Raw genomic sequence first — 144,179 nt, forward strand, 5'->3', positions numbered from 1 at the left:
AAAGATGCTCAGCAGTGAGGAACGTTAGTTCAGTTATTTCCAAAGTAACCTCAAAACACTATCTACTGCTGATTGGCTGAGGGAGGATGATGTCATTAAGGTGTTGAAAGCCAATGGGTATCCCAGAAGACAGTGTTAAAGAGACAGAGGGAACACTTGCAGGAAGATTACAGCATCCTTAAATGGCAATGCAATTGCATCCTTAAATGCAATCTGGGCAGCTGAAAACATACAACCTAGATTTGACAGTTTCTGTTATTGAGACACTTAATTCAGGAACAGTGTCACAAGTTTGTTACAAGTGGTCATTAATACAGTCATTAATCATTGACACAAGATTTTCTCATTTTAACTGATGTGGTGATATCTTTCTACACAAACAAAGTCTTTCTGTGGTTCCGAGAATGGACTTTGCCACTAGTTAACAATACTGCCCAGAAAGACAGGAAATGATGTAGCTAGGCAGAAAAAGAGTATAAACAGGGGAAAACAGGAAATTGTTCTGTTCCTCCTGAGATGCTTAGGAGATAACATGAGGTGTGGCTTGCTCCTTCTCTCTGATCTCTCAGCATTTGCATCTATATCTTACTCACAAACAGACTTTATTTGTGTAAACAAGCTATCACCACAAAAGAACAACATTAAAACATTTCTATGCACAGATGATATACATGGTGAGTGTCTAAATTACTGTTTTACTGTTGTAAAAGCTACCATGACCAAAACATCTCTTCTGCCAGGAAGGATTTGATTGTGTGCTTGCTTACAGTTTTAGAGTCAGTCTAAGATTTTTTTGTTTCTTTGATGTTTTTAGACAGGGTTTCTTTGTAGTTCTTTGAAGCCTATCCTGGAACTTGATTTGTAGACCAGGTTGGACTTGAACTCACAAAGATCTGCCGGCCTTTTCCTCTGGAGTGCTGGGATTAATGGAATGTGCCACCAACACCCTGCTTAATTCAGAGAATTCTGAAATTATTTTCCATAAATGTATCAACATTTCCCACTACACTCTGGCAGGGGAGTTGAGTAGCAAAGTGAAAAGCAAGAAGGAAACATGGTCTTGGTCACTTCAAAAAGTTGCTTCATTTCATATTCATCACAGGAAAAATCCATGAGTACAAAGTCCCAATTGTGAATATGTATTTATGCCCCAAATAAAAGTACCTGCATTCGAAAAGAAACACTATAAAACTCAATGATCACATAAAAATAAACTCACACACTCATAGTTGGAGACTTCATAACCCCATTATCACCACTAGACAAGATCAGAAGAAAGAAAATTTTATATATATATATATATATATATATATATATTTTTATATATATATATATATTTATATATATATATATATATATATATATTTAACACAAGTTATGCCCCAATTGGGAAGTGACATTCATCTGGGCCTAGCCAGACAGCTTTAAAAAGCTTCAAACTCATACTGGCATGCTGGTGGCAGTGCAGGTCATTTACCCATGTTAAGAATGAGTGAGAAGAAAATGGGCATCTACTCCACCCATGCTCTGATGAACTTCAGCAGCAACAAAGATTCCAAGACAGGACCTGCCATCACATCACTGCTGGATGAGACACTTGATGGCCAAAGGCATGGTCAAACCTGTGAGCAGTGCTCACAGAGAGTGTCCATGTCCATCCATGGATGAGCTGCCCCTTTCTGAGAAGGTCAAGTAAGTATCTCTGGCTTTCCAAAACCTGGACAAACCTCAAGCCAGAGTTATTTCCCCAAAGCATCACCCCTGGGTTTCCAGCATTCGCACTGCAGCTTACCCTGTGAGGCCACATTCCCAGTCAATACAATCTATCACATTCAAACTATTCCAACCAGCTCCTGCCAGCACATCTTTAATGGCCTCTGACAAGACAGCTCTACCGACTGCCACCAGTGCCACACCACCTAAAATAACCAACTACATCAATTTTTGCAATAGGCCTTGACAAGCATCATCTCATACTTTACTCCCAAGGGAGCTTGTTTCTCCTGCCAGAAACCATGACCCATCACCTCCCAAACCTCAAATGCAATATCTTCGGCTAGACTTCAGCTGCCAACCAATTCCATAAAGGAAAGTGATATTCCATGGCCACTCCCTCACCGCCAACCACAGGTGCCAGGGGTCAGAGAGGAAGGCCATGAAGAGGTGGGCCTCCCAAGAGCGACAGAACGCTGCCAAGTGCAGATCTCTAACTGCACATTTCCCTTCACACGGAGAAGGATATGGATATGGAAATTGATCCATATTATGGCTATATCACTTCTTAATATCATAGCAATTAGCCTAAAGCTGCAGTGTTGATAGTATTATTATCCTTGTCTTTTATTTTCATTATACTAGTTATTGAACATGTTTGCTTCTCAGAGTTTATAATATATAGTGATCACATTCCTGCTTGCTTCACAATTCTTACTACTCTGAACCTGGCACCCCATCCCTTTAATCATTACTAGTCTGGGTCAGAGGAATTCCTGCAAATGCATGAAATACAGGATTTCAGGTGTACACAGGCAAGCACTCATTGTGAAGTGAACATACCCATGGGTGAGTATCTTTTTGAAATGGTTTTAAGTTGATTCCTATGTTTATCTCAAGGTGTATCCAGTTTGAAATCATCCATTTCATGTTTTAATTTATTTCATGTGTGTGTGTCATCCCCATGATTTCCTGTATGGTGTGCCCAAGGAAGACAGAAGAGGGCACCAGACCAGATTTCACTGAGTCATTGTGTTTGAAAACCTACATGAGATACTCTGTATCCATCCTGGGAACTGTGAGAGGAACAAGTGTCCTCATCTACTGAGCCACCTCATAGAGCCCCATTTGGATCTGCATACTTCAAACAACAGAACTACATTTTATATAAGGCTCAAAAGACTTCAAATTCTCAGTACATCACTGAGCTTCATCTGTGACAATGCTTTTGGACACCATGCTTGGTTCACTAATGTTCTGCACACAGTGATGCCATCAACATTGATGGGCAAGAACCTGTTTAAAAAATATATTGAGTTCTTCGGCAAGGTGTACATGAACCATGTTTTAGGATAGGTTTTGGCTCTGGAGGATCCCCATACTTATATCCAACCAGGCTGTAAACCATCCCATACCTCCCAGCAGAGTATAAGAATAGCATTTCCTTCTGAAAACTCCCTCAGCTCTCTTTCCTATTTATTTCTCATTGGCCTTGTTTGGCAGCTACTGCAGGTTCACCACGTATTTCCCTGATGCCTCCTCAACTGATCGACAGTAAATATGTGGAGGACTGTCTTTTTCTTTTTCATTTAGTAAGTTTGTTGACTTCTTTCTCATGATTTACATATTTTATCTGATTGCAAATAATCCAGATATTAAATCATCTAATTGAGGTGTCAATAACAAATAATTTAACCATTTCTTTACAAAATTCTCTCAGGTAACGCCTTCATTTGCTGGTAATGAACTCTTTACTTTCTTGAGAGATCATTTGTCAACTACTGCCAGGATTTCTGGAGTGGATTATATTTTCCTCCATTCAGGTCTGTCCATAAACATTCTAGTCTATTCTACAACAGGAACCTACATTTTAAGTGTATGTTGCACATTGACCTCTGACACATTTGGCATTGATATTTTATAAGGTCAAATAGAGAATGAAGAATCCATTTATTTACTGACTTTCTTTTATTATCTTTCCTGATGTTCTGAACTAAATATGTTGCATTAGGGTAGCCTTGATCTCACATTAATAGGACAGTGTCTAACCATGCTTCTGCCACAACCTCCACCCACACACACACACACACACACACAGTTTTAAAATTTTTGAAAAAAAAATATATTCTGAGTACTCAATCTGTGAGGTGTCCAGAGACGACTGGGAATCATATTTTTTTGTTTGTTTGTTTTTAGTTTTCACCATAATAAGTATTTAGATCAGGCTGGCCTTGAGCTCGCAAAGATATGCTTTCCTCTGCCTCCTGATTGTTAGGATAAATGCATGCACCAACAACACATAGTTGGAGTCAGAAAATTTGAAAGCATTAATTTTCTTTACTCATTGGGTATGCTAAGATAGCCCCAATCTCTTTCTCTTCCTGGCCCAGCTATCTGAGTGCTGAGCTTATAGGCATGCACCCTTCACCCTTGTGAAAAAATTAATTTACCAACTATTTCAGCACAGACTTCATTGTCTCAAGACATCCATGTCAAATGTTGTTATGAATACTTTTTAATTATAAATAATAATCACAAAATTCTAATAGGGATCTCTCTTCAAACACTGTTTTCTGAACATGATAAAGTGGGGGCACCTCCTTCCTATAAAGTAAATATTTTAGTAACCACTGTCTCACTGGTGACCTAGCACCTTACTTTATTCTGAGAACCACAGGATACAGTGACAGATACACAAGGCTATGCTAGGTATTTGGAAAGCATTTATTAAGAGATTTCCAGTAACTTGGCTACAGAGATGGCTCAGCAGCTAAAAGCATGTGCTATTCATATTGATGATAAGGGTTCAATACATATTACACACATAATGTCCTAGAACCATCTCTGTAAGTACAATTTGAAACAATCTGGTGCCCTCTCATGGCTTCTGCAGAAAACAGCCACATACAAAGTGCACATGCTTACATGTCCTAAGACTATGTGAAATAGTGCTGGACACTATAGCATGCACATGTAATACTTTAAATGAAAAGAAATAAGAAGGTGAGGGCTGTTGTTCTCTAAGTATGCTTATGTTGGAACAAAATCATCATTAGACTGGATTGAAAGTTGTGACAACCTCTGCTTCTGAAAATTGTAGGGTATTTGTTTGGTGAGTTATCAGTTGCTAGTTGATTCTCTTGTTCATGTATCATTCCTCTATTTTTCTGGGTATTTCATTCCTGCCTATTTATCTATTTATTTATAATTTGGATACAGTGTCTCATTTTGTGTTCCAGTAAATACTAATATATGAAGATGATAATGGTCTACATATAAATTGCTTAGTTAAACTCAAAACAAACAATCTGGAGTATGTGCATAAATATAAGCATCCAAAAATAAACAGTGGGTGATATCAGGGGAAAATATTAAAGACCTGAAAATGTAAACAGAATCCATTTATAAAAAATAACAAGCTGAGGGGTGCACTGGAAATAAAAAAAAAAATACAGGAATCTGAACAGGAAGTACAGAGAAAATACCCCTGAGGGAATACAAGAGTGGAAATGAGAATCTCTGGATTTTAAAATTCGTTAGGGTAATAAGACATAAGAGTCAAAGAAACTGGACCCTACAAAATATTAAAACACCAGGGATGGAGTAAAAGGCACATTTCATTATAAAGTAAAATGAAAACATCATCTATATACAAATCAAACATTAGAGAATCTAAGGAGGATAATTATACCCAAGAAAACACAGGAAAAAAAAATAAATTAACATTGGTAAAAGTGAAGGTTCCAGACCCTCATGCATACCCCTACTTGACTCCCATGACTGGCTGCAGAAAAGTACCAGCAAGATGTAGGCCGCTAACTCAGATGCATGAAGTTACCCCCTATTTCTCAAAATCTCTGGGACGCAAACAGTAGATACCCTTCATCTAGCAATGAACCAATCAGAAGATAGCCTGCAGGCTCTGGATGTGCTTTGCTGATAATAGTGCAATGCAGGGCATAGCAACTGCCCAGTGAGGACATCGAAGAGTAGCATCCTTCTGCAGGTGAGGCTGACCAGTCAACTAAGAACAGGGATCCAAAGCCCAAATGTGCAACAGTCTGGAGACTGTTGCTATGCAACTAGGAGACCACCAGACATTCCATGTTCTCTACTTCAATATATGTACTGCCCCACTGCTGCACGGGGGTCACTCCTACTCTATCCATGTGACAGACAGACAGTTATCCCAATTTAATTCAAAAGTAGACTCTTTGCTTTTGCACTGCACCTGGTCTCATGGTAGTGTTGGGGGTTCAGAGTCTGGACTCAACAAAACCACAAGAAGGAAAAACACACATATATACACACATAAATTCTCTCTCTCTTTCTCTCTCTCTCTCTTTCTCATACACACCACAGGCAAACACACACACATACACATGCACTCATTAATTACAGTACAAGGAATAACAGCAACAATATAAAATAAGAAAATCAAAACCATTGTTTATAGATTAGCTCTCCAGACTTTTCTCTAAATTGACGAATGCAAGGGCAAGGACTAATAGAATGGAAGTGAACAGGTTCCAGTCTTCTGGTGTAAAAAAAGACACACATCTCCACATCAAGAATACACATTACCTAGGGTAAGGGGTTGAAAAAAAAAGATATTTCAAGCAAAGGGACAGTTGGCCAGGATGTGGTAGGGCACATCTTTAATCCCAGCACATACAAGGCAGAGACATGTGGATCGCTATAAATTTGAGGGAAACCTTGTCTACAGATTGAGTTCTATGAAAACCAATCTACACAGAGAAAGTCTGTCATGAAAAAACAAATATTGGCCATTCTTGGTGCTGAGGATAGAAACAAAAACTCTTTGTATAATGGCAAACCAAATTTAATGACATACAAAAAGTTCTTCACCATTATAAAATGACTTCATTCAAAATAAACATGGTGGATTAAAAATATGTAAAACATTACAAAATTAAACTCAAGGATAGATATTACCTGACAATATCAAAAGATTCAAAAACCTTCTTAAGAAAGTTGAAAATCCATTCATGATAAAAAAAAAAAAAAAAAAAAAAACACTGAAGAACCTAGAAATAATAGGAACATAGTCAATCTTATGCTAAGTAGGGAAAAAAAGTATTTCCACTAAAGTCATCAAATAGACAAGTCTGCCTAAATTGCCCATTCTTTTACTTTTTTAATTTTAAAATACTTTCATTAACTCTTTGATAATATCATACATTTTAATTTGATCATATAAATTCTCCTCTACCAACTCCTGCCACATTTAGCACTCATTCAATACCCACTCACTACTTTTTAATTATTTTTAATTATTTTATTTTACATGTCAATCGCAGTTCCCTCTCCCTTACAACCTCTGTCACTCACTTTTACCTTGTCTCCCCCCTCACATTCACCCTGACCACTCTCCCCTCCCATACTCCCCCACTCAACATGAAAGGCTATGTCATCCAGGTGGGGTCATGTAAATCTGAAAAGTCATTTGAACTAGGGACTATGAGTTTTCTCCTTTCTCTAGGTTAACAGAGTATACCTCGAAGGGGGATTTGTCTGCAAGTCATTTTGTGCACTAGGAACACAACCTGGTTCCACTGTCTGAGGTCACTTAGACTGCTCAGTCCTTCTAGCTGAGACCCATGCTCAGGGGTCTGTGTCACTCCCATGCTGGATTCCCACCAAGGAGACACAGAGAAAGCTTTACATACAAAATGAGGAAAGTATAACAGCCATGTGGCAGAATGTAGATTAATAGAAACAGGTTAATTTAAGTAATAAGAGCTATTGTACAATCCTAAAGTAAAAGTCAAGCTTTTGTAATTAATCAGAAATCTCCGTTTAGGGGCTAGCAATCCAAAGACAGTCCAACCAGAAGGCTTGCCACAGGAGGCTGTAAAGGAAAGCTGCACCTGCCACACAGCATCAAGTTGGAAAAGCTGATTGTGGCCAGCCAGCAGGAGATCCTTCAGGTTCACTGCCTGAGCCACTGTCAACCAAGTGGTGCCCTGAACACATATCCAATGTCACTGGACTACACCTACATCAACCCTCTGGAAGGCCAGGATGATGGAGACAAGTTGGTGAGAGAGCACTTCAGTGTTGCCATTTCACTTCCTGTTGATCAAGAAGCAAGACTGCATGAAAATATGTATGCAGATGCTGCAGTGAGGTCAAAGATGGAATGGCAGACCAAAAGCTGGACCCTGCATAGCACAAGTCAGTGAGTGTGAATAGCATGCCATTGTCCTTCAAGCACATGGTTGGTATCAGTGACAACATTTTGCAATGGTCAGCATGACAGCCAAAGGAAGGCTATAGGACAAAAAAAGGGCCATGAGGGTTTTTAATCTATTGAGTCATAGAAATATGAAAAAGGAAAATGCACCTGGTTTAACAGGAGTGAAGAGCCCAAAGACTGCACATGGCCAGAGCCCTGCCAGTCAAGGGAAAAAGAGTCCAAAGCAAAAGACACTGTAACTCATTATTCTGAAGTTCTCAATCCAGTTCAGGAGGTCCCACCACATTGGGTTCATGGCAGGTGTACTGAGGGCAGAAACAGAAAGCAATGCTCATCGCATAAGCCACAAAACATGGAGAGTCAGAAAGGGGCCATGGTCTTACCCTCCTCATTATATCTTAACTTGTTCCATGCTTCCACATACTAAAAGTTCCATCGCCTCCCAGTAGTGCTCTCCCCCCAAGGACCAAGCCTCTATGTCATGGGCCTAAGAGGAAAAGTCAATTTCCAGATCATTGTACCTAATCCATCAACCCTCCCATATACTTCCTGGCCACCTGGCAAAACATCCCACATGTGCTTCAGGCCATAAGTACTTCTCATGCACATGAGTTATTAAAGCCTCTCTGAGACCAACACACACACACACACACACACACTAAGGACCATGCTAGACAGCACTCAGGATAAAACCCTGATGCCACCTTGGCTATTGAAGTGTTTCTGCTATTTCTGACTTTCTATATTTGATTCTTAACTGTCAACTTAAATTTTTCTTTCAATGATGACAAAATACAAGGCTTGGGATAGAGAAAATACACTGAGTGGAAAGAGGTGTCAGCTTTCATCTAGAGCAGAGGGAACAGAGGCTGCAGCCAGCCCTGAATTGTCATTTTCTTGTCACTGGAAACTAGGGAACATAAATGATCATTCATGTGACACTGTAGAGGAACTTTTTAACATCTGTTTTCAAGACCCAATTACCAGGAAGGATTGTCCACTTCTTTGTCTGATAACTAGGTGAGTAAAAGAAAATCTCGTGAACACCCTTTGAGTGTTTGTCTGTCCTAGATCTCACACTGTGATCCATTACACAGATTTTTCCATTGCAATTGTGCCTAGTACAGAAATCATGCACTGAAAATTAACATTATGGATAAACACCCAGGAATATGGACAGCAGGCATAATTATAATCCATCTTACTGATTTATCACCTTACTAAATAGAAGGAAGATCCTCTCTGCCCATCAGAGTAAATTTATGTTCGCCTCGAAGAAAACTTGGGGCTGGCTGGCTCTCTGCTGGGGATTCAGTATTAACAGGGACCACACTTAAAGATCAGTGAGAATTCTTATATGCTCTAAGGCTCCAGAAGAGAGTGCATCTCTTCAAAGGGGAGGGGAGACACTTTAAAAACTACAGTGAAAGGGAAGGACAGAACTCAGCTAAGGATACACAGAGCTCAGCAGGCCTACCTAAGCCAGGCAAAGCAAAGAGGCCGTTTTAGGGGAGAGATGAACAAGGCTGACCCCCTTACACTGTGTCCCCTCACATACTGTCTTCCTGCAAGCTTTTAAAAAATCCTTGGAGGGTGCAGTCTAGGGGACCATGGAAGGAAGCAAGCTACTTGTCCCTAGTGACATCCACCAGAGCAAATCAAGTTGCCAGAGGCTCTGTCCTAGTCAGTAGACTTATTATCATTAGGAGGGAAGAGAAAGCAGTGGATGAAGTTAGTCTGAACCTCAATCTACTCCACCACCAACTTTGATCTTCACCTACTACCTTGCTCCCCTTCACGTCCAGACTTCCAGCGAATCAGGCTACAGATGTACCTTGGGACATGGCAGGTTTCTTATGATCATGTCCATGGGCATTTGCTTTCCAGAATATGACCCTGAATATAGCTGTAATATCTGCCTGATGGAAGGACTCTCCGCTCTGCTGTAAACATCTTGGATTTTATAGTTTCCTGGAACAAGAGCTTGCTTGTTACTGTCCTGAGATAGATAGGATATCAGGTGAGTCATGGTATTCTCTGTCTTGTGGGAAAGAAAAAATGACCTGCCTCTCTCACATACATGCATCCATTAAAAAGTACCAGAACAGGACATGGAAGTGATCCCTTAAAATCCTGTCACTGCACAGACTGTGGAACATGTATGCATGTGTGTATACACCTTTTGTACAATGAATGAAATAAAAGAGTAATAAAACTTAGTAGATTACAACCCTCAAGACCCCTTTAGCTCTAATTGCATACTTGGACATGATTCCTTTCTAACAAGTAATTTTGGAAGTGGTGACAGGAAATTGATGATGGATTTCATTCTGTAAATATGTTCCCCTTATTGCTTAATGAATAAAACACTACTGGCCAATAGGAAAGCAACAAAGGCAGGACTAGGAGACAAGTAGGTTTCATGCAGAGGGAGGAGGAGTTTCAACATGCAGGATCAAACAGGGTAGAAATCCAGATCCTCTCCCCAGTAGGATAAGACCACATGGAAATACTTAGATTCATAGAAATGGGTTAATATTTAAAACAAATCTAGCAAATAAGAAAGGCCAGTAACAGACCAACAGCTTTATATCTAATACATAGTCTTTGGGTCTTATTTGGGGCTGGCTCAGCTGTAGGACCAGACTGGGGGAAGAAAGAGCTCATAATAGGAAACTCCAGTAGAAAAGAAAGTAATTCCCACTGTCACCAGAAGTGATTAGACAAATGATCTCATTCACTTAATGGATCCCATGAATTGAATCTTCAATCTGCAAAACAGGCTCGGCCTTTGGGAAATGGTTCCCTACCTGGTGGTACTATTTGGGAAGCTATGGTACCAGCAATAAGTCCAGCCTTCTTGGAAGACTGAATACTTTGGAGTGGCATTTAAGTTTACAGCCTACATATAGGACTTGCCAGTCGGTTTTTCCTGGTCAGCCATGAAATGATCTGCCACAGCCACAGACTTCCACTGCCATGAACTAAGGCACTCCACCATGCCCACTCTGATGTGATATGCCAGAATACTGACCCTGAGTCAAAGTAGACCTTTCCACGCTTGTTTCTGTTGATATGACATCATGGCAGCGAGATGGTTCTGTGGGTGTAATTGCTAGTTTTCAGTCACCTTGACATGAGTTAAAGTTACTTAAGAGCAGGTAAAAGTGAGGGTTCAATCAATGAAAAGCCTCCATAAGGTCAGTTGAAGGCAAATATGCAGAACATTTCCTTATTGATAACTGAGGGCCCAGCCCATTGTGGCTGATGCCACTCCTGGGCTGGTGGTACTAGCTTCAGTAAGGAAACAGAATGAACAAGAAATCAGGGGTAAATCAGTAAGCATCACTCCTCCATGGCCTCTGCATCACCTCCTGCCTCAAGAGTTCTTTCCAGTGGACTGTGACTCTGGATGTAAGAGAAATAAACCCTTGCCTGCACAAGTTGCTTTGGGTCATAGTATTTCATCACACCAATAGAAACCCTAATTAAGACAGTGGGTAAATTTGTTTGCTGCCAACAATGATCACAGGGTATGACTCCAGCGACACACACAGTGAATGAACAGAACAGATTCCTATCCCTGTCCTTAGAACTTCCCCCATGTGGAGCAGTACTCACATGCCACCACACACAGACACACATGATATTTGTAAAAGGAAGGGTGTAGAGAGATGGTCAGCAGTGAAGAGCACAGGCTGTTCTTCAAGAGGACCAGTATGGGTTCAATTTCCTGCACCCACATGGCAGCTAACAATTGCCTGTCACTCCACTTCCAGGACACCAACATCCTCATACTGATACACATGCAGGAAAAACACCAATACATGGAAATAAAAATAAATATAATCAGAATGCAAAAAGGAAGTAAGCTGAGTAGAGACGTGATTTTCAAATACCCATGTATCTAAGACTCCTAACAGTACTGGAGATGGTACCTGAACTGGCCTTCCCCTATAATGATATTCATGACTATTCACATTGTCATCACAAAGCCTTCCTCATGTACCTGATAGAAGCAGGTGCAGAGCACCACAGCCAAGCACTGGGTTGAGCTCTGGGTGTCTGGTTCCAAGAGATGGAGGAGGGATTATATGAGCAAGGGGGATCCAAGTTTGTGAGAGTTCACGGACTCTAAAGGAAAAGCTAGGGACCATCCTATACACACACACACACACACACACACACACACACACACACACACACACACAGTGTCTAAAATTGTTTTTAAAAACAAAGATTACATGTACTCATCTGTGAGGTAATTCTCCTGAGAATTGCCTAGAAATCAGATATTTTCAAAACTTGTATTTACTTTTTGAGACGTGGTCTCACTGTGTATGCTAAAAGAGCATCAAACTATTTGTCCTCTTTGCCCAGCTGTCTGAGTGCCAGGAGTATATGTATGCACAGTATAACCCATACAATATATTTAATTTACCAAACAAATCAGTATGTACTTCCTTTACTCAGTCTATCCATGTCAAATGCCATTCTGAGTACTTTGCTATCATAAATAATAGTCACAAAAATTCTAAAATGTATCTCTCTTCATATACTGTTTTCTGAAGATAATAAAGTGGGGGGCACTTCCTTCCTACAACGCAAATATTTTAGTATGCATTGTCTCTCTGAGGAATCTGCCACCCCACTATAATCTAAGAATCACAGGATACACTGACTGTTACCCAAAGCTATGCTAGGTATTTGAAAAGAGCTCATTAAAAGATTCCTAATAACTGGGCTGGAAAGATGGCTCAGCAGCTAAGAACACATGCTATTCTTACTGAAGGTCAGGGTTCAATAACACATTAAGCACATAAACCCTTACAACAATCTATGTAAATCCAGTTCCAAAGAATCTGGTGCCCTCTTATGGCCTCTTCAGAAACCAGCTACACATACATACACAATGCACATACCTAGATGCATTTAAAACACTATAGAATAAGTTCAGGTATGGTAGCACACACTTATATTCCCAAGACTAGGCAGAAAGGCAGGATGATCTCTGTGAGGTCCAGACCTGCCCAGTCTACAAAGTGAGCTCCAGGACAGCTGAGAAACCTGGACTCAGAAAACAGAAAGAAAAACCACTTATAAAGTAAAAATAATTCTTTTAAAAAGACAGATTAGTAATAACCAGAAAGAGGCTGATGTTTGTCTGTGTCACAGAAACCACAGATGTCATGCTACTTTTGATTCTATACCCCATGAAATGACTCCCATACTTTCTGTTGTCTACCCCAACCCCACTCCCTGCAGATCTGAAATAAAACTCAAGACCTGGATGTATATGTGTTCATTCACTGAGATACACCCGTAGGCCACTATTGTCTAATTAACTTTTTAAAGGAAACCAAAGGTTTACATATAATTATCTAATGTATGACAAAGTAATTAAAGTAATATCATATACTTGAAAGAATCACTGAAATTTTAAATGTCTCACCAAAAAAAAAATATTATGACTTTATTGGATTAATTAGCCTGATTTTACCATTTCATAATATGTAAATTTCAAAATGCCATAAATATGTACAATTTTTGTCAAGCAACCTTGTAAAATATTTTAATCTAAGCACTCATGAGATAGATGCAGGTGGATCTTTGTGAGATTGTAGCCAATTGATGTACATAGCAATCCCCAGGTAGACAGGCTTACATAGATAGGGAGACTCTGTCTAAAAAAAAAAAGAGGTTGGGTGTACATATTATTGAGTTTATATTTTATGAGCTCTTTCTCAAACACACTATGAAAGATGCTAAATAAAGATGTAGGCATTTGTAATGAAAACACATTTAGTGTCCATTCTGATGTTATCAGACTGGTCTCAAACTGGAAATCCTTTGTACCTTACTGCTTAAACTCAAAATGGCCACAATGATCACCCAAAGATCTCCAAAGCCTATGTTTCTTAAACAAGGATGTGGTGCTGTTTGCCCAAGTTCCTCTGAGAATTCCTGTTTGCTTTAAAAGGTTGCATAGTTCTCACTATTTTAAAAACCAATGTTTTCACTCACCCACTGTCCAAGTTAAAAGAACATTCATTGGAAATTAAGGGCAGTGGGTTGACAAAACCCAGGCAACCTAAGCAGGCTGGGATGGGCCCTTGGGTCCCAGATCTACAGCTATGAGGATCACTTTTTATCTTTTATCCTTAAGGAGGTGATAAAAGTGCTTAATAGTTAAAATAGATGTAAACCCCTGTTATCTTTACACAATGTGACTAGTAATATTGTGAATGAATCCCAGGAGAGCCAGGGCCATATGAGACCCTTGCTTAAAAATTAATAAGGGAGGGTTGTGGTGGCAGATGCCTTTAATATGAGCACGCCGCAGGCAGAGGCAGGCAGATCTTTGACTAAGAGTGAGTTTAAGTCATAGAAACCCTGTCATAAAAAACTAAAAACAAACACACAAAAAAAAAACCTCCTTAAACCTCCCAACAGCCATTACCTCCAACATTTCAGGTGCATTTAGGCCTTCATAGTCCGCACTCTCTGCAAAGTCTTCTCCATGACAACTTGCCTCCTATATTCCTTTATCCTGACCAGCAAGGGAACTGTTGTAGCCAGGGGGAGACAGAAACTGTAATGAGCACGAGAAACAGACTGCACCCTCCACAGAGGAGGACACTTCATCGTCCCCTCTGCCATGGAGCTAAACCCAAGGCACATGCCCGCCAGAGGACAAAGCTGCTCCATGACATCACAGAAAGCTCCAAAGTGGAAGTGTGATGGCTGCACATCGATTTCCCTGGGACAAGTCTGTGTGTGCACAGTGCCTATGTTGTTTCCTGGGCCAAAGTGTTTTTCCAGCAGTAATTTAAACAACGAAGAGTCTTGGTGGCTAAAAGCTGCTGAACACAACAAAGAATGGGAAGGAGTGAGTGAGGCCTGAAGTAGACTTCATAGGAGAACACAGGAAGCCTAGATGACAGACAGAAAATTGGAAGACATGAAAGAATAGAGGGTCGGAATCTGGAAGCTGAATCAGGGATACCTGTCACAGCAGAGTCACAAGACAACTTCCAGCAATAGAGACACAGAGTGTGAATCTGCCCAACTCAATCTCTAGACTAGAATAGATGTCAGGATGAGTGTGTTTTCTCCCCAGGGAAACTAGTGATGCTCAGGAGAACTAGAAGAGGTGCATCCAAGGCCTTTAGATTCTTTTGGCCACTGTCTGCTACTGAAGGACCCCCACTATGCATATTGCCTGTTTGTGAAATGGAGCCCTTGTGGGCCAGAGTGTTTGGCTCCTGATCCTTTAAAATAGATCTGGGCCTTTAATTTAGTCAGTAGATCTTGAACCAGTAATGGATATGGACAGTCTGTTACATGCAAAAAGGAATGTGAGACTTTACCTGATGCGAGATGAACTTTTCACTCCGTGGTCCATCGGTATTGTTTTCCTCCAGTGGCTCCTTGTACCCAAGCTGTTTTGGTAGTCAGTGGCCTGTTCATTTCAGTGAGACCCGAATGTTTGGCTCCAGTGTCCACCAGGAAGGTGACTGGTTGCCCCCGACTCTTAAGGTTAGCCTGGGCTGGGGGGGTCTTCTGGCCCCGACCACCCTAGTCTTCATCTAGGGCTTGAAGCTGAGTTGGTCTTCGGGGTCTGTCCCCATGCCTCTGATTTTTAGGTCTCTTAGAGCAATCTTTGACCCAATGGCCTTTTTCTTTGCAGTAGGCACATTGGTCTCAATCTACCTGGGGCCTCCTTCCTTTTTCATTCCTCTCCTGACTTCCTGCATTATGATTATTCTGAGCTACAGTGGCTAGGATTTTGCTTAATTCTCTATGGTTCCTATGACCTCTCTCTCTCTCTCTCTCTCTCTGTCTCTCTGTCTCCTCTAGCTCCTTCTTTACCTTATCCTCTCTTTCCTCCTGCAACTTTCTAAGTCTTTCTTTTTTTTCTCAGGTGCCTCTCTCTTATCAAAGATCTTTTCTGTTTCCTTGACGAGATCCTGCAGGCTATAATCTTGTAAATTATCTTGTCTCTGCAACATAGTCCTAATATCTGGAGCCAACTGCCAAATGAAAGCCATAGAAACATTGCCCCTTTGTTCATTACTATCAGGATCAAAGGGTTTATACATACGGTAGGCTTCCTTTAGCCTCTCCAAAAATGCAGTTGGTGTTTCCTCTGGTCCCTGGGTTATCTGTCTTACCTGAGCCAAATTCGTGGGGCAGCATCCCACACACCATGGAGGCCTGCTATGAGTAACTGGCGATAAAGAAGTAGGTGTTAAAGTCCCAATAGGGACGATTTAGGGGAAAACTTCCTCAGTTTCATTAGGCAACTGAGTGGGTTTCCCATCATCCTCTAAGACGTTTTTCCAGGCTTCCAGGAAGATGCATTGTTTTTCTTCCGAGGTTAGGGAGGACCTGCAAAAGCTGTATTCAATTAGGTTAGAGAGAGCTATAGGGTCTTTGGAGAAGGAGGGGTTGTTAGACTTCCAATTATAAAGGTTGGATGCTGAGAAAGGCCAGTATTGAAATTGGCCTCCTAATCCACAATCTGGTGCAGGGGAAAGGCTGGGGGGGTTCCTTCCATGGATGGTTCCCTTCAACCACGGAGTCAGCCAGCTACCAGGGAGGAGTCCGATGTAGTTTTTTTTTCCCCCATATTAACGGACTGATTGTGAGCATGGCTCTGTACCTCATTCCTTTCTTTCATGAATGGCACTTTGAATTTGCTCAAACAGTAATTTAACCTGATTATTACTAGCTCCAATGTATGGAACCATGTCTATAACTTGAAGATTTCTGAAGACATAATGACTTTTAGTATATGAGTTAAATGTATCATTCATTAGAAGCTGAAAAGCTATTGCAACAGATCATAATTCAACTATCTGAGCTGAAGCTGGATCTGTTGCACTACATATTCTTTCCCATCAATAACATAAGCTGCTTTACTAATAGAAGAACCATCAGTAAATACTAACATAGCATTTTTAACAGGATTACTCCTTACAATTTTAGGGAATACAAAAAGATGCATTAATGCAAATTGCAACAGAATATGAGCTGGAAACTGGTTATCAATTTTTCCCAAAAACTGAGTAAAAGCAATTGTTCATGAATCACTGTTTTGAAATAATCAACTTACTGTTTGGTATAGAGAACATGTATTACATTTGGTTCCTTGCCAAAATATCTCCTAGAGTACATATGGCATTTTTGTACCACATAAGCTACTGCTTCGAAATAAGGATTTATCACTTTGGCTGGGGAAACAGGCAAATGCAACCATAACAATGATCCCCCTTTCCATAAGACAGAAGTCTGACTATGCTGTGTGAGAAGCATGATTTTGCATAGTCAATATACCATATCTGCTGATGTTGGATTGTATTCTCCAATTGTAAGACAACTTGTCTACTCTCTTCATTTAGCTGTCTAGGTGAATTGGGATCACTATCTCCTTTTAGGATATTGCTTAAAGGTTTCAAATCACCAGTAGGTGCTTTAAAAAATGACATAACCATTGAAATATTTCCTAATAACTTCTGAAAATCATTCAATGATCATAAGCTATCTTTTCTAATTTTTAATTTTTTTGAGACCTCATTTCTTTAGGATATAACATAAGTCCCAAATACTTTTGAAAACTTTCTACTATGACCTGTAAAGCTTTCATTAGCTGACATGGTCTCATTTGCATTTTCACTGACACCTTTCTAGGTGGAGGGCCAAACAGGGCTGCAGTTCCCTGAGGCTTCCTTACAGTAGTTTTTCTCAAATCTTATAGTAACCCCCATTCTTTCAATTTCTTTTTTAACCACCAACATTTAGGAAGAATTTTGTAATCTCTCCTCTGCTAAACTCTTTTGAACCATCCATACAGATTTCTCTGGCTCTCAGGCCATTCTGGCTTTGACCATTTCCTACTGTTTCACTCTGCAAGACAGTCATGGGAGATGCAGATCTCAAACCCTAATGTCTCTCTCTCTCTCTCTCTCTCTCTCTCTCTCTCAAGCAATTTAAGCAGTACCTATTGTTGGAATTCACACATTCACATATTCACAATCACACTTCAGACTCTCAGGCACTCACATGTGTGGCCACACCATACATACAGAACATACATACATTTTTAAGCTCTCCTTTAGACCAAGATTAGTTTGTTGAAATAGAACATCTTTAAATGAAATCTCTTGTAATGCAGGAGTTGTAACTAAATCTTGAATTAAGAAAATGCAAAATCTGAACAAATCCCAATATATGTCACTTTTTTTCCACTTCTTTTTTCTTTTTCTCTTTTTTTTATTTTTTATTTTTTTATGAGTCCTTAAAACACTTTCACTTTTAGTTATTCCATACTCATATTTTAGTTAGCCACATCAGCAGCTCCTAAAGCACTAGGCATCTAGGACTCATCCTGCCTTTGCTCTCTAGGCCTGTGCTGGCCAGCTGCAGCTCATCTGTGACTGCAGCTGTTTGAAAAGCAAGCAATCACCATTGTAGGAACTCTGAGTTCTTGCTGACCTAGTTTGTAAGCTGGGCCTCATCTTTGCTTCTCCAAGCCCTGGTGCAGCTCTGAGACAGCTATGGTGCCAGTTTTGGGGAGGGCGCCTCACCTAGGGATGTGCTCCAGGGTCCTTAGGAAAAGTCCTGCCTTTCCCTGAAGATAAGGTATTTTTCTGATCTGCACGGGCACCCAGAGGATTCTTGGATAGCCTCTTATGCTCATCTTCCTCACTTTTACTAGCTTGTTGAATGGATTTGAAAAAGCCTTAGAAAGTTTCTGTCTTCAGTGCAGTTTCCTGTTTCTCTAAAAGTTCCTTTAATTGAAATTCTAATTCAACCTTTCTGGGTGAATTCCCCAACTCTCTTTTTTCTATTTATTTACTTATTAACCCCAATATGTCCCTGCTTGCACAAGGGATCAATCACCCTGTCCTCTTACTTTGCTTTCAGAATCTTGGTGAGGACCTCCACTTGCAGCCCCTGAGCTGCTGTAGAAGCCTTTGAAACTGTGGAGGGTGTCAAGGTTAATAACACTGGACTCTCTTGAATATTAAGAAGGCTTTTTATTATATACCCACTTTACTCCGGGGGGGGGGGGCTAGCTTACACACACCATCACCAGATAGAGGAGGGGGGAAGCAAAAGGGGGCGGTTAGTCATCTCAGGTTCCAAGGACTGGTTAGGGCACTTTCAGGGCTGTGGGAGCCAAAAGAGCATTAGCATTTTGCATTTGAAATCATCTCTTCTGTTATCCAGGGTTACAGTTGTTCACCCTGAGGGCAGCAGGAGGGGGAATGAGTTCTTTGCCAAGGTCTTAATTCCTACAGCAGGATACCAAGAATTTACACTGCCCCTCCTTTCTGTGAGTCAACAGGTGGTAAATAGGGTCCTTAGGAAACAAAGAGATAGCTTGCCCAGACAAGATTCATTAGCACATCCTGAGGCCCTATGGTCTACTGAACTTAACAGCAAGACCATCTGGCTTCAAAGGGCCAAGTACTCAATGGACAGAGGGTCACACCCCCTCCCTAAGCTTGTGGGTTTTGCCTTTAAAAACACCTGTGCCCAGGGGATGGGGCTTCTCTGTAGCCTTCCTGCTGAGGGAGCCTGTTTGAGCAAACATTTCCCGTTCATTAAAGTCTCCTGCATGTTGCAGCAACTGGATTGGACATTGAGTTCTTGGGAGTACCGACCAAAACTGGGAGACTCTTCATTCTGAGGGTCTTACATTTTAGAGGTTCCACTGAGATTTGGTCGACCCCCAGACTCAATTCCATTGCCAATTGGAGGTAAGATAGAGCTCACAACCTATATGTTTGATGTATGTCTGATGCGTCTGATGTTATGTGTTTTTGACTAGAGTATTTGAATCTGTGCCTGGCCTGCACAGGACTTGTATTGGGTAGAGGACCACAGGGGGAGACAGAGGTGTCCTGAGACCCTAGGTCCTGCCCTGAACAAAAGTACAGGGTTGTTTGGAGGAGTGGAGGAGACGAAGTCTTGCTTCTCTGGGGAACCGACAGCTCTCGGACTCTGCTTCCCTCCTGCTTTGTAACTTTGGTTTGTGTGATATTTGTATACTGTGCTGATTTGTCCTGTTTGTAGGATTGTTCTGTTTGTCACGTTCTTCTGTTCCTACTGTTTGTGTCCATTTCTACTCTGCCCATGGGTCAACAACTAACTACCCCACCTAAGTTTGACTTTAGATCCATTGGAGAGCAGGGCCGGTAGACCCAGGGAGATAATGAGCGAGCTCATCCCATGCCCCCAGGAATGTGGCAGGCAGCCAGAGCCACTGGGGCTGAACTGCAGCAGATAGGCTGAACAGCCTTGGGCTGGGGCAGCCTGGGCAGAGTCATGCAGGAATGGAAGGACAGGGTTATGGGTTATGACTCTGCCACCGCACATGTTTGGCTCTCCAACGCCAGCCTCAAGGGCTGGCCCTTCTCCTCAGATCTTTGTAATTGGAAAACTAACCACCCCTTTTTCTCAGAGGATCCCCAATACCTTACAGGGTAGGTGGAGTTCCTTATGTTCTCTCACCAGGCTAATTGAGATGATTGTTAACATTTTCTGCTTGAGTTTAGAAAAATTTCCCTGCGGCCGATGGGCGGAAATGAGATTGACTTGGGATTCCTTTTGATTCTCCCCAGTTGGAACTTCAACACTGCTGAAGGTAGAGAGAGCTTAAAAATCATGTCCACGCTCTAGAGGCAGGTCTCTGAGTGCCAAGAGATGGCCCACCAATTTGGCTGAGGTAAAGAGAGCACTCCTTTTGACGCTACCTCAGAAGCCCAGAGAGCTGAGTTGGCTCTGGTCTTCACGGGGAAATTGGGCCCCAGATATTAGGAAGAAACTCCAAAGACTGGGAGGGTTAAGAGGCAGAGAAAGTGTATTGAAGGGACATAGAAGAGAAGGAGAGAAAAGACAGAGAAAAGACAATAGAGAGACAGAGAGCAGAGAAAAGAGAAAGAAAACGAGAAAAAGCATGACAGAAGACAGGAAAACAATTTGACTAAAATATCTTGGCCACAGTGGTTAAAGGAAAAAATAGAGAGAGAGAGAGAAAGAAGTTAAAAAATTTAGAATAAGCCCTTGACAGCTAGGGAGCCTGGGCAACAGGACCCCACTCAACAAGGACCAGTGTGCATAGGTCCTAGCTCTAAGAAAAGATAAAATTAAAGGGAGACAGGAGTTTGGACCCTTGTCCCAAGCCCAAGGTGATTCATGGACTACCCAGAGAACAGTGGACCTTGTCATAGGCCGGGTATCCACTAGTTTTAGGTTACATCCCACCAGCCAACTGCTTTTTGCCTTTGAATGGAAGGACCCTGACACATGCAGAACTGGGCAGCTCACCTGGACCTGACTGCCCCAAGGGTTTAAAATTCCCCAATGATGGCCAGTCAAGTAAGAGAATTTCTGGGGACATCTGGGTTTTGCAGGCTATGGATCCCAGGTTTTTGAGACCTTAGCAGCTCCCTGCTGACTATGAAAAAATTCTCCTGAACCCCAGAGCATCAGGAGGCATTTGATACCATTAAAAAGGTCCATCTGAGAACACCTGCTCTAAACCTCCCTGATGTAAACAACCTTTTACTCTTTATGTGGACAAGCATAAGGGAGTAGCCTGGGGAGTTTTGTTCAAATCCCTAGGGCCATGGAACTGACCAGTTGCTTATCTGTCAAAGAAGCCTGATCCTGTAGCCAGGCGATGGCCTGGATGTCTAAAAGCTATTGAGCTGCCAAGTTGACTTTGGGGCATAAAGCAACTATAATGGCCCACCATGCATTGGAGAGCATTGTCTGGCAGCCCCCAACTGATGATGACCAACACCTGCATGACTCACCACCAAAGCCTGCTTCTCACTGAAAGACTGAGAGGATTGTGTTGGCTCCACCAGCCAATCTCATCCCACCACTCTTCTGCCTGAGGAGACTGATGAACCAGTGACTCATGACTGCCATAAACTGTTGGTTTAAGAGACTGGGGTTTGCAAAGATCTTAATGACATCCCACTGGCTGGGGAGATGTTGACCGGTTCACTGCTGGGGGCAGTTAAGGTAAAGAAAGAAAGGTAAAGAAAGGGCTGGGGCAGCAGTACTTCTAGCCTAGCTAAAGAGAAGTCCATAAACATTAATAGGCAGCAGGTATGCTTTATCAGCTGTTCATGTGTATGGGGCTGTCTCAACTGTGGTGGTTAAAAAAATTACTGAAGAAAATTTTCCAAAGATTTAAAATACCTAAGGTAGTAAAATCAGACAATGGTCCAGTTTTTGTTGACCAGGTAAGTCAGTCACTGGCCAAGATATTGGGGATTGATTAAAATTAAATTGTACATGCAGATCCCAATGCTCAGGTAGAAAGAATAAATTAAACCATTAAGGAGATCTTCACTAAATTGACCGCAGAGACTGGCATTGATGATTGGATAGCTCTCCTACCTTTGTGATTTTCAGCGTTAAAAACACCCCTGGACTGTTTGGGCTGAACCCTTACAAATGGCTCTATGGGGGGGGGGGCTCCACTAGTGGAAAGTGCCTCTGTACATAGTGCTGATGTGCTGTTCTCCCAGCCTCTGATTGCTTGGCTTAAGGTGCTAAAATGAGTGAGATAGAGAGCATGGAAGCACCTCCTTGAGGCCTACTCAGCGGGAGACTTGGAAGTTCCACATCACTTCCAAGTTGGAGATCCAGATTACCTGAGATGTCACCACACAGGAAACCTTGAGACTCCTGGTGAAACTTGGTGAAAAGGCCCAATTTGCGGCCGGTCCAGAATATGTCCTCCTCCTTTAGACCCACCCCCATGCCACTCAAGGTCATAGGACCCAGGGATAGCCTCTTACAACTGCTCATTTTTATTTCTCTCTTGTTGCTCACTGTTGCAAAAAAAAAATGTTACTTTTCTTAAAAAATAAATGAGTGCTGTCCAGATTATGGTACTTATATAGCAGTACAGGAGCCTCTGGAGCCAAGAGCAGACTGCCTTTTAATTTCTATCATTCTAAGATTAGAACTATTGATAAAAGAAAAAGGGGGGAATGAAATACAAAAAAGTAAACCCCCCCACTTGAAATAAAGGACAGTATGATCTGGAATTTGCTAACTTCCCCTCAAAAGGCCCTGAGATGGCAGGATGCCAAGAATTCATTGTGCCCCTCCATTCCATGAGTCAACAGGTGGTAAATAGGGTCCTTAGGAAACAAAGAGAAAACTTCCCCATGCAAGATTAATTAGCACAGTGTCCTGACCCCATCGAGAGCACCTTTGGACTCTGATACACCCCCACCCATCCCTATCGCGAGCCTGCCCCCCCTACCCTGGGCCCTACACTGCCCACTGCCCTGCCACTCGGGTTGAGCCCTGGGGCAGAGGTTGAAGCCAACAGTCCTCCCTACTTCGGGGACTTCTCGGGGAGAAACTCTGAACAAAGGAGACCTGCCCATCCACATGGGACCACCAGTAATTTCCACCTGCTTGGTCTCTGACCCCACCTCCAATCCTCTGCTGGAGTCCTGGGCACCTCCCAGAGATCCGCCTATCTCTGCAGGTCCAATCTGAGTTCCTGCCAGCAAGGTACTTGACCCCCAAAACATACTAAAGAAAGAGGCCTCAGCTAGAGAGTGCCAGTTTCAGTGAGATCAGATGATCGTGCAGAAACTTCCCAAGTATTAGCCCAGTCATTGTCCTCTTCTGCCAGCCTATCTCTGCGGGACCACTCTGAGTTTCTACAGGCATCTTCTACTGGATCCTCATCCCTGACCCCATCCCTGGGTCCCTGTCTGCGGAGAGACCTCCTATAAAGCTTGGACCACCCAGAGCTACAGATATTGAACCTCTGACCCACATAAGCCCACCAGGGAAGTACCATAGAGAGAGGGGGAGACCCCACCAACTCCTACTAGAAGAAGCTTTGGGAAGACAGCAATACAAGAAAACACCTAACAACAGAAAGACAAGCATGACACCACCAGAATCTAGGGAAACTACACCAACTAGAAAGGAACACAACAACAAAGCAGAGGAAGTAGAGGGGAACGACTTAAAAATTACCGCCATAAAAATGATAGAGGCCCTCAAAGAAGATGTGAGAAAATCCCTTAAAGAAATGGAGAAAAAAAAAACAAACAAAAAAGTGGAAGAAATGAACAAATTCCTTAAGGAAAGTAAAGAAAGTACAGAAAGCCAAGAAAAAGGAAAAAAAAAAAAAAAAAAAAAAAAACAATTAAGCAGGTGAAGGAAACAGTTCAAGACTTGAAAACTGAAATAGAGAAAATAAAGGCAACACAAACCCAAGGTCTGCTGGAAATAGAAAAACTGGGCAAAAAATCGGGAACTACAGACGCAAGCATAACCAACAGAATTCAAGAGATGGAAGAAAGAATCTCAGGCGCAGAAGATAAACTAGAAGAAATAGGTTCATCGACCAACAAATCCTTATGACAAAACATCCAGGAAATGTGGGACACCGTGAAATGGCCAAACCTAAGAATAATAGGCATAGACGAAGGTGAAGAAGCACAGCGCAAAGGTGCCAAAAACATATTCAACAAAATCATCCAGGAAAGCCTTCCCAATCAGAAGACGGACATGCCCATGAAAGTACAAGAAGCATACCAAACCCCAAATGGTTTGGACCAAAGAAAAAAAGACCCCTCGACATATAATCAATACACCTAGCATACAGAATAAAGAAAGAATATTAAGAGCAGTGAAGGAAAAAGGACAGGTAACATATAAAGGCAGACCTATCAAAATTACACCTGACTTCTCCATGAAAACCCTCAAGGCCAGAAGTTCCTGGATAGATGTTCTACAAGTATTAAGAGAACATGGATGCCAGCCTAGGCTACTATATCCAGCAAAATTCTCAATCACTATAGATGGAGAAAACAAGATATTTAATGAAACAAGCAGATTTTCCCAATACGTATCTACAAATCCAGCCCTACAGAAAATATTGGAAGGAAAACTCCAACCCAAGGAAGTTAACTAAGCCCACAAAAATGGAGGCAACACATAATCTAACTACACCAGAAACCAGGGGTAAAGCAGAAAAAATATACTCACAATACCACTGCTAACAACAAAACTAAAACAAACTAGCATCAACAATCAATGGTTCTTACTCACCCTCAAAATTAATGGTCTTAACTCACATATAAAAAGACAAAGGCTAACAGAATGGATACGAAGACAGAATCCATCCTTCTGTGGCATACAATAAACACATTTAACTTCAAAGATAGACATTACCTCAGGGTAAAGTGTTGGGAACAGATTTTCAAATCAAATGGAACCAAGAAGCAAGCAGGTATGGCTGTCCTAATATCTAACAAGTTAGACTTCAAACAAAAATTAATCAAAAGAGATCAAGACGGTCATTTCATATTCATCACAGGTGAAAGCCATCAACACAAAGTCTCAGTTCTGAACATCTATGCCCCTATTACAAAGGCACCCACATTCATAAAAGAAATGCTACTAAAACTCAAAGCTCATATAAAACCTCACACACTTATAGTGGGAGACTTCAATACACCACTGTCAAAACTAGGCAGGACCACAAATCAGAAACTCAACAAAGAAACAAAAGAACTAACAGAACTTATGTCTCAACTGGGGTTAACAGACATCTATAGAACATTCCATCCAAACACAAAAGAATATACCTTCTTGTCTGCTGAACATGGAACATTCTCTAAAATCGACCACATACTAGGTAGCATAACAAACCTCAACAGATACAAGAGAATAGGAATAGTCCCCTGTAAGTTATCAGATCACCAAGCTTTAAAATTGGAATTCAACAACAACACAAATAGCAGAATACCTGCAAACTCATTGAAACTGAACAATGTGCAATTGCACCACACCTGAGTCAAAGAAGAAATAAGGAAAGAAATTAAGGACTTTCTAATATTCAACAAAAGACAAAAACAAAAGACCCAGGGTAGACAAAACAACCCTATACAATAAAATAATTTCAGGGGACATCACCATTCCTGATGAGGGTGTGAAGAAGACTGCAGAGAGATCCATGTCTGTCGCTATGCACAAAACTCAAGTCCAAATGGATCAAAGACCTCAACATCAATCCAGCCACATTGATCCTCTTAGAAGAGAAAGTAGGAGGTACCCTTGAATAAATTGGTATAGGGGACTGCTTACTGAACATAACTCCAGGGGCACAGACACTGAGAGCAACAGTTAATAAATGGGACCTCTTCAAACTTAGAGGCTTCTGTAAGGCAAAGGACACAGTCGACAAGACCAAACAGCAGCCCACAGACTGGGAAAATATTTTCACCAATCCTATATCTGACAAAGGGCTGATCTCAAAATGTACAAAGAACTCAAGAAACTAGCCAACAAAACACCAAATAACCCTATTAAAAAGTAGGGAACAGAACTGAAGAAAAAATTCTCAATAGAGGAAATCCAAAAGGCTGAAAGACACTTAAGTGCTCCACATCCTTAGCTATCAGGGAAATGCAAATCAAAACAACTTTGAGATAACATCTTACTCCTGCCAGAATGGCTAAAATTAGAAACACCAATGACCACTCTTCCTGAAGAGGATGTGGAGAAAGGGGAACACTCCTCCACTGCTGGTGGGAGTGCAAACTCGGACAGACATTTTGGAGAACAGTATGGCAGTTCCTCAGGAAAATGGGAATTTTTTTAACACAGGACCCAGCAATCCCCCTCTTAGGCATATACCCAAATGATCCACATCCATTCAACAAAGACATCTGTTCAACTATGTTCATAGCAGCACTATTTGTAATAGCAAGAACCTGGAAGCAACCTAGATTCCCCTCAACTGAAGAATGGATAATGAAGATGTGGCACATCTACACAATGGAATACTACTCTGCAGAAAAAAATAACGGTATCTTGAAATTCGCAGGTAAGTGGATGGCACTTGAAGAAACCATCCTGAATGAGGTAACCCAGTCACAAAAAGAGGAACATAGTATGTACTCACTCATATATGTATTTTAAACCTAGATCAAAGGATCACCAGCCTATAATTCACACCACCAGAGGAACTAGGATACAAGGTGTATTCTAAGAGATTCATATAAAACCCTCCCAGAACTGGGAAGCGATGAGTCCCCCAGAGGACAGGGGAAGTGAGGGGGGGGCAGCGAAAGGAGAGAGTACTAGGAGAAAACGAGGGTGAAGAAATGAACACATGTACAAATAGGAAGATTGAGCCTGGTTAGGAATAGAAGACAGGGGAGAGAGAGAGAGAGAGAGAGAGAGAGAGAGAGAGAGAGAGAGAGAGAGAGAGAATAAAAGAGGGAGTCATTATTGGTTTGAAGAGAAAACTGAACCTAAATAAAGGTCTAGAGAACTACAAGACTGCTGTCACCTAACAATTTGAACATCTGTGGAAAGGCTACCATAAATGACCTTCCTGGATAGTGAGATCAACAACTAATTTATCCATGGAGCCCATTATCTAATACCTGTTGGAAACAGGAGCAAACACCCATACATAAGCAGTGAGTCAAACTAGAACCCAGATGCAGATGGAGAGGACAAAACCAGGCTGCAGAAACAAATAGAGACAGATTACATGAACAAGGAGTAGCTAAGGGGCCACCAGGCTGATAGCTGGGAAGCCAGCATGGGACTGACTCAAGGCCCCCTGATTATGGGTCTCAGCCAGAAGTACTGAGCATTCTAAGGAACCTCACACAGTAGAGCCAGGATGTATTCCTGGTGCACAAAAGGACCTTGCAAACACATCCCGCATGGAGGGATAACTGCCTTAACATAGAGACAGGAGAGAAGCCCTAGTACCTACTTCACATGACCTGTCAGATCTATATGACCCCAACTGGATGGCATTCCCCTACATATGGAATTGGAGTGGGGGGGATGGGAGGGGAGGGTGTTTAGGATGCATGTGAGCGACAGAGAGGGTAAAAGGGAGGAATGGAGGGAGGGAGGGACAGAGTGGGAACTTGGATTGACATGTAAAATAATAAATTAAATATAAAAAATGCTTTGACTCCAAAATTTAAGTTGAAGGACAAGTTACTGGGGAAAAGGATTTCTATTTTTGTTTCCACAGAAAATGAAAAGCTGTAGATTCCTTACGAACTAATGTGGTTTGATTAAGGCAGACAGCCTGAAACAGAGTACCAGTTGATCCTACATTCAAAACAGCTGGTCAAGGCAGCCTTACACACTACAGCCAGGATTTCTTCATCTTCTCAGATTCCCCAATGACAGCGCCCCTTACCAGCAGGAAGTAGTTTGGAAAAAATGATGCCCAAATTCCCAAATATTGTCTATAAATGTTTTTTTCATTTAAATGGACTTGGTTATAAAAAAAATTAAAAAAAAAACACTGAATATCAAGAAAAAAATAGCGGTAATAATGACATTTGGAAAGTGTTAGCCTTTCTAAAAAAAAAATGTAAATTCTGAAAATAAATTCTGAAAAATAAATATAAATTCTTTTAAAAAAGATCAATTAGCACACACTGAGGCCCTAAGATCTGTTGACCCTAACACCAAGAGCATGTGGCCTAAAAGGGTCACCAACTCAAAGGACAGAGGGTCACACTCCCACCCTAAGCTTGTGGGTTTTGCCTTTAAAAACACCTGTGCCCGGGGAATGGGTCTTCATTCTATCCTGCATGCTGAGCGAGCCCTTTTGTGCAAACGTTTCCTGTTCATTAAATTCTATTCCATGTTGCAGCTACTATACTGGACATTGAGTTCTTGGCGGTACTGACCAAAACTGGGAGACTCCTTTTTCTAAGGGTCTTACAAAAGTAAGGTCAGAAGCTGGTCAGAATCTCAGCACATGTTGCTGAGTCAGAGGTGTACATCTTGCTGGGTCGTTTCTGCAACTTCTCATGGCTGGGTGAGGGTCTGGTCACTTCACCAATCATTGGGCCAAGCTCCTGGAGTACAATTGAAGTCAGGGAGGAGTAAAAACATGAACAAAGTAATCAAAACTATAAGAAGAAACCCATATAAGGAGCTGACACAAGCTAGTGAGAAATCACACCCTCTCCTGTGATATGTGGAGAACCTGCTTAAGACTCCCTTAAAAAGGGTGACAATGGTTTGTCCATATATGTCCATATATGAGGTCATTAGCAGGGGCTCCACGACTTAACTATAGTGTACAAACTGACTTAGAGGAGCCATTTCTATATGGAGAGATCAGTTGCTCATCCTAGACACAGATATGTGGGTGGAAGGGGGGTAGCTTTGTTCTGCTTCTGTGAGCTGACTTAGAGATGTATTAGGGGAGGCCTTATCTTCTTTGCAGAGTAGATAGGAGGGGGAAGGAATGAGAGTGAACAGTATTGTAAGGTAAAAAATAAATTAATAAAATGATATCATAGTTTGCATAAGCAACCCAAAAATCACCTCCAAGGAAGACCTACAACTGATAAACACTTTCGACCAACAAGCAGGATATAAGTTAAACTAAAAAAAAAAAAATCTGTAGACCTACAATATGCAGACAGAAAATGGGCTGAGAAAGAAATAAGAGAATCATCACCCTTTATAATGTCCACAAACAACATACAGTATATTGAGGTAATGCTTACCAAACAAGTGAAAGACATATATAGCAAGAACATTGTGTCTTTAAAGAAAAAAATTAAAGAAGATAACAGAAAATGGAAAGATTTCCCATGTTCTTGGACAGGTAGGATTAACATATTAAAAATGGCAATCTTGCCAAAAGCAATCTACAGATTCAATGCAATCCCCATCAAAAATCTCAACAAAATTCTTCACTGACCTTGAAAGTATAATACTCAATTTTATATGGAAAAACAAAAGACCCAGGACAAAACAATACCTGTACAATATAGGAACTTCAGGAGGCATCACTATCAGAAGCTTTAAGCTGTACTACAGACTACAGAGCTACAGTCCTGAAAACTGCCTGGTATTGGCACAAAAATAGATAAGTAGACCAATAGAATAAAATCAAAAATCCTGATCTTGACCCACACACACACAAGCACTTGATTTTTAACAAAACAGGTAAAAGTATACAATGGGAGAAAGGTCTGTTCAAATATTTGGCTCAGTATTAAACACCATGAAAAAAATTATAGTTAGGTAATATCTACTACCTCATCAATTGAATATTAGTATTAAATCCTGCAAGGACTTAGTGATCATTAACATAGCAATGCATAAATTAACAAAATTTATCATTAATTTTTGGAGAAGCAAAGAATTTGTTTTCTTAACTTCTCTAATTCCTGCTGACAGGCATATTTTTTTTAAATCCTGGCTCAGAGACCAAAAGAGCTCTTCAGGACTTTTCAGTGCTAGGCCCCAAGTGAGGTAAATCTCATTGTTGCTGAAAACAAATTTCTTCGGCATATAATCATATATGGCAAATTTTAAGAAATGGTACCATTTTTTAAATTAGTTCTTATTTAACTGAAAACCTATCTTATTTTACATACTAATCCCAGTTCCTTCTCCCTCCCTTCCTCCCTTCCCCCCTCCTAAACCACATTAGTACCATAGTAAGGAGATCCTAGACTGGTTTTGTGCACTAAATTAAATTTATTGAGCCGTATTAACACATGTGGTGTTTTATTTACTCTAACAACTTAGTAAGAGATTTGTCACACACACACACACTCACACACTGTATAGGTGTGTGTTGTAGACAGTGTAATTACAATATGGCAGGAAATTAGGAGGTGGCTGCTGAAGTTCCCCATCTTCTGTTTTCTGTCTCATAACAAGAGAACCATGCAAAAATATAAAGACATAACTCTTCCACCAAAAGAGCAGTTCCAATTTTTAATTTCTTTCAGGCTGAATGTTGAAGTAAACAACATACCTTAGAAACATACATAAAAATTAGGCATGGCTTAAAAATGGTGGCAGACATCCAAAAGAAAGGACTTAAAGAGGAAGCATTTGTGGTGTACCACAAATTTTTAACATGAGAATCTGCACTTTCCATCTCCTTTCCTGTGACTGTTCCTTCACTAATCCTATCTTCCTCTTCATGCTTCTCACCTCTGCTGAGCTTATGAAACTTGACAAAGACAACTTTCAATCAGATTTCTGGCAGCTCACACACACACAAGTTGATAAATGAATGAGGACCTTTCTTTCTCCAGGCACTGGGAAGGAAAGGGATGTGGGATCCCAGGGTGGAACTCTTCTCATTCCAAGAACTTCTGAATCCATGCCTAGAATTTTTATAGAAATAATTATGGAAATTTTATAGAAATGTCATATTTAGACATTTAGAACTTTTATGCATACCTTAGTCACTCTGCTTTATTCATTTAGACAATTCGTGGAGAAACTCAGAAAAGGCCCAGAATACTGCAACATGCTTTCTAAGGGAACAGGATCCAAAATCAACAAGGTAGATCTTTGTCTTTGTGATAGACCTAAATCTCCAGAGTCAGAGGGAGCTACACAAAGAAATGTCACAGAACTTGAACCTTGTTGGGAGGGGAGGTGATGCAAGCTTAGCATCACAGTACAGAAGAAAGGATTGGCATTGAATGGAGCTCAAGTCAAACATAAGAAACTGACATCTCACAGAACCAGGATGTATCCCTGCTGCAGGAAAGTACTTTGAGAGCACATTCCCCATGGTGGGGATAATCCTTTAGCACAGATCCATGGGGGAGGGCCTAGGCCCTACCTCAAATGACTTGACAGACCTTGATGAACCCTCATGGAAGGCCTCACCCTGTCTGGGGATTGAAATGGTTGGGAGGATCAGAGCGAAAGGGAAATAGGACTTATGTGTAAAAGAAGAAAAAATATATTAAATTAAAAAAAGATTCTAATGTCTCTCCCAACTTGTTTTCTTTCCCCCTTTGCTGACATTAGCACTATTCTAATTCTCCATTTTGTTTTTGTGTTGCAGACAATAAATAGACAATAAATATAGCAAACTGCTGAAACAGTATAGCAAGGATTATGCAAAATACCTGCCAGATAAGGTCGTCAACAAGTGAGCATGAAGACAGAATGTTTTTGTATCACTTAGTCAACCTGTGACCTGGGACTGTGTTTTCCTGTTCCAGTGGAAGTTTTGATCGAAGAGATACACTCTAGCTCTACACATACTTGCAAACACATGGGCTTGTACCTACACAAGTCAACACACACACACACACACACACACACACACACACACACACACACAAGCACATGGATGTGCACAATCATACAAACACCCAAGGTTCATTAGGGTACTCAGAACATTGAGACAGAATTGTCACTTAAAACAGCTATGCAGTAACTGAGTAAGGGAGTCATGGTTGTTTTTCATAGTACCAGGGTTATGAAGGGGAATAGACTCCATGATGAGATGTCAGACCTGGACACAACTGCAGGTTGTTCATCTCTTTGCTGGCAAGTCTATTCTTCTCAGTTTTGAATTATTACACTCATCCCATTTCTCTTTCTATAGGGAGAGAGAGAGACAGAGAGAGAGAGAAAGAAGAGGCAGAAAACAAGGCCTTCTATGAAGATGTAAGGAATACCAACAAAACTCCTCAGACTTTGTCAAATGGAGTGCTCTTCTGGATAGGACGGTGGATGGAGTTGATAAAGACACAAGTGGGGAGGTGGTCCCCAATCTCTCATTGGCATTTAAAAGTGCTGAAGTATCTTCAGAAGAAAGCTTTGTTATTAAAACAGCAGTGGTGTGTGGTCCACAAGAAGCCTTCAAAGAGATCAAAACGAACACATCATCAGACAAACATGAAGGAAAGTTTAAGGTGGTGGAAAGCCCAGGTAAGTCAACACAGGTTTAAAGACTTATTTTTAAATAGACCCTATTGCATCTGGGTCAGCTACACACATTTGTGACTACAAGTCACAAGTCAAGTAAGGTGGTCTGTTGAACAGGTATCTGAAGTCTAGAGCACTGAGAAGCACAGAGAAAACTTCATCCCCTTTTCCATGTCCCCTTTCTTTGTCTTGCCTGGATCCACTTTGCTGTAGTAACAGAACCTTGTGTGACTGGTGTTCTCTTTCCTTCCTGCCACCTTGACTTCCTGTAAAAGAGGCCTTTAACTTAGTTTAAGCCACATCAGTTTCTTCAAAACTCGTTACATACGGATCCTCATCTTTTCAGAGCCCTGTAGAGATTAGAGGAAGCACATTGGGAAAATAATTAATCATATCCCATAGTAAGGAATGTGCTGTGCAGTGTTACTTTCTAAAAGTCAAACGCTCAGTTAATACAATGACATAAGGGAGAGATGTGAAGGAGAGAGACATTTGGTTGTATGAGATTATGTTTTCAGCATTAGTTATATCTTTGTAGGAAATTCTCAAGTAGATCAGGGAGATAATGACACTGACTGAAGTACTAGCAGTGACAGTGTCAGAACCTGGGACGGGATCTCCAGAAAGCACCCAACACCTGGGTGTGGTTGGCCATGGCTACATTCAAAGTTCTCTTCAGGTGACATGGGGCAGGGAGACAGGAGAAGACACGGAGCACAGGGAAATTCTATTGGACTAAAAGGGCCAGGGAAGGCCAGAACTCCAGGCAGTCTGCTCACATCTGCAGATGTGCTGAAGCACCTGTTCATCTTTGCCCACACATGAATATGCACATTCTGAAAAATGCACACAGATCATAGGCATGTGTAGACACACAGGTCATATATGAAGGGTTTCAAAAGGGAACTCCAATAATATTGCATGGAAAAGTTCTCATATATGTCATCTCATTAGTTTATTTGATTTTATTGATTATTTGTATCATCATATGGCTTACAGCCTGAATAGGCCTCACTTGAGAGCCTGGCACCTCACCAAAGAAATGGTGAAAATCCAAATGTGCATACACTAGGCTGGATTTTCACAAGTTTCTAAAGTATTGGTTGGATCTTGTCTTATCTGGCATGAGTCAAAATCTCTTCTTGAGTGAGAACCTCAAGCCAAATTGCAATTACCTTCTTAATTAGGCAGAAGTGAAAGTCAGCCTTTCCTAGCTGTGCATTCAGCAATCCACACATTTCCATATGGAGTTGAGTCAGTCTTAGCCACCCTTGGGCCTGTGCACTCAGCAATCTACACATCTGCATAACATAAAGTCGGTGCATGAGTAAGCTTTTCTGTCCCTATTGGACTGTAGAAACAACCAGGAAAGAGTGAGTGGCCCCAGCTACATTGAGAAAACTCTACCAGGGACTTTGTGGAGCTTAGTGCACCATCTTCACTCAAAATTGGAGTGTAGTATGCAACATTTTTAGTTTGTGTGTTCACATGAATGGCCATGTGAATTCCAGAACTCTAGAATCTCAAGGGTCTCCACCATCCTTACAAAATATCTTATTTGGGACTGTCTGTGGTACTATGACCTTGAGAAAGACTGTGTATGTTTCTATGTAATTGCAACCTCTCAAAATATGACAGGGTTTCTGTAGCCTCATAGATCTTGCAGGAAGCAAATGTTCATTACAACTGAACTTGCCCTCCAAAAGCTTTTTTCAAGGTAGAGGCTCTGGAATTCTAGTAGTTAGGCTCCCTATATATATCTGTTAAACCAAATTGGGACATAGCTTCTAATAGTTCTTTTTCCTCTGGCCTCTGCAGGAAATGCACTCATATATGTAATCCCACATACAGACACACACACACACACACATACTTGTAATTTTTAAAAATACTGTAAAAATGGTCTATATATACAACTTCCCACATTTATGGCATGAAAGAAAAAGGAGTCTATTTAGGGGAACAAGAGGGAACTAGATGGAAAGAAACACAGGAGAGTCACTGTAGGTGAATACGGTAGAAAAGTAAATCACACACACACACACACACACACACACACACACACACAAAGACACAAACACAATTTTATACAAAAACTCATTTTGTATGATAAGTTTAACAATTTTTAAAAGGTGTTCCATATAAATAAAAGGCAGGTTGGGTAGTCAATGGAGACAGAGGAAAACCAAGTCAAACTGCACATGTAAAATGTCTTAACTAAATTTAAGAACCAACAGATAGGGGCTGGTGAGATGCCTTAGGTTGTGAATACACTTGACAAGGAGTCTGATGATCTGAGTTTGGTCCCCAAAACTCAAATGACAGAAGCAGGAGTAACTATCAAAAGTTGTCTTCTCAGCTCCACTTGTGCACCATGGTATGCAAATGTGTGTACACACACAAATAATAACATAAAAAAACTCAAAAGAAGTTAATAGGTGGATTTGTTATTGATTAGAAGTATCTGAACGGAAGCCAGGAGGTATGCCCTTTTAGTCCCAGAAATAGGTAGGCAGAGGCAGATAGATCTCTGTGAATTTCACGCTAATCTGGTCTACAAAGAGAGTCTAGGCAAGATCCAAAACCACAAAATAAAAGTAGCTGAACAGGGAATAAGGACAGTTGAAAACAAAATTGAACCTAAAGCATAAACAACAAAAAGGATATAAAGATATACATGAGACATGGTATGATGTCATAACACATGGGGATTAAGATATGGCACAGTGGTTACAAGCACGCAGAAGACCTGGGTTCAGTTCAGGAATCATCCATACCACTGTCCAGTACCAGAATATCTAAACACCCTCTGCCTGCTCCAAGGGAAATATACACACATAGTACACAGAAATGCATGCAAGTACTCTCAAATTCATCTAAGGCAGAATCTAATTGTTCTTGTTCTCATATACTTTAAACTTAAATCAAAGATATGTATCTGTAGTTCTAGAAAAAGTCAGAGTAGAAAGAACAGCACAGAGACATTTTTTAAAACAACAAACAAAAAACCGAGGCATGAAAATCTTTCATAGCACCAGACCTACCATTGTCATGAATTGCATCCATGACACCTTATACCAGGATAAATAATCATGTGACTCTTAAGACCATGCTGTTAATGAAAGATGGCTTTACCATTTTCACTTGTGCTTGTTAAAGTACAAAACAGACCCAGCCATGACAAAAAAGGAGAAATCTTGTTTCACACCAGAAAACAGTTGATTCAAATACATACATGAAAGGTATGTAGGTGTAGGAGTTGGGGAAGGGGCACAGTACCCATGCATGTTGAGACCAGAGACCAATGCTAGGTGTCTCCTTTAGGTGTCCTGCACTTATAAAAAAAAAGAAAAAAAGAAAGAAAGGAAGGAAGGAAGGAAGAAGAAAGAAAGGAAAAAAAAGAAAGATGCATATGGGTGCTTTTGTCTGCATATGTGTGTGTATCACATAAGTTCAGTGCCCTTAGGAGACAGAAGAGGGCACTAGATTCCCTGACACTTGGGTTATGTGCTGCTTGTGAACCACCAAGTAGGTTCTGGAAACTGACAAAGGTCTTCTGATTGAGTAGCAGGTGTCCTTAAAAACATTGAGCTATCCCTCCAGACCCTCCTCCATGTCATTTTTTGAGACTGGTTTCTCTTCAGCTACCTTACACCTTGCCATGCTGAAGGGCCAACTTGCTCTGATGCCTGGATTTTATGTGGTTTCTGAAGTCAGATTTTCAGGTTTACACAGACAGTGCCAACTTCCTGCACCCCCATGTGTTTTCTGATGCTGCCTGCCCAAATCCAGAGTTACAACTTCACTCTAGAGTTAAGTCTTCAGTTTTCATACAAGGGTAAAATGACTGATGTCCTATGTAGAAGTTTAACAATCTAGGTAGGTTAGGGCATGAAACCTTCATGCATTTGACTTCACAGATCAGAGCTAACATATCTATCCCAGTCTGCCTCCTTCCTCAAGTAGAATAATGTTCCCCACACCTGCCTGTCCTATGGAAGTTGGGAATGAACAAGAGGTATCAAAACTATGACATGAACCTCATAGTAAAGAAGCTTGACCCTACTCACCAGCAATCTCTCCTGCTGCCCTCTCACTGAGATCATTCCTATTGATATTCTGGAAGATTCTGATGGTCACATCCCAGGCTTTCTTCTCTATGAATCTTCACTAGTAAGTTGGGAAGATCTTCCGATGAGCCGTCTTCACTTTGTTCCAAGAACTATGTTTCAGTTTATACTTCATGATTTCAAGCTCAAAGGCCTCTTGAACTCCATGAACTTTGAGAACATTCAACAAGTATAAAAAAAAAAAATAGTCAGGCAGTAGTGTTATATAACATTAATTCCACTCACCGGCAGTCTAAACTCTATGAGTTTTAGCCCAGCAAGGTCTATAAAGTGATTCTAGGACACAGTGGACTACACAGGGAATCTTGTTGCAAGAAATGAAAGTAAATAAATACACTAAATAAATAATAAATTAATGATTTACCATGGTCCTATACACCTTTAAACCCTGCACTCAGTAGGCAGAGGCAGGATTATCTCCCAGCTTGAGACAGTCCATGGAATACAAAATGAGACACTGTCTCCAAATAATAAATAAATAGATAGATAAATAAACAAATAGGCAGGAATGAAATAACAAAAAAAAAAGTATAAATGAACAAAAAGAATCAGCTAGCAACTGGAAAACACATCTGATGTCCAGCAGGTGTCAGAAGAAGAGGTTGTCACAACTTTCAATCCAGTCTAATGATGGTTTTGTTCCAAAATAAGGGCTCTTAGAGAACAACAGCCCTTGTCTTCTTACTTCTTTTCATTTAAAGGATTTTGTTTTCTGCTTTAGAGATCAGTCCCTGGGCCTTGGGCATGCCACACAACCATTCTCACCACTAAGCTAAATCTTCAACCCCTGACAGAAAAGCTAAAGGCTAATTTTAACAGGTGAAAAATTCCTCCCTAAGACTTTGGATTCCAACATATTCATCAATCAACTGGGTCAAAAAGAACTCAGCTTGATTCTTCCAGAACTTATTTTACACCCACACCCATGCTCACAAATCCATATGTCCTTACACATAACACAACACACACACACACACACACACACACACACACACACACACACACACACACAGGGTATTTAAGACAGGGTTTCAATGCATACCCATGGTTGTCCTGGCACTAACTCTGTAGACCTGGATGGCCTGGAACTGACGTTAGCCTGCCGCTGCCTCCCAAGTGCTGGGATTAAAGGTAAGACCCACCAATGCCCTGTGAACACACCCACCACCTTTTCATTCATTATTTTATGTGGTATAGGGAGCTGGGTTCAAAGGCACAGGACACAAGATCAAGTATTTCCTTTATATACATAATAATATTGACTTTGAGGCATGCCTAAGCACTTGATCTCTGATAATATGACACAGTGGGGTGTGCATCACCAGATCAGAGCTTAATTTTTAAAGTGTTTTCTGTCTGCTCTAAAACCACTGCAGTGCTCACCTTGCTTCTCTTTTGTGCTCACATACCAACGCCTTAGGTTTGTGATACTGCATGCACCTACGGAGGTTTTTATGAGAGGAAGGGTGAAAAGCCAGGCAGTGGAAGGGAGCAGGGTCCTTGGCAGCACTTATTCAGGTAGGCAGGGGCCAGCACAAGCTAAAGGACTTGCACTCAACTCTTCTAGTTCTCCTGAGCGACACTAGTTCCCCCTGGGGATAATACACACTCATCCTGACATCTATTCTAGTCTAGAGATTGAGTCGGGTGGCTTCACACTCTGGGTCTCGATTGCTTTTATGCACTCTGAGCCAATTCCCTAGAAAGTGGTCTTGGGTCTCTGTTGTGACAGGTATCCTGATTCAGCTTCCAATTCCTGGCCATCTATACTCGTACCCTTCTCAAATTCTTGTCTGTCCTCCAGCTCACCCTTCATTGTCGGCCAGCTTCCGGAGCTCTCCCAAGAAGTCTACTTGATTCAAGCCTCACTCACTCCTTCCCTTTCTTTGCTGTGTTCTGCAGCTTTAAGCCACCAGGGATCTTTCTTGTTGAAATTTCCTCTGGAAAATCCTCTGTGCCCAAGAAACAAAGTAAGCACAGCCCACACACACTTGCTCCAGGGTCATCAATAGACCTGGACCAGACTGGATTTATTTCCTTGCATGATGTCATAGGGCCGCTTCGGCCTCTGGCTAGACATGTGCCTTGGGTTTACCTCCATGGCAAAGTGGCCCCTTCAGTGGTGGGTGGGGTCTGTTTGTTGTGATCTCTTCAGTTGTTGTCTCACCCTGACTGCAACAGTGGTGCTCCTGGTCAGGATAAATGAATATAGGAGGCCTTGAGAGCTTGCTTGGAGGTTCTAGCAGGGGAGCGCAGCTACTCGTATACCCTTGACCGAAGACCGATCCTCCTCTATTCGGGGAAGGTCGTCCTCTTCGACCAAGCGCGCAGCATCGGGAGGGACGCACTTGGAGCCTCAGTACAGAGTACTGACATGCAGAGCTGCAGGTTGCGGAACGAGGATAACATGGAAAACCAGCATCTGCTAGGTCGGTTGGTTATTTATTGTGTTTAGTTCTATGCTTGTGTTATCACCATGTCACGTATTGGAGGTCAGAAGAGAATGTACAATAGTTCCTTCTTTTAATTAGATAACTAATCAGTAACAATAGTGTACCACCTCAACCATGGCTCTGCCTCTACCCAATTCGCTTTCAGTCAGTCCCTCCAAATGAAAAGACCTCACTACCACCCTCCTCTCCACTCTCCCCACCACCACCTTACTCTCTCTCTCACCACATTCACCCTGCCACCCTGGGCTCCAGCCTCCAGGCAGAGCTGATTTCTCACCCTCTGCAGCTTGGTGGAGATCCAGTCTTTGCAGAGGCCAGGAGCTCTGCGCATGCTTAGTTAGGTGTGGGCGGGTACCTGTGGAAAAGACAGTTGGGAGGGTTGGAATTCTGGCCTCTGAGGCCTTGAAAACTGTGTTTCAGTGTGCTGTCAGCTGCCTTCTCTGATCCAGCAGGAGGAGAAAACTGCCACTTATTCCCAATTCAGAGGCAGTGGATCGAGACCTGCGATAGCCATAATACTCTCCCGACATCTGGTTAAAATTAGATTTAGAATCACTAGGGCCCAGCCGGACATTCATGACAAGAGCATGTCTCCCCACACCAAGGCTTTGCGGTTATTCTGACAGTCTGAATTTGCCAAATCAGCTTTTACCCTCAAACACAGCACATGCCTTCTTTCTTTTAGATGGGACAGACGGCAGGTATCCATAGGTTCTGACTTCCAGGCTGTGTAAGCGGTGGAATTTCCTTGTCTGGTTTTCATTCTTTTCTCTCTTTCTGTCAGTTTCTATTTCTTTCCTCTCTTCGTGGATTATCCTCAAACATATTACAGTTAAATGAACAAATGCATCCTTTTACTTTAGTAAACAAACAGAAAATATTATTTGAATTAGCTCTGGTTCAAAATAGTACAAATGCTTTTCATATTTCTATATATCTGTATCTATAGATATGTGAGAAGTTGCCCCCACATTATTGACTTGGGGATTTTACTTTTTCTATTTTGAAGAATTTTCACATTTAGTTTCAGGTTTTGATAAATTTCATGGAACTACAAAGTACAATTAACACGAATTGATTCCAGGTGTAAGTTTACTGTTCTCCAGGGCCTTAATGTTTGCTCAAGCTCCACCAATCTCTTGTTTCTTCCTAACTGCTCATGTCTCACTTCCCTGTTCTTAGAGAATTTACATTAGGAGTCTGTAAATGTTAAATTATCCTCTGCTGCTTTAAGATGTTCTTTCCCTAGGCTCTCAGTACTTCTATAGCACAGAACTTTATCAAGAACCAGAGTGTCCTGTCTGAAATACAACACTCAAAAATGGTTAGCACCTGTAGTTCCCCATCTGTGTTTAGTTTCTGACTTCTCTAACTGCTGCCAAGTCAGCAGATGCAAACACAGGTGTTCCAAAGGAATGGTACATCCTATATCCTGAAATCCTCCAACTCCTTTTCCATGGGTCACTAGGAAGGCTAATCTTGGTTGTCAACTTCACACCCAATTAAGAATTTGCCTCTTTCATGTTGGCCTGTGGGCATGTCTGTGGGACATTTTCTTGGTTCACAATTGATGTAGGAGTGCCTGCCCACTGTGGGTGGTACTGTTATTCCTAGGCAGGAAGGCCTGTGTTGTGCAAAAAAAGTAGCTGAGCTTCAGGCAGGGAGGAAGCCAGAGAGCAGTGTGCTCCCTTGGTTTCTGTTTCAAGCTCCTCCATTGAGCTGCTGAAGTGGCTTCCTTTGGTTCTAAATCACAAGCTTTTATATGAAGTAAACCCTTTCTTCCCCATGCTGGTTCTACTTATATTTTATCACAGCAATAGAAAGCAATTTCAGGGTATGTAATTATGCCATCCTTTTTTTCTTTTCATTTAATGTCTGTTTCCTTCCTAATGTATTTTTTATTCAATTACATTTTTTCATTCTATTGGTTTTTCAATCGATTTATTGTAATTGAAATGTTTATTGCATAAAGTGTGGGAAAATGATTTGTAATGCAAAGCAATACTGTTTTCAACCCTTTCCATCCTCAGTTGTCCACAGGGGTGTTCTATGACAATTTTGTGATAGCGAACATGGAGAAGCTTTCTGTGAAGAGGATATGCTTGTTCTCTGGGAAAATAATGACGCATGAGGGTGGAAACTGGGGAAGGTCAGCTAGTAGCCAATTGGGTAACAAGGGGCCTTGCCTAGCTGAGACACAAGCCCATTGTGTGCCTAGTGTCTTGGTTGACACAATTGTTTCTTCTTGGCTCCTTGTATGTGCTTTCTCCAAAGACACCCTGGTGGTATGAGTGCTCACTACTCTTAGGTAATGAACTAACAAATCAGTTACTGTGCTTCTGGTATATGAGTAGTTGTTCATGGGCATTAAAGCATACCCAGTTCCCTGAAACAGTCTCTGGAGTGCTTCATCTGCCTGCCCTCAACTGGCCCACCAGTATTACAGTCTGGGGAGGGCAAACAATGACTCTAATGATACTTTTCAGGGAAAGAAGGCTATAGTTTGGATTATATCACACTGATTGGAAAGACACTCTTGTTTTATTTCTCAATGTCTATATGTCATATGTCAACCAGAGGCAGAGATAATGTTCCATATTTCAACTTTCTTTATGTGAACCTGAGAAATGAGAACATAGGCAATGTTAATGATTTTTTTTATAGTATAATTTCATAGGTTTCAAAACAGGTAACTTGGTAACTTTTTCAGACAGATAATTATGTTGATAGCACTGTAGGTGTGTGATGTGTACTGAATATTAAAGATAAATTTTCCCAAGACTATCTGCCAACAGATGCTAGCTGCTCAAAGTATCTACATGCATGCTCTATTACCAGCTCTCTGTGTAGCAGGACATGACCTTAATTCAGAAAAAACTAGAGCCTCCTCCATGAGCCCATTCCTTGGGTGTTAGTGTAGAGAAAAGAAACTCTATGACGTCATTACTTGTTTGAGGAAGGCATTTTCATTTTAGTATGACTTTAGTCTTACACTGGCAGTACAAAGACATTGCAGAGACCTTTTCAGATGCAACACTGGAGTGACTTCCCACTGTTAACTCACTGTCTTAGACTGGATGTGTCACACAGAATGAGTCAATCTTACACATGATTAGGAAATGAAATCCAAATTTCACTCACATTAGACTTTACCCCCAGCTCCCTTTCTTTTTACATGTGAAAGTGTGAACTCAGGCTTCACTTCTACAAACTGTGTGCTTGAGTTTACCTCATGTATGGAATTCCTGGGAATGAGTAGATTAGAGAGCAGAGGACAAACCTCTCCATAAGAAAGCTCCCACATTTTTAAAAGAAAATATTTTTCCTATATTTATTATTTTCTCTTATTTTACACTTCAACCCCAAGTCTCTCTCCTTCCTTCCATCACACCCTTTTTATCCCCCCCTCCAGTCCCATTCCACGTCCCCACCCATAGAGAAGGTGATGCCTTCCAGGAGGGATCAAAAAAAAATCTGTCAAGTCATTTGGAGTAGGGACTAGGCCCTCCCTTCTGCCTCTAGGGTAAGGGAGTATCCCTCCAGGGCCAATGTGCTCCCAAAGTCTTTTCCTGAACCAGGGATACATCCTGGTTCCACTGTCAGAGGTCGCTTAGACAGTCCACACCTTCTAACTGAGACCCATGTTCAGGGGGTCTGAGTTGGTGCAATGCTAGTTTCCCAGGTATAATCTGCACATCCATTAGCTCCTCCTTGTTCAGGTCAGCTGTCTCTATGGGTTTCTGTAGCCTGGTCTTGCCCCCATTTTCTTATCACTCCTCTCTCTCTGCATTTGGATTCCAGTTTTATTCAGTGTTTAGCTGTGGGTGTCTGCTTCTGCTACTAGATGAGGGCTCTATGATGGCAAATGAGTTCCTCATCAATCTCATTATCATGGAAGAGCATTTATAGTTGCCTTTCCTCTGTTGCTCAGATCATTAGTTGAGGTCATCCTTGTAGGTCTCTGAACACTTATAGTCAGTTTTCTCTTTTATGTTATCCTTTATTTTTGCTCTCTTATCCTCCTGAGTCAATCTTCCTAGTCCCACATGCTCTCCTCTCAGCCCCTTCTCTTTGTACTTGCTTGCACTCCACTTACTGCCCACCCTCACTCCCTATAGTCTCAGGAGATATTGTTCCTTTCCCCTACTATGAGGGACCTTGCATGAATCTCTTTGGTTCCTCATGTATCCTAGTTTCTCTAGCAGTGTGGATTATAGACTGGTGGTCCTTGGCATTATGTATAAAATCCATATATGAGTGAGTACATTCCATATTCCTGATTTGTGAGTGGGTTACCTCACTCAGAATGGTTACTTCAAGTTCCATCCATTTGCCTGCAAATTTCAAGATTCCATTTTCCCCCCACTGAGTAGTATTCCATTGTGTAAATGTACCACATCATCCTTACCAATTCTTTAGTTGAGGGACATCTATGTTGCTCCCAGGTTATTGCTATTATGAATAATGCTGCTATGAACATAGTTGTACAGATGTCCTTATTGCATGAATGTGGATCAATTTGGTATATGCCTAAGAGGGAGATTGCCAGTTCCTGTGGTAGACTCATTCCCATTTTCCTGAGGAACCGCCATACAGATGTCCAAATTGGCTGTACAAGTTGGCACCCCCACAGGCAGTGAAAGAATGTTTGACTTTCTCCACATCCTCTTCAGCATAAATTGTCATTGGTGTTCCTAATTTTAGACATTCTGGCAGGATTAAGAAGGTATCTCAGAGTTGTTTTGATTTGCAGTTCCCTGATGGCTAAAGATGTTGAGCACTTTAAGTGTCTTTCAGCCATTTTAGATTCCTCCATTGAGAATTCTCTATTCAGTTCTGTACCCCATTTTTAATAGGGTTATTTGGTGTTTTGGTGAGTAGCTTCTTGAGTTCTTTGTATACTCTGGAGACCAGCACTCTCTCTGATATGTGGTTGGTGAAGATCTTTTGCCAGTCTGTGGTCTTGTCAACTGTGTCCTTTGCCTTACAGAATCTTCTCAATTTGATGATGTCCCATTTATTAATTGTCGATCTTAGTATCCTTGCTACTTTTGTTCAGTTCAGGAAGCTGTCACTGTACCAATTCATTCAAGGGTATCATCTACATTCTCTTCTAAGAGGTTCCGTGTGGCATGATTTATTTTGAGGTCTTCTACAGGTCACCATCCTATTATGCCAGCACCATTTGTTGAAGATGCTTTCTTTTTTTCATTGTACCATTTTAGATATTTTGATAAAAATCAGTTATTTGTCGGTGTATGCTTTACTATCAGGAATTACAATCCTATGAATTATAGGTTCATCTTCATGACTTGGTCTGTGCATTTGGAGAAAGTTAAAGGAGTCAATATTATGCATGGGAATGTTCTATCTTCCTGATTTTGCAGTGGCCTTTTCAGTACTATGTTATCATCAATCTCTGTAAGTAGTTTGTGCAGTGGGCATAAAATAAAGTTTATGTGATTCCCAACTCAAAAGATTAGAAGTTCAAAATATATCATTATGCCTTGTTTTTATGGATTTTATTGTTGATTATTTTTTTCAAAAACCCATACATTTTAGTTAAACTCACATGAAATGTTTCTTATGAGAATGGATTGACAACTGGTATAGAGTTATTCTTGTATTCTGTGGGATGGAGTATTCCTCGTTATGTCATAATCTACATTTATACGCTATGGAAAATAATTAGTCAGTGATTTATTTTAGGATGGAAGCTTCATTAAATGAGTATCATGAGGATACTCACATGATTTTTCTAGTGTTCCTTAAAGATTTAGTTATTTATTTATTCGTTCAATGGCAATGTTGGAATGCTGAATGGTGTTTATTGGGTGGATGGAGTGGGCTTATATACTGACTCACAGCACAGTGGAAAATAACAGACTTATTAGGTTTAGCTCCTCCCCACCAGGTGTGTGTTAGCATAACAGGAAGAGTACCAATGACAACTCTGGGTTGTGGATGGGGGCAGGAAGAGTACCAATAGTAACTCTGGATCAAGAAGTTGTGGCCAACAGCTTCAGGCTTGCTCAAGATACCAGGCAGAGCCCTACTAATCTCAAATTCCACCTTCTCAGAAAAGTCTTCATTAACTACCTTTTATAAATCAAGTATTCTTCCTGCCCAAATAGTTATAGTCACATATTTTGATTTAAGGAGTGGTGTAAGGGGTAGGTTTTTCCGCCAGCCTGGCCGGTCTTATCCAGTTGCCACACCGACCCCAAATAACACACAGAGACTCTGTATTAGATATACTGCTGTTGTCCAGGTAGTAGTTTCTTTTTGGCTAGCTCTGTCTTAAGCATTAACTCATTTCTGTTAATCAACATTTTTCCTCCAGGCCTTAGACTAAAAGGGGAATTATAGTGGGATATTCACTTTGTGTCCTTCTGTGGCACTGACCACGCCCATTGAGGGTGGACAGGGGCAGAAGTGACCCATTGAAGGAAGTCTGAGTAGGAGGAAGGTGTTTTATCTCCTTGATCTGTAGTTACAGGTCCTTGTTAAGTGTCTACCTTGGTTGCTGGGAACTTAGATCTGGTTTTCTGGAAGTCAAAGGAACATTCTTAATCACCAGTTATCTCTCCATCAGCTCTAGCATTACACACCGACAGAAACTAACTCTGCCAGTCTCAAAGATGCTTTCTGGGATTGAAGCAGTGAGAGAGGCCTGTAAATTCTAACATGCCAGAAGCTGAGACAGGAATATTACACTTCTGAGCTCAGCCTAGGCTACATAGTAAGTGTCTGGGCAAAACAGGGTAATTTTGACTTCAGAGGGGAAAACTAATTAAAACAAAACAAAACAAACAAACAAACAAGAGTTCTGAGACCAAAGCCAACTAAAGCTACTCTCTGCTTTTACTCATACAGAAGATGGAAGAAATCCTTACATGAAGTGATAAAAGTACTTCGTAGTTGAAACAGAAGTATAATCCTGTTACCTTTACACAATGTGACTACTAATAATGTGTAGAGAGCTTTTAAGCTGTGGGCGGGCTTTCCCTGGGGTCAGAAGATTTTTCATGGTTCCTGAATAAACTGCTTAAAGAACAGTCGGAGCATTGTGTCTTCCTTGCTGATCGAGGTGGTCACAACAATATTGTGAATGAATTCTACAACTGCCAGGGCCATATGAGTCCCTTGCTTTAAAATAAATAAATAAAAATAATAACAGAGGGTTATGGAAGATGCCTTTAATACCAGCACGCAGGAGGCTGAGGCAGGCAGGTCTTAGAGTTAAAGGCCACCTAGACTACAGAGTGAGTTTCAGGTTGAGCAGGGCTGTCAAACACAGAAACACCTTCAGCAAACTAGCAGGATACAAGATAAACTCAAAAAAATCAGTAGCCCTATTTTTTTCAGACAACAAAGTGGCAGAGAAAGATATCAGAGAAACATCACCCTTTACAATAGCCACAAGCAACATAAAGTATCTTGGTGTAACGCTTACCAAACAAGTAAAAGACCTTTATAACAAGAACTTTGTGACTCTAAAGAAAGAAATTAAAGAAGATACCAGAAAATGGAAAGACCTCCCATGCTCTTGGTTAGGTAGGATAAACATAGTAAAAATGGCAATCTTACCAAAAGCAATCTACAGATTCAATGCAATCCCCATTAAAATCCCACCACAATTCTTCACCGACCTTGAAAGGATAATAATCAACTTTATATGGAAAAACAAAAGACCCAGGATAGCCAAAACATCCCTATTCAATAAAAGAACTTCAGGAGGCATAACCATTCCTGACTTTAAGCTCTACTACAGAGCTATAGTTCTGAAAACAGTCTGTTATTGGCATAAGATTAGACAGGTAGACCAATGGAATTGAATTGAAAATCCTGATATTAATCCATGCACCTATGAACACCTGATTTTCGACAAAACAGCTAAAATTATACAATGGGGCAAAGACAGCATCTTCAACAAATGGTGCTGGCACAATTGGATGAGGGTGTGTAGAGGACTGCAGATAGACCCATGTCTGTCGCCATGCACAAAACTCAAGTCCAAATGGATCAAAGACCTCAACATCAATCCAGCCACATTGATCCTCTTAGAAGAGAAAGTAGGAGGTACCCTTGAACAAATTGGTATAAGAGACCGCTTCTTGAACATAACTCTAGGGGCACAGACACTGAAAGAAACAATTAATAAATGGGACCTCTTCAAACTTACAAGCTTCTGTAAGGCAAAGGACACAGTTGACAAGACCAAACGGCAGCCCACTGACTGGGAAAAGATTTTCACTAATCCTATATCCGACAAAGGGCTAATCTCCAAAATATACAAAGAACTCAAGAAACTAGTCACCAAAACACCAAATAACCCTATTAAAAATGGGGTACAGAACTGAAGAAAGAATTCTCAGTGGAGGAAATCAAAAAGGCTGAAAGACACTTAAGAAAATGCTCCACATCCTTAGCTATCAGGGAAGTGCAAATCAAAACAACTTTGAGATACCATCTTACCCCTGCCAGAATGGCTAAAATTAGAAACACCAGTGACACCTACAGACTAAGCTAGGATATCTGAATCTTCTTCGAATCCCCCAAGACAGCGCCCCTTACCAGCAGGAAGTAGTTTGGAAAGAACGACGCCCAAATTCCCAAATATTGTGTATAAATGTTTGTTTTCATTTAATTGGACTTTGTTATATAAAATTAAATAGAAATAAAAAAAATTAAGACAAAATAAATAAATAAATAAATAAATAAAAATAACAGAGGGTTATGGAAGATGCCTTTAATACCAGCACACAGGAGGCTGAGGCAGGCAGGTCTTAGTGTTAAAGGCCACCTAGACTACAGAGTGAGTTTCAGGTTGAGCAGGGTTGTCAAACACAGAAACCCTGTCATGAAAAACTACAAACAAACAAAGACCTCCTTAAGTCTCCCTACAGCCATTACCTCAGCTATTTCAGGTGCATTTCAGACTCCCTAGTCCCTCTTATACCAGAGCCCTCTCCAGGACAGCTTGCCTCCAATATCCATTGATCCTGAAGGGCAAACAGACTAAGGCAGCCACGGGGAGACAACTGAGAGATCAGGAGAAACATACTCCAGTAGCCATAGAAGCAGCCACTTTGGCCGCCCCTCCCTTGGCTGTGGAGCTAACCCCAAGGCACATGTCCCCTGGAGGCCCACATGGCTCGATGATGTCACCCAAGGCTTCAAAGTGGAAGTGTGATCTTGGCCCATGGATGTCCCTGGAGCAAGTCTGTGTGTGCAAAGTGCCTATTTTGTTTCTTGAGCATAAGGGCTTTTTCCAGCAGAAATTTAAATAACAAAGAATCCTGGTGGCTGAAAGGTGCTGAACACAAGGAAGAAAGGGAAGGAGTAAGTGAGGCCTGAAGTAGACTGCATAGGAGCCCTTGGGAGGCCTAGATGAGAGACACAAAATTGGAACAGATGACATTATAGATGGTCGAAACTGGAAGCTGAATCAGGGATACCTGTCACAACGGAGTCCCAGGACAACATACAGGGAATTGACTCACAGTACACAAAAGCAATCAAGGCCCTGAGTGTGAATCTTCCCTACTCACTCTCTAGACTTGAAGAGAGGTCAGGATGAGTGTGTGTGTTATCCTCAGGGAACAAGTGCCGTTCAGGAAAAATAGAAGAGGTGCATCCTAGGCCTTTAAATTCTCTTGGCCATTGCCTGCATGGATAACTACTGCTCCCCTCCACTGCCTGGCTGTTCACCCTTTGTCATATGAGAAGCTTCCTAGGCCCAGTGTCACATAACAAAGGACTTGGTACTTGAGCAGAAAAGAGATGTGTCAGGAAGGGGAAGCAAGCACTGGAGCAGTACTAGAGGAGAGAGAGAACACTGTGAAGATTAAGCTTGTGATGTGATGACTTATACCCCTGCTGTGTCCCTTTGGCATGATTCAAAGTCAATATTATTATGTTCATGAAAAAAATAACTATATTCCTAATGGCTTAGAAAGGTTAATGAGACTAAAATAAATTGTACAAATACCTATGAGCATATGAATCTATGTTTCATTGTAAATCAACTACTTGAGAAGCACTAAGTATACCAGAACTTAGAAGGCAGAGGCAGGTGGCTGTCTCAGTACTAGGACAGCCAGGGCTACACAGACATACAACCTGTATTAAACAAACAAAACAGAGAGTGAGAGAGAAAGCAAGAGAGAGAGACTGAGAGAGAGAGAGACAGAGAGAGAGAGAGCCATCCCTGTCTTGAAGTACCTCAAATATTGTGTATTCTGTCTTTTTACCCCCTCCTTTAGAAAAGTGTAGGTATCAGTTACTGTTGATATGTTAACATAAAGCAGGTGGTTAGCCTCAGACTTGTTTTTACTGTATGGTTAGTGGAAAAGAACCCAGCAAAGAGGGAGGTATAATGTGATGTTTTAGTCTTACTTTTCTATGGGACACACCCCCCAATGCAAGAATCACACCCAGGGGCTTATTTTTAATACTGAATTTCTGGCCTGAGCTTGGTCTGTTGATAGCTTTCCTTAACTATAAATTAGCCCAATTACCTTTTGCCACTGGGCTTTTTCCTTTTTTTACCTCTGCATATCTTATTTCACTCTTACTCCTGGGCTCGGTGAGTGGCTGGTCCATGACATCCTCCTCCCCTTGTTCTCTTCTTGCTTCCTCTCTTCCTCCTTTCTCCTTCAATGTGTACTGTCTGCCAGCCAGCCCCACCTGTCCTTGCTCCAGCCACGCTATTGGCCTTCAGCTCCTTATTAGACCATCTTCTGTTTTAGAAAATCACAATAACACAACTTCACAGAGTTAAACAGATGCAGCATAAACAAAAGACAAAACTTAAAATAATATTCCCCAACCAGTAGGTTCAGGAAAGAGCACTACCCAGGGTTGCAGCAGAAGAAGGCCAAGTGAGGCACCTGCTGCCCAGGGAAGAATAGACTGTTGCTGCCCCAACTGGGGAGGAGGTGATGCTTGAGTGTTTCAGGACTGAATGCAACTGTGAAGTAGTTTCACTTAGTGTTTCCTAGGACCCGAGTAACTTAATATTACATGTGCTGTTGTTGAGAGTGAGTAATGCCCAAGATGCTCTCATATTTGTGACTGAAAGTGGGAGTGGAGGACACCTCCCAAAGAGCAGCCACATGGGGTCCACAGATTGACGAACAAGGACAGAGGGCTGTGGTGCTCAATGTCCCCGTTCCCCCTCCTTGACCTCCCTGGAAGCCCAGGCAGTTTCCCCTGGTGCTAGAATGGCTCATTTCCCTAAAAAGCCCAGCTCCCTTTCACTTCAGTCTAATCTTGTGGTCCTGATTCATTTAATGACCTGGCTAATCCATATCTCAAGCTTTCTTCCCCACAGGGTTAGAGAAGTCTTGCATTACAAAGGATTTTCAATGCTCGAAAGAGTTACCTCAAAGATGCAGGACAGGAAGTCAGTGTTTGACCAGGCAGCAGTATGGTAGCTGCACAGTTAGCGTGAGCGTTACTGTTACACCTTGGCAGCTGTGTGGAGCAAACACTTAGACAGACAGAAAGCTAGGCAAAGATGGTGGCTCTCAAGAATGGGGTATGAGGGTCCTGGTGTCTGAGACCAGAACAGTGAACCATATCACCATGTCTCTGAGCAGGAGCTGGGACTCCAGCAAGCTGAGGCCTTTATAAGTTCCTTCCTGAAGTAGAGCATACCACACTTGAGTCAGCAAAATTGTGAGAGCCATCTGCAGAGCAAGGCTGAGGTCTTGGAATATTTCACTTGCCAAAAGCCAAAGCAGCAGCAGAAAAAAATCCAAAGGCTTCTCTGCCAAACAGAGGAGAGTCATGAGGTTGTTTGACATTAACCCGGAGCAACAGAGGTACATACATCTTTTCTAAAGGCCTTGCCACTCACCATTGCCTAGTCTTCTAGGTCAGGCTGTGAATTCCTCAAGTGTCCAGGGTTCACTGGGCAGCCCTGCCCCCTCAGTCACAAGGGATCCACTGGTTTCTGCAACAAAAAGGGAGCCTCACCCTACCATTCTCTCTCTCTCTCTCTCTCTCTCTGTGTGTGTGTGTGTGTGTGTGTGTGTGTGTGTGTGAGTGTGTGTGTCTTGGCTTGTCCTCTAAAAGGCAGGCTTTGGCTAGCCTGAGGAGGATGTTCATCCTCTGGCTGTTCTCCTAATCTCCACACTAATATCTCAGTCTGTTGCCCATGGCTTTCTAGAGAAGACGAACATCATGATATTCATTAATATGTATTTTCCTATAGCTTTTAATATCACAAGACATAATTTGCCACTCAAAGATTACTGACAAGGAGAGGTCTTGCATATGCATTTCAGAAGTTTCTGAAATGAAGGCATTACTGTCTTGTGGGAAGTTTTCTCCCTCCAAGTAGTTATGAGTTTGTGTTTATAGCCACAATTTATAGGCTTTGTATAACACTCTATATTCACAAAGCCTCCCATGTCCCAGAAGGTGTGAGAGTGCCACTGTGCTGTGGGGCTGCCTCCCTGGGGTCCTTGCAGAAAGGGCTTGTTTCAGATTTGAGCCTAGTGTTCTTGACTCAAATCTGGGCTTTGTGTGAAGGACACCAAGACAAGGGATAATAATCCCAGCAAAAAGTTTTGGTCCTCTACTGTTAACTTTTAGTTAAATATGCTACCTTACACAAGGACCTGCCTGGCAAACTGCACCTTCTGTAATAGGAGTTAAACAAGACTAATGTTCATTTGTTCATTTCACTTGGGAGAACAGATAGGGTGAAAAGCACATGGGTTGGGTTGTTAATGGCTGTTACTACAATGCCACCTTCTGATGCTCTTCCTTCTCTGAGCCAGGGGCTCCAACATCACACCAACAACTGGCCAGCAGGAAAGGCATCAAGGCAGAGCTCCAACTCTGCCTATTGAGAACCTTGGAAAGGTTCTTCCAGGTAAGAAATTGAAGTCCAAGGAGGGGAGTGTACTTGGCCTTGGTCAATTGTCATCAGGGAACATGGACTTACACACAGTCTCAAATGCTCCCTCATGCTCATTCTCAGCCACGAGCCTAGCTCTGTTTGGCTGAACACTGTAATTCCCAAGCTCATGGTGCTAACTTTCTCCATGTTTCAGACTTTATGACAGATGCACTCTCTCCCTTCCTCTGCAGGAACTCTGAAAGCAGTATCTGTGAGCTGTGCCACAGAATCAAGACAGACACTTGAGTTTTATTTCTGAATCCTGCCATGTTAGTACATCCCATGTTTTGTGAGCACTAGAGAAGAACCTGAGAAACTGGTTGGCTGTGGGTGTTTGTGATCTGTTTGCTTTGTTACAAACATTTCTTTATTGGCTCTCTTCACCTCCTAGGCAGCCACAGATGATTCAGGCCAAGCTCCTAAAGGCAGATCTCCATGGTGCTGTAGTTTCAGGAAAATTCTACAGAGCATATGGTCATCTGGAGGCTGTTACTTAGTGGTGTGACTCAGTCTGTTGTCTGTCACTGGCATCCCTAAGTTACAAGCACTAAGTATCTCTAAGTTACAAGCACTAAGAATCTACAATGCTTATGACCTGACCCATCCTGGGCTCTAAGTAAACACATACTAATTGGTTTCTGCATGCGGCAGGCTCACACTGTTAGTGTCTAGCATCTAGGTAAGAGTTTTGGGGATAGATTCCCACTCATACTAGTTTCCAGCATGCCATCACCAGCGCAGACCTTTCCCATAATAGACAGACTCATTTACTCCAAGACACCCAACAGCAACTTGGACATTCAAGATGTATCTCAAACTACCTAACAAAGATCCCTTGGTCTGTCCTGAGGTCAGCTCTCTCCGACCTGGATTCCTCATCTGTGATAATGGCAGATGATAACTAGATCCATTTTGTTCAAGCTAGAATCCTAGTAATTACCCCGATCTGCTGGTTAGTTGACAGGGACCCTGCCGGAGGGAGGCGAATGAGGGAACAAGAGACACAAGAGATGGAAACAAGACAGTATTCTGATCATGTCTCATTTAATGAATATAACCACAGAGTTTAAGTGGTGGAGAAATGAGGGAACGGGACAAAGGGAGAATGTGGAGTATTTGAGGGAGGCAGAAGGTCCTTCCAAGCAGAATGCAGGTGTTCTGCTATAAGATAACTTGCTATATGATAAGCATGCAGCTGGGATTCTTTCAGGGTCAGATTGCATCAAATGTTTAACAAGGGAATAATATAGGAGAATGGAAAATTACCAGTATATTCGTATCTAAGAGAATAATAGGAAAGATGTCTGTTAAGATGCTAACTTTCCTCTGGTGTTCTGCACAGGTCCCCCTTTTAAATATAGTTAAAAAAAATGCCATGAAGTGGGATGTTCTTGAGAGGACTGTGCCTGTATTAGGTTAGAGACATTCTTGGATCAGGAATGTGGCATAGCCTTACCTGTCATTGGAGATGAATACTTGTGACGAACATTCCTGTCTTAGGGGACTATTGGGGTAGGGAAACCTCTGTCTCTCCTCTGTTGCCCGTCATTGTAAATGATCACCAAGGACAGGATGACTCCATTTTGTCAACACACAGGTTACCTGTGTATTGGCTAGAGTTTTTCACAGCTGTCTCCCATATCAGCCATTTCAAGGTGATGATAATGTACCTGTATGGGTTGCATTTTTATAGCATTTGATTTTTAATGAGGCACATCAGTTTGTTAACAGAAAAGGTCCTAGGGATAATAGACTAAGTAGGCTAAGGATGGGACCTAGCAGGGGAAGGAGGTAAAGCAGGAGTCCATTCTAGGCATTGCAGATGGTTGATCAAACAGCCATCTGCAAAGTTTCTCGGGCTCTTCTTGATGTTTCTTGAATCTGTCTAGAACAATTCCGGACTTGTTAGCATAAAGCAGCATTTAGCTGTAAAGTCAAATAACTCACTTGTCAGCAGTGAGTAAGTCTAGCCCTCTTCTATTTTGTAGGTTCACCACTGCTAGAGAGTCAACTTGGTCCTGGACGTCTTGGACTGACACTTAGATGGTCTGTTGAGACAGCCTAGAGTATGATTTTATTGCTATTCCCATTGTTGTTCTTTTGATGCAACTTATGCCTAAGAAACACAAACACGAGACTCAGCGCCTACGTGGATTTATTGAGAGAGGGGAGAGAAAGAGGGGGTAGCTGGTGGCCAACCGAAAGCAGGAGAGAGAGAGGGAACAGAGAGAGAGCAAAGAGAGAGCAAAGGAGCAGAGAGAGAAGCAGAGAGGCAGTGAGGCAGAGAGTGAGAGGGGTGTGGGCCACTTGCTTTTAAAGGGGACTTGCTCATGCATAACTGAGTCCTCTGGCTGCCAGGTAAAGCCAGGTAAAGCTGACATGGGGATGACACTGCCATGAGCCTCCCGCCCATCGTTGGGGCGGGGGTCAGCTGGCTGCTAGTTCCTAACACTCATGCCTGCAGAACTGTGGCTAGGTCTCCTGAAATACCAAGTCCAACCAATATTGGAATGAATTAGACTGCTCTCTTGTGCCTCAGAGTGAAATAGTCTATGCTGCATATTGGGATGGGCACATCCAGGTATTATTTCTATATCTGGAAGGAGGGTAGTCAGGACACCCAATCCTGTCCAATTAGCTGGCAGCAAGGCATAAGCTAAGTCATTGCACAAAGTAGGACTTGTCCAGAACCAGCACATAGAGCTGTGGAGACATTAATCACTGAAAAGCAAGAGGTAAAGGAGGCTTGTCCTACATCTCTATCAAAGCTGTCATTCATTCTTAAAATGTTTGTAAAACCATGAGGAATTATTAAATCCTGTGGGCTGGATTTTAAAAGAGACTCTAATTGTGAAGTTATCCTTCCCCATGAATTCATAATTAGGCAACAAGGAATCATTAAGCACAGGTAATGCTATGGACCAGGAGGTTCCCAAGGTCAAGCATAGCTGGCAGTCTTTTCCTAGGCTGGGGTTGGTAATGTTTAAAGCATAATGGGTAGCAGACTGAATATCTGACGTTTGTGAGTTGCTGTTTGTACCGCTGGGTTTGGGAAGTAATAATGTATGATAATCCATATGAGGAATCAGAGAGTCAATCATGGTTTGCATTTTTTCTGGACTATGATTTCTCTGCCCTGATCTCTCAGCCCAACATCAGAAACATGGATGGGTGCTATCTTATCACAACAGGCTGGTATTCCAGGTGGAGCAAAGTGTGAAGCCTGAGCATATTTGTTGGAGTAGAGATCCTGAGGGATAGTTCCCTAGTCTCCTCCAAATTACCTTCGTAGTTTTAAAAGGGGAATGCTGTAAAGTATGATCAATTATTATGAATGCACTCTTGAGAGGTGCCATAATACCTGGAATTTATTTTATCTACAAAGTTGCACTCCATTGGACAAAGGCCTGGCTCTCCATTAATGATGGGAAGGGACTTGGGTTTGTTAACACATATCCAGTCTTGAGTGACTCCCCTGTTAAGGGCAGTCTGCATGGATAGATAAGTAGTTTTATCTCCTCAATCAACATATCCAGTGAAGGAACCAGTAGTAAGGTACTTTCCTCCCCTGCAATCACATGGGGCTCCATATAATGCTTTTATCAATTCATTGTCAGCAATGAGCTGATCAAATCCTTGTTCTGAGAGAGGGAACAATAGGAGGGAGGCCCAAAATATAATGTATGTCTTCATCTCTGGAAAACAGAAAAGAATAAATATTCGAAAGCAGGATACTTCCAGTTGAAAGAATTCATGTTAACATCTATTTGTTTAACTAATCTCGCAGAGAGCCATCATCTGGCTGACTTCATTTCTTTGAAGGAAAAGCATACTAATCCTTGGCCCCACATTGGGAATGGGTTGGGGCCATGGCATGTGTTATTTGGGGGGGGTCGCTCCATATGAATGTGGTGAATGTTTTGTGTGTATTAGAGAGATAGAATAGCATGACAGCAGATTTTCCAACATTATAATGATTTTAAAATTAATAATGAAGAGTGTAAGTGTTAGGATATTTCCTTAGGATGCCTTTGGTGGGATACCAGGTTCTCCCCTTTGAATTTATTAACAGGGAAGTAAAGTATGAGGTTAGTTGCTGTGCAGCTGTGAGCTTTTCAGTGGTAAGAGGTATTGATCGAGCCATACTGCCTCATCGGACAACCATGTAATTGTGTTCTCTCTACTTATTGTCTGTCAGGTTTCCTGTCACACTGTGCACTTCTTGCAGTGATGGCAGAAGCTATGAACTAAATAATGTCTTCCTCATGATATTCATGTCAGTTATTTTATCACAGGAATGAAAAGTCTAACATGTAGGATGGGGAGAATCTAATCCCAGCCAGGGTCTGAACCATCATATAGAACCCAGGAAATCAAAGCAAGGCCTTGGAGGTCTGCCTACTGTGCTCCCTGCCATACAAAGACATGGTAAGGGTATTGGTCTTGAACCCATAAAAGATGCCTTGGGTTGCACCCACCTCATTGTTGGGGAAAAGATGACAGGAACATCTAACTTACTAAAGCACAGACCAGGATACAGAATTTTGATCTGTAGTGAGATAGTCCTTTTGTGGCACTGACCACGCCCATTGGGGGATGGAGCCATGGGCGGAAGTGACCTGTGGAAGGAAGTCTGAGGAAGAGCCTGGAAAAGCTCTCTTGCTGGTGGGACTCGGACAGGAGGACATTCGGTGGAAATTGCTGGTGTTCATCTGTCTAGGCTGTAAGTTATTTCTTCCCTGAATAAACATCTGTTCAGCCTATTTGTTTATCCTGATCCTTATTTAACCGCAATATTGATCAGTTCATAATCACCTGTCAAGTGGGACATCCTGACTTCATGACAGGCTCTGAGATCAGGCTTCTGGGATTCCTGCACTGGATTAAAAGGTACATGTCACAGCAGTGGATCCAAGCTGTTCTTCAGCCATTCTGAGTCAGACTCCAGGAGTGGAAGTCTTAGCCAGTGTTAATGTGACAAGCTGCTCACCAGTCACCAATATATGGGGATGGGATGGCACATTCCAGATGGCATCTAGGGCTCATTCATTCCTGATGCCTAATTTAGCATTCAGAATGGACAGGGCCTTAAGGGTTCAACATTCTGTGTGCCACAAAATTTTAAAAAGATAGCAATCAGGAGCAAATGCCTCAGCCTTTATATGTACTCACAGAAAATACTTCTGTATTTGTACTCCATTGGGCAGAGATGCCAGGAGGGGACGAGTGTGGAAGGGAAGAAGACAAGAACAAAGAAAGAGATGAAGAGAGAAAATCAGTAAAAATGAGTTGAGGGTTGTGACATTGAACTACGGACTGGACACAGTGGGACTGACTTTGATAAGGTGGTTTGGTTGGGATGGTGAATGGAATGGGATGAGATGTAAACACTACATTGGTTCTGCCTCCACCAAGCAAACACCGACTCATACTTTGATGCATCTTTGCAAAGCCTAAGACTGACTTCATATTTATCTCATTTGACCTCCCTCCAGTCATCCTTAGCATGAGTAACAATTCCTCACCTCTATAACCCCCCCATGCTAACTTTCTAACCTTCCTGGTTAAGACATATGCATATTAATAAACAACAGACTTTTTTTAAATGCATCTGAAGCTTCACTATCAAGAAGAAGGAGGAGATGGAAGAAGTACAACAATAACCACGAGTAAGGCTTCTAATTGCAAGCTTAGCAGCTAGAAGAACCATGATTAAGGCTACTAGCCAGGAGGTAGTGGCCCAGGCCTCTAATCCCAGCATTTGAGAGGCAGAGGCAGGAAGACCTGTGTGGTGAGTGCATGGCCAGCATGGTCTACAAAAGTAAGTTCCAAGCAAGTTTCTAAAGCCACAGAGAAACCCTGTCTCAAAAAATCAAAGGGGGTGCGAGGAGGGGGCTACTAAATGCAAGCTTAGCAGTTATCTGAAGTAATGTGAGCATCATCCTAGTAATCTTATCCCACATAAGAGGGTCCAGGCTACTAAGGGACTTTGCTTAAAAATGCAGTATGTTAACAAAAACATTATTTTATTATCTCCTGCCACCTCATAAAACACCAATTACAACTCTACCCTAGACCTTTGGAAAACAGGTGAGGTTGCCTTGAATCTGCTGGAACCACCTCATAGGTACAGCACAATTCAATGAGTAAGGCAGTGACTACTGTAAGAGTGATGTCAGATGTCTAAAATAAAGTAAGTCAGGCAAGAAATCTGGCATAGGCTATGACCCAGGAGCTACCAAGATCAGTTGCATTTGGAAGCTATAGGCTATAAGTGGTCTGGGAAGATGTCAGGAAAAATGGGAAAGAGTGGAGGGGTAGACCAGAGAGACCAGGAAAAGTACCATAAGACCAGTGAGGAGGTAGCCATGGCCTGTGAGGAAAATCTCTAGTCTAGACCAGGGTTATCTTTGCAGGTTGCCTTAGTTAGGGTATGTTTTTTGTGATAAAACACCATGAACAAATGTCACTAGGGAAGGAAAGGGTAAATTTGGCTTATATTTCCACTTTGCTATTCATCACTGAAGGAATTCAGGACAGGAGTCAAACAGGGCAATTGCCTGCAGGCAGGAGCTGATGCAGACTCTTTAGACCTGTGCTGCTAACTGACCTCTTTTCTTAACAGAATCCTACTCCACTAGCCCAGGGATGGCCCCACCCACATAGGTCTGGGCCATCCCAAATTGATCCTAACTGAGAAAATGCCTTGGAGCCAGATTTCAAGGAGGCATTTTTTCAGCCAAGGCCCCTTCCTCTCCAATGACTATCTTGTGTCAAGTTGACACACAAAACCAGCCTTTCCAGAAGCACACAAACATGGTTTTCTGTCTTGTTTGCAATACTGGGAACTAAACCCCACCCTTGAACCAGCAAGGAGAACTCTGTACCAATGACCTATATTACCACACTTTTTAAAATTGTCCTTGTTTGCTTGGATGATTGGCTTTGATTATTTTTTTTTCCTTACAATGTAATTTCAACCTTGATAGCTCAGCTGGTTGGGAAATGCCAGTTCTCTTTCTGCCTCAGCCTCACAAATGCTAGCATTATAGACATAATATAGACATGTTCCACCATGGCCTCTCAGAGAATTATTGGGCGTGAAAATACCACACATGAGCAAGGTTTAAGAAGCAGCCTCTGACACTTCAAACCTCTATGTACTCACAGCCAGGTCGACGAAAGAAGGATGGGCTAACAAGGACACACATGCATTGGAGGCTGGTTAGATGGAGAAGCTGGGTCCTGCTGCTAGCAGGACTAAACAGGTGGGGACCAGCCTGCAAGCACAGGCTCAGTGAAAAGGGAAGTGGGAAGGGAGGCGGGAGAAGCCTGTTAGCTCCCAAATATCAGCGGCAAGGTTGGCACAGTTGAGTACCAGAAAAGTGGTTGCTTGCCTTCTTGGTTTTTTTGACCTTACATAAACCACCATCATCCTCCTGGTACCTCAGGGTCATTTTTAAAATAAAAATTATGAGTGAAATATATGAGGCATAAAGTTGTTATGTGTGCCTTCACCCAGACTTGCGGATCTCTAGCACTGTCTTCCAAACCAGGAACCAGGCACTTCCCAAGGCTGTTCCTACCACAGCAAACTCCAGCTAGCCCTAAAAAGCGTACACTGTCAGCCCATTGGCTAGCTGAGGACACAGTCTGACCTACCAAGAACTAATGCTTCTGTAGGTGGGTCACAAGGCTGGACCTCCCTCCTCCAAATTATTTGTGTCTTCTGAATTTAAACTCACCCTGAGCTTAAACCCACATGAACAAGTAAGAACCACAAATATTTTCTGCCAGGCAGGAACCCCTGCCAGTTCCACACTTCTTCCTTTGTTTCCTACAGGATTGAGAGACTGCAATAACCATCCAAAGCACTTTTATGTGAGTCCCACATTTTTCTCTGAAAACTTGGTTGTGGTGCTGTGATTTAATTTCTGTTGGTCTTAAGAGTTTTGAATATTTGCAATTATATTGTTAAAATAAACACCTTTATACCTTTATTTAGTTTAAAGACTGAAGCACACACTATCAACCCCAAGCCCTTCATCTCCCACACATCAGAGTCTCCCTCTGAGGTCCTGGCTGTTCTTGAAACTATGTATGTAGCCCAGGCTATGATCCTGCCTCAGCCTCCTCAGTGCTGGGATTACAGGTCTCAACCACCATTCCTAGATATTCTTTTCTCCAACTGTGTCCTCATGTCCACTTTAAGAGTTTTCCCTCCTGGTAGGAGGTGTTAGCACACACCTTCATCCCAGCACTCCAGAGGCAGAGGCAGGAAATCTTTGAGTCTAAGGGCAGCCTGGTCTACAGGGTGAGCTCTATGACAGCCAGGATTACACTGAGAAACCCTGTCTTGAAAAACCAAAGAAATGATTTTCCTCTGGTAGTGGCTGTCCTGTGCATATCAGATGCCCTATAGGTAAAGTGAATAGACACAAGAGTAAGAGAATGTTAAGTTTCATTCTCCACTCAAAAACTTCAAGGGAAAGAGCCACCATGCACAGTATGCCCATTTAAACTCAGAACCAAAGCACCTCCTGAATGGAGCAAATATAGATAAAACTTCAGGCAGAATTATCCTTGTTTGTATCAGAATATCATTCATTGACTAGCTCTCCTGTAATCCCAAATGGAAACTTAATTCAAATTTCATAAAACAGTTTCATAAACTATTATAATACTACGGGCATGCATAATGGGAACCAAACCAATGTCTGTCTGTTCTTCCATTGCAGTCACAACAGTAGCTGAGCCAGAAAGAAAACTGTCATGCTGAGCAGTGGAGCGGTCACTGGGTCCGCCCTGGATGCTGTGGGAACATAAAGAACAGAAATGTTTCTAACTGGCCTGTCAGACAAGACACAACTTGGTAAGTGTAGAGCAGGCTGCCTTTCCAGCCTTCTCGGCTGACAACTTGTCAACTGTGTATAAAATCCCTGAGAGGCAGCTTCAAAGCTGAGAAATGGGTGAGATTCTGAAAAAAAGATCATACATACACCCCCGTTTGGTCAGGGGGAGCTATGCCATTGAGAACTTCTTTACCATGCACTAGGTAATATTCAGGGAAAATAGAAATGCAGTGAGATTTGGTATCTGGCCCTTAACCAAGTAGAACTGTCTGGAATGGAAGTGGCAGAATAGGGAATTCAGGAGAGTTATAATACCTTCCCAGGACTCTTCCTCGGTGCAGGCACTCAGAAAAACGTACCTGTTTCTTCCTTTTTCCATCTTGTTTTCTTTCTGGTGCTGCCCACTGCCTTGGCATGGGTGGTAGTCTGAAGCCCATTTAGAGTGGCACTCTTAGGACATGTGACTTTGTTGGAGTGGGTATGACTTGTTAGAGGAATTATCTCACTATGGGTTGCGCTCTGCTGCTTCCTATGCTCAAGATACTGCCCAGTACATTTCAGTCAATTTCTTTTTTTCCTGCAAGCCAAGATGTACCCAAGTACCATGTCTCCTTTCATGCCACTATGCTTCCCACAATGCTCCTTATCATTGTAATATTGGACTGAGCCTCTGAAAGTGTAAGTTACCACCTTGTTAAGAATTGATGTGGTCATGGTTTCTCTTCACAGTAATAGAAACCCTAACTAAGACAGTATGCTTTCCTGGATACATTGGGCTTTCTCACTCTGTTTCTTAGAATCCCCCTCCCTTCCCTCCACTCCCCAAGTCACTGCTTACAAACAATATGGCTCTCTTTCTTCCTCCTCTATTTCCCTTCACCAGGCAGTTGCCAAGATTTACAGCTTGCCTGCCCTGTTGTTTTCATTTCAAACTACATTAAAATTGTCCACAAGATCGCTTCTGAGTCTATTTCTGAATTATTTTACTAACAAGACTAAAGACTGCAATGTGTAAGTCACAGTGTCTTAGTTATGATTTCTATTGCTGTGACCAAACTCAATCTGGGAAAGAAAGGGTCAATTTCTGTGGTCACACTACTGAGGAAAGTCAGGGCATAGAGTCTAGCAACAACATGGAGACAGAACCTGAAGAAGCTGTGGAGGGGTACAGCTTACTGGTTCACTCATCATGGCTTTCTTAGCCTGCTTTTTTATAAAGCCCAGGACCACCATCCTAGGGATGACCACAATCATTGTGGGCTGGGCCTGCCCCCATAAATACTTAACCAAGAAAATGCCCAACAGACATTGCTACACACCAGATGGAGGTATTTTCTCAAGTCAAGTTCCTCTTCCCAAATAACTACATTGTGTTGACAATCTAACCAACTAGGATACTCAACTTCCCCAGTAACAAAAATCAATACCTTCACCCATTTTTCTACTTTTTGGTAATTAAAATGTATATGTGAGTTTACTCGTTAGGTTTTCTTTTTGTTCTGCCAGTATACACACACACACACACACACACACACACACACACACACACACACACACACACACACCATATGCATGCTTAGTGAATGATTAGGCCAAAAGCAGGCATTAGAGCCCCTGGAACTGGTGGTTGTTAACGACCATGTGGGTGGTGGGAATCTAACCTAGGTGCTCTGGAACAGTGACCAAAGCTCTTTACCACTCGCCATCTCTCTTGCCCCATGCAATCTTACTTCCCTGGATGCTTTCTTTTGAAAGAAGTTTTGGTTACTTTGATTCATTACTTTGGTTTTCTTGATACAAGTCAAGTAGTGTAGCCTCAAGCTCATGTCCTCTTGTCTGTGTCCTTATTATTCTGATCCCAAGTATGAGCCCTGCTATGGAAGATTTGGCAAGCTATTTTGCCCTTGATATCATGTGAAAATATCTCTACCAACTCTGTGTTTCCTTTTGTTGGTCTTCCTTGATTACTTTTGGTGTGGAAGATTGGGAATGGAACATTGTTTGGAAGGTATGTATTCTTTGAGGAGGTTTTTTTTTATGTTTGCCTTTGACTTTGCTGATTTGTTTATCTTACTTATTCATAGTTCTGATTGTTATGGTTTGTGGGAAGGAGACTCCAGTTATAGAAATTCTGCCTAGTAGCTTTGGAAAAGAAGGACATGCTTACCAACACTCAGTGGATAGAAGCAGGTAGATCTCAGTGAGTTCAAGGCCAGCCTGGTCTACAGAGCAAGTTCCAGAACAGAGAAACTCTGTCTCAAAAAAGAAAAAGAGAAGGAAGTAAGTGCTGACCCCTGTTGACTCAAGGTTGTTAAGGAATATCCCTAGGATAGAACAAGAGGAACTTTAGGTTTACCACATGTGAGGAGAGACTTTCAAACAAGGAAAAACTGTGTTCATTTATTGTGGTATTGCCCCTCTCTTATCCATCACACTTCAGGACTCCTGAACTATAGACTTGATTGTGAATGGAACTCTGTTTCTCTGTACAGTGTGACACACAGAACAATCTCCTTTCTCTACTCTTCACAATTACTTGTCTCTCTAAACAGCCCACTGAGGAAAGATGGCTAAGCTTAGCTTGTAAGGATTGTGATGAATTGAGTTCTGCAGACTGGATGACTTAGGAGGACTCTGTGACTACAACGGGATGCATCCCAGTAGACCAAAAACCAAATGATCTTGCTCTGACCATGACCAAAAGCAAGAAGAAGAAGGAAACTTATTTTTGCTTACAGTTCCAGAGAGAGCGAACCATAATGGCAGAGGCTGAATGGCAGCCAGTGGCTGGAGCATGAGGCTGAGAGACCACACTATACCCTCACATAGCAAGCAGACACTAAACTGGAATGGGTCAAGTTTGTAAATTATCAAACCCACCCCATGATATAATTTCTCTCTATAGCCTTGTCCCTATTAGTTTCATGACCTCTCCAAAACTGCTGCCAACTGGGAACAAGTATTCTAAGGAATGAGTCTATGGAAGAGGTCAAAGTCATTTAAGCATTATGTAAGTCAAAGCACTTGCCACCAAATCTGAAGACCTGAGAATGATCCTTGGAACCTGTGCTGGAGGGGAAAATTGACTCTTGCAAGTTATCGGCTAACCTCTACATGCTCATACACATGCACATGTACAAACATACATATAATAAATATGTAAAAAATAAAATGCACTATTTTCCAACAGCATAGTGAATGTAGCAGATACCTATCATCCTCTCACTGAAGCTGCCTCTTTCCAGGAGTTTTTTTTAACTGGCAGCCCCTCCTTGGCTATGTTGAGTGAGACATAAGCATAAATAATGGAAGCAGAGAGGCTCAGGGCTCCTGGAGTAGGACAGATGAATCTGAGTCTGGAATCTTGGGGCAGCTCAGTACTATGCTAGAACTTTCCTTTCTGATGCAGTCTCAGCTGCTGCTTAAAATACATGTGGCCATGTTCAGAGGCATCCGTGTGGGGCACACAAAGGAAGTGCTTATCCCTCAAATCCCACTATTTCCTCACATCTGCCTCTGTGCCTTCTCTGCCCTACTCATCCAGGGTTCCATTTGTGCTTTGACTCATATGAAGCTGATGAACTGTTCAGTGTTACCAGAGTCCTGAATCAACCGGAGTGACTAGTCTCTGTTCTTCAGCTTGTTTCCAGACATGAGCCTGGAATGTCTTCCTGCCATGGTCTACATCATCACCTGTCCATGCTGCTGTCACAAAATCAACACACATCAGGAATCTGCAGTCACAAAACAACCTCACATCAGGTAACTTATAAAAACCTTGAGAGGATTGGGTTCTGACATGCCAAAGTCAGAGTTTCAAAAGCTTTAATAATAAGTAGGGCATGATTCTACAAGATAGCTGTCTGGCTGAGACATGGACAAGAGTCAATTCATCTCCGGTGGTTCTTTCAAATGAGTCTATATTCTTTTATTACCACAGCCTTCACAAATCATTCAGCTCTAAAAGGCTGTGGTGAATGTAGGGCATCCTTATAATCTCAAAGCTTGATAGACTGAGACAGGAAGAACATGCATTCAAGGCCAGCCTAGGCTAAATAGTGAGATGCTTTCTCTGAAAACCAAAGGTTGGAAATGTGCCAAGACTCTGGGTTCCACCCCCAGCACAGAGGAAGATAAAGAGAGGAAGACTACTAGGGACAGGATGGAAAGAGGGTCAAGCCCAAGTAGATACTCATTATATTTTCTCTGTCTTGTTTCATGTTTTTTAATGGATGGCTCCTTACTCCAAGACTTGAATTTTGAGAAGAGTCATGCTTTGCCATTTTATGTATGTCCCCTAGCTCCCCAAGATAATTGCAGCTACACACTGTGGAGGGGGCTAATCCAGCCAAGAGGTCGCTTTAAACAAATCCCAGATAGCAGGGATTTAGATGTTTCATGACCTGCCATGAAATGTCCGCGACTTTGAACACTGAGAATTCTAACAGAGTCTTAGAGCTTAGTAACAAAGGATAGTTCTGCTGGTGTTTAGTGGAAGTTCACAATGCTGGTATGATCACACACTTTTAGGTCACCTCACAGGCCACCATTTGGTCAATCTGTCCTTCAAAGAAGTTTCACTGATCATCCCACCAGGATCTGTCTGTCTAAGCAGTTCTTGATGTGAGAGTGTCATGGGCTAATGCCTCCAAACTAGGTATCCTGACTTCACCATGTCTTGTCATTAAGATAACAGCGATGAGAGTTGGAGTGATGACTCCATGGTTAAGAGCCCTTGCTGTTCTTTCAGAAGACTCAAGTCCAGTTTTCAGCATTCAGCTACTGAGTGTGTTACAACTACATGTGATTCCGTTTCCAGAGCATTGAACACCATTTTCTGACTTTTATGTATTTTTTCATGTATATACAAAACAATTTCTTGAAGGTATACATGGAAAGCTTCAGAAATTAAAAAAAAAACATTTTAAGTAAAAGATACCAGGGGCAACATCCTTTTTTTTTTTTTTTTTTTTTTTTTTAAAGAAATGAGATAGACTATGTAATAAAATACCAAATTCCTGCCAGGCAGTGGTGGTACCCACCTTTAATCCCAGCAGAGAGGTGGCAGATGTAAGAAATACTGTATCTTCAGGGAAAGACCAGGCTTTTGTAAGGACACTAGAGTGTGGCCCAAGGAGAGGCATCCTCCCAAAAGTTGCCATCATAGCTGTCTTATAGCTGCACCGGGTCTTGTGGAAGCAAAGATGTGGCCCCACTTACACACAAGGTCAACAGGAACTGTGGGTGCCAAGAACTCAGAGTTGCTACAATGGTGATTGCTTGCTTTTCAAACAGCTGCAGTCACAGATGAGCGGCAATGGGCCATCCCAGGCGTAGAGAGCCAAGGCAGGACTAACCTAAATGGCTCCTGCCTTAGGAGCTTCTGCAGAAAGACCCGTAGAGCGTGACCTTCATGCTCCCACTCAGGAAAGGCGCCCCCCCAATCACTCATGAGAAGCGGTCTTGATGTAAAAGCATGAGGTCTTTATATTCCAAGTTCACTGGGGTCCATTGTCATGTGTCACACAGGGGCAGAGGACTATGGACCACTAGCAAGGAAGTAAGATAGCTTTTATAGAATTACACCAAAGCCCGAGCGTCTTAGACCAATCATCTCATAGCATCTAGACACTGCTCAGAGCAGAACAATCAACTAAAACCATACAAGCCCATGTTTTATAGACCAATGAGTTTCCTAACGCCCCAGAGGTTTGCATTCACACAGGTTCCTGGGTGGGATGACAAAGCTCATGTACTCACAGTTCCTGTGAGTACAGCAAACAATGTGACCTTTCGCCTATTTACTAGCTGAGGGCAAGGTCTGCAATTTAAGGTTTAAACTTCTAGCTTCCTGGGGTCATTGGGGAGTTAGGCTGTATTTTTCCATTCTTATGCCATAGCTTACATCCAGCCAAATGTATGAAAAAAAATGTAGCCTGTTAGAAAGTGTTTTAAGGACTCATAAAAAAAAAAAAAAAAAAAAAAAAAAACAGTGAAAAAAGGTGACATATATTGGGGTGTGTTCAGATTTTGGATGTTCATATTTCAAAGTTTAGCTTCAACAGCTGTATTACAAGAGATTTTAATTAAATATGTTCTATTTCAACAAACTAGTATTGGTCTAAAAAAAAGAGAGCTGAAAAATGTATGTATGTTCTGTATGTATAATGTGGACACACATGAGTATCTGAAATGTGATTGTGAATGTGTGAATTCCAACAATAGGTACTACTTAAATTGCTTGGGACATAGAAAGAAAAAGAAAAGAGAGAGAGAGAGAGAGAGAGAGAGAGAGAGAGAGAGAGAGAGAGAGAGAGAGAGAGAGAGAAGAGATCAGGTCACTGTCTTAATTGAAAGGGTTGGAGCTCTGAGTCTCCCATGACCGTCTTGCAGAGTGAAACAGAAGGAAATGTTTAAAGCCAGAATGGCCTGAAAGCCAGAGAATTCTGTATGTATGGTTCAAAAGAGTTTAGCAGAGGGGAGAATAACGAAATCTAAATTTTGGTGGTTAAAAAATGAATTGAAAGTATGGCGGTTAATGTAAGATTTGAGAGAAGCTATTGAAAGGAGGCCTCAGGTAATTGCATCCCTGTTAGGCCCCACCTAAAAAGGTGTCAGTGAGGATGCAAATGAGACCATGTCAGCTATTGAGAAAAAGCTTCAGGGAACTACAGCCCTTTTAAGCCCCCACCTAAAAAGGTGTCAGTGAAAATTCAAATGATCTTATGATCATTGAATGATATTCAGATGTTATTAGGAAATGTTCCAATGATTATGTCCTGTTTTAAAAAGAACCTACTGGTGATTTGGAACCTTTAAGCAACATCCTGAAAGGAGATAGTGATCCCAATTCACCTAGACAACTAACTGAAGAGAGTAGACAAGTTCTCTTACAGTTGGAGAATGCAATCCAGCATCAGTAGATTTGCTATATTGACTATGCAAAACCATGGGAGGGTTATGTGCTTCTCACACAGCATAGTAGGACTTCGGTCTTATGGCAAGGAAGATCATTGTTATGGTTGCATTTACCTATTTCCCCAGCCAAAGTGCTAAATCCTTGTTTTGAAGCATTAGCTTATGTGGTACAAAATGCCATATGGAGTCTAGGAGATATTTTGGCAGGGAACCAAATGTAATACATGTTCTCTATAACAAACAAAAAGTTGATTGATTATTTCAAAACAGTGATTCATGTACAATTGCTTTTACTCAGTTTTTGGGAAAAATTGACAATTAGTTTCCAGCTTATAGGCTATTGCAACTTGTGATCATGCCTCCTTCTGTATATCCTAAAAATTGTAAGGTGTAATCCTGTTAAAAATGCTATATAAGTTTTTCTAATGGAAAAGAAGCTTATGTTACTGATGGAAAAAATATGTAGTACAGTCAGATCCAGCTTCAGCTCAGAGAGCTGAATAGCGAGCTGTTGTGGTGGTTTTTCGGCTTCTGGTGAATGATTCCTTTAACTCATATTCTGATAGTCATTATGTTTTCAGAGCTCTTCATGTTATAGAGACAATTACATATATTGGAACTAATAAAAATTATGTTAAATTACTGTTTGAGCAAATTCAAAGAGTCATTGATCAAAGGAAGGTACTGTGCTTTGACCCCAGGTAGTACACAGTCCTCTGGTCCCTGTGTAGCTAACTTCTTTCTTAACCAAACAATATGCTACAGGATTAAGAGAAGAGCAATCAGGGCTCTGCCATACATAGGAATAAGTCTGTGACTGGATGCCTGGCCAGAGATAGAGCAGTTGACACACATCAATGCAGACACATCCTCTTCACATGCCAACTCTTTCAACTAAAATGAGGGCCATGTGGAAACATGTTCATGAACTATCATGATTTCCCTTATTTGTGGTTCTCCTGTCTTTGAATAGCAAGGAAAATATTTGTGTGTGCTGCCATAAATCTGACTGAAAGATGTCTTTTCAAGCTCTGTAAAGTCAGCAGAGGTGAGAAGCATGAAGAGGAAGACAGGCTTATACCCTCTCAGCATGTGTTTGATGAGTCTGTGAAGGGCTCTCACCCACTGAAGAAGAGTGAGCAGAAAACTGGCATCCCCTGAACCTTCAGCTGTTTATGACACTCCGTGCTTTAATAGTTCAGAGATTGTTACACTTTAGCCTCTGACATAATTGCCTTTGATATTTTATAGGCTGATACATAGGGGATGGAATATAATTATTTATAAAATTTATTTATGAACTTACTTTTAGTTTCTTGAGGTGGGTCTCTCTCCATAGCTCTGAATGTTCTAGAACTATCTAAGTACACCAGGATAGCCTTGAACTCACAAAGATCTTCCCATCTGCCTATTCCTCAGCCTCTGCCTATGTCATTGCCTCAAGAGTCTGTGACCAAAGGGATGCTCCAACAACCAGGTGGAATCAAGTTTCTTTCTGTACAAATAAGATCCAATATTCTGAAAATCTGCTTTGTTACAGTTTAAGGAAGTCAAGCTCTGACATCATAGGAGGTGTGCTTAAGGTATCCAGGGAAGTTTCCTCTTAGGTGGTAATGTTACCATTGCATTTCTACTTAAAGGAAATACAGCATCAGAATTTTACTGAGCGTTTGCATTCAAATTGCCATTAGATGTTTTATGTTATATCTCTTTAAACAATATGAAATCCCCCAACTACAGCCCATTATCACAAGGACTATTTGCAGTCCAGTGTCACACATCTAGAAAATGTTAATAAGCCCACCATGAAAAGATCCCACCACCGGCATCCAATGAGCCTCACAGGGACAAGTTTGAGTACAAGAGAAAGATGGAAAGCAATAGCTTGAAGAGGTCTCTGGTTTATCTCACTGTGTGTGCTGCTTTTGCTACAGATTTGGGCACTGCCCTGAGACAACTGTGTTTTACTTAACCCCTTGGGAGTGATATAAAGGTGTTTTGATGAATATTTTCTAACTTGGATATTATTATTTTAATCTTTATGTTTTCAAACTAAGTAACTTGTAGAATTATTGCTTATTAAACAATGCTCAGGAAATACATTTCTTATTAAAACAATTAACAATATGTTATATTTGTATTTTATTCCCCTAGGACCATGTGGGTCTCTGAATTTTATTTATTTATTTATTTATTTATTTATTTATTTATTTATTTAATATAACTAAGTCCATTTAAATGAAAACATACATTTATAGACAATATTTGGGAATTTGGGAGTCGTTCTTTCCAAACTACTTCCTGCTGGTAAGGGGCGATGTCATGGGAGATTGGAAGAAGATTCAGAAATCCTGGCTGTAGTCTGTAAGGCTGCTTATTCCAGCTGTTTTGAATGTAGGATCACCTGGTACTCTGTTTCAGGTGGTCTGGCTTGGTCAAACCACATTAGTCTAGTAGGAATCCACATCTTTTCATTTTCTGTGGTAACAAAAATAGAAATCCTTTTCCCCAGTAACTTGTCCTTGAACTTAAATTTTGGAGTCAAAGCATTTTTTTTAATTTAATTTATTATTTTACATGTGGATCCCAGTTTCCTCTCCCTCCCTCCCTCCCTCCCTCCCTCCCTCCCTTTCTCCCTCCCTCCTTCCCTCACTTTTACCCTCTCTGTCCTCTCACATGCACTCTAACCCCCCTCCCCTCCCATCTCCCAACACCAATTCCATATGTAGGGGAATGCCATCCAGTTGGGGACATAACTGCCTTAATCTAGAGACAGGAGGGTCTCTGAATCTTATGCCACTCGTTAGGACATGCTTCTTTCAAATGTATGATCATCTTCAACTTTGTTGTAATAACTATACATTATTTTGTCATTTTTGGTTGTTACCTCTTGAAAGTATGTTCATTGAAAAAGATCAACAGAAAGGCATTAAGTGAGAAATTATATGGAGTAGAGGGTAAGAAAAATAAAATCAGTATAGGTAGATAGAGAAAATAAGTTCTTTTCAATATAGGAAAACAATAAGCAAATATTTAATTTTTTTAAAACACACAAAAATGATGGGAACTGTAAACAGCAAATTGGGAGTATGCAGTGAGGGGAGAGGGAGTTAGGAGAAACAGAAGGGCAGAAGTGGATGGGAGAGGTGGGCTTGAGGGAACAAGAAGATTGAGTCATGTATGGAATGGAGGAGAGCAAGAAAAGAAATATAATAGACTGAGCCAGTATACGTTTAAAGAGAAATCTGGCACTAGGAAAATGTTCAGAGATCTACAAGGATCACCCCAAATAACAATCTAAGAAATAGTTGAGAGGCTACCTTCAATGCCCTTCCCCAATAATGAGATTGATGACTACCTTATATGCCATCTTAGAGCCTTCATCCAGTAACAGATAGAAGCAGAAGCAGATGCCCACAGCTAAACACTGAGATGAACTACTGGAATCCAGCTCGAGAGAAGAAGTAGTGGTGAGCAAAGGGGTCAAGACCAGGCTGAATTTCGAAACCTGCAGAAACTGTTGACCTGAACAAGGGTGTGTTTATGGGCCTCAGTCTGATAGCTGGGAAACCAGCATAGGACCAGCCTGGAACCCGTGAATGTGGGTTATCAGGAGGAATGGGAAGGCTGTGGGGTTTCTGGTAGTGGATCAATATTTATCCCTACAATATGAAGGACTTTTTAAATACAGGGAAACTCTCTCAGCCTAGACATGTATGGGAGGGACTAGACCCTGCTCCAAATGATATGACAGACTTTGAAGATCCCCTATGGAAGTCCTCATCATACATGGGGAGCAGAATGGGAATGGGATGGAGGTTGGGTGAGCAGAGGAGGATGGGAGCATGATAGAACTGTGATTGACATGTAAAACCTCAAACTAAACACAAATTATAAAAATTCAGAACACAGTTCTATTGATTGATCCATGCATCCACCCACCTACCCATCCATTCATCCTTCCATCCAATCATTTATGCAACTGTCCATCTATCCATCCGTTCACCTATTCATCCATATACCCATGCATCCATCCATTCATTCATCCACCCACCCAACTTATGTGTATGCCTACTTACCCTCTGGTTTAAGTATTGTGATTATATAGCTCATTTAGAAACATAATGTATAATTTAGTACAGATTATAGAGAGCTATTTATAATAGGTAAAACGTATAGTGTCAGTTAGGTTTTCTAGATATATACATATATATTTGAATGAGATAGGTATTAATGAAACCTTTCAAAGACCTACAGAACATGGCATTTTAAATGGTTTAGAGTTTTTCTTAACTGTGAGGCAAAACTGCTCCTGGCAACACCACTAGTTAGAAAGGAAGATGGACATCAAAGAAACTCATTATGGAGATTGATTTCAATATGGAAAGACTAGCCATTTGGGCAAGATACTACTCTTCTCTAGACTGTTTGACTTTATGCTGTATAAAGCAGGACCCACATAGAAGTGTCTGCTGATATAAGATTGACATTGCTACAGGGTTCCTATCTCATGGAAGAGTCTCCCAGATATGCTGCAGGACACAGAAAAAATGTGATAGAAAAACTACCAACACAGGTGGGACATTTTGAAATTTCTTGCTTTGCTGAGAAGTCTGCCAGGCACACTATAGCCTATGGGCTGAATAGGGAACATTACAGAAGAACTTCAGGTGCCTGACCAAGTAGTGAGATGTTTCTGTCATTTCTAGAGTTTATACGTTATCCTTCTGTGGTCTTTGATGGATAGTTGAGGTTATGGTTTTCCTTAGTAAGCATTAAAGATAAGTTACATATAGAACTTTAGATTTCAAAGATAGGATAGATGATGGAATATTTCCTTTAAATCTTGCTAAATGTTATTGGACTAATTATTGTTCACTGTGGTTCTTACTTGATAACTGTTTTCTTATATATTTTACTATGTTAAAGTTAAAACCCTTCTTTTTATTTAGACAGAAAAGAGGAGATGATGGGAGTTGTCATACTGCAAATATATTTCTCTTATCTGTTAATGAATACAGCACTGTTGGTCAATAGGAAAGCAAGATAGGTGGGACTAGGACACAAGGAGGAGAGAGGAAGTAGTAGGGAGGAGATTCAAGATGTAGGACAAAGAGAAAAGAATGATGGGCACTTTCTCCTGTAATATAACACCTTCTAAATTGTCTACAACCAGTAGACTGAATGACCCATCCTAATTTCAGGCATTGCCACCAGGGATGTTTCACAGTATCTGAAACTTGGTGAGGTATGAGGGAATCTGGCAAGGTGAAAGTCGGGATTTCTGCTCTGCTATGGAAAAGGATATTTTAATGGCAGAGTTTTGTGCAGCAGTACAAAACATTGAATTATCAGCATGGAGGAAGATTGCTGCTGAGCCCCAGTTGGATCTGCATACTACAAACAACAGAACTACTTTTTATATAAGGATGAAATCTTCACATTCTTGTTACATCAATGAGATTCATCCATGACAAGGCATTTGGACACCATACTTGGTTCAATAATGTTCTGCACACTGTGATGCCATCAACATTGATGGGCAAGTACCTGTTTAATAAATATACTGAGTTCTTTGGCAAGGTATACATGAACCATATTTTAGAATAGGTTTTTCGCGCCTGAGGACCCCCCCCCCATACTGATATCCAACCAAGCTTCAAACCGTCCCATACTTCCCAGCAGAGTATAAGTATAGCATTTGCTTCCGAAAACTCCCTCATCTCTCTTTCATATTTATTTCTCATTGGCCTTGGTTGGCAGCTACTGCAGGTTCACCACATATTTACCTGATGCCTCCTCAACTGATTGTCCATTGACAGTAATACTGTGAGGACTGCCATTTTCTTCTTCCTTTAGTAAGTTTGTTTACTTCTTTCTCATGATTTACATATTTTATGTAATTGTAAATTATCCAGATATTAAATCATCTAATTGAGGTGTCAATTGGAAAGATTTCAACCATTTCTTTACAAAATACTCTCAGGTAACTCTTTAGTTTGCTGGCAATGAACTCTTTTCATTCATGAGAGACCATTTGTCAACTACTTCCAAGATTTCTGGAGTGGTATTTTCCTCCATTTAGGCCTGTCCCTAGACATTCAAGTCTATACTACAACAGGAACCTACATTTTAAGTGTTTGTTTCACACTGACCTCTGACACATTTGGCATTGATATATTATAGGGTTCAATAGAAAATGAAGACTTCATTTATTTATTGACTTTCTTTTATTATCTTTCATGATGTTCTGAACTAAATATTTTGCATCAGGGTAGCCTTGATCTCACATTAATATGCTGGTCTCTGACCCTGCTTCAACCACCACGACACACACACACACAGTTTTAAATTTTGTTTTTTAAAAAATATATATTATGAGTACTCCTCTGTGACTTAATTCTCCCAAAAGATGCCTGGGAATCAGAATTTTTTTTAAGTTTTCTCCAGAATACTATGTAGACCAGGCTGTCCTTGAACTTGCAAAGATATGCTTTCCTCTGCCTCCTCATTGTTAGGTTTAAATGCAAGAACCATCAAGACAGAGCTGGAGTCAGAAGTTTTGAAACCATTAATTTTCTTTACACATTGTGTATGCTAAAATAGCCCCAATCTCTTTATATTCCTGGCCCAGCTCTTTGAGTGCTGAGTTTATAGGCATGCACCCTTCACCCATGTGATAAATTTAATTTACCAAAAATGTCAGCACAGACTTCATTGTCTCAATCCATCCATGTCAAATGTTGTTATGAATACTTTGTAATTATAAATAATAATCACAAAATTCTAATAGTGATATCTCTCCATACTCTGTTTTCTGAAAATGGTTAAGTGGGGGCACCTACTTTCTACAAAGTAAATAGTTTAGTAAGGACTGTCTCACTGGGATACCTGGCACCCTAATTTATTCTGAGAACCACGGGATATACTAACAGATACACAAAACTATGATACTTATTTGAAAAGTGTTTATTAAGAAATTTCCAATAACTGGGCTACAGAGATGGCTCAGCAGCTAAAAGCACCCGCTATTCTTATTGACGATAAGGGTTCAATACACATTGAACACCTAATGGCTTACAACCATCTGAGTAAGTCTCATTTCAAAGAATCTGGTGCCCTCTCCTGGCCTCTGCAGAAACCAGCCACAAACAAAGTGCACATACATACATGCCCTCAGAACCTATGAAATAGTGCTGGGCATTGTAGCACACACATGTAATACTTTAAATGAAAAGAAACCAGAAGGTGAGGGCTGTTGTTCTCTAAGAACCCTTACGTTAGAACAAAACAATCATTACATTGGATTGAAAATTTTGACAACCTCTGCTTCTCAAAACTGCAGGGCATGTGGTGAGTTTTCCTGTTGCTAATTGATTCTTCTTGTTCATTTATCATTAATTTTCTTTCTTTCTTTTTTTTGGTTATTACATCTCTGTCTATTTTTCTATTTGTTCATTATTTGGAGACAGTGTCTCATTCTGTGTTCCATGGCATGCCTCAAGCTGAGAGATCCTCCTGCCTTTGAGACCTGAGTGCAGGGATTAAAGGTTTCAGGCCCATGTTAATTTTATTAATTAATTATTTTATTTATTTAATTTTTTTTGCATCAAGTTTCTCTGTGTAGTCCCATGTGTCCTTGATTCACTCTGTAGACCTTGCTGGGAGGTAAGTCATAGAGATCCACCTGCATTTGCCTCCCAACTACCGAAAATAAAGTCATGGACCACTACTGTCTGAATATTTTTTAAATTATACCTGTTGAAGTTTCTCAAAGTTCCTGAAGTTCATGAAGGTCTTGAAGAAGGAGATCATACAGTATGTACTGAAACAGATTCCTTGGACCAAAGTAAAGAAGACTTATAGGAACATCTTGCCAACCTACTGGTGAAGCATCATACAGAAGAACCTTGAGATGTGACCTTCAGAATCTTCCAGAATATCAATAGGAAGGATGCCAGTGATAGGTCAGCAGGAGATTTGCTGATGAGTTGGGTCAACTTCTTTACCATGAGATTCATGTCATAATTAAGATAATTCTTCTTTAGGCCCAACTCCCATAGGAAAGGCAGGTATGGGGCCCATTTTTCTATTTGAGGAAGTAGGCACACTGGGGTAGATATGTTAGCTCTGATCTTTGAAGTCAAATGAATGAAGGTTTCATGCCCTAAACTACCTAGATTGTAAAACTTCTACCTAGGACATCAGTAATTTTGCCCTTGCATCAAAACTGAATACTTAACTCTAGAGTGACGTGGTCGCTCTGGATTTGGACTGTCAGCAATAGGAAACACATGGGGATGAGGAAATTGGCTCTGTCTTTGTAAACATGAAAACCTGACTTCAGAAACCACATAAAAGCCAGGCACCATAGCAAGTTGTCCCTTCGGCATGGCAAGTTGTAAGCCAGCTGAAAAGAAATCTGTCTCAAAACCTGACATGCGGGAGGGGCTGGAGGGATAGCTTAATATTTAAGAACACCTGCTCCTCTATCACAGGACCTGGGTCAGTTTCCAGAAGCCAGATGATGGTTCACAACTATTATGTAACCCAATGGTCAGGGAATCTAGTGCCCTCTTCTGTCTCCTGAAGGCACAGCACTCATATGATACACATATATGTATGCAGACAAAAGAACCATATACATCAAATTAAAGCAAGCCCGTTTTTATTTTAATGCAGGGCACCTGAAGAAGACACCCAGTGTTAGTCTCTGGTCTCAACATGTATTGATTCTGTATCCTTCCCCCCATCCACCCACCTATATACTTATAATGCATGTATTTGAAACAAATCTAATCAGTTGTGAAATAAGGTTTCTCATTTTTTGTCAAGGCTGGTATGTTTATATCTTTAACAAGCACAGGTATAAAATGGAAAAGCCATTTTTCATTAAATAGCATGGTTTTAAGAGTCACATATTTATTTACTCTTGTATAAAATATCAGGATGCAATTTTCTGATAAACTTAGGTCTGTGGCTACAAAAGGTTCTTCACACCTTAGTGTTTTGTTTGCTGTTTTAAAAATGTCTCTGTGCTGTTCTTTTACTCTTACTTCTTCTGGGACTCCAGATGTGAGCTCAGCATTTGGCTTTGGTTCCAGTGTTGTCCACAGTCATTAAATTTGAATACAAGCTTTGTACTTAGTCCATGCCCTTTACCATGTTTGCTATTTCTCTGTACTTGCCATCACTCTGAATATGCACAACAGTCTGAATGTGATTTGCCTATGAATTTGATGGTAGAAGCTACTCTAGAATATCTTTTAGACATATTTTAATATGTGCTTATATTAAACATTTAGAAAATCATTTTGACCATTTTCTCCTATAGGAAACTCCAGAGGTTTAATCTGTTTGGAGATAGAAGCAAAGAAGTCTATCCAGCACATACCTCAAGAGGGAAGAACTTGACTTCAAGAAGATTAATCAGTTAAGTCACACAGTAAGCTTTACAAGGGCATGTGTTAATAACAAGTCTAGCTCTTGACTGAAAAGTAGTAAGACACAATCAAGAACAGTGATCTTTAAAAATTATGGAGGTAACGTACAGGCAAGAAGATCTGAATCCACATTTCCTGATCTTGTGTAAATGCTGTAGAAGCATGATGGACTACCTACAATTATAACTTTGGCAGGCCCAAGGTCAGGTATCCCAGAGCAAGCAGGCCCACAGAGGCTAGCCCTGTCAGCAGACTCTGGTTTGATTGAGAGAGCCTGCCTCTCTCTCTCTCTCTCTCTCTCTCTCACACACACACAGTGTTGGGCTAGAATATATGTCCTATAAATATCTTAACTGCATTTTAGTTGTGATTATGTGACAATTGATGGCATAAATCTTTTGGGATAAATCATATAGCTTGCTGGGTAAGTATTGCTATGTGAATTGTTAATATTTTATTTTATGCATTTTAAGTGTTTGCCTGCATGGGTATATATGTACCGCATATATGTCTCTTTGCTACAAGTCAGAAGAGGGTTTTGGTTCTCTTGTAAATGTAGTGAGTGAAGGTAGTGTGCTGGTTGGTGGGTGCTGAAAAATGAACCTGGATTCTTCTGCAGAGAAAGCTCTCTTACACAAATCCCATTCCTGCTATTTAAAGGTGTTATTTTTTTCACTTGCTTTTATTATCTTTTCTGCATGTTTAATGTATCTTACTGATTACATTGTAATGTGAGACTAATTGCATTTGTAGATTGGATAGAAATAAAGTAATGGGAAACAATATATCTCAACATTGAATGCTTTGTGTTGCCCATTTCTAAAAGATTAGTGTCAAGTGCTAATGATAACATTGTGTTCTGTTTCCTTGTATAATTTAGCAGCTGTTTGAAAAATACTGAGTAGGAGTAGGAGACTAAAATAGCTGTCTTGTGTGTTTCTGCTGGAAATAGTGACCCCCCCAACATCCCTGTTGTCTCTAACTCAATTGCCAACACTATGGAGCACCTGATTTTACTGGGCAATGGTATTTCTGGCAACAGCACACTTATTACTGCAGTTGAACTAGAGTGGTGTGTAAATCTGAGTTCACTTGCCCTGGATTTCTGTGATTTTACAGCTGAGATGGCAAGAGTCTTAACTGATAGCAACCATGTGCCTTCACAGCGATCTCCTGGTCCGCAATGTTTCAGTGATGCACAAATGATTACACAACATGCCAAATGATGAGAACTATAAAGCCCTAGCAGGAAAGATCTCCAGCCTTCAGGTCTATCTAATGGCTTTTGATGTGCAAGGAGAAGACATGCTAAAGATTCTGAAACCCAGTATACCACTTGAGAGTGTTCACTTTGACAGCTATGTCACTTGTGTCTCAGGGGCTATTGTTGATCTTATATCCAGGCAGTACAGCAAATTTCTCACCCAGTTTTTATTGGTAATTATTGTAAGTGACACGTCTGGTTTTCCGGATCTTAGTGACAGGTGCAATAAAGATCAATTTATTTTATCAGCATGGAGGTGCACAAAGCTCATGGTGTGTGGTTTTATTCACTATAACTTGATACTGGCATCATACCTTAAAGTGTTTCATTCTGGTAAATATATCGCAAGTTTGAAAGTCCTGTCTCAACCCTGAGTGCTCTATCCCTGGGTCCCTGTAATGATTTTACCTGTCATGAGGAAATAATACTAACGTAGCTAAGGAAATAGATATGTAACTACCTACATTGGGTATATTCACTCCAATCAGAAGATCCTGAAATGATTAGGAGGAGGGACACAGAAAGAAGGAAAGTGTGACTTTTATACTTACAACCTCATCTTTTAGATTCTAGTGTTGATGTATTTACTATATTGTTTAAATTATCTATTACTTATACATATGCTTACTTCTTAGCCATTCATCTTAGTATGTGTACTATTTTCTTTTGAATAGAGTTGCTATTCAAATATACTAAGAGAAAATTTTACTTTAATACAAATACATTTTATTTTAATATAAATAATATATGAAAATGTCTTACCTAGGCATGGCATCACAAGTAAATAATCTGAGCTCTTGAGAGGCTGAGGTAGGAAGATTGCCAAGAGTTTGAAAGGGCAGTCTGGTCTACATAAGTGTTCTAGTCCAGCCTGAGATACAGTGTGAGACCATGTTCATAAATTAGTAATAATCAGAGTATAGTGGCACACATCTTAAATCCCAGGACTTCAAAGGAAGAGGAATACAGATCTCTGTGAGTTCAAGGCCATCATGGTCTACAAAGCTAATTCTAGGACCACCAGCGATGCTACACAGAAAAATCCTAACTCAAAAAACAAAAAGAACCAACAAATAGGTAACACAACAAGCAAGGACTGTTTTACCTCTATAGTAACTCTTTCATTGTTTTTGAAACTATTTTTCTTAGCCTGCAATTGTGTCCCTTTAGGTTTTACTTTATAATTGGCCATAGAATTATAGGTAATAGAAAGAAAAAGATCCATATTAAAATTAGCAAGTGGTTGTTGGGGAAGATGGCTCACGGAATGAAGTGCTTAATGTGCAGGTACAGGACTAGTGTTCATATATCTGGAACCCATCTAACAGCCAGGCAGCTTGGTGGCCACCTCAAGTCCTCTACTCAGGAACAGAGAATAGAATCTCTCCCTGGGTCATGCTGGCTAGCTATTCAAGTTCTGGTTCAATGTCAAGATCCTCTCTCAACTAACAAATCAGAGAGCAAACAGGAAAGGCATCCAGTGTCACCTTTAGACCTCTACAAGTTGGCATACACTTGCATGCATGCACATTGTGTAAAGTAAAAACAGGGATTGCCAAACAATCCTTTTTAAAGCTTTTTCTTCTTTCAGAGTCTTAGATAGAAATAAAGCTTCATCATCTTCCTCACTTATCCTTTCCCAGAGGTGACCTCTGTTCTGAGGCTGACACATAGTCTTATGTTTCCTATGACTTCTGATAATAAACCATTGCTCTCAAAGTTCCAGATGTCATGACTATAGACTATGAGAAGCCATAGGAAATATTTTTGCAATGAAGAAAAATTCCTGTTTTGTATATCAGGTTTTTGTTTGTTTGTTTTGGTCCTCAAGACAGGGTTTCTGTGTGTACCCTGGCTATTCTGGAACTCACTCTGTAGATCAGGATGAACTCAAACTCAGATATCTGCCTGCCTCTGACTCCTAAGCACTGGTTCTAAAGGCATGTGCTATCACAGCCCAGATACATACATACATACATACATACATACATACATACATACATACATATATGGGACTTAGGTGGGAAATAAAATGTGTTCCTTATGATAAATCAAATGTTTTTTTTTTTTTTTTTTTTTTTGCTGAGTGAAATACCACTTGACAGCTCACAACTCTGTGACATTATTAAGAGAGTATGAAACACCTTGGTAGTCATGACTTTTTATTCTCAATTTGTTTTAAAGGGAAAGGACTGACATGGTGAAATACAAATGTGTAGCTTCTTATGAAGCACTTACCGAGGAACAGAGTAAACTTACCAAAGACAGAATAAAACAGAAGAGAAAGACAGATGCCTTCTTCTTATATTTAAGATGATACCATGTGGGCACTCATCCTCATTGCTATTGCTGGTCTTTGTGGCTCTCATCTCAAATGCTTGCAGTCACTGAAGAAAGCATTAATATTTACCAAGGTGAACTAACCGAGGATGATGTGGATTCCCGTGCATAACCTTATTGAGCAGAGCAAGTATCGCTGGGCCTTGGTCAACCTTGGCAAGCAGTCCTGGACCCTGAATCACTCAGTGTCTTCACTAAACCAAATTGTCATTTTTACAGAGAGATACTAAACTTCAATGAAGACATTATGTTTTGTAAAATGTATAATTTCTGTGTCCAGATATGCAAGTAGGGTCTTAGTATTTTTTTTAAGTATTGTAAACTAAACAATTTTTGCTGTGTTAAATCAGCTTTATAGGATTATATATGTATATTCTATTTCTTGATCAAAGAAAATAGTTAGGTATTGGTTTTACAAGTAGAATGTTACATTGTACAGGGCTTTCTTGGTTGATTAGATTGTTACCAAACCTTAAGGGCAAATAGACAATAATTATCTGAGGTTGCTGCCTAACTTTTTCATTGAGGTACTCTGCTTTTTGGACATTTTTATTCTTTCTTTTTCAAAATGCCGAGCTTAGAAGCCAAATACACACACACACACACACACACACACACACACACACACACACACACACTCATAGCATAGCCAGGTGGATTGAATGCAATGCACTGCATCTATGTGTTCTGGTAGCATCTCATTGATTTTGGTTTAAAATAGAAGGGAAGGTAGTGTCCCAAATGAGATTTCTTTAACAGAAACCTGAGTTTAACTTTTATTAACTATATAATAATTGATACTGCCAATTACCATTCTGAATTTCATATAGTATAAGTTAGATATTGTTTCATCCTTTTTAAATGCATTTATATAAAGTGAACCCTCAAATTGCTGGATATTTTAGGCTATATCCGACTTAAGTTTTTTCACCTCTTACATTCAAGTTAGCTTCTTCAGCCCAGATATCAAAACAGTGGAGGCAGAAATGAACTGTATTCCAGGGAATACTTCAAGGCTAAGTGAAAGCACAGAACTGTAGGCAAACAGGCTTGCAAAACAATATTAGTCATAACATCCTTAACAAGTCACAGGATTCTCTCTGTCAGCATGCATGTCAGCTGGCAAAGAATAGATCTGCATGAAAAAGTGCCCACATGCTGGCTGGATCTGGCCGCTTTGGCCAGCTGGATGCTGCTAGATTGTACTATTTAATGTCGAATTTTGACTTGTGGTAGACAGCTGTGCTGTGTGTCAGCATCCTCAGATGAGGGATGGGAAAAAAAAGACAAGGAAAAAACGCATTTGAGTGAAGAGAGAATGGAAGGGAAAGAAAGGAAACACAAAAGCTTGTTCCATGACAGGTGTGAGTTGCTATGGTACATACAATAATGTTAAGGACAGCCTCCAATAATCAAGTAAGTAGCCGACATGGGTGGCTAGCAGTGCTGAGACCTGGCTGCTCCATTGGAAGTTTGGAAACACAATTTATTTATGGAACAACTTTATATATCTTAAAATGGTTTTACCATCTTACATTAAATGAACTGTTGACAGGCGTGCACTTTGTCCAGTGAGCACATACTATGTGGATTTTATATGCACATCTGTAGTGTGAATCCACTGGCACAGTGTGTGTAAATTCCAGATGTGGTGAGAGTTTCCCTTGTACAGGTCATCAGATAAAGCAACTCCTGACAGAAACTGTAAGGAAACCAGCAAAATGTTTGACCCAAAGATGGATGTTGTATGGTTTATGTTAAATATATATTCTTTTAATCACTGAAGAAAGATTTAAAAAGTGACCATTGTAATGTATTTTATTGTATATGAAACACAAACTGTCGATGTTTAAATAAAACTCTTTGGCTGCAGAGTTTAGAAAGCTTAAGTTTTTTTTTTTTTTTTTTTTTTTTTTTCACTTTGAGAAAATCCAAGCTTACAAACAGACTAAGTCAAGCATGTTCACACACTCCTATAATCCTAGTTCTTAGAGACAACAGGAAGATTGTAAATTGAAGGTCACTGTCTCAGTTACTTCTCTGTTGCAGTGAAAAGCACCATGACTAAGGCATCTTATAAAAGAATGTGGTTAATTGGGCTCACAGTTTCAGATGGTGGAAGAAAAGCAGGACACCAGCAGGAAAATCTGAGAACTCTTTTCTTCATCCACAAGTAGGAGGGAGGAAGAACTGAATATGGCACAGGGCTTTTGAAACCTCACAGTCCTATATCTTAGTAACTGTTCTATTGCTGTGTGAAATGACACCATGACCAAGGTAGCTCCTGTAAGTGGAAACATTTAACTTGGGGCTTGCTTACAGTCTTGGTGGCTTAGACAATTGTCAACATGTGAAAAGAATGGCAGCATGCCAGCAGGGATGGTTCTGAAGAAGTAGCAGAGTTGCTTTTTTTTTTTTTTTTTTCATTTATTTATTTTATATAACCAAGTTCATTTAAATGAAAACAAACATTTATACACAATATTTGGGAATTTGGGCGTCATTCTTTCCAAACTCCTTCCTACTGGTAAGGGGCGCTGTCATGGGTGATTCGAAGAAGATGCAGAAATCCTGGCTGTAGTCTGTAAGTTTTGAATGTAGGATCACCTCATACTCTGTTTCAGGTGGTCTGGCTTGATCAAACCACATTAGTCTGGAAGGAATCCACATCTTTTTATTTTCTGTGGAAACAAAAATAGAAATCCTTTTCCCCAGTAACTTGTCCTTGAACTTAAATTTTGGAGTCAAAGCATTTTTTAATTTAATTTATTATTTTACATATCAATCCCAGTTCCCTCTCCCTCCCTCCCTCCTTCTCTCCCTTCCTCCCTTCCTCCCTTTTTCCCTCCTTCTTCCCTCCCTTTTCTCTCTCTGCCCTCTCACATGCCCTCTAACCATCCTCTGCTCCCATACCCCCACCCCAATTCCATATGTAGGGGAATGCCATCCAGTTGGGGCCATGTAGGTCTGACAGGTCATGTGAAGTAGGGACTAGGGCTTCTCTCCTGCCTCTAGATTAAGGCAGTTATCCCAGTCCAAAAACTGGTGTTTCTATGTGAAATAAAAAATTTTATTTTAAAAATATATTCATGAATCTATATAAGTATTTCATATGATATCAATGCATGAATCTATATTTAAAAAGACAGTGGAAGGACAAAAGCCACATGGCAACATACTCTGAAGTGTTGTAAACATCACTTCCTAACAGATGTTTTCCATTGATTCAACCATTGTCTACTTTACTAAGTATTGTATACTGATTTTATGTTTTGTTTATGAAAGAAGATGAAGCAGAGATGGTTACTCTTATATCCTATAATTACACACTCACATTGCTCAAAAGTAATGCCCAATTCAATTTCATGAGCTTTCACCTGTCCCATTATCACTTCAATTAGTCTAAGTATAAGGGAAACTAAATGTCTTATCATGTCAGGCTCTTGTTTCAGGCTATGAACAAACTATGACAGCAAGAATCTGGGTCCCTAGGATTCACAGAGCAGGAGAACGACATTTAGTATGTGATTACTACAGGCCAGAATTAGCACTTAAATAATGAATTTGATTTCTTGAGTTGCAAATTTTAGGTCAGATATGGAACAATTTTGCATGTTTTTATGCCCAATGAAATTAATAGTATTTTGGGAATCAAAATTGCTAATACAAAGTAAAATACTGCTCCAGGGAGAGAAAGAAGAAAGTGGGTTTAAACAGAGATTTAAGGATGTCAAGTTTACAAAAGTTTCAATATAAAACTTGATTGTAGATAAATACTAGTCATTAGTTCTTTTCAATTTGCTGAATCAAGAAATAAAATGGGAATGAAGAAGTAGATGTACATGTTGTAAAATTCTAATTAACAGAAGAGAGGGAAGCAGTGCATTCAGTACAAAGCTTTGCTTTCTGTCTGGAGCAGAAACACCTCCTGGTCACTGAATGTCCCCATTGCCACTAGGGAACCATTCCAGTCATGATCACACTGCTGTGCTAGAGAATGAGTTCTTATGCTGTTCCTTTACACTGAAGCAAAATATAACTTAACAGGTGAAAACCACTGGTTGAATACACCGACAGGAAATTCATTAGTTAGGTCTCACTCTCTATTCCTATCAGTATGCAAGACCAAGAACATGAACACCAGTCTGAAGATACTTGAACTCCCTACCTCAGAAAGAGGTATCTCAAAGTAGTTACATTACGGCAGCTCTCTCAATGCAGCCCATGGAAAACAGTCAATATCTTATATGTTAAGAATAAAATGACAGGCATGGTGGTACGCACCCTTAATTCCAGCACTCTAAGGGCAAAATCAGGAATATCTCCAAAGTCAAGGCCAGCCTGGTCATCACAGCAAGTACAAGGGACTACACACACAGACCCTATCTCTAAGAAGCAAGCAAACAAAATTAATCAATGTATAAATAGTTAAACTGAGAAAAGAGGAAATATATAAAAAGCCAGTCAGACTGACAGGAAGAGAATAGGGCTCTTTGCCTACTGTGTGAGCTGAGAACCTCAGCTGTCACCAGAATGTACTGTAGAAAAATAATATTCCAGCTGTCAATTAATCACCATACATTGAGCATCAGAATAGGAATGCCTGTACCTACTTTTGCTCTCTCTCTCTCTGTCTCTCTCTCTCTGTCTCTCCCATCTCTTTCACCTATCACACACAGCATACACAAGCACACTTGTTTTTGAAGTGTTAAAACTCGTCAGTGAACTAAGTTAAAAAAAAAAAAACCTGAAGTTCATCATTAGGCAATATTCTGGCTTCTTTAAACCATATGTAAGTTTTTAAAGTCTCTTATTCTTCATTTTTGGTCATTCATATCTAACTGCAAAAAGTAGGGTACATATTTCGTAAGATAACCAAATCACAAAAACTACAAATGCTTTACATCTTTTTATATAATTTATGTCTGCAGATAGATGCATTGTTGTTCACTACTCCCATGTCTGATGAACACATGCATGTCTGGTGTACTTGGAGGCAGAAGTGGCCACTGGATTCCTTAGATCTGGAGTGCTTTAAACCCCAATATGAATACTGAACTCTGGTTTGACGTAGCAGCCAGTCTTAACTACTGAGCCACCATCTCTCCAGCCATAGACATTTCCCCCTTGAACCACTGAATTGTTGGTACAGTAAAAAAGACTACATTATGGAATCATGTTTATGGAAACCTGGCTGGGTTTTTGGTTATTTATTTTGTATTGTTGTTTTGTATAATCGATGCCAAACAAGATTATTTATTCAGTAGAAATTTATTTGATTAAATATACAATATCTCTACATTTGTCTAAAACCATAGCGAACACATTCCAGGTAAAGATACAAAGCATTCCCAGTTTAAGATAGACCAATAATAAAATTACATTTATAAAACTACCATAATTATGAATAGGTAGTCCACCTGAAAAATACTATACAGAATTAAATAAAATGGAAAAAAATTACCAATAAGATTCAGAGTTAAATCATCCTTATTTACAAAATGCTATTCTGTTACCATTTGATTTGAGGAGCAATATCATCACATAGGAACAGCAGTTACCTAAACTTCATCTAAAAAGAAAATGGATGCCGAGGAATCGGTCAGGTGTCCTCTGTCTCCAGATGTTCCAGTGCAGGCTGGAGGTTCTGGTGCAGGTTGACTGGAAGTAGGATTCAAGTCAGGAGAGAACTCATTTCTACTTTGAGATGTAAGAGTGGTGGAAGAACTCGAAACTTGGGGGAAGATAAGATGGAAATCCCCTTCATTTGCACACATTTCTCCCTGTTCCAAGAGACAGGAAAAAGACAGTGGGAGTTGAAACCCTGTACTGCACCCTTGTTAAACCACTAGTTCCAGCCCTTATTCTGGTATCCAAACATTCATACCACAATATTTGATCTGCCAAATAAATCTTGACATTACATAATGGACATTTGAGCTACAAAGGACTAATAATAACATCACAAAAAATTTCAAGGGTGTTTGTCACTGGCAGCAATGCAAGATCTCAATACAGTGCAGACTTACTGGAAATAAGCTTTTCAATACATTAAAACTTTGAAACTTAACATTCAGGTCATTGATCTCGACCTGATATCCTATTTGAAGCATTTCCTGTCATGCCAAGGACAACCTTAAATCCCTCCACCACCAAAAAAAAAGCCTCATGGCATGCTCATAGAAACTTAAGACTAAAGGTGAGGGCACAGAGCAGACAACTAGGACAACTAAGCTAGTTCTTGTCTAGTATTGGAAATATGATTTTCTGTATGGAAACATGTGATTCCAAAGGGGGAAATTATACTGTAAAATCAATAAATTACTTTTATTTTAAAATGTAAGGGTTGGAAAGAATTTCAAAAAATTCAATAAATGACTAAATATGATCTTAGATTTTGATTAGGATCATGTGGGAACCACTACTTAGGAGACATACTTAATACTTTAAAACAATTTAGCCAGTAATCATAAGACAAACATCTAAGTAATTATTTTAAATATTTTTTTTATTTTAAATATTTTAAATATACTCTTATATTACATGAAGTACACATATACTTAACATTAAAAATGCTTGTAACTGAACATTGGTGGCACAGGCCTTTAATCCCAGTATTTGGGAAGCACAAACTAGCTTTCCAGTTAAGGCTCCAAAGCTATAGGGAAACCCAGCCTTGGGGAGAAAAACAAAGCAAAACAAAAACCTGCTTATACATTCAATGATCTTTTAACCTATCATATTACAGTTAAAATTCAAATTCAAATTTGCCTAATATTGATCAAGGTGAAGCTTTTACTTCCTTTGATGCTGGACAGTAACCTGTGAGCCATATAAACCCTGTCCCTCTCAAGTTGGTTCTGGCTAGTGTTTCTCCCTGTAAAAGGAACCTAACTTGATGGAAAGCACAGATAAGCACTGACACAAACACAGACCTTTAAAGAAAGCCTACATGGCATTGGAGGAAACTGCAGGCCTTCAATATCCCTTATTGGGACATACTGTTGAGGATCTGCACAGGTGTTTCCTGGTGGAGGAGTTGGTGGGATCTGTCCTCTAGGATCACCTGGTAAGGCAGGGCCTCCAGGGCCTCTAACCTTGGGAACAAGTGGAGGAATCAAGCCATGGCCAGCTGGTTGGCATTCAGCAGGGACATAGTTGGGCACACTTGCCTTCTGTAACAGAGAAACAATCAGCAGTAAGTAAAGACATTTAATTAACAGCTCCTTTCCTGGGTGTGTGAGGCATAGAAGAAAGCAGTCCATTACATTCTAGTAAGGCTGGGGATAGGCTCAGTATCCCACAAAGGTGCAGGAGCTGCTTATTTGTTATTCTAAGTAGTTTTACTGACTTCACTCTCTCCACACCTCTTCCATATTGTAGTTGAAGTTCTAGCTAAGGCATTAAGACAACAAAAGAAGATCCATGGAATACAAATTAAAAGTAACAAATCAAACTTTCACTATTTGCAGATGATATGACAGGTTACATCAGGGAATACCTACCACTGATAGACACCTTTACCAAAGTGGCAGGATACAAAATTAACTAAACATATAAAAAAATTAATCACTAACCCTACTATATACATATGATAAAGGGGCTGAGAAAGGAATCACAGAAACATCTCTTTTTTTTTTTTTTTTTTTTTTTTTTTTTTTTTTTTTTTGCATTATCCAAGAAAACATAAAATAGCTTGGGGTAATGTTAACCAAACAAGTGAATAACTTATTTAATAAGAATTTTGAGTCTTTAAAGAAAAAAAATTAAAGAAGATACCAGAAAATGGGAAGATCTCTCATGCTTTTGGATAGGTAGGATTAACATAGTAAAAATAGTAGTCTTTCCAAAAGTAATCAACAGATTCAATGCAATCCCTATCATAAACCCCAGCACAATTCTTCACAACCTTGAAAGAACAATAGTTCTTCCTATGGAAAAACAGTAGACCCAGGGTAGGCTAGACAACGTTGTATAATAAAGGAACTTCTTTCTGGAGGCATCACTTTCCCTTTCTTCAAGCTCTACTGTAGAGCTATAGTCCTGAAAACAGTTTGGAACTGTCACAAAAATGGATAGGAAGACCAATGGAATCAAATTTAAAACACTGATATTAACTCATACATCTACCAATACCTGATTTTTGACAAAGCAGCTAAAGTTATACAATGGAATATAAAAAGCATTTTCAACAAATTGTGCTGGCATAACTGGAGGCTGACCTGTAGAAGACTCCAGATCACTATGCATAATACTTAAGTCTAAATATATCAAAGAAAGACCTCACCATAAATCCAGCCACATTGAACCTCCCAGAAGAGAAAGGGGGAGGTATCCATGAAAAAATTGGTACAGGAGCCTGCTTCCTGAACATAACTCCAGTACCACAGACTCTGAGATCAACAATTAATAAATGAAATCTCTTGAAATTGAAAAGCTTATTTAAGACAAAGAACACAGTCAACAAGACAAAATGGCAGCCCACACAATGGGAAAAGATCTTCAACAACCCCACATCTGACAGAGGGCTGATTTCCACAATGACAAAGAACTCAAGAAGCTAGGTACCAAAACACCAAATATTCTAATTAAAAAGTATGGTACAGAACTAAATAGAGACACCTAAGAATGTGTTCAAAATCCTCAGACACCAGGGAAATGCAAATCAAAAAACTCTGAGATATCATCTTACTCCTGTCAGAATAGCTAAAAACAAAAACACAAATGACAGTTTATGCTGGAGAGGATATGGAGACTGTAGTAAATTCTTCCACTGCTGGTGGGAGTGCAAACTCGTACAGACATTTTGGAAATCAGTATGGTGGTTCCTCAGAAAAATGGGAATCAGTGTACCTCAAGTTTCAGTAATTCCACTCTTAGGCATATACCCAAAATATGCACACTCATATAACAAGGACATCTGTTCAACTATGTTCATTGAAGCATTATTTGCTCAACTGAAGAATGGATGGAGAAAATGTGGTACATTTAAAGAATGAAATACTATTCAGAGGGAATAAACAATGTAATCTGGAAATTTGCTGGCAAATGGAAGGAACTAGATGGAACCATCCTGAATGAGGTAACCCGGTCACAAAATGACAAACATGGTATGTACTCACTCATATATGGCTTTTGGACAGAGCAAAGGATGGCCAGCCGACAATCCACAATGCCAGAGAAGCTAGGAGACAAGGCGGACCCTCAGAGAGACATACATGTTGCCGTGGAGAAGGAGAAATGGGCAAGATCTCCCTAGAAAATTGGGAGAATTGTGGATGGTGGGAGTTAGGGAGAAAATGATGAGAGAGGTAGGCATAATGGAACAGGAAGATTGAGTTAGGGAAAGAATAGGGGAGAGCAAGAAAGGAGACATTATAATAGAGGGAACCATAACAGGTTTTAAGAGAAATCTGGCACTAGGGAAATGCCAAGAGATCTATAAGAATGACCCCAACTCACAATGTGAGCAACAGTGGAAAGGCTACCATAAATGCCTTACCTTGATAATGAGATTGATAACTAACTTATATGCCATCATAGAACCCTCATCTAGTAGCTGATGGAAACAGAAGCAGTACCCACAGATAAACACTGAGCCAAACTCCTAGAATGCAGTTGCAGAGAGGGAGGGATGTTGAGACAAGGAGTGAAGGTCAGTGTACAGAAACTCACTGAGGCAGCCTACCTGAACAAGGGGAAACACATGTACCCAAAACTGATAACTGGGTAATCAGCATTGGACCGACTTAGACCTCTAGAATGTGGGACTCAGGTAGAAGGCCCCGTAAGTCTAAGGGGCTTCTGTCAGTGGAACCAGGATGTATCCCTGGTGCACAAAAGGTCTTTGGGTCCACATTCTCCATGGAAAAATATTCACTTAGCCTAGAGCCAGGAGGGAGGGCCTAGTCCCTACTTCAAATAATTTGACAGATTTAGATGATCCCACCTTGGAAGGCATCACCCTCCCAGTGGAGGGTTACGGGAATAGGATGGGAAGGTTCCCAAGGGGGCATGAGAGAGAGAAGGATCAGGGATCAGTATCTAAAACAAGAAAAAATAATAAATATAACTAAAAAAAGATTCAAATAAGATTTCAAGGGAGAAAATCTGAAATCGTGTACAGCATCTAAACAAGCGTTGAATTTCATGTAAATGTTGTACTTCTTTTAGGGCGATATATTGGGCTTCTTTCTGTTTTTTATCTTAATATTTTTTTTTCATTAACAGGAATGGGTGTTTTCCTACATGTATATCTTCATACTATATACATTCAGTTTTCTGGAAGGATACAATAAGCCTTCAGATCCCTTGAAACAGGAGGTAAGAAGGTGCTGGGAATTAAACCCAAGTTCTTTAGGAGAGCAGCCAGGGCTCTTAACCTGTAAGCCATTTAGCAAGCCTATGTGGATTTTTGAGACAAGATCTGCTTATAAGGCCCACACTGGCTTTTAATTTACCATCTTTCTGATGTAGCCTGCCAAAATGCATGGATTACATGGACCATCAAAATTTGTCTTGTGATCTGTACTATTTCGCAGAAGGTTACAAGCCAACAATGAGAATGTTAACTCTAAGTACAGGTATATTATATTAATATCATAATATCACAAAGTAGAAGAGCTCTCACCTTGTTCTAATAAAACAGAGAAACTAGTTGTGGATTCTTGGGTAGAATTCAGTTTCCAATACTTACCCCAGGGTCTGTTTTGGTGGCATTCTTCTTGTATTCCAACGTGGAGGATGCTGGCCTATCTAGACAGGAAAATCAAATCAGGAGAACTTCATGAGTTCTCACTTTATCCCACGACTGTTTCCAGATCCAAGTGACCCTGACATGTTCCACTCCCCCTGGCCAGTACAGAGAACAACTGGACACAAATACAATAGTATTCCTCATTAGGGTCCCCAAAGCACCATGAGAACCTTGGAAATTTCAATAGGACAAAAGAACATTCGTTTGCAGTGTGCTGGTGACCTTTCCAACAGGCTCTTAGGTAATCATACTGAGGTAGCCTAAGCGAAGAACTCAGGATGAAGCATCTGCTTCCTCTGTCTATGTGTGACAGCCCTTAAAATATATTTTTCTTAAAAAGTACCCTTATAGATAACAAATACACAATGAAAATTTAAATGGTTTCATTTTATACTTAATGTGATTTTCTGTCATACCTACAGTAGATACACATCTTTCCCACCTTCAGAGGGTAGTGAGTGATAATTGAAGAGGTCCTGGGAGATTCACTCAACTAAATGAAAAATGATTAAATAAGCTAACTAATAAAGAACATGAAACCAAAAAATTTTACTGGTTGTCTTACACAAATCAACTGACATTTTCCTGGCTAAAATCTTTCACTACTACACTGGATATAAATAAACGGTTTAAAAAGTTGAGAAGTAAAAAAAAATAAAAAAAAAAGTTGAGAAGTTTGCTATTGAAAAGAGTAAAGTTTGTATTACAACCCTTGAAGGAAACCCTTCAAATGGCAACAAAACTAACCTTAACACATTCATTAGATGACATACATGAAACATGACACAACAAGAAAGGGCTAGAGAAATGTGTTTACAGGGTAATGTTATGGGCTGCTCTTCCTTAGGACTTATGCTTAATAGCAAGCCACTACACAGCAGCACACAACTATCTGTAACTCCACTTCCTGGGGCACTGATGCCCTGTTATGGCATTCTGTGGAATCAAACACACATGTAATACACAGAAATCAGATGGTAGAGATGACAGATTAATGGGATACCTACCAAAGAAAGGTGCTAACGGGGAATACAACCAGGCCAAAGGAGAGAAGTGACTTATAGTGAACTGCAATGTGGATGTTGTCAAGGAAAAGAATATAAACCTATGACAACTGAAATGGTACTTGTCTATTACTTGAATAACCAAAGGGGACATTACGATGAAAAACCAAAAATTATTTTTATTTAACAATGTAAGTATATAAAAAAATTTCAAGGACTTCAAAAATAATTATGTTGGAGAGGATGTGGAGGAAGGGGAACACTCATCCACTGCTGGTGGGAGTGCACACTTGTACAGCCATTTTGGAGATGACTATGTTGGTTCCGCAGGAAAATGGGAATCAGTTTACCACAGATCCGGCAATGCCACTCTTAGGCATATACCCAAATGATTTACATCCATGAAACAAAGACATGTGCTCAACTATGTTCATAGCAGCATTATTTGCAATAGCAAGAACCTGGAAGCAATCTAGATGCCCCTCAACTGAAGAATGGATAGAGAAGATGTGGCACATTTACACAATGGAATACTACTTTACAGGAAAAAAAAACCAATGGAATCTTGAAATTCACAGGCAAGTGAATGGAACTTGAAGAAACCATCCTGAATGAGGTAACCCAGTCACAAAAAGAGGAACATGATATGAACTCACTCATATATGGAATTTAGACATACAGTAAAGGATCACCAGCCTATAATACACACCTCCAGAGAAACTAGGATACAAGGAGGATTCTAAGAGATTCACTTAAGGTCCGTCAGAGAAGGGGAAAGGGACAATGTCTCTGAGCATTTTGGAAGTGGGGGGACAACAGTGAGTGTAGAGGGAGCTAGGAGAAAGAGAAGGGGAGGACAGGAAAGCACGTGGGACTTGGAAGATTGAGTCAGAGGAGCAATAGACAAGAGAGGGGGGGGGGGGGGAGAGAGAGAGAGAGACAGAGAGAGAGAGAACCATAAAAGAGGGAGCCATTAAAGGTTTGAAGAGAAAACTGACTCTAGAGAAATATCCAGTGACCTACAAGACTGACCTCAACTAACAATTTGAGCAACAATGGAAAGGCTACCATAAATGCCATTTCATGATAAGGAGATCAACGACTAACTTATCATCCATCATGGAGCCCTCATCTAGTAGCTGATGGAAACAGAAGCAGACACCCACATTTAAACACTAAGTTGAACTGGAATCTAATGCAGAGAGGGAGGACAAGACCAGACATCAAAAACACACAGAGACAGCTGACCTGAACAAGGAGGAGCTAATGGGCCCCAGACTGATAGCTAGGAATCCATCATGGGACTGAATCAGACAGCCTGAACATGGGTCTCAGTTGGAAGGCCTGGGCAATCTAAAGGACCTTGGTCAGAGGAACCAGGATGTATACCTGGTGCAAAAATGGACTTTGGGAGCATATTCCTTTAATCTGGAGGCAGAAGGGGAAGCCTATTCCCTACTCTAAATGACTTGACAGATTTAGGTGACCCTTCCTGGAATGCATCACCCTACATGTGGAGTGGGGTGGTGGGAGTGGAGGGTGGTCTGAGGAGATGGGAGAATGGGAGAGAGGCAAAGAGCAAGTGAGGGAGAGGGAACTGGGGTTGATATGTAAAATAAATAAAGAAAGAAACAAACAAATAAAAATTGTATATCTCCCTCTTTAAAAAAATTAAAATATAATCATGTGGGAACTGCTATTCAGGAGTAATACTTGAAACCACTTTTAAATAACTTTTAGAAAACATATAACTAATTATTCAAATAATGGCCCCAATGCATTTCTATGAAATGAAACACACATAATTAAAATCTAAAAACTACTTGCATCTGGGCATTGTTGATACAGGCATTTAATCCCAACACTTGGGAAGCAGAGAGATGTGGATTTCTGTGAATTCATGGCTAGTCTGTTCTACTGAGTGAGTTCCAGGGCAGGCTTCCAACATATACAAAAACTTTGCCTTGGGGAGAATAAAACAATCAAACAAAAATACCCCACAAACAGTCTGTACATTTACTGATCTTCTGGCCTATCACAGCACAGTTCAAATTCAATGTTCCCTATGGTGGATCAAGGTGAAACCTTGACTTACTTTGTTGATGGAATGTATCTTTGAACCATGAAAACTGTTTCCCCCTCAAGTTGGTTCTGGCCAGTATTTCTCCCAGTAACAGAAACCAAACTTGAATAAAAGAACAGATAAACATTGACACATGCAGGGACCTTTAAAAATGCCTACCTGGCACTAGAGAGAAAGGTGGGCCTGCAAAGTCCCTGGGTGTGATATACTGTCCGGAATCTCCACAGATGTTTCCAGGAGGAGGTGGAGGCAGGATTGGGCCTCTTGGATTCCCTGGAAAGGCAGGGCCTCTAGGACTTCTGACCAAAGGATCCAGTGGAGGAATCACGTCATGACCAACCGCATTGCATTCAGGAGGACTAGAGTTAGGCAAAGGTGCCTTCTGTAACAGAGTCACAATCAACAGTAAGTGAAGCTTCTTGATTCATAGCTCCTTTCCTGTGAGTGTAGGAATTATAGAAAGCCTGGGAACAGGCTGAATTTTCCTCATGTGTGTGAGAGCCACTTATTCACAGTCAGAAGTAGTTTTACTATCTCAACAGAAAGCTTTATGGATGGAACTAATCATCTACCTAGCTCCACCACAAACACAAATACAGTAAAAGCAGATCAAAACAGACACTTTTAAAAACAGATATACACCAGGATATGTTGGCACAGGCCATAAATCTCAGAATTTGTCTATTAGAGAAAGGTGGATATCTGTCAGAATGAGCGTGTCTGGTCAACAGAGTGAGTTCCAGGACTGACTCAAGATCTACTGGGATATCCTATCTCTAGGAAAAAACAACAAACAACAACAACAAAACCCCCCAAAACATAGAACTTTTATCAAACATAGATGCAAAAGGAAAATGTTTAACATGTTGGTGATTTCAAAATGATCCAAATTAATTTTATATTTGGAATAATGAAATACATGTTTAGATTCAAATAAGATTCAAGGAAGAAAATCTGAAATGTAGACAGCACATATACAAGCTTTGAAGTTCTTCTAAAACTTGCACTTCTTTAAGTAGGAGATATCAAGTTTTTTTTCTCTTGCTTTTTTTTTTTTTTTGTATATTTTTAATGCCAAAGAAATGGGTGTCTTGCTTGCATGTATATCTGCATTCATTGTTAAATTTTTGATTGTGAGCCTTGCCTTTAATGGCTGAGCCATCTCTCCAGCCCTATAAACTCATTGTGAAAGAATGATAGGATAGGGATTCAGATCCCTTGAATTGGAGGTAAGGATTGTCTGCCTGAAATCATGTGCTGGGATTCAAACCCAGCTCCTATGGGAGAGCAGCCAGTGCTATTAACCTGTTAGCCATTTCTCCAGCTCAGTAGTTTTTTGATTCACAATCTATGCATATTGGCTACACTGGCTTTGAATGTACCATACTCCTACCTCATGATGTGGGAGTTGGAAAAAACTCGAATCTTGTGGTGAGGTAAGATGGAAATGCCCTGGGTTCAGTCACATTTCTCATGTTCCAAGAGATGGGTAAAGGACAGCTTAAGTTCAAAGCCCAAATACAAAACCAAAATCTTCAGCACTTGTACTGATATCCCATCACTCAGACATTACTTGATCTAAGAAATAAATCTTGACATTGAAAAAAAAACCTTCTTAGCTACATAGGACTAATAAGAAAGAATGTCTCCAGCAATTTTAGGTACATTTTCCCTATTTTGGCAGCTATGCAAGATCTCAATACATTGGAGACTTACTGTAACATAGATTTTCAATGGAGTAAATCTCAAAGACTTAACATTCCCATTATGATCCTGACCTGATATCCTACAAGATATATTTCCTGTGTTGCCAATGAAATAAATTCCCTCCAAAATTCTCATATCATTCTCCTAGAAGGTTAAGAGTAGTTGCCATGGCAAAGTACAGACACTTAGGACAACTGAGATGGTTCTAGTCTAGTACTTGAACAATTGATTTACCGTATAGGAACATATGAAGCAAAAGAGAAAATTATGCTGTATAAACAACAAATAACTGTTATTTTCAATTGTAAAGGCTGGAAAGAAGTTGAGGAATTCAACAAATTCAGTGAGGTCCATGACTGGCACCATATCTAATGGGAACACTATCTCTAGTTAAAAAAAAGAAAAAGAAAAAAAAAAAAGAAAAGAAAGCAGACACGTTTTAATCGAACACACACACAACACACACACACACACACACACACACACAGGAAAATGATTGATATGTGGACATTTATAAAATGACAAAGTCATTTGAAAAGTAAAATACATACATATTAATATTCAAATAAGATTCCAAGAATTTATGAAATAGTGTAAAGCAAGTAAACAAGCTTGGAAGTTCATGTAAAAGTTGAACTTCTTGAATGGGAGATATCTGGTTTCTTTTTCTTGTTGGATTATTTTAGTGTTTTTTTTTTTTCATTTCACAGATATGGTATATTTTCCTGTATGTATGTCTGCATACTATAGTCATTCAGTGTTCTGTAAGGATAGAATATGCAAATCCCTTGGAGGTAAGATGGATTGTGAGCCACCACTCCAAGCTTGGAAATTAAACCTAGGTCCTGTATAAAAGGAGACATTGCATTTAACTGGAATGCCATTTCTCAAGTCTGTGTGGTTTAATGAGGCATATTCTGCATATATAGCCCACACTGGATTATATATTCCCATCCTACTGCCTCACTCTGGAAACTGCTGGGATCACATGTACCATCAAACAAAGGCTAGTGAGCTAAACAATTTCACATAAGGTTACAGACCAACAAAGAAAGTTAATGCTAAGTGCAAGTATATTTAACTCAAGCCTTGCTCTAAAATAAACAAGAAACTAGGTGTGCATCCACGGGTAGAATTCAATGTTCAGTACTTACGTTAGGATGATGTTTGTTGGCATTCTTCCCAGAATACAATGTGCAGGATAAATACATATATAATAGGTAAAATACATACATAATAGGATCCCAAAAAGATTTCAAGAAAGAAAATCTGAAAGAGGGTACTGAAAGTAAACAAGCTTGGAATTCATCTAAAAGTGTACTACTTGAAGTGTTCGATATCAGGTTTATTTCTCTTGTTTGCTTATTTTAGGATATTTTTTATTTCAGAGACATGGGAATTTGCCTGCATTTATTTCAACATATTGTATCCATTCAATATTCTGGAAATATATGATAGGGCATCATATCCCATGAACAGGAATTAAGAAGGATGGTCATCAACTACACAGGAGTGGGGAGTTAAACCCATGTCCTGTAGGAGAGCCAGCCAGTGGTCTTAAAAGTGTAAGCCATTTCTCTACTCTAGGTTAATTTTTTGAGGCAAATTATCTTAAATAACCCAGACTGGCTTGAAATTCCCCTCCTCCTGGGTCAGCCAGCAAATTGCAAGGAACGCATGGACCATCAAATTCTGGCTTGTATTCTGTAAAATTTCACAGAAAGTTACAAGCCAACAATGAAAGTGTTACAGATAATTGAAAGTATATTTAATTAATATCACATATGAAACAACTCTAACCTTGTTCTAATAAAATAAGAAACCAGTTGTTGATCTATAGGTAGAATACAATTTCTAATACTTACCACAGGGTCATGTTTGGTGGCACTGCTACCAGATTCCAATGTGGAAGTGACTGGTGCATCTAGACCAAAAAATGAAACCAGTGAAACTCATGAATTCTTACATTATTCCCAGATCATTTCCAGATCAAAATGACAGTGACTTGTTCCACTCCCCTTGCTGGGACACAGAACAGGTCGACACGAAGCAGCCCCAGACTTAGACAAAATTCAAAATTACAGACATACTTTTGTAGTATGTGGCTGATGCATCCAAATGACACTTGGCAAACTTGACCAGTCACCTTAAATGACCAAATTCGAATACAGAATGGACTTCCCGTTTTCCAGGTGTGCCAACCTTTCCCTCAGTACATATGATATATTTCAGTTTATAGGTACCCTTATAGATAATGCAACAATTACACAATGAATATTGAAATTTCTGAATTTTATTATATCTTAATATTAGTTACTATAATATCTATAGTAGATAAACATCATTCCCTACATTAGTGAATAGTTAGTGATAGCTGAAGACATCTTGAAGGAATCAATCGACTGTATATAAAAATATTAAATTAGATAATTAATTAAGAACAAGAACACAAATTGTTTTACTGGTAGTCTTTTACATATCCATTGATATTTGCCTGCCTAATGTCCTTGTGTGGTAAACAGGATCTATCTAAATGCCTTAAAAAGAATGATGGAAGCTATGGAAGAGTAAGTTTGTATTATGACCAGATACAGGAAACCCTTCCTCTTGCATCAAAGCCAAACTTCAACACATACATTGGATTACAAGCCAAAAATATTAGACAAAATAAAGTTCTGGAAAAATGGCTTAAGTGGTGATGGGTATAGTAAATCATTACTATGCCATCAAAACTAACCTTACACATACACACACACATTAGCTGACACACAGCATGAATAGTGTGGTCAAATGGTCAAGGGAACAGTCTACTCTTCCTTAGGACCCGTGCTTGGTTCACAGAAACTACACAGCAGCTGACAGCCATCGGTATCTGCAATTCCAGGGTCTCTGAAGGCTTCTTTGGTCTTTAACATGCCTCACACATGAATGTGATATGCAGAAAGAAGATAGAAGCATTGCCAAATTCATGGGATAACTGCCAAGGAGGGCTGCTAACAGGGCACACTACCAGCCAAAAACAGAAAAATGCCTTGCACTGAATCTCTATGAAGATGCTGAGAACAAAGCCCAAGTCCTAAGTTCTGCTAGATGAGCCAGTATTAACCAGTCACCTACTACTTCTCCAGCCACAGATTCTTCCCTCTGGAAGCACAGAGTAAAATGACGTCATTATGGAATCATGTTGATGGGACACTGGCTGGGTTTAATATCAACACTGCCAAATATGACTATCCCTCAATTACAATTTGACTAAAGCTGTAGATACCAATACGTTTGTCTATAACCATATGTTTCTACACATTCCTGGTCTAAAAACTTTGAGAGTAGTGGTGAAGATATCCCCAATAGGGAGACTGAATGCATATCTACCAGGATATTATTAAACATAATAATCCAATTAAAAGATACTATCCATATTGAAATCAAAGGGAAATAACTTACTCATATGATTAGTATTCATATCACACGTACTTTTTAAAAAATAATCTGAAATTCTAATTGCATTATTCTTCCAGCTGAGCACCAGGAGCAGTACAGAAGGAACATCAGTCGCCTAAACAGCCAATTAGAAGAACTGAGTGCCATGGAAAGTGCCATGTCTACTTGTGTTTCAGGAGGTCCCTGCAAGTGCAGTTTGTAGGTTCCGGTGCTGGCTGTTGGGAAGGGCGAATGAAGTCTGGAGGGGGCTCATATATACTATCATGTTGTGTAAGTGGGGCCATTGTGCTTCTTTGGGCAAGGTAAGATGGAATGCGACTCAGCACCTCCACGTTTCTAAGGATCCAATATTTAGGAGTAGGACAGTGAAGTTGAACCCATTTACGTTTCACTTATGCAACCAAAAGCTCCAGACACTATTTTTGATCTGCCCAATTCAAAAGCACAATATATAATCAAACAAATATATCTTAAGTGGGTTACGTACTTGTTCAGTACATAGCATTAATAAGTTCTAATATCACTAACACTTCCAGGGGTATTTGTACTATCTAAAGAGATATATGAGATCTCAGTGCACTGAAGTCTTACTGCAAAAGAGCTCTTCAATGGAGTAAACTTTCAGAATTCACATTCCTATCGTGACACGAACCTGACTTCCTAAACGTGAAATTCCCTGTAATGTCAGAGAAAGGACTTGCACCCTAAAAAAGGCATATCTTTCACCTAGGAGCATACAACTAGAGGCCATGGCAGAGAGGACACCTAGGAGCACTGATTGGTTCTTCTTCTTTATGTTATAGACACATGGATACATGATTCACAGGAACAAAATATTAAATGTATTTTAGATTTTAAACATGATTGGGTGGGAACAATGATATTGGAGAAAACTTTGAAGTAATTGACTCCTGAATTTTTAGCCAAAACATCGAGACATTACATGCTATATTGGCCTCGGTACATTCTCATCAATGAAGACACAGAAATTAAATCTGAAAACGGTTTGCAGATGGACATGTGTGGCCCAGGAATTTACTCTCCACACCTGGGAATCAAATATATGTGGATATCTATGTTTTTAGAGAGGCCTGATAAATAGAAAATTCCAGGACAGTCTCACCAAGTGAGGTGTAGAGAAAAAAGAAAAACAGACAATAAAAACACCTAGGAATCAAATATATGTGGATATCTATGATGTTAGGGAGGCCTGATGAACAGAAAATTGGGGGACATGCTCACCATATAGGGTGGGGAGAAAAAAAAAAAAGAAAAACAGACAATAAAAACAGACACAACTTGGAAATGTACTGTTCTTCTGGCCTGTCAGAACACAATTCATTTTCAAAATTCCATAATGTGTATCAAGGTGAAGCCTTGACATCATAGACATTTGGACTGTAAACTGAGGGCCCTCATGACCCTTTCCTTATCCAGTTGGTTTTGGGAACTGTTTCTAACAGAATGAAGAAAATACTTTAAGTTAAGCACAGATCAACATTCAAAAATACTCAGACTTTTAAAACAAAACCTACCTGGCATTGGAGGAAACGGTGGTCCCACAAAGTCCCCTGGTGGGAAATACCATCCAGGACCTCCACAGGCATTTCCTGGAGGAGGAGGTGGTGGGATCTGGCCTCTTGGATCAACTGTAAAGGCAGGGCCCTCAGGTCCTCTAAGCTCAGAACCAAGTGGAGGAGTCAATTCATGTCCAGCTGCATCATGTGCATCATGGCCAGAGGTGGGCAAAAGTGTCTCCTGGAACAGAGTGACAATATGCTGTCAGTGAGGTAGTTTGCTTCACTATTGCTTTACTGGGAGTGTCAGGCACAGAAGAAAGCATTCCATGACATTCCAGCAAGCCATGTAACAGCCCCAGTTTGCCACATGTGTACAGGTGCTGTCTACTCGCTATCCTAACTAGGGTTACTAGTTCAGCACAAATTGTTAAACATGGCAGTGACACTCTCCCTAGCTCACCCTCAAACAAACACACAGTTCATGCTGATCTAGATAGACAGACACTTTATGTAACAGATATGCACCAGGAGGTAGTTAGAGACAATGGCCTTGAATACATGAACTCCCAGTCAGATATTGGTATAGTTCTGTCAGTATGTGGCCACATGGTCAATACAGTGGGATCGAAGACTGGAAGCATCTCTAATGGAAAAACCTATCTGGAATCGAAAAATAACGACGGTTTTTATCAGACACACACAAATAGGAAAACTCTTGAGTTGAGCATATTTCCACAATGAAAAAAATCAAGGCTGTGTGTTAAATGTAAAATAGATACATATTAAGATTCCAGTAAGATTTGCAGGACAGAAGTCTGAAAAAGAGCATTACAATTGAACAAATGTTGAATGTCATCTAAAAGTGTTAAAAGTTGAAGTGGGAGATATCAGTGTTTTTTTTTTAATCATTGTTTTTCTCTTGTTTTTGTTAGCATTTTTTTTTTTTCATTTCACAGAAAGGGCAATTTTGACTCCATGTATGTCTGCATACTATTTTCACTCACTGTTCTTGAAGGGCAGAATAGGACATCAGATCCCTTGAAATGGAGTTAAGATGGGTGGTGAGCCACCACAGAGTTTCTGGGAATCAAAACCAGGTCCTTCAAAAGAGCAGCGAATGCTTTTAATAGTGTATGCCTTTTCAGTCCTACCAGATTTTCAAGGCACATTCTGTCCATATAGCCCACGCAGGCTTTGAAAATGCCATGCTCCTGCCTGAATCTGCAAAATGCTAGGAACACGTGGGCCATCAATCCCTGGCCCGTGATCTGTATGATTTCACAGAAGGTTACAGGTCAACAATGAGTGGTGATGCTAGGTCTAAGTATACTTAATAAATATCACAACGCACAAGAGCTCAAGTCTTGTTCTAATGAAACCTAGAAACTCCTTGTGGATCCACGGGTAGATGTCAATTTCCACAACTTACCACGGGGTCGTGTTTGGTGGCACTCTTCCCGGACTCCAATGTTGAGCACACTGGCTCACCTAGAAGTTAAACCAGGAAAATTCATGAGTTCTCCCTTTATTTTCAGGAGGTTTCCCAATCCAAATACCACTGACATGTCCCATTCCCCTTGTCGGGATAGAATACAGGGCGACAGGAATACGATAGCAATGCTCATCACGGTGACAAAAGCAGCCTCAGACTTGGGAGAATTTCGATAGAACACATATGGTTTTGAAGTGTGCTGGTGACATGTACAGCTGGCTCTTAGGCAATCTTGCTTATTAGCCTTAAAGAACAACTAGAGATTCAGCATTCACATCCTGTCTGCATGGTATGCCAACCTTTCCTTCAGGACTGGACGGGCACTGTTATGGTCGAGAACCCTTACAAGTGACTCAACAAACATATAATGAAAAGTTCAATTTCTTAATATTATTTTTTGTTTATGTCCATTGCATTTATAACTACAACAGAAACACACCTTTCCTGATTCAGTGTATAATGAGTGACAGTAGCAGGCAACCTGACAGGTTAAATCTACTAAATATAAATGATGGAATAAGATAATTTATTAAGAACAAGAAAACAAATTATTTTACAGGTAGTCGTTTAAATATCCACTGGCATCGGCCGGCTTCATATCGTTGTAGGAAACAGGATGGATATAAATGGACTGTAATCTATGAGATGATACCCATGGAACTCAGGAGAGTTTGTATTATGGCCAGATAATGGAATGCATTACTATGGCATCAAAACTAACCTTACACATACACACACACACATTAGCTGACACACCTATATCGTTCACAGCATGAATGGTGTGGTCAAATGGCTCCAGTGGTCAAGGGAACAGTCCACTCTTCTTTAGGACCCGTGCTTGGTTCACAGAAACTACACAGCAGCTGACAGCCATCTGTATCTGCAAATCCAGGTTCTCTGAAGGCTTCCTATGTCTTTCACATGTGTCACACATGAGCGTGAGACACAGAAATAAGATGGAAGCATTGCCACAATCATGGGATAGCTGCCAAGGAGGGCTGCTAACAGGGCGTACTTACAGCCCAAAAGAGAAAAGTGCCTTGCACCGAAGCTCTATGTAGATGCTGGGAACAAAGCCCAAGTCCTCAGTTCTGCTGGAGGAGCCAGTATTAACCAGTCACCTACCATTATTTTCCAGCCACAGACCCTGCCCTCTGGAAGCACAGAATAAAACGTACTCATTATGGAACCATGTAGATGGGACACTGCCAAATAAGACTTTACTTCAATTAAATTTTGAGGGGCTATACCTGCAGGTACCTATACGTTTGTCTGGAACCACATGTTTCTACACATTCCTGGACTGATGAAATAGATAATAGTTGTTAAGATATCCCCAATACTGAGAATGCAGGCATAACAACAACGATTATGTTAGACATAATAATCCAATTAAAAGATACTATCCATATGGAGATCAAAGGGAAATACCTTACTCATAAAGTTAGTAATCATATCACACGTCTTTTCCAAAAACTAATCTGAAATTCTAATTGCATTAGGCTTCCAACTGAGCAACAGCAGCAGTACAGAAGGAACAGCAGTCGCCTAAACAGCCAATGAGAAGAACCGACTGCCATGGAAAGTGACAAGTCTCCTTGTGTATCAGGAGGTGCCTGCAGGTGCATTTTGCACGTTCGGGAGCTGGTTGTTGGGAAGGGAGAAACGAGTCTGGTGGGAGCTCATATATACTTTCATGATTTGTGAATGGGGCCACTGTGCATCTTTGGGGAAGTGAAGATGGAATGTGACACGGCACCCCCACGTTTCTCAGGATCCAAGAAGCTGAACCCTTTTACGTTTCACGTATGCAACCAAAGCTCCAGACCATGTTTTTGATGTTCCCAACTCAACACCACAATACATGATCAAAGGAATAAATCTTGAGTGGAAATATGTACTTGTAAAGTACATAGCATTAATAAGAGATAACATAACTAACACTTTAAGGTGTATTTGTCCTATCTAAAGAGCTATATGAGATCTCAGTTCATTGACGTCTTACTGTAATACAGCTTTCAATGGAGTAAACTTTCAGAATTCACTTTCCTATCATGAGGCCAACCTGTCATCCTCAACGTGAAATTCCCTGTAATGTCAGAGAAAGGACTTGCACCCCAATAAAGGCATATCATTTCCCTAGGAGTGTAATAATAGAGGCCATGACAGAGAAGAGACACCTAGGAGCACTGATTGTTTCTTCTTCTTAATGTTATAGACACATGGACACTTGATTCACAGCAACAAAATATTAAATGTATTTTAGATTTTAAATATGATTGGGTGGGAACAATGACTTTGGGGGAAATCTTTGATGTAATTGACTCCGGAATTTTTAGCCTAAACATTGAGTCATTACATGCTATATTGGCCTCGGTACATTCTTATCAATGAAGACACAGAAATTTAATCTGAAAACGGTTTGCAGCAGGGCATGTGTGGCCCAGGAATCTACTCTCCGCACCTAGGAATCAAATATATGTGGATATCTATGATGTTAGGGAGGCCTGATGAACAGAAAATTGGGGGACATGCTCACCATATAGGGTGGGGAGAAAAAAAAAAAGAAAAACAGACAATAAAAACAGACACAACTTGGAAATGTACTGTTCTTCTGGTCTGTCAGAACACAATTCATTTTCAAAATTCCATAATGTGTATCAAGGTGAAGCCTTGACATCATAGACATTTGGACTGTAAACTGAGGGCCCTCATGACCCTTTCCTTATCCAGTTGGTTTTGGGAACTGTTTCTAACAGAATGAAGAAAATACTTTAAGTTAAGCACAGATCAACATTCAAAAATACTCAGACTTTTAAAACAAAACCTACCTGGCATTGGAGGAAACGGTGGTCCCACAAAGTCCCCTGGTGGGAAATACCATCCAGGACCTCCACAGGCATTTCCTGGAGGAGGAGGTGGTGGGATCTGGCCTCTTGGATCAACTGTAAAGGCAGGGCCCTCAGGTCCTCTAAGCTCAGAACCAAGTGGAGGAGTCAATTCATGTCCAGCTGCATCATGTGCATCATGGCCAGAGGTGGGCAAACGTGTCTCCTGGAACAGAGTGACAATATGCTGTCAGTGAGGTAGTTTGCTTCACTATTGCTTTACTGGGAGTGTCAGGCACAGAAGAAAGCATTCCATGACATTCCAGCAAGCCATGTAACAGCCCCAGTTTGCCACATGTGTACAGGTGCTGTCTACTCGCTATCCTAACTAGGGTTACTAGTTCAGCACAAATTGTTAAACATGGCAGTGACACTCTCCCTAGTTCACCCTCAAACAAACACATAGTTCATGCTGATCTAGATAGACAGACACTTTATGAAACAGATGTGCACCAGGAGGTAGTTAGAGACAATGGCCTTGAATACATGAACTCCCATTCAGATATTGGTATAGTTCTGTCAGTTTGTGGCCACATGGTCAATACAGTGGGATCGAAGACTGGAAGCATCTCTAATGGAAAATCCTATCTGGAATCGAAAAATAACGATGGTTTTTATCAGACACACACAAATAGGAAAACTCTTGAGTTGAGCATATTTCCACAATGAACAAAATCAAGGCTGTGTGTTAAAAGTAAAATAGATACATATTAAGATTCCAGTAAGATTTGCAGGACAGAAGTCTGAAAAAGAGCATTACAATTGAACAAATGTTGAATGTCATCTAAAAGTGTTAAAAGTTGAAGTGGGAGATATCAGTGTTTTTTTTTTAATCATTGTTTTTCTCTTGTTTTTGTTAGCATTTTTTTTTTTCATTTCACAGAAAGGGCATTTTTGACTCCATGTATGTCTGCATACTATTTTCACTCACTGTTCTTGAAGGGCAGAATAGGACATCAGATCCCTTGAAATGGAGTTAAGATGGGTGGTGAGCCACCACAGAGTTTCTGGGAATCAAAACCAGGTCCTTCAAAAGAGCAGCGAATGCTTTTAATAGTGTATGCCTTTTCAGTCCTACCAGGTTTTCAAGGCACATTCTGTCCATATAGCCCACGCAGGCTTTGAAAATGCCATGCTCCTGCCTGAATCTGCAAAATGCTAGGAACACGTGGGCCATCAATCCCTGGCCCGTGATCTGTATGATTTCACAGAAGGTTACAGGTCAACAATGAGTGGTGATGCTAGGTCTAAGTATACTTAATAAATATCACAACGCACAAGAGCTCAAGTCTTGTTCTAATGAAACCTAGAAACTCCTTGTGGATCCACGGGTAGATGTCAATTTCCACAACTTACCACGGGGTCGTGTTTGGTGGCACTCTTCCCGGACTCCAATGTTGAGCACACTGGCTCACCTAGAAGTTAAACCAGGAAAATTCATGAGTTCTCCCTTTATTTTCAGGAGGTTTCCCAATCCAAATACCACTGACATGTCCCATTCCCCTTGTCGGGATAGAATACAGGGCGACAGGAATACGATAGCAATGCTCATCACGGTGACAAAAGCAGCCTCAGACTTGGGAGAATTTCGATAGAACACATATGGTTTTGAAGTGTGCTGGTGACATGTACAGCTGGCTCTTAGGCAATCTTGCTTATTAGCCTTAAAGAACAACTAGAGATTCAGCATTCACATCCTGTCTGCATGGTATGCCAACCTTTCCTTCAGGACTGGACGGGCACTGTTATGGTCGAGAACCCTTACAAGTGACTCAACAAACATATAATGAAAAGTTCAATTTCTTAATATTATTTTTTGTTTATGTCCATTGCATTTATAACTACAACAGAAACACACCTTTCCTGATTCAGTGTATAATGAGTGACAGTAGCAGGCAACCTGACAGGTTAAATCTACTAAATATAAATGATGGAATAAGATAATTTATTAAGAACAAGAAAACAAATTATTTTACAGGTAGTCGTTTAAATATCCACTGGCATCGGCCGGCTTCATATCGTTGTAGGAAACAGGATGGATATAAATGGACTGTAATCTATGAGATGATACCCATGGAACTCAGGAGAGTTTGTATTATGGCCAGATAATGGAATGCATTACTATGGCATCAAAACTAACCTTACACATACACACACACATTAGCTGACACACCTATATCGTTCACAGCATGAATGGTGTGGTCAAATGGCTCCAGTGGTCAAGGGAACAGTCCACTCTTCTTTAGGACCCGTGCTTGGTTCACAGAAACTACACAGCAGCTGACAGCCATCTGTATCTGCAAATCCAGGTTCTCTGAAGGCTTCCTATGTCTTTCACATGCGTCACACATGAGCGTGAGACACAGAAATAAGATGGAAGCATTGCCACAATCATGGGATAGCTGCCAAGGAGGGCTGCTAACAGGGCGTACTTACAGCCCAAAAGAGAAAAGTGCCTTGCACCGAAGCTCTATGTAGATGCTGGGAACAAAGCCCAAGTCCTCAGTTCTGCTGGAGGAGCCAGTATTAACCAGTCACCTACCATTATTTTCCAGCCACAGACCCTGCCCTCTGGAAGCACAGAATAAAACGTACTCATTATGGAACCATGTAGATGGGACACTGCCAAATAAGACTTTACTTCAATTAAATTTTGAGGGGCTATACCTGCAGGTACCTATACGTTTGTCTGGAACCACATGTTTCTACACATTCCTGGACTGATGAAATAGATAATAGTTGTTAAGATATCCCCAATACTGAGAATGCAGGCATAACAACAACGATTATGTTAGACATAATAATCCAATTAAAAGATACTATCCATATGGAGATCAAAGGGAAATACCTTACTCATAAAGTTAGTAATCATATCACACGTCTTTTCCAAAAACTAATCTGAAATTCTAATTGCATTAGGCTTCCAACTGAGCAACAGCAGCAGTACAGAAGGAACAGCAGTCGCCTAAACAGCCAATGAGAAGAACCGACTGCCATGGAAAGTGACAAGTCTCCTTGTGTATCAGGAGGTGCCTGCAGGTGCATTTTGCACGTTCGGGAGCTGGTTGTTGGGAAGGGAGAAACGAGTCTGGTGGGAGCTCATATATACTTTCATGATTTGTGAATGGGGCCACTGTGCATCTTTGGGGAAGTGAAGATGGAATGTGACACGGCACCCCCACGTTTCTCAGGATCCAAGAAGCTGAACCCTTTTACGTTTCACGTATGCAACCAAAGCTCCAGACCATGTTTTTGATGTTCCCAACTCAACACCACAATACATGATCAAAGGAATAAATCTTGAGTGGAAATATGTACTTGTAAAGTACATAGCATTAATAAGAGATAACATAACTAACACTTTAAGGTGTATTTGTCCTATCTAAAGAGCTATATGAGATCTCAGTTCATTGACGTCTTACTGTAATACAGCTTTCAATGGAGTAAACTTTCAGAATTCACTTTCCTATCATGAGGCCAACCTGTCATCCTCAACGTGAAATTCCCTGTAATGTCAGAGAAAGGACTTGCACCCCAATAAAGGCATATCATTTCCCTAGGAGTGTAATAATAGAGGCCATGACAGAGAAGAGACACCTAGGAGCACTGATTGTTTCTTCTTCTTAATGTTATAGACACATGGACACTTGATTCACAGCAACAAAATATTAAATGTATTTTAGATTTTAAATATGATTGGGTGGGAACAATGACTTTGGGGGAAATCTTTGATGTAATTGACTCCGGAATTTTTAGCCTAAACATTGAGTCATTACATGCTATATTGGCCTCGGTACATTCTTATCAATGAAGACACAGAAATTTAATCTGAAAACGGTTTGCAGCAGGGCATGTGTGGCCCAGGAATCTACTCTCCGCACCTAGGAATCAAATATATGTGGATATCTATGATGTTAGGGAGGCCTGATGAACAGAAAATTGGGGGACATGCTCACCATATAGGGTGGGGAGAAAAAAAAAAGAAAAACAGACAATAAAAACAGACACAACTTGGAAATGTACTGTTCTTCTGGTCTGTCAGAACACAATTCATTTTCAAAATTCCATAATGTGTATCAAGGTGAAGCCTTGACATCATAGACATTTGGACTGTAAACTGAGGGCCCTCATGACCCTTTCCTTATCCAGTTGGTTTTGGGAACTGTTTCTAACAGAATGAAGAAAATACTTTAAGTTAAGCACAGATCAACATTCAAAAATACTCAGACTTTTAAAACAAAACCTACCTGGCATTGGAGGAAACGGTGGTCCCACAAAGTCCCCTGGTGGGAAATACCATCCAGGACCTCCACAGGCATTTCCTGGAGGAGGAGGTGGTGGGATCTGGCCTCTTGGATCAACTGTAAAGGCAGGGCCCTCAGGTCCTCTAAGCTCAGAACCAAGTGGAGGAGTCAATTCATGTCCAGCTGCATCATGTGCATCATGGCCAGAGGTGGGCAAACGTGTCTCCTGGAACAGAGTGACAATATGCTGTCAGTGAGGTAGTTTGCTTCACTATTGCTTTACTGGGAGTGTCAGGCACAGAAGAAAGCATTCCATGACATTCCAGCAAGCCATGTAACAGCCCCAGTTTGCCACATGTGTACAGGTGCTGTCTACTCGCTATCCTAACTAGGGTTACTAGTTCAGCACAAATTGTTAAACATGGCAGTGACACTCTCCCTAGTTCACCCTCAAACAAACACATAGTTCATGCTGATCTAGATAGACAGACACTTTATGAAACAGATGTGCACCAGGAGGTAGTTAGAGACAATGGCCTTGAATACATGAACTCCCATTCAGATATTGGTATAGTTCTGTCAGTTTGTGGCCACATGGTCAATACAGTGGGATCGAAGACTGGAAGCATCTCTAATGGAAAATCCTATCTGGAATCGAAAAATAACGATGGTTTTTATCAGACACACACAAATAGGAAAACTCTTGAGTTGAGCATATTTCCACAATGAACAAAATCAAGGCTGTGTGTTAAAAGTAAAATAGATACATATTAAGATTCCAGTAAGATTTGCAGGACAGAAGTCTGAAAAAGAGCATTACAATTGAACAAATGTTGAATGTCATCTAAAAGTGTTAAAAGTTGAAGTGGGAGATATCAGTGTTTTTTTTTAATCATTGTTTTTCTCTTGTTTTTGTTAGCATTTTTTTTTTTCATTTCACAGAAAGGGCAATTTTGACTCCATGTATGTCTGCATACTATTTTCACTCACTGTTCTTGAAGGGCAGAATAGGACATCAGATCCCTTGAAATGGAGTTAAGATGGGTGGTGAGCCACCACAGAGTTTCTGGGAATCAAAACCAGGTCCTTCAAAAGAGCAGCGAATGCTTTTAATAGTGTATGCCTTTTCAGTCCTACCAGATTTTCAAGGCACATTCTGTCCATATAGCCCACGCAGGCTTTGAAAATGCCATGCTCCTGCCTGAATCTGCAAAATGCTAGGAACACGTGGGCCATCAATCCCTGGCCCGTGATCTGTATGATTTCACAGAAGGTTACAGGTCAACAATGAGTGGTGATGCTAGGTCTAAGTATACTTAATAAATATCACAACGCACAAGAGCTCAAGTCTTGTTCTAATGAAACCTAGAAACTCCTTGTGGATCCACGGGTAGATGTCAATTTCCACAACTTACCACGGGGTCGTGTTTGGTGGCACTCTTCCCGGACTCCAATGTTGAGCACACTGGCTCACCTAGAAGTTAAACCAGGAAAATTCATGAGTTCTCCCTTTATTTTCAGGAGGTTTCCCAATCCAAATACCACTGACATGTCCCATTCCCCTTGTCGGGATAGAATACAGGGCGACAGGAATACGATAGCAATGCTCATCACGGTGACAAAAGCAGCCTCAGACTTGGGAGAATTTCGATAGAACACATATGGTTTTGAAGTGTGCTGGTGACATGTACAGCTGGCTCTTAGGCAATCTTGCTTATTAGCCTTAAAGAACAACTAGAGATTCAGCATTCACATCCTGTCTGCATGGTATGCCAACCTTTCCTTCAGGACTGGACGGGCACTGTTATGGTCGAGAACCCTTACAAGTGACTCAACAAACATATAATGAAAAGTTCAATTTCTTAATATTATTTTTTGTTTATGTCCATTGCATTTATAACTACAACAGAAACACACCTTTCCTGATTCAGTGTATAATGAGTGACAGTAGCAGGCAACCTGACAGGTTAAATCTACTAAATATAAATGATGGAATAAGATAATTTATTAAGAACAAGAAAACAAATTATTTTACAGGTAGTCGTTTAAATATCCACTGGCATCGGCCGGCTTCATATCGTTGTAGGAAACAGGATGGATATAAATGGACTGTAATCTATGAGATGATACCCATGGAACTCAGGAGAGTTTGTATTATGGCCAGATAATGGAATGCATTACTATGGCATCAAAACTAACCTTACACATACACACACACATTAGCTGACACACCTATATCGTTCACAGCATGAATGGTGTGGTCAAATGGCTCCAGTGGTCAAGGGAACAGTCCACTCTTCTTTAGGACCCGTGCTTGGTTCACAGAAACTACACAGCAGCTGACAGCCATCTGTATCTGCAAATCCAGGTTCTCTGAAGGCTTCCTATGTCTTTCACATGCGTCACACATGAGCGTGAGACACAGAAATAAGATGGAAGCATTGCCACAATCATGGGATAGCTGCCAAGGAGGGCTGCTAACAGGGCGTACTTACAGCCCAAAAGAGAAAAGTGCCTTGCACCGAAGCTCTATGTAGATGCTGGGAACAAAGCCCAAGTCCTCAGTTCTGCTGGAGGAGCCAGTATTAACCAGTCACCTACCATTATTTTCCAGCCACAGACCCTGCCCTCTGGAAGCACAGAATAAAACGTACTCATTATGGAACCATGTAGATGGGACACTGCCAAATAAGACTTTACTTCAATTAAATTTTGAGGGGCTATACCTGCAGGTACCTATACGTTTGTCTGGAACCACATGTTTCTACACATTCCTGGACTGATGAAATAGATAATAGTTGTTAAGATATCCCCAATACTGAGAATGCAGGCATAACAACAACGATTATGTTAGACATAATAATCCAATTAAAAGATACTATCCATATGGAGATCAAAGGGAAATACCTTACTCATAAAGTTAGTAATCATATCACACGTCCTTTCCAAAAACTAATCTGAAATTCTAATTGCATTAGGCTTCCAACTGAGCAACAGCAGCAGTACAGAAGGAACAGCAGTCGCCTAAACAGCCAATGAGAAGAACCGACTGCCATGGAAAGTGACAAGTCTCCTTGTGTATCAGGAGGTGCCTGCAGGTGCATTTTGCACGTTCGGGAGCTGGTTGTTGGGAAGGGAGAAACGAGTCTGGTGGGAGCTCATATATACTTTCATGATTTGTGAATGGGGCCACTGTGCATCTTTGGGGAAGTGAAGATGGAATGTGACACGGCACCCCCACGTTTCTCAGGATCCAAGAAGCTGAACCCTTTTACGTTTCACGTATGCAACCAAAGCTCCAGACCATGTTTTTGATGTTCCCAACTCAACACCACAATACATGATCAAAGGAATAAATCTTGAGTGGAAATATGTACTTGTAAAGTACATAGCATTAATAAGAGATAACATAACTAACACTTTAAGGTGTATTTGTCCTATCTAAAGAGCTATATGAGATCTCAGTTCATTGACGTCTTACTGTAATACAGCTTTCAATGGAGTAAACTTTCAGAATTCACTTTCCTATCATGAGGCCAACCTGTCATCCTCAACGTGAAATTCCCTGTAATGTCAGAGAAAGGACTTGCACCCCAATAAAGGCATATCATTTCCCTAGGAGTGTAATAATAGAGGCCATGACAGAGAAGAGACACCTAGGAGCACTGATTGTTTCTTCTTCTTAATGTTATAGACACATGGACACTTGATTCACAGCAACAAAATATTAAATGTATTTTAGATTTTAAATATGATTGGGTGGGAACAATGACTTTGGGGGAAATCTTTGATGTAATTGACTCCGGAATTTTTAGCCTAAACATTGAGTCATTACATGCTATATTGGCCTCGGTACATTCTTATCAATGAAGACACAGAAATTTAATCTGAAAACGGTTTGCAGCAGGGCATGTGTGGCCCAGGAATCTACTCTCCGCACCTAGGAATCAAATATATGTGGATATCTATGATGTTAGGGAGGCCTGATGAACAGAAAATTGGGGGACATGCTCACCATATAGGGTGGGGAGAAAAAAAAAAGAAAAACAGACAATAAAAACAGACACAACTTGGAAATGTACTGTTCTTCTGGTCTGTCAGAACACAATTCATTTTCAAAATTCCATAATGTGTATCAAGGTGAAGCCTTGACATCATAGACATTTGGACTGTAAACTGAGGGCCCTCATGACCCTTTCCTTATCCAGTTGGTTTTGGGAACTGTTTCTAACAGAATGAAGAAAATACTTTAAGTTAAGCACAGATCAACATTCAAAAATACTCAGACTTTTAAAACAAAACCTACCTGGCATTGGAGGAAACGGTGGTCCCACAAAGTCCCCTGGTGGGAAATACCATCCAGGACCTCCACAGGCATTTCCTGGAGGAGGAGGTGGTGGGATCTGGCCTCTTGGATCAACTGTAAAGGCAGGGCCCTCAGGTCCTCTAAGCTCAGAACCAAGTGGAGGAGTCAATTCATGTCCAGCTGCATCATGTGCATCATGGCCAGAGGTGGGCAAACGTGTCTCCTGGAACAGAGTGACAATATGCTGTCAGTGAGGTAGTTTGCTTCACTATTGCTTTACTGGGAGTGTCAGGCACAGAAGAAAGCATTCCATGACATTCCAGCAAGCCATGTAACAGCCCCAGTTTGCCACATGTGTACAGGTGCTGTCTACTCGCTATCCTAACTAGGGTTACTAGTTCAGCACAAATTGTTAAACATGGCAGTGACACTCTCCCTAGTTCACCCTCAAACAAACACATAGTTCATGCTGATCTAGATAGACAGACACTTTATGAAACAGATGTGCACCAGGAGGTAGTTAGAGACAATGGCCTTGAATACATGAACTCCCATTCAGATATTGGTATAGTTCTGTCAGTTTGTGGCCACATGGTCAATACAGTGGGATCGAAGACTGGAAGCATCTCTAATGGAAAATCCTATCTGGAATCGAAAAATAACGATGGTTTTTATCAGACACACACAAATAGGAAAACTCTTGAGTTGAGCATATTTCCACAATGAACAAAATCAAGGCTGTGTGTTAAAAGTAAAATAGATACATATTAAGATTCCAGTAAGATTTGCAGGACAGAAGTCTGAAAAAGAGCATTACAATTGAACAAATGTTGAATGTCATCTAAAAGTGTTAAAAGTTGAAGTGGGAGATATCAGTGTTTTTTTTTTTATCATTGTTTTTCTCTTGTTTTTGTTAGCATTTTTTTTTTTCATTTCACAGAAAGGGCATTTTTGACTCCATGTATGTCTGCATACTATTTTCACTCACTGTTCTTGAAGGGCAGAATAGGACATCAGATCCCTTGAAATGGAGTTAAGATGGGTGGTGAGCCACCACAGAGTTTCTGGGAATCAAAACCAGGTCCTTCAAAAGAGCAGCGAATGCTTTTAATAGTGTATGCCTTTTCAGTCCTACCAGGTTTTCAAGGCACATTCTGTCCATATAGCCCACGCAGGCTTTGAAAATGCCATGCTCCTGCCTGAATCTGCAAAATGCTAGGAACACGTGGGCCATCAATCCCTGGCCCGTGATCTGTATGATTTCACAGAAGGTTACAGGTCAACAATGAGTGGTGATGCTAGGTCTAAGTATACTTAATAAATATCACAACGCACAAGAGCTCAAGTCTTGTTCTAATGAAACCTAGAAACTCCTTGTGGATCCACGGGTAGATGTCAATTTCCACAACTTACCACGGGGTCGTGTTTGGTGGCACTCTTCCCGGACTCCAATGTTGAGCACACTGGCTCACCTAGAAGTTAAACCAGGAAAATTCATGAGTTCTCCCTTTATTTTCAGGAGGTTTCCCAATCCAAATACCACTGACATGTCCCATTCCCCTTGTCGGGATAGAATACAGGGCGACAGGAATACGATAGCAATGCTCATCACGGTGACAAAAGCAGCCTCAGACTTGGGAGAATTTCGATAGAACACATATGGTTTTGAAGTGTGCTGGTGACATGTACAGCTGGCTCTTAGGCAATCTTGCTTATTAGCCTTAAAGAACAACTAGAGATTCAGCATTCACATCCTGTCTGCATGGTATGCCAACCTTTCCTTCAGGACTGGACGGGCACTGTTATGGTCGAGAACCCTTACAAGTGACTCAACAAACATATAATGAAAAGTTCAATTTCTTAATATTATTTTTTGTTTATGTCCATTGCATTTATAACTACAACAGAAACACACCTTTCCTGATTCAGTGTATAATGAGTGACAGTAGCAGGCAACCTGACAGGTTAAATCTACTAAATATAAATGATGGAATAAGATAATTTATTAAGAACAAGAAAACAAATTATTTTACAGGTAGTCGTTTAAATATCCACTGGCATCGGCCGGCTTCATATCGTTGTAGGAAACAGGATGGATATAAATGGACTGTAATCTATGAGATGATACCCATGGAACTCAGGAGAGTTTGTATTATGGCCAGATAATGGAATGCATTACTATGGCATCAAAACTAACCTTACACATACACACACACATTAGCTGACACACCTATATCGTTCACAGCATGAATGGTGTGGTCAAATGGCTCCAGTGGTCAAGGGAACAGTCCACTCTTCTTTAGGACCCGTGCTTGGTTCACAGAAACTACACAGCAGCTGACAGCCATCTGTATCTGCAAATCCAGGTTCTCTGAAGGCTTCCTATGTCTTTCACATGCGTCACACATGAGCGTGAGACACAGAAATAAGATGGAAGCATTGCCACAATCATGGGATAGCTGCCAAGGAGGGCTGCTAACAGGGCGTACTTACAGCCCAAAAGAGAAAAGTGCCTTGCACCGAAGCTCTATGTAGATGCTGGGAACAAAGCCCAAGTCCTCAGTTCTGCTGGAGGAGCCAGTATTAACCAGTCACCTACCATTTTTTTCCAGCCACAGACCCTGCCCTCTGGAAGCACAGAATAAAACGTACTCATTATGGAACCATGTTGATGGGACACTGGCTGGGTTTAATATTAACACTGCCAAAAAAGACTTTACTTCAAATAAAATTTGAGGGACTATACCTGCAGGTACCTATACGTTTGTCTGGAGCCAGATGTTTCTACACATTCCTGGACTAATGAAATAGATAGTAGTGGTTAAGATATCCCCAATACTGAGAATGCAGGCATAACAACAACGATTATATTAGACATAATAATCCAATTAAAAGATACTATCCATATGGAGATCAAAGGGAAATACCTTACTCATGAGGTTAGTAATCACATCACACTTCCTTTCCAAAAACTAATCTGAAATTCTAATTGCATTAGGCTTTCAACTGAGCAACAGCAGCAGTACAGAAGGAACAGCAGTCGCCTAAACAGCCAATGAGAAGAACTGACTGCCATGGCAAGTGCCAGGTCTCCTTGTGTTTCTGGAGGTTCCTGCAGGTGCAGTTTGCACGTTCGAGAGCTGGTTGTTGGGAAGGGGGAATCGAGTCTGGTGGGGGCTCATATATGCTTTCATGATGTGTGAGTGGGGCCACTGTGCCTCTTTGGGGAAGTTAAGATGGAATGCGACTCGGCACCTCCACGTTTCTCAGGATCCAAGATTTAGGAGTAGGACAGTGAAGCTGAACCCGTTTACGTTAAACTTTATGCAACCAAAAGCTCCAGACCCTATTTTTGACCTGCCCAACTCAACACCACAATACATGATCAAAGGAATAAATCTTGAGTGGAAATATGTACTTGTAAAAGGTGTATTTGTCCTATCTAAAGAGCTATATGTGATCTCAGTGCATTGACGTCTTACTGTAAAAGACCTTTTCCATGGAGTAAACTTTGAGAATTCACATTCCTATCATGAGACCAACCTGTCATCCTCAACGTGAAATATCCTGTAAAGTCAGAGAAAGGACTTGCACCCTAAAAAAAGGCATATCATTCTCCTAGGAGTATAATAATAGAGGCCATGGCAGAGAGGAGACACCTGGGAGCACTGATTCGTTCTTCTTCTTCATGTTATAGACACATGGACACATGATTCACAGCAACAAAATATTAAATGTATTTTAGATTTTAAATATGATTGGATGGGAACAATGACTTTGGGGGAAAACTTTGAAGTAATTGACTCCGGAATTTTCAGCCAAAACATTGAGTCATTACAGGCTATATTGGCCTCGGTACATTCTTATCAATGAAGACACAGAAATTTAATCTGAAAACGGTTTGCAGCTGGGCATGTGTGGCCCAGGAATCTACTCTCCGCACCCAGGAATCAAATATATGTGGATATCTATGATGTTAGGGAGGCCTGATGAACAGAAAATTGGGGGAAAGGCTCACCATATAGGGTGGGGAGAAAAAAAAAGGAAAACAGACAATAAAAACAGACACAACTTGGAAATTTACAATTCTTCTGGCCTGTCAGGACACAATTCATTTTCAAAATTCCATAATGTGTATTAAGGTGATGCCTAGACATCATAGACATTTGGACTGTAAACTGAGAGCCCTCATGACCCTTTCCTTCTCATGTTTGTTCTGGGAACTGTTTCTAACAGAATCAAGAAACAAACTTTAAGTTAAGCACAGATCAACATTCAAAAATACTCAGACTTTTAAAACAAAACCTACCTGGCATTGGAGGAAACGGTGGTCCCACAAAGTCCCCTGGTGGGAAATACCATCCAGAACCTCCACAGACGTTTCCTTGAGGAGGAGGTGGTGGGATCTGGCCTCTTGGATCAACTTTAAAGGCAGGGCCCTCAGGTCCTCTAAGCTCAGAACCAAGTGGAGGAGTCAATTCATGTCCAGCTGCATCATGTGCATCATGGCCAGAGGTGGGCAAACGTGTCTCCTGGAACAGAGTGACAATATGCTGTCAGTGAGGTAGTTTGCTTCACTATTCCTTTACCGGGATTGTCAGGCACAGAAGAAAGCATTCCATGACATTCCAGCAAGCCATGTAACAGCCCCAGTTTGCCACATGTGTACAGGTGCCGCCTAATCGCTATCCTAACTAGTGTTACTAGTTCAGCACAAATCGTTAAACATGGCAGTGACACTCTCCCTAGCTCACCCTCAAACAAACACACAGTTCATGCTGATCTAGATAGACAGACACTTTATGAAACAGACATGCAGCAGGAGGTAGTTAGAGACAATGGCCTTGAATACATGAACTCCCATTCAGATATTGGTATAGTTCTGTCAGTATGTGGCCTCATGGTCAATACAGTGGGATCGAAGACTGGAAGCATCTCTAATGGAAAAACCTATCTGGAATCGAAAAATAACGACTGTTTTTATCAGACACACACAAATAGGAAAACTCTTGAGTTGAGCATATTTCCACAATGAACAAAATCAAGGCTGTGTGTTAAAAGTAAAATAGATACATATTAAGATTCCAGTAAGATTTGCAGGACAGAAGTCTGAAAAAGAGCATTACAATTGAACAAATGTTGAATGTCATCTAAAAGTGTTAAAAGTTGAAGTGGGAGATATCAGTGTTTTATTATTATTATTTTTTCTCTTGTTTTTGTTAGCATTTTTTTTTTCATTTCACAGAAAGGGCATTTTTGACTCCATGTATGTCTGCATACTATTTTCACTCACTGTTCTTGAAGGGCAGAATAGGACATCAGATCCCTTGAAATGGAGTTAAGATGGGTGGTGAGCCACCACAGAGTTTCTGGGAATCAAAACCAGGTCCTTCAAAAGAGCAGCGAATGCTTTTAATAGTGTATGCCTTTTCAGTCCTACCAGGTTTTCAAGGCACATTCTGTCCATATAGCCCACGCAGGCTTTGAAAATGCCATGCTCCTGCCTGAATCTGCAAAATGCTAGGAACACGTGGGCCATCAATCCCTGGCCCGTGATCTGTATGATTTCACAGAAGGTTACAGGTCAACAATGAGTGGTGATGCTAGGTCTAAGTATACTTAATAAATATCACAACGCACAAGAGCTCAAGTCTTGTTCTAATGAAACCTAGAAACTCCTTGTGGATCCACGGGTAGATGTCAATTTCCACAACTTACCATGGGGTCGTGTTTGGTGGCACTCTTCCCGGACTCCAATGTTGAGCACACTGGCTCACCTAGAAGTTAAACCAGGAAAATTCATGAGATCTCCCTTTATTTTCAGGAGGTTTCCCAATCCAAATACCACTGACATGTCCCATTCCCCTTGTCGGGATAGAATACAGGGCGACAGGAATACGATAGCAATGCTCATCACGGTGACAAAAGCAGCCTCAGACTTGGGAGAATTTCGATAGAACACATATGGTTTTGAAGTGTGCTGGTGACATGTACAGCTGGCTCTTAGGCAATCTTGCTTATTAGCCTTAAAGAACAACTAGAGATTCAGCATTCACATCCTGTCTGCATGGTATGCCAACCTTTCCTTCAGGACTGGACAGGCACTGTTATGGTCGAGAACCCTTACAAGTGACTCAACAAACATATAATGAAAAGTTCAATTTCTTAATATTATTTTGTTTATGTCCATTGCATTTATAACTACAACAGAAACACACCTTTCCTGATTCAGTGTATAATGAGTGACAGTAGCAGGCAACCTGACAGGTTAAATCTACTAAATATAAATGATGGAATAAGATAATTTATTAAGAACAAGAAAACAAATTATTTTACAGGTAGTCGTTTAAATATCCACTGGCATCGGCCGGCTTCATATCGTTGTAGGAAACAGGATGGATATAAATGGACTGTAATCTATGAGATGATACCCATGGAACTCAGGAGAGTTTGTATTATGGCCAGATAATGGAATGCATTACTATGGCATCAAAACTAACCTTACACATACACACACACAATAGCTGACACACCTATATCGTTCACAGCATGAATGGTGTGGTCAAATGGCTCCAGTGGTCAAGGGAACAGTCCACTCTTCCTTAGGACCCGTGCTTGGTTCACAGAAACTACACAGCAGCTGACAGCCATCTGTATCTGCAAATACCAGGTTCTCTGAAGGCTTCTTATGTCCTTCACATGTGTCACACATGAGCGTGATACACAGAAATAAGATGGAAGCATTGCCACAATCATGGGATAGCTGCCAAGGAGGGCTGCTAACAGGGCGTACTTACAGCCCAAAAGAGAAAAGTGCCTTGCACCGAAGCTCTATGTAGATGCTGGGAACAAAGCCCAAGTCCTCAGTTCTGCTGGAGGAGCCCGTATTAACCAGTCACCTACCATTTTTTTCCAGCCACAGACCCTGCCCTCTGGAAGCACAGAATACAACGTACTCATTATGGAACCATGTTGATGGGACACTGCCAAATAAGACTTTACTTCAATTAAATTTTGAGGGGCTATACCTGCAGATACCTATACGTTTGTCTGGAACCACATGTTTCTACACATTCCTGGACTAATGAAATAGATAATAGTTGTTAAGATATCCCCAATACTGAGAATGCAGGCATAACAACAACAGGTATCTCAATGTTGTTTTGATATGCATTTCCCTGATAGCTAAGGATGTGGAGCACTTTCTTAAGTGTCTTTCAGCCTTTTTGATTTCCCCTATTGAGAATTCTTTCTTCAGTTATGTACCCCATTTTTTAATAGGCTCATTTTGTGTTTTGTTGTCTAGTTTCTTGAGTTGTTTGCATTTTTGGAGATCAGCCCTTTGTGGGATATAGGATTTGTGAACATCTTTCCCATTCTGTGGGCTGCCATTTGGTCTTGTCCACTGTGTCCTTTGTTTACAGAAAGTTTGGAGAGTTCCCATTTATTAATTTTTCGTCTCAGTTTCTGTGCCCCATTCAGGAAGTGGTATCCTATACCAATTTGTTCAAGGATACCTCCTACTTTCTATTCTAAGAGGTTCAATGTGGTTGGATTGATGTTGAGGTCTTTGATCCATTTGGACTTGCATATTGTGCATGGCAGCAGACATAGTTCTATCCGTAGTCTTCTACACATCCTCATCCAATTGTGCCAGCACCATTTATTGGAGATGCTATCCTTTTCCCATTGTATAATTTTTGCTGTTTTGTCAAAAATCAGGTGTTCATAGGTATGTGGGATAATATGAGGATTTTCAATTAGATTCCATTGGTCTACCTGTCTATTTTTATGCCAATACCAGGCTGTTTTCAGAACTATAATTCTGTAGTAGAGCTTAAAGTCAGGAATGGTGATGCCCTTCCTGAAGTTCTTTTATTGTATAGGGTGTTTTTTTTTTTTTTTTTTTTTTTTTTTTTGGCTATCCTGGGATTTTGTTTTTCCACATAAAGTTGATTATTATCCTTTCAAGGTCAGTGAAGAATTGTGGTGGGATTTTAATGGGAATCGCATTGAATCTGTAGGTGCCATATTTACTATGTTTATCCTACCTAAGAGCATGGGAGATCTTTTCATTTTCTGGTATCTTTAATTTCTTTGTTTTGAGCGACCAAGTTATTATATAGGTCTTTCACTTGATTGGTAAATGTTACCCCAAGATACCTGATGTTGCTTGTGGCTATTGTAAAGGGTGATGTTTCTCTGATTTCTTTCTCTGTCTCTTTGTCGTCTGAAAATTGTAGGGCTACTGACTTTTTTGAGTTTATCTTGTATCCTGCTAGTTTGCTGAAGGTGTTTATCAGCTGTAGGAGTTCCGTGGTAGAGTTTATTGTGTCACTTATGTAAACTATCATATCATCTGCAAATAGAGACCAATGAGATGATACCTAGGGAGCAAAGGACAGTTTGTACTATGGCCAAATATAGGAAACCATTACTATGTCACCACAATTACCCTTCCACACACACATTAGGTGGCACTCCTAAAATATTATCAACATGAATGGTGTGGATAAATGGGTTCAGTGTTTAAGGATACAGGCTGCTCTTCCTTAGGACCTGTGTTTAATTCCCAGCAACAATACAACAGCTAACAACCATCTGTAACAGCACTTCCAGGGGCTTTGATGCCCAGTTCTGGCCTTCTCATACATCACACATGAATGTGATACACAGAAAGAAGATACTAGGGATGCCCCAGTCATGGTATATCTGCCAAGATATGCTGCTAACAGGGAGTACTACCATCCCAACAGAGAGTATTGCCTTGCACTATAGCTATATGTGGATGCTGGGAACAAAGGCCAAGTCCTCAGTTCTTGTGGAGGAGCCAGTATTAACCAGTGATCCACCATTTATCCAGCTCAGACCCTTCCCTCTGGAACTACATAGTAAAAAGTACTCATTTATGGAACCATGTTTATGGGACACAAGCTGGTTTTAATATTAACACTGCCAAATAAGAATTTACTTCAATTAAAATTTGATTGATTGTAGCTACAGTTACTTTTACAATTGTCTACAACCAGATGTTCTACACATTCCTGGTGTAAAGAGACAGAGGTTAGAGTTTAAGGTATCCTCATCACTAAGACTGTATGCCTAACTCCCTTCATCATATAAGAGGTAATAATCAATGTAAATGTTACTATCCATAGTGAAATAAATGGAAATAACTTACTCAAAGATAGTATTTAAATCATCCTTCTTTTCAAAATACTATTCTGAAATTTAATTGTATTAAGCTTCCTTCTGAACCACAACAGAGTCACAGAACGAACAGCAGTTGTCAGAGTGCAAATGACAATAAATTATTGTCATGGAAATTGCCAGGTCTCCTTGTGTTTCAGGAGGTCCTGGTGTAGGATGGAGTTTCATGTGCATGTTGGGAAAGTGGAATTGATTCTGGAGGGAGATCATTTCTACACTCAGGATGTGGGGGTTTGGGAAAATGCAGCACTTTTGTTGAGGAAATTTTGAAAGCCCATAGGTTCATGCACTTTTCTCAATTTCAGGAGATGGGTCTAGGTCATCGGAAAGTAAAACCCTATACCTTACACTTATTAAACCAATATCTCCAGCCCTTGTGGTAATATGTCAACACTCATATAATACTTGATTTACAAACAAATCTTTACATTGAAAAATTGACTTCTTTGCTACATATGATTAATAAGTAAGAACATCGCCAATGATTTCAGTTGTATTTGTCCAATCTTGTAGCTATGCCAGATCTCAATATGCTGGAGGCCTATTTTAAAATAGATTTCAATACAGTAAAACTTTCATACTTAACAGTCCTATGATAATATCGACCTGACATTCGACAAGAGAAATTTCCTATAATGCCAGTGGAATAAATTCACTCAAAAAACAAATATCGTTCTCCAAGGAGCTTAAGACTAGAGGCCATGGCAGAGATAAGTCACCAAGCACAACTGAGCTTGTTCTTTTCTAGTACTTGAAAACATGACTTACTGTGTACACACACATGATGTCAAAGGGGTAATTATGCTGTAAAAGCAACTAATTACATTTATTTTAAAATGTAAGTGTATAAAGGAATTTCATGAATTCACCAAATAATAAACTGATTTTGGATTTTAAACACGATCATGTGAAAACTATTGCTTAGAAGTCATACTGTGAAACACTTTAGTCTATAATCGTAAGTCCATATTTAATAATTATTTGAAATAATGGCCTCAATTCATTACTATCAAATGAAACACACATAGTTTTAATCCTAATACTATTTGCTTCTGGGTATATTTTAAACTTGAATTTAATCCCAGTACATGGGAAGCAGAGACAGGTGGATCTCCATTACTCACGGGAAGCCTCATCTACAGAGAATGTTCCAAGACAGGCTCCAAGGCTAGAGAAACCCTGCAATGTGGAGGTAAAAACAACAACAAAAACAAGCAAATAAACAAAAAACAGCTTGTAATTTTACTGATCTTCTGGCTTATAATAACACAGTTCAAATTCAACATTCCATAAGATGGATCAAGTTGAAGCCTTGAAATCCTTTGCTGCTGAAATGTAACCCGTGATCCCATGCAATGTTTTCCTCCTTAAGTTGGTTCTGGTCTGTGTTTCTCACAGTAACAGGAATCAAACTTGAAGGAGAGAAAAGATAAAAATGGACACATACAGAGACTTTTAGATAAGCCTACCTGACATTGGAGGAAACTGTGGGCCTGCAAATTTCTTTTGTGGGACATACTGTCCAGGACCTCTACAGATGTTTCCTGGAGGAGGAGGTGGTGGGATCCGGCCTCTTCGATCATATTGAGAGGCAGGGCCTCTAGGACCTCTAGAGCCTCTAGGGCCTCTAAGCCTGGGAACAGGTGGAGGAGTCAAGCCATGACCAGCTGCATTGTTTTCAGGAGGTCTAGTGATGGGCAACATTTCCTTCTGTAACAGAATGATAATCCACATCAGTAGTCAGTGAAGTGGCTTGACACAGCTCCTTTACTGGGAGTGTCAGGCAAAGAAAAAGAAGTCCATGACATTCCAGCAAGTCTGTGAACAGTTTGAGTTTCCCACATGTGTGTAGGATCAGCTTATTTGATATCCTAATTAATTTTACTAATTAAACAGAAATCTTTAAGCATATTAGTAACAATCTACCTAGCTCACCCTAAAACAAAAACACAGTTCAGCTACATCAAAAAACGACACTTTTTAAGATATCTGAAATAGTGTATAGTACATAAAAAAGCTTGGAAGTTCATCTAAATGTTGTACTTCATAAAGTGGAAGATATCAGGTTTCTTTCTTTTGTTTGTTTATTTTAATATTTTTTCATCTTACTGGAATGTGTTTTTTTCTTCAGGCATATCTGCATACTCTATACATTCAATATTCTGGAAGGATAGAATACAATTTCAGATGTCTTAAAATGGAGTTAAGAAGGGTGGTGAGCCCACACTCAGGTGCTAGGAATCAAATCCAGGTAATGTAGGAGAGCTACCAGTGTTCTTAAAGTGTATGCATTTCTAAAGCTTATATTTTTTTGAGGCAAATGCTAGTTCATATAGTCATATAGTCCACATTGGCTTTCAAATTACCATGCCTGGCCTCAGCCTGCCAAAATGATAGGATTACATGGGCCATCAAAACCTGCCTTGTGCTCCATACTATTTCACAGAAGGTTACAAATCAATAAAGAATGTGTTAATCTAAGTGCAAGTGCATTTTATTAATATAACAAAGTAGAAGAGCTCAAGCCTTGTTCTAATAAAACCAAGAAACTAGTTGTAGATCCACAGGTAGAATTCAATTTCCAATACTTACCCCAGTATCATGTTTGGTGGCATGCTTTCCGGATTCCAAAGTGGAAGGTACTGGCCCATCTAGACAAAAATTACACCCCCCCAAAAAAAGCTACATGAGTACTAATTTTATTCCCAGACCATTAACAGATGCAAATGGCCCTGATATATCCCACTCCCCTTGCAGGTACAGAGAACAATGCGACTTAAATACAATAATATACTTCATTAGGGTGCCAAAAGCAGCCTCAGACTAGGAGAAATTTAAACAGCACAGATATCCTTTTGCAGGGTGATGTTGACCTATTCAGCCCTGTCAGCCTAAGGAAACAACTCAGGATGCACCACCCAGTTCCATCCTTCTACCTGTGCCAACCTTGCCCTCAGCATATAGAATATACTATTACGTAAAAATTTCCCTAATAAATAACTCAACAAATACACAATGAAAATTTAAATTTCTGAATTTTATTCTTTCTTAATGTTAGCTAGTTTAGTACCTACTATAGACTGTAACATGTGAGCTATATAAACACTATTCTCCCGAAGATTGTTCTGGCCTATGTTTCTCACAGTAATAGTAACCAAACTTGAACAAAAGCTGATAAATATTGAGTCATACGTGGACTTTCATGTAGCCTACCTGGAAATGGATGAAAAGTTGGGTTAGCAAAATCCCATGGTGGAATGCAATGTCTTGGATCTCCATAGAGATTTTCTGGAGGATATGGTGGTGGGGGGAAGAACCCAGCTCTTATAGGAAGGTAAGGTATAAATCCCCATGGTTCGTATGCATTTCTCCCTGTTGGAAGAGATGGGTAAAGGACAATGCAAGTTGAAACCACATACTACACACTTGTTCAACCACTAAGTCAGGCCCATATCCTGATATCCACACACTAACACCAACATATTTCACCTCCCAAATAAATACTTCTCACCTAGTTAGGAAAAATAATAACTTCACCATCAGTTTCAGATGTGTTTGTACTAATTTGGAAGGTAAGCAGACCAACACAGGCTCCAAAGTGATAGCAAATCCTTGAATTGAGGAAAACAAAACAAACAAACAAACAAAAAAAACAACCCTCTGGTAAAATTGCTGATTTTTCTGACCTATCAAAAAACAATGAAAATTCAAAATTCCCTAAGTCAAGGGAAGCCTTGACTTCCCTTGTGGCTGGGATATAACCTGTGAACCATATAAACCCTTACAACCTCAAGTTGGTTAAGGATAGTTTTAACACAGTAACTGGAAGCAAACTTGAAGAAAACACAGATAAACATTGACATACACAAGAACCATTAAAAAAGCTTACCTGCCATTGGGGGAAATGGTGGACCAGGGAAGATTCTTGTAGGAAAATAGCCACATTGATCACCATAGATGTTTTCTGGAGGATATGGGAGTGGGGGAAAGAACCCAACTCTTGGGTGAAGATAAGGTGGAAAGCACTTTGGTTCATACACATTTCTCCCTGCTCAAAGAGATGGGTAAAAGACAATGGTAGAAGAAATCCTGTACTGTACACTTATTGAAACACTAACTCCAGCCCCTACTCTGTTATCCAAACACTCACATCACAATATTCGTTCTCACATATAAAACTTGACCTTCAAAATTGGACTTCTTATCTACTTAGGAATAATAAGAACATCAACAACACTTTCGGGTTTGTTTGTCCTAACTTGGCAGATAAAAAGATCTCAATGCAATCCACACTTTCTGTAAAACAGCTTTTCCATGGAGTAAAACTTTCAAACTTAACATGCATATCAGTGATCCTGAACTGATATCCTAATAGAAACATTTCCTCTAATGCCAAGGACTAACTTAATACTTCCCAAACAAAACTCATGCCATTCCAATAGAAGTTTAAGAGCAGAGGTGAGGACAGAAAGGGAGGGGAGAGAGAGAGAGAGAGAGAGAGAGAGAGAGAGAGAGAGAGAGAGAGAGAGAGATACCTAGGACAACTAAGCTGGTTCTTATCTATTACTTAAAAACATAATTAACTGTGTAGAAACTCATGATTCCAAAGGAGAAAGTATGATGTCAAAGCAGTACATTACATTTCTTTTAAAATGTAATGGTAGGAAAATATTTCAATGAATTCAACTAATAGCTATGGTCTTAGATTTTAAATATGATCCTGTAGGAACTACTACACAGGAGAAATGATTTAAAATATTTTAGTCAGATATCTTAAGAAAAACAACTATAATTAATTACTATAATGGCCTCAAAACATTTCTGTCAAATAAAATACAAATATTTTAAGGTGAAACTGCTTGTAGCAGGACATTTGTGCCTCAAGACTGTAAACCCAGCATTTGGGAAGCAGAGACAGGTGGATATTTGTGATTTCAAGGCTAGTCTAGTCTGCACAATGATTTTCAGGAAAGTCTCCAAAGCTATAGAGAAACCCTGCCTGGAGGAATAAAACAAGGAAAATGTGCTTGTGAATTTATTGATTATCTGATCTAACACTGGACATATTAAATTCTAATTGCCTAGGGTGGATTGACTTCCTTTCTTTCTGAATAGTGACCTGTGAGCCATATAAACCCTTTCCTCCTCAGGTTAGTTCCGGCCAGTGTTTCTTACACTAACAGGAAGCGAACTTGAAAGGAAGCACTGATAAAACACTGATGCACATACATGGTCCTTTAAAAAAGCCTACCTGGCATAGGAGGGAATGGTGGGCCTGGGAAGTCCCTTGGTGGATCATACTGTGGAGCATCTCCATAGATGTTTCCTGGAGGCAGAACATGGCAACCTGGATCCCCTGGGAAGGCAGGGCCTCTGGGGGGTCTGACCTCAGGAACCAGTGGAACATTCAAGTCTTGTCCAGAAGCTTTGCATCCAGCATAGCCAGAATTGGGCAAAGTTGATTTCTGTAACAGAGTGGCAATCAACAGTTTGATTCACAGATCCTTTACTGGATGTGAAAGGCGTAAAAGAAAGCAGTACATGGAACTCCAGAAAGCATGAGAACAGGCAGTTTTCCACAGAAGTGTAGGAGCCCCTTATTTGTTATCCTAAGTATTTTAAATAACTCAAGAGAAATCTTTAAGCATGATAGGTAGTAACACTCATCCTAAAATGCAAGTACAGTTCAAGCATATCAAAACAGACTCTCTAAAAATAGAAATGTATCATGGGGTGGTAGCACAGGTTTTAAATAACAGAACTCAGAAAGCAAAGGTAGGTGGATCTCTGCCAGTTTGAGGCCAATCTGGTGAAAAGTGTGAGTTCTGAGTTCGAGGACATGCTCCATAGCTTCTGGAAAACCCTATCTCCAGGGTGGGGGGAACATACAAATAAAAGAAACTTTTACAAAAAACACCAATAAAAGGAAAATGGTAAAGATGTTGATTTTTAAAAATGGCCAAAATTAATGCTATATTTGAAAACGAAAATAAACTTTAAGATTCAAATAAGATATCAAGGAAGAAATATCTGAAATAGTGTACAGCATGCAAATAAATTTTGAAATTCATCTAAACGTTGAACTTTTTAAAGTATTAGGTACCTTATTTTAGTGTTCTTTTAAATTCACATGAATTGGTATATTGCCTCATGTATCTGCATACTACACATCCAGTGTTCTGGAAGGATAGACTTGGGCTTCAGATCTCTTGAAACAGGAGTTAAGTATTGGGAGCCATCACTCAGGTGCTTGGAAAAAACCCAGGTTCTCTACGAGAGTTGGCAAGGCTCTTAACCTCTAAGCCATTTCTCCAGCCTGTGTAGTTTTTTGAGACAAGATCTGCTTATACAACACAAACTGGCTTTCAAATTGCCATCCTTCTGCCTAAATGTTAGGATTACATGGACCATCAATACCTGGCCTGTGATCTGTACAATGTCTCAGGTTATAAGCCAACAATGAAAGGGTTAATGCTAAGTTCAGGTATATTTCATATATATGGAGATATCATACAGTAGAAGAGCTCTGTCTTGTTCTACTCAAATCAAGAAACTCCTTGTGGATCCACGGGTAGATTTCAATGTCCAATACTTACCCCAGGGTTATGTTTGCTAGCACTCTTCCCGGATTCCAAAGTAGAGGATACTGGCCTATCTAGACAGGAAAATTAAACCAGGAAAACTTGATGAGTTTTATTTTATTCCTAGACCATTTTCAGATCCAAATGGCACTGACATGTTCCACTCCCCATGCCAGGGAAGAGAATAAATTGACACAAATACAATAGTGTTCCTCATTAGGATTCTCAAAGCAGAGGGAGACAGAACAGATATTCTTTTGTCATGTGCTGCTGACCTTTCCAGCTGGACCCTAAGCTATTTGAGGATTGTGTGTGGAAATGTCAGGGATGAACAAGAAATCTAGTGCAATAGAAACTCCCAGGAAACTACAAGGCTGACCACAGTTAAGGGATCCAGATCCTGTACCGGCCATTTTCTATAATCAGGTGAGGCTTCAAATTGAGGGACTGAGAGACCAACTCAGCAACAAAAGCTTAACCTTACAAGTAGTCCTGCCTACAAAAAGAGACAGAGGAAATGTGTCTCACAATCTGTGTGAGAGGCCAACTGTGGTGGTTTGGGAAAAAATGGCTCCCAAAGGGAGTGGCACTATTAGGAGGTATGGCCTTATTGGTGGAAGTTCGTCATTGTGCAGAAGGAGAGTGAGAAGAATATGTTGTTTCTATGTGAAATGAAAAAAAAATATTTTAAAAATATGTTCCTTCCAGACTAATGTGGTTTGATCACACCAGACCGCCTGAAACAGAGTACAAGCTGATCCTACATTCCAAACAGCTGGACAAAACAGCCCTACAGACTACAGCTAGGATATCTGAATCTTCTTCGAATCCCCCAAGACAGCGCCCCTTACCAGCAGGAAGTAGTTTGGAAAGAACGACGCCCAAATTCCCAAATATTGTGTATAAATGTTTGTTTTCATTTAATTGGACTTTGTTATATAAAATTAAATAAAAAATACTCTATATGCATAAAAAATAAACATTAAACATTTATATGACTATAAAAAAATATGTTCATGGATATATATAAATATATAATATGCTGTCAATATAAGAATCTATATTTAAAAAGGCAGTTGAAGGACAAAAGCCACATGGCAGCATCCTCTGAAGAGTTGTTAACATCGCTTCTGAACAGATGCTTTCCATTGTATCTACCATTGTCTAACTTTCTAAGGATTATATATTGCTTTTATGTTTTGTTTTTAAAGGCAGATGAAGCAGAGAATGTTACTCATGTAACCTATACATTTGAATTGGTCAAAAAAATGCACAATTCAATTTCTTGAGCTTTCACCCTTCCCATTATTACTTCAATTACCCAAAGTGTAAGGGAAACTAAATGTGTTTTCAGGCTCTTGTCTTGATGCTAAGAGCAAATGAAGACATAGCATAAAACTTGGTCTCTAGGATTCACAGAGAAAGGGAATGAAATTTAGTATGTGATTACTTCAGGCCAGAATTAGCATTTAAATCATGAGTTCGATTTCTTGAATTGTAAATTTTAGGTCAGATATAGAACAAGTATGCATGCTTCTATGCATGGTAAAATTAATAGCATTTTGGGAATAGAAATAGCTAACAGACAGTAAAATAGTGGTTCAGGAAGAGAAAGAAGCAAAACGGGTTGAAACAGAGATTTAATGATGTCAAGATTACAAAAGTTTCAATATAAAACTTTATTGTAAATAATTACCAGTCATAAGTTCTTTTAAATCTGCTCAATCAAGAATAAAATGGGAATGATGAGGTAGAAATACATGTTGTAAAAATGTAGAAACAGAACAGGGGGAAACCGTGTGTTCAACACAAAGCTTAGCTTCCTGTCTGGAGCAGAAACACCTCCTGACCACTGACTTTTCCCAATGACACTAGGGAACCATTCTAGTCACTATCACAGCTCTGTGCAAGAGAATGAGTTCTTATGCTGTCCCTTGACACCTATGCAAAATCCAACTGAATAGAGAAAAATCACTGATTCAACCCCCTGATGGGAAATTCATTAGTTAGTTCTCAACCTCCATTCCTATCAGTACGCAAGACCAAGAACATGAACACCAGTCTGGAGAAACTTCAACTCCCTACCTCAGAAAGAGGTGCCTTAGGACAGTTACATGGTGTCAGCTCTCTCAACCCAACCCACAGAAAACATTTCACACATTAAGAATAAAACGAAAGATGTAGAGATTCATGCCCTTAATTCCAGCACTCCATGGGCAGAAACAGGAATGGCTCCAAATTCAAGGCAAGCATGGTCAACACAGCAAGTGCCTGGACAATCAAAGCTACACACACAAAAACCCTGTCTCTAAGAAACAAACAAATCAATAACTAGAAAGTCAAAATAAGAGAACCAGAAATTATATAAGAAACCAGTCAGTAGAACTTCCAGGATATAGGGGAATTACTCACTGTGTCAGCCTGAGACCCTGAGCTCTCTAAATAACCTACTGTAGAAAAATTATCTTACAGCTGTTAACTTATCATCATACATTTAGCACAAAATTGGGTGTGCCTGTGTCTGCTTGTGCATGCTCTCTCTCTGTATATCTGTCTCTCTCTCTCTCTCTCTCTCTCTCTCTCTCTCTCTCTCTCTCTCTCTCTCTCACACACACACACACACACACACACCCATTGGTTTTGAACCTTAAAACTAGTCAGTGGACAAATGAAAATCCTGAAATTCATCATTAGACAATATCCTGTCTTTCTTTCAAGTATAAAACATATTTAAGGTTTTAAAATGTATTGCTTTATTTTGGGTCATTTATATCTAACTAAAAGTAGTAGGGTGCATACTTTGTAAGATACTCAAATCAGAAAATCCACAAATGTTGGCTAGGCAGTGGTGGTGCATGCTTGTAATCCCTGCACTTGGGAGGCAGAGGCAGGCAGATTAAATGAGCTTGAGACCAACGTCATGAACAAGAGCTAGTTCCAGGACAGCCTCCAAAGCCAAAGAAAAACCCTGTCCCATTTCTCAAAATAAATAATTAAATAAATAAATAGAAAGAAATTAAAAGAAAAAAGAAAAATGTGCTCTCCGGGCTTGGGCTTAGGTTCCAGCTACATGGCTAAACGCACCAAGATGGTCGGGATCATCGGGAAATACGGGACCCACTATGGTGCCTCCCTCCGGAAAATGGTGAAGAAAATTGAAATCAGCCAGCACGCCAAGTACACTTGCTCCTTCTGTGGCAAGACCACGATGAAGAGATGAGCAGTTGGCATCTGGCACTGTGGTTCCTGCATGAATATAGAGGCAGGTGGGGCCTAGACTCACAACACTATTTCTGCAGTCACAGTGAAGTCTGCCATCAGAGGACTGAAGGAACTGAAAGACCAGTAGAAATGCTATTGCTTGGAAACCCCTGCCTCTAATAAATGAGTTAATTTACGTTAAAACAAAAAAGAAAAAAAATATTTTATGTTAATTTATGTTGTTTTGTTATTTTTAGTTTTTTTTTTCTGTAATTTATATATGCAAGTATTTTGTGTACTTGCATGCCTCTGGACTATATACTCACAACCATGAACTACATACCTGTATAGAGCATTACATACATGCTGGTACATATCATGCATGATGTATAACATGGGCAAGCATATTGTACATAGCATTGCATGCATGCCTGTGCTCTACTTGCATGCTTAGTGCACTACGTGTATGCCTTTTGCAACAATGAATACCTGGTACATTACAGGCATGCCTAGTGTACTTCATGAATATCTGTACACTATATGTATGGGTAAGCACCACATACATACATTGTGAAATTGTAGGTAAAAGAGGCCATTGGTTTTCCTGGGATTGGAATTGCCATGTGGATGTTAGGAACCAAGACCATGTCCTCTTATCTGCACTAGATTCCAGTCTTAACTAATGATTCACCATCAGTCCAGCCCCCCACAAACTTCTCTTTTGAAGGACTAATTTTTTGCACAGCTGAAAAGACTAATTTAGTGGAAAACGTTTATGGGAAACTGGCTGGGTTCAGTAATACCAAAGACAAACAATGCTTTAAATAAATTAAAATTCATTTGATTAAACACACAGTTACCTTTACTTTTGCCTAAAATCATGGTGAACACATTTCTGGTATAAAGAAACAGCTTTTTGAGTTTAAGATACATCAATTATGAGATTGCCTGTATAAAACTTCCACAATTATGGATGACATAATCAAAGTAAAATACATTATGCAGAATAAAATGAAGTGGAAATAATTCACTCATAAGATTCATATTTAAATCATCTTTTCTACAAACTACTATCCTGACAATATGTTTCCATTAAGCTGCAATTTGAGCAACAATATAATCACATAGGTAACAAAAGTGATCTTGAACTGAAAATGAGAAGAAATGACCGCCATAGAAATGGTCAGGTCTCCTGTGTTTGTGGAGGTTCTGGGGAAGATTGTTTGGAATTCAGAATCAAGTCTGGAGAGAGTTCATTTCTACTTCTCAAAAGAGAGAGTGGGGAGAAGAACCCAGAAGTTGGGAGAAGGGAAAATGGAAAGCCCCTCAGTTTGTACACATTCTACCCTGTTGCAAGAGATGAGTAAACGACAGTGGAGGTTGAAATCCTGTATGGCACACATGGTAAACCACAAACAACAGCCCATACTGGTACAAAACTCACTCCACAATATTTGATCTTACAAATAATCTTGATATTTAAAGTGGACTTCTTACCTACATGGGATTCATAAGAACACCACCACCAATTTCAGATGTCTTTGTGCTGTCTTAGCAGCTACTCTTGATCTCAATACACTCAAGACATATTGTAGAACAGATTTCAATGTAGTAAAACTTTCAAGAGTAACATTGAAATCAGTGATCCTGGCATGATATCCTAAATAAATTTTTCTGTAATGACAAGAACAACTACAAAACTTCCGAAAGAAAATACATGTCATACTCTTGGAAGGTTAAGAATAGATATGAGGGAAGAGAACAGGCAGGGATAACTAAGCTGGTTCTTCTCTATTACTTTAAAACATGATTTATTGTGTAGAAACTTCTGATTCCAAAGGGGAAAGTATGCTATAAAAGAAAAAAAAACTTTTATTTTAAAATGTAAGTGTAAGAAGAAATTTCAATGATTTCAGCAAATAATTAATGTGATCTTAGATTTTAAATATGATAATGTGGGAAGAACTACCCAGAAGAAATACTTTTAAGCACTTTAGCTAGTAATCTAAAGGCAAAATATAAATAATTAATGTAAATATCAGCCTCAGTACACATTTCTATAAAATGGTATACGCATAATTTGGGCCTGAAACCTGCTTGTAGCTAGGTATTGGTGGCACAGGCATTTAATCCCAAAATTGGAAAGCAGAGTCAGGTGGATCTCTGTGAGTTCAAGCTTAGCCTGGTCTACAGAGTGAATTCCAGGACAGGCTCAAAAGTTATAGAAAAACCCTGCCTTGAGGAGAAAAAAAGTGCTTGTAAATTTGCTGATCTTCTGAACTATCACAGTACATTTAAAATTCAAAATTCCCTAAGGTAGTTCAAGGTGAAACATTGACTTCTTTGCTGCTGGACTGTTACCTGTGAGCCATGACAACCCTTTCTCCCTCAAGTTGCTTCTGGCCAGTGTTTCTCATCGTAACAGGAACCAAACATGAAGGAACACACAGATACATATTTATTCATATAAGGGCCTTTTAAAAAGCCTACCTGACTTTGGAGGAAACCTTGGGCCAGCACATCCCTTTGATGGGACATACTGTCGAGCATCTGCAGGAAGTGGTGGTGGTTTCTGGCCTCTTGGATTCTATGGAATGGCAGGGTGTCCATGATCTCTAGGGCCTGAAACCTTGGCCACCAGTGGAGGAGTCAAGCCATGGACAGCCACTTTGCATTTAGCAGGGCCAGAGTTGGGAAAAGTTGCTTTCTGTAACAGAGTCACAATCATTAGTCTGTGTAGTGGCTTGATTCACAGCTCCTTTCCTGGGAGTGGCAGGCAAAGAAGAAAGAATTCCATAATGTTGAAGCAAGAATGGTAACAGGCTCAGTTTTCCACATGGGTTGAGGAGGTCCTTGTTTTCTCTCCTAAGTAATTTTACGAACTCAACAGAAATCTTTAAGCATGGTAGTAACACTCTACCTAGCTCACTCTCAAACACAATTATAGATCATGAAGATCGAAACGGATACTTTTTAAACTAGATATACACCAGGAAGATGAGGTAGTGAGATTGAATCCCAGAACAAGGGTTGTAGAGGAAGGTGGATCTCTGTCTATTCAAGGCTAGCCTTGTCAATAGAGTGACTTCCATGACTGGAACCATTGCTACTTTGAAACCCTATCATTAAGAAAAAGAAAAAAAAATAACCATACACATTTATCAAACACACAGGAAATGAAAATGGTTAAGATGCTGTTAGGTCTCCCGGAGCACAGGGGAAGTGGCAGGAATGGGGGCAGTGAAAGGAGAGAGAAGTAGGAGAAAACGAGGGGCAGGAAAGGAAAACACGTGCAACCAGGAAGATATAGCCTGGTTAAGAATAGAAGACAGGGGGGGAGAGAGAGAGAGAGAGAGAGAGAGAGAGAGAGAGAGAGAGAGAGAGAACATAAAAGAGGGAGCCAATATTGGTTTGAAAAGAAAACTGAACACAAAGAAAGGTCTAGAGAACTACAAGACTGCCACCAACTAACAATATGAGCATCCATGGAAAGGCTACCATAAATGCACTTCCCGGAGAGTGAGATCAACAATTATCCATGGAGCCCTCATGGAATACCTTTTGGAAACAGGAGCAAACACACATACATAAACACTGAGTCGAGCTAGAACCCAGAAGCAGATGGAGAGGACAAGACCAGGCAGCAGAAACACATAGAGACAGCTTACGTGAACAAGGAAGAGATAATGGGCCACCAGACTGATAGCTGGGAAGCCAGCATGGGACTGACTCAGGCCCCACTGAATATGGGTCTCAGCCAGAAAGACTGAACAGTCTAAGGGACCTCAGACTGTGGAGCCAAGATGTATCCCTGGTGCACCAAAGGACCTTGTGAACATATCCCCCATGGAGGGATAACTGCCTTAACCTAGAGACAGGAGAGAAGCCCCAGTCCCTACTTCACATGACCTGTCAGATTTACATGACCCCAACTGGATGGCATTCCCCTACATATGGAATTGGGGTGGGGGTGGGAGGGAAGGGTGGTTAGGGTGCAAGTGAGAGGGCAGAGAGGGTAAAAGGAAGGGAGGTTGGAAAGTGAGGGGGGGGAGAAAGGGAATAAAGGAGGGAGAGAGGGAGGGAGAGGGAACTGCGATCGACATGTAAAATAATAAATTAAATTAAAAAATGCTTTGACTCCAAAATTTAAGTTCAAGGACAAGTTGCTGGGGAGTAGGATTTCTATTTTTGTTTCCACAGAAAATGCAAAGCTGTGGATTCCTTCCAGACTAATGTGGTTTGATAAAGCCAGACTGCCTGAAAAAGAGTACCAGGTGATCCTACATTCAAAACAGCTGGACAGAGCAGCCTTACAGACTACAGCCAGGATTTCTACATCTTCTTAGAATCCCCCATGTCTGTGCCCCTTTCCAGCAGGAAGTAGTTTGGAAAGAACGACGCCCAAATTCGCAAATATTGTCTATAAATATTTGTTTTCATTTAAATGGACTTGGTTATATAAAATAAAGAAAGAAAGAAAGAAAATTGTTAAGGTGTTTATAATTTCTAATTGACCCAAATTAATGCTATATTTAAAAATCTAGAGTTTCCAGTGAGATCCAACTATCCTGCAAAACCTTCTCAAGTTCTAGCTCAGCCCTTGTCCTCTTCTGCTGGCTATTGGCCAGAGGTGAGTCTGGGCCCAATCAGGGCTGTCTTTCCCCTACAATCTCTTTTCCCCCTCCCCCACCCGAATTCCCTGGGTTGGCCCCTGATCCTGCTTCTCCTGTCTCAGGTCCCCATCTAGAGCACCCTTGGAGCTCTGATACACCCCCACCCATCCCCAAGGCCAGACTACCCCCCCTACCCTGTGCCCTACCCCACACATGGTCCTGCCAAACTGGTTGAGCACTGGGACAGAGGGTGGAGCCAACAGTCAACCCTACTTCGGAGACTTCTCTGAGCAACTCTGAACAAAGCAGACCTGACTATCCACGTGGGACCACCCATAATTTCCACCACCTTGGATTCTGACCCTGCCTCCAGTCCTCTGCTGGAGTCCCGGGCCCCTCCCAGAGATCCGCCTATCTCTGAGGGTTTACTCTGAGTTCCTGCAGGCAACATCCTTGATCACCAAATCCTGGCCTCTGCCAAAGAAAGAGGTCTCAGCTGGAGAGCGCCAGTTTCCAGGGAGATCCAACTATCCTGCAAAACCTTCTCAAGTTCCAGCTCAGCCCTTGTCCTCTTCCACCAGCTACTGGGCAGAGCTATTGGCCAGAGCTATTGGACAGAGCTATTGGCCAGAGGACCACTGTGAGTACCTGCTGGCATCTTCTTCTGGATCCTCATGCTTGACACCATCCTTGGATTCCTGTCTGCGGAGAAACCTCGAAGAGAGTTTGGACCACACAGAGCTACAGATATTGAATCACAGACCCACATAAGCCCATTGGGGAAGTATCATAGAGAGAGGGGGAAACCCAACCAACACCTATTGGAAGAAGCTATGGGAAGAAGGCAATACAAGAGAACACCTAACAACAGAAAGACAAGCATGACACCACCAGAATCTAGGGAAACTACACCAACTAGAATGGAACACAACAACAAAGCAGAGGAAGCAGAAGGGTATGACTTAAAAATCACCATCATAAAAATGATAGAGACCCTCAAAGAAGATGTGAGAAAATCCCTTAAAGAAATGGATGAAAAAAACAAACAAAAAAAATGGAAGAAATGAACAAATTTCTTAAGGAAAGTACAGAAAGCCAAGAAAAAACAATTAAGCAGGTAAAGGAAATAGTTCAAGACTTGAAAACTGAAATAGAGAAAATAAAGGCAACACAAACAGAAGGAATGCTGGAAATTGAAAAGCTGGGCAAAAAATCGGCAACAACGGACACAACCATAACCAATAGAATTCAAGAGATGGAACAGAGAATCTCAGGCGCAGAAGATAAACTAGAAGAAATAGATTCGTCGACCAAAGAAAATCATGCATCCAACAAATCCTTAACAAAAAACATACAGGAAATGTGGGACACCATGAAAAGGCCAAACCTAAGAATAATAGGCATAGAGTAAGGTGAGGAAGCCCAGCTCAAAGGTGCCGAAAACATATTCAACAAAATCATCGAGGACAACTTTCCAAATTTGAAGAAGGACATGCCCATGAAAGGAAAAGAAGCATACCGAACCCCAAATAGGCTGGACCAAAGGAAAAAGACCCCTTGACATATAATAATCAAAACACCTAGCATACAGAATAAAGAAAAAATATTAAGAGCAGCGAAGGAAAAAGGACAGGTAACATATAAAGGCAGACCTATCAAAAATACACCTGACTTCTCCATGGAAACCCACAAGGCCAGAAGGTCCTGGAGAGATGTTCTACAAGTATTAAGAGAACACGAATGCCAGCCTAGGCTACTATATCCAGAAAAACTCCCAATCACTGTAGATGGAGAGAACAAGATATTTAAAGTCAAAAGCAGATTTTCCCAATACGTATCTACAAATCCAGCCCTACAGAAAGTATTGGAAGGAAAATTCCAACCCAAGGAAGGTAACTATGCCCGCAAAAATGTAGACAACAGATAATCCAACTACACTAGAAACCAAGGGTGAAGCAGAACTAATATATTCACAATATCACTGCCAACAACAAACCTAGATCAAACAAGCATCAACAATCAATGGTCCTTACTCACCCTCAACATTAATAGTCTTAACTCACCTATAAAAAGACACAGGCTAACAGAATGGATACGAAGACAGAATCCATCCTTCTGCTGCATACAAGAAACACATCTAAGATTCAAAGGTAGACATTACCTCAGGGTAAAGGGTTGGGAAAAGATTTTCCAATCAAAAGGAAATAAGAAGCAAGCAGGCTTAGCTATCCTAATATCTAACAAGTTAGACTTCAAACCAAAATTAGTCAAAAGAGATGAAGACAGTCATTTCATATTCATCGCAGGAGAAATCCATCAACACAAAGTCTCAGTTCTGTACATCTATGCCCCTAATACAAAGTCACCCACATTCGTAAAAGAAACACTACTAAAACTCAAAGCTCATATAAAACCTCACATACTTATAGTGGGGGACTTCAATGCACCACTCTCAACACTAGACAGAACCACAAATCAGAAACTCAACAAAGAAACAAAAGAATTAACAGAAGATATGTCTCAACTGGGATTAACAGACATCTATAGAACATTCCATCCAAAGACAAAAGAATATATCTTCTTCTCTGCTCCACATGGAACCTTCTCTAAAATCAACCACATACTAGGTGACATAACAAACTTCAACAGATACAAGAGAATAGGAATAGTCCCCTGTATCTTATCAGACCACCATGCTTTAAAATTGGAATTCAACAACACCACAAATAGCAGAAAACCTGCAAACTCATGGAAACTGAACAATGTGCAATTGAACCACTCCTGGGTCAAAGAAGAAATAAAGAAAGAAATTAAAGACTTTCTAATATTCAACGAGAATGAGGATACAACATACCCAAACTTATGGGACACCTTGAAAGCAGTGCTGAGAGAGAAGTTCATTGCATTAAGTGCGCATACGAAGAAAACAGAAGATAGTCACATAAGAGAATTAACAGCCCAATTGAAAACCTTAGAAAACAGAGAAGCGAATTCACCCCGAAGGAGTAGATGCCAGGAAATAATCAACTTGAAGGATGAAATCAACAAAATAGAAACCAGGAAAACAATACAAAAAAAAAAAAATCAATGCAACAAAGAGTTGGTTTTCTGAGAAAACCAACAAGATAGACAAACCTTTATCCAAATTAATGAAAAAGCAGAGACAGAACATGCAAATTAATAAAATCAGAAATGAAATGGGGAACATAACAACAGACACAGAGGAAATCCAGACAATTTTCAGGTCATACTTTGAAAATCTGTATTCCTCAAAAATTGAAAATTCAAAGGAAATGGACAAGTTTCTGGATAACTTTTACTTACCAAAATTAAATCAAGAACAAACAACTTAAATAGACCTATAACCCGCAATGAAATAGAATCAGTCATCGAAAGCCTTCCAACCAAAAAAAGTCTAGGGACAGATGGATTCAGGGCAGAATTCTACCAGACATTCAAGAAAGAACTAATACCACTACTCCTCAAACTGATCCACAAGATATAGAAACAGAAGGTTCAATGCCAAACTACTTTTATAAGGCCAAAATAACTTTGGTACCCAAACCTCACAAAGACACAACTAAGAAAGAAAACTGCAGACCAATATCGCTGATGAACATCGATGCAAAAATACTCAATAAAATACTGGCAAACTGAATTCAAGAATACATCAGAGAAATCATACTCCGTGACCAAGTAGGCTTCATCCCTGGAATGCAGGATGGTTTATCATACGAAAATATATCAAGGTGATCCACCATATAAACAAACAGAAAAAGAAAAACCATGTGATTATCTCCCTAGATGCTGAAAAATCTTTCTACAAAATTCAACACCCTTTCATGATAAAGGTCTTGGAGAGGTCAGGGATAACAGGAACATACCTAAACATAATAAGAGCAATATACAGCAAACCAATTGCCAACATCAAACTTAATGGAGAGAAACTTAAGCCAATTCCTCTAAAATCAGGAACAAGACAAGGCTGTCCTCTCTCTCCATATCTCTTCAATATCGTACTAGAAGTACTGGCTTGTGCTATAAGACAACAAAAGGAGATCAAGGGGATCCAAATTGGAAAGGAAGAAGTCAAACTGTCTCTATTTGCAGCTGATATGATAGTTTACATAAGCGACACAATAAACTCTACCAGGGAACTCCTACAACTGATAAACACCTTCAGCAAACTAGCAGGATACAAGATAAACTCAAAAAAATCAGTAGCCCTACTTTTTTCACACGACAAAGAGACAAAGAAAGAAATCAGAGAAACATCACCCTTTACAATAGCCACAAGCAACATAAAGTATCTTTGGGTAACGCTTACCAAACACTTAAAAGATCTATATAATACGAACTTTGTGACTCTAAAGAAAGAAATTAAAGAAGATACCAGAAAATGGAAAGACCTCCCATGCTCTTGGATAGGTAGGATAAACATAGTAAAAATGGTAATCTTACCAAAAGCAATCTACCGATTCAATGCAATCCCCATTGAATCCCACCACAATTCTTCACCGACCTTGAAAGGATAATAATCAACTTTATATGGCAAAACAAAAGACCCAGGATAGCCAAAACAACCCTATTCAATAAAAGAACTGCAGGAGGCATCACCATTCCTGACTTTAAGCACTACTACAGAGCTATAGTTCTGAAAACAGCCTGTTATTGGCATAAAAATAGACAGGTAGACCAATGGAATCTAATTGAAAATCCTGATATTAATCCACGAACCTATGAACACCTGATTTTCGACAAAACAGCTAAACTTATACAATGGGGCGAGGACAGCATCTTCAACAAATGGTGCTGGCACAATTGAATGAGGGTGTCTAGAAGACTACACAGACCATGTCTGTCGCCATGCACAAAACTCAAGTCCAAATAGAGCAAAGACCTCAACATCAATCCAGCCATATTGATCCTCTTAGAAGAGAAAGTAGGAGGTACCCTTTAACAAATTGGTATAGGAGAACGCTTCCTGAATATAACTCCAGGGGCACAGACACTGAGAGCAACAGTTAATAAATGGGACCTCTTCAAACTTAGAAGCTTCTGTAAGGCAAAGGACACAGTGGACAAGACCAAACGGCAGCCGACAGACTGGGAAAAGATTTTCACCAATCCTATATCTGACAAAGGGCTGATCTCCAAAATATACAAAGAACTCAAGGAACTAGTCAACAAAACACCAAATAACCCTATTTAAAAATGAGGTACATAACTGAAGAAAGAATTCTCAATAGAGGAAATCAAAAATGCTGAAAGACACTTAAGAAAATGATCCACATCCTTAGCTATCAGGGAAATGCAAATCAAAACAACTTTGAGATACCATCTTACCCCTGCCAGAATGGCTAAAATTAGAAACACCAGTGATGACTTATGTTGGAGAAGATGTGGATGGCACTTGAAGAAACCATACTGAATGAGGTAAACCAGTCACAAAAAGAGCAACACAGTATGTACTCACTCATATATGGACTTTAGACCTAGGGCAAAGGATCACATATAATTCACACCAGCCTATAATTCACATCACCAGAGGAACTAGGATAGAAGGTGTATTCTAAGAGATTCACATAAAGTTCCTCACAGAACTGGGAAGGGACAAGTCCCCCAGAGCTCAGTTGAAGTGGCGGGGGCAGCAAATGGAAAGAGAAGTAGCAGAAAATGAGGGGGAGGAAAGGAAAACATGTGCGACCAGAAGATTGAGCCTGGTTAGGAATAGAAGACAGGAAAGTGAGAGACAGAGACAGAGAGAGAGAGAGATCATAAAAGAGGGAGACAATATTGGTTTCAAGATAAATTGAACACAAAGAAAGGTCTAGAAAACTACAAGTCTGCTCCCAACTAACCATTTGAGCTTCCATGGAAAGGCTATCATAAATGCCCTTCCTGAAGAGTGAGATCAACAACAAACTTATCCATGGAGTCCTAAACTTGTGCTTGATGGAAACAGGAGCAAACACCCATACATAAACACTGAGTCGAAGTACAACCGGGATGCAGATGGAGAGGACAAGACCAGGCTGCAGAAACACATAGAGACAGCTTACCTGAACAAGAAGGAGCTAATGGGCCAGCAGACTGATAGCTGGGAAGCCAGCATGGGACTG

The 144,179-nt window shown here is 40.4% G+C and overlaps 1 pseudogene; it reads left to right on the plus strand.

Annotated features, from left to right (window-relative positions):
- The first annotated feature begins 7,715 nt into the window (after positions 1-7,715).
- Positions 7,716-81,303, plus strand: LOC127217063 (F-box only protein 33-like; annotated as a pseudogene).
- Positions 81,304-144,179: the final 62,876 nt, after the last annotated feature.

This window comes from Phodopus roborovskii, unplaced genomic scaffold, assembly GCF_943737965.1.
Source record: "Phodopus roborovskii unplaced genomic scaffold, PHOROB, whole genome shotgun sequence".
Classification (NCBI taxonomy): Eukaryota; Metazoa; Chordata; class Mammalia; order Rodentia; family Cricetidae; genus Phodopus; species Phodopus roborovskii.